Source organism: Mustela putorius, unplaced genomic scaffold (assembly GCF_011764305.1).
Source record: "Mustela putorius furo isolate JIRA1106 unplaced genomic scaffold, ASM1176430v1.1 tig00003870_pilon_pilon_pilon, whole genome shotgun sequence".
NCBI lineage: Eukaryota > Metazoa > Chordata > Mammalia > Carnivora > Mustelidae > Mustela > Mustela putorius.
In genome coordinates, this window is record NW_025422022.1 from 57850 (window position 1) to 202028 (window position 144179).

Consider the following 144179-nt stretch of genomic DNA (forward strand, 5'->3'; position numbering starts at 1 on the left):
ACTTTGAAAGTAGCAAGTCACTTTCCTTGGCCTGCTGAAAAGAGCACTAAACCAGATGCTGAGGTGACTGGGATTTCGGGACGACATTCTTTTCTCTGATGAGGCATGCAACCCATGAAGTAGGAGCCTCTGTCAGGAAGCCACCAGCCCTACTGTAGCACACGTGCTGTCTCACGTCATTGTCCTCACGGTTCCCATCTTTGTCCAGAGGGCCAACTTCTTTAGGACTTTCCTGCTAATCATTCTTTTGTGTGTTACCCAGACTAACCTGGCTTCTCTTGATTGTGTCTGTGGGTGGGTAATTCAGTAGCTGAGGGCAGAAGCTCTACATTATAGGGAATCTACCAAAGCACTGGCATCTATCAAATGGTCCAGTCTGAGTCGGTGTCCTTTGGGAAGGGAAGAAAAAGTAAAATAAGATAAAAACAGAGAGGGAGGCAAACCATGAGACTCTTAACTACAGGGAACAAACTGAGGGCTGCTGGAGGGGGAGGTGAGTGGATAATGGGGTAACTGTGTGATGGGCATTAAGGAGGGCACGTGATGTGACAGGCACTGGGTGTTATATGCAACTGATGAATTACTAAACTTTACCTCTGAAACTAGTAATACACTATATGTTCACTAACTTGAATTTAAATAAAATTTTAAAAACAAAAAACCTCATTGAAGACTCATTACTTTTATTCTTGACTTCTTAAGTGATCAGTGTAGACAAAGATCAAGTTGTTTCTCAAGATTCATTACCAGACCTGGCCTTGTCTTAGAGCAGGTGCTCTCTGTTGTAAAGTGTAGTCAAAAACATCCACCTCTGGGCATCTTGTATAAGTGATGAGCCCTGCAGTTTTTGCTTCCTCCTTCCTTCATTGACTGATTAACTGGAGCAAACTGTGACTCCTCAGGGGGCAAAAGGGGCATTTTACTTTGAGTCCCAGATACTGGTCTTCATAAAATTGAGCCAAGTGGAATGAAAGACATTTATTCATGCCTTGATGCATTTAATTAACCATTATTTGCTGAGCACCTGTTATGTCCCAGATACTTTGGGCAGTAAGGAGAAAAGGGTGAATAAGACACAGTCCTTACTGGGGAGTGGGAATGGTGGTCAGGGATAGACAAAGAGACAACTATGATAGAACTTGTAATGCAGTGTGTCAGAGTAAGCACTGGGTGCCATAATAATTCCCCGGGAGTTAGGGGAACTTCCCAAGCAGCAGCAGTACCTTGGCAGGAGACTTGAGGGATGAGTGGAAGCTAGTTGTCTAAGGGGAGGGGAGGGGGATGTGCATAGTGCAAGGGGGTGTATGGGTGAGAACTCCAGACAGAACAGAGAATCTGAGGAGCCTGGGAGATGACTGGGGATTCTGTAGACACTGTAGACTCAGGGTAGGATATAGATTCTATTTGGGAAGGGCCTTTGTGGTCAGATTTGACACTGGGCTCCAGAGCTACCATTTTTAGCATTGATGGAGTTGCATTTCCCTGTCATTATCCCCAACTTCAAAAGTGTCTGAAGCAGGGAGATGTTCAAGATTAGTCTTTTTTTTTTTTTAAGATTTTATTTATTTGACAGACAGAGATCACAGGTAAGCAAAAAGGAGGGCGGGGTGGGGGTGGGGCAGGAAGCAGGCTCCCTACTGAGCAGAAAGCCTGATGTGGGGCTCTATCCCAGGACCCTGAGAGCATGACCTTAGCCGAAGGCAGAGGCTTTAACCCACTGAGCCACCCAAGTGCCCCTCTAGATTAGTCTTTTGATGGTATGGACTTGGCCTTGTTCCATTCTTCAGAAAAAGTGGTCTTTTCCATAGCAGACCCAGAGCCTCCCAAGTAAGACCAGAGTTATGGAGACAGCAGAGCTCCCAGTGGACCAGACATTTCTGGGGTCACTGCAGAGCTTCTAAGAAATGCAGCCTGATTTTATAGCCTTGTCCTGGTCTCACAGATAGAGTGATGCTGTCACATAGCTTCTTTATGTATAGGTGAATAGGGTATGGGCTAGTCTACCTGATGCTTCTAGATTTTCTTGCTTGCTGTATACTACTGACACCTTTTACCTTCAACCAATTTTCAGTGAATGCTAGCTTGACCAACTCTCTCAATTTGCCTGGAGTTGAGGGAGTTCTCAAGATGCCAGACATTCAGTGCTAAAATCAAGAAAGTTCTCAGTAAGTCAGAATAAATTACTCCCCCCAAGAATGATGACTTCGCGCCAGGATCTTCTGTGTTATGTGATTACATTTACTCTTCAAAGCAATGCTTTGAGGTAGATGTAATTATTTCAATTTTAAAGAATTTGTAAATAAGAGATGAAGTGAGTTTCCCAAGACTACTTATCTAGTGATAGAGCTTGAATTTAATTTAGGTTGCCTGCTTTAAAGTCAGTGCTTTAGTTGTCTATTGCTGCATAAGACATCATTCCAAAACTTGCTGGCTTGAGTCAACACCAAGGGGTTGTTAATTCTTAGTTTCTGTGCATCAGGAATTTAAGAGCATCATAGCTGGGTTGTTCGGGGGCAGGATTTTCCATGAGGCTGCAGTCCAGATGTCAGCAGGGGCTGCTTAATCTGAAAGCTTGACTGGAGCCGGAAGGTCTGCTTCCAAGCTGGCTCCCTCACAGGGCTGCTGGCAGGAGACCTCAGTTTCTTTCCATGTGGCTCTGCTGTCTGGCTGCTTGAGCATCTTCATGACATGGTAGTTGGTTTCCCTCAAGGTGAGTCACCCAAAGAGAGAAAGGAAGATGGCACAATGCCTCTTGCTGCCTCACCTCAGGAATCATGTACTCTCATTTCTGGAAGATCCTATTCATTTTACAGGTCAGCCCTGCTGAGTATGGCAGGGGACCCCACAGAAGGTGAGGTCTTAGGGCATCCTAGATGCTGGCCATTACAGCCAGTTTGGGTTTCACATTTCCACAGCTGACTCCACCTAAATGCCCTAAAGTGGGCATTTGAGAAGAGTCTGTAGGATGAGACGTTGAAAATGTATACCTATACGTGCACACACACACACATACACGCACACATGCACACACACGAACATTCAGGATATATAAATACCGTTATTTCTATACTTGAATGCGTGTACTTTCAAGATAATCAGCACCTTGGTAGGCCAATATTTATCCTAATGATGTTTCCATTACACCAAATATTTTTTAGTCTGTCACCAATAGACACAATTATATAAAGAATTTATGCATTCCAGGGTATAAAAAATATATATACCATTACCTGGAATTCAAATCAGGGAAACAATGGGGAAGGTAGGCAGGCCAAGAGCCCAGGGATGCCAACAGCATGCTGGATGGCAGGTAAGTGGGGAATACTTGGAGCGGGATTTGCCCAGTCTCAGCACAGTGCTGCTGGGTGGTCTGTATTAATTTAAAGGGCCTGGAAACCCTACTTGCAGAAGCTTAGTTATTTGGTTTGTGAAACAGAAGAAGATAGTAGCCCTTGTGCTTTCAACTCCATAAAGCTGTTCTAAAAAACAAACAAGAGAAACAGAACAAGAAGATCCCTGAAAAAGCATAAGGTCTTAGAAGAGAGGAAGGTGCTACTATCACCAACATTTGAGCTGTTAGCTCTGGAAGTGTGCCAAGACCTCCCACAGGGCAGGTTTGTCACTCCCAGAACCACTCAGGACTGCTGCTTTGCAGCACCTGGGAACCCTTCTTTAAGGAGCATTAGCCACACGTCTTCCTGCAGTTGTCAGATGCTTTAGCCACTGTGTTTTCTTAAGCTCTGCTTCCATGTGCTGCCTGGACGGGCACCGTTGTGTGGGAGAAGTGAGGTTGTTGGCAGGGCTCCGTCTTCACGTCTGCTTGCTCAGGCCTAGATGTCAGGTCGGGTGAAGCTAGGTGTGCCCAAGGCCCGCCAACTACTCCCAGTGTGGACATGGATGGCGCCAGGCCACAGAGGGCCCTAAGGAACAAGGACAGATGCTTCCAACAGAACACGCACATAAACCTGTGACATTGTTTTCACGTTCTTTGCCACATTACCAAAGCCAAAACAGGAAGAGAAATGGGTTTCTTTGACAAACACTACTTTTTTATTCCTTTCCTTATAAAATTATCCCCAACCTGTCCGAAGAGTCTGGCAGCCATTCCCGTGTCAACAACACGCAGTTTTATGGGGATGGCATGAACGAATTCCCTGCTAAGCTCTTCAGCTATGTGCGAAAAACGAGTTGCTGCTTAATGAAGCACAGCTGAGAATCTCCAGCTGTCTTCTGAGGATTCCCACACTTTGTATCTCGGTAACAGACCACTCCCCTGTCATCTTAAGAGTGGTGTGCTGGGAGAGGTTTAATAACCAATGCTCCAAAGGCGGGTGGGGAACCCACCTGGAATTGTAGCATTTGACAATTTCCACGGTGTAACTATTCTAACTGGGGCCAGTCTCAAGCTACCGACATGCAATCATTGAGCGACGCAGAACATGTGTGAGCCGGCTCCAGAACCCCTCTGGATCCAAAAATACACAGCAAATGCATCCTTTATGTATTTACTTGGAGGAAAAATGTGTATGTCAAAATCGACATGTGCAAAATGGAACCAGGAATGTTTCCCTCTGGCCTACGCTCAGCCTTCTCTTCTAGGATTTCCTATCTGAGTGTGTGGCATAACCTCACATCATATCCAAGCCATCACCAACATCTCAGTGTGTCTACTTCTCCTTGGCCTATGTTATCATTCTTAATCACTTGGGTTATTGCCAAAGGCTGCTGAGTGGTTTCCTTGCTTCCACTCATGTACACACGTACGCTCAACCCATCTCCTCGGTGGACCAACATGATCTTGAGAAATGCAGTTTTTAGAGCATTGTTCCTCTGCCTGAACTCTTTAATGACCTCCCATCGTGCAGAAATACCATCCAAATCCTTGTAGTGGCCTGCGAAGGCATGGAGGCGTCTTGCCTGTCTGCTTAGCTGACTTCTGGGCTTTTCTGGCCCTGTGCTCCTTGCTCTGTCTGCCCTGGCCACACTGGCTGTCTTTCCATTCCTGAGACATGCCAAGCCCTTCACCAGTTCAGGCCTTTGGACAAAGTGTTCTTTTTCCCTGGAATTACTTGGTCTGACCAAATTTTTATTCTATAATCTCAGCTAAAGGTTTGTAAAAGGGCCATCTCAAATCTTCCAATTTGAAAGGATCCCTTGATTTTTCTCTTCCATAACATCTGGTTCTTGGTTGACACTCCCAACAGCCCTGTATGAAAGCCCCATTTGCCTCACATCTGAGCCAATCCCTGATATTACCAAACTTCAAAATTTTTAACAATATACTGTAATGGTATCTTGCTGTAAATTTAGGCATTTAAAAATGTGTTTCTTAATTGACCATTTCGATTTCCTGCTGTGCGCAATGCCAGTTCAAGTTGGTTGTCTATTCTTGTATTGGGTTGTTTTGTTTTTATTGTTAGTTGGATCATTTTAGTAGAGAGTAGAGTTTGTGGGTTAAATATTACAAGTATTTTCTTCCATTCTTTGCCTTATTTTCTCACTCTTGTCAAGGTGTCTTTTGATGAAAATAAATTTTTGAAATTGAGGTTATCAAATATTTTATATTTCTTTTCACTGCTAGAACTTTTTGTAATTTTAACAAATGCTGCTCTTTTCAGGGTCCATTGAGGTAAACTCTTAGTCTTTTTTCTGAAAATGTAATTATTTTCTCTTATTCCTGAAAAAGTAATTTGACTAGGTAAAGAATTTTCAGATGATGACAATTTCTTTTTGGTATAGTGAAAACAGTTTTCACTCTTTTTTTGCTTTTATTATTGCTGGTAAGAAGTCAGGCTTCAGTATAATCCCCTTTCTTCAAAAGTTTTTTTCCAGGGCTTACATTTAAAATCTTCCTTTTGTCTTTGGTGTTTCATGGTTTTACTATGGCATATCTATCTTTGAGTTTCTTTTTGTTTATCCCATAATCGATTGAGGTCTCTTAATCTGAGGGTGTGGTCTTTCAACAAGTCTGGAAATTTCTTGTTCACTGTCTTTTGGATATTATCTCTTCTTCCTTATCTCTTATCTCCTACAGAACTCCAATAAAACAGAAGCGACAGGTTTTCATTTTCTCTTCCATCTCTGTTTCTCTGAGTTCCATTTTGAATAATTTTGTATCTTTCTCTCAGTCTAGTAATTTTTTGTTTAGCTCTGCTTAATCTGCTATTTAAATGTCGACTGCATTTTTAAACTGAATTATTACAATTTTCATTTTTAGAAGTTCTCCTTTAGAATTGGATTCTCTTTACAAATGTGCATGATTGTTCTAGAAACTCTAAAAGAATAAAACACTTCTCAAAACATTAAAATACCTGTTTTAAATTCTGTTTGATAATTTCCATATTAAAAAAAATCTTTACCTGGCCTATTCTGATATCTATTTATCTGACACAGAGATAGGCAACCTACAATCATCTTCAAGGAAGAGTGGATGCCCTGCCGTGGGAAGAGACGAGGTCAGTAGGCAACCTCCATTTGCAGAGAGCTGTCTCCACGGTGGCCATGCCCTACACAGCAGTTCAACTTTCTCCTGCTTAATCTTGGTTTCTCTTTCTCTTCTTCATAAACATTTTTATCTGAAGTTCTGACCTGGCAGCTGCTTTCACAAAACCCAAACTACAATGTGTGTCTGTGTTCTATTGCTTCTTACTCATGGTACCTCGTCTCCTTCTGTGTTTATGTTTCTTGAAACTTTATCTGTTGGAATTCTTTGAGACTTGTTTTGAGGTTAAGTTCCTTTTGTGAATATATGAGATTTCTTCTATCTGTTGCCAGAGGGCATGACCAACTTGGGACCAGTTTAAGTTAAATTGTCTGTGTTTTTTTTAAACCATAAAAGTAGTGTGTATTGTTTGCTAACCTATGTGAGTGGAAATGACAGTTATGAATTAAGTAATAAGGTGTTCAAATGGGCATATTTCTTAATTTTCCTTTCTATTCTGAGTTTGTTTCCCATTTACTCATATACTAAGTAGACATTCTAGGCCCCACCTTATGTAGTATTTCTCCACGTTGTGTGGGCTGAAGTCCTAATTTCCTGTTTCTCTTGCTGCTGTGTAGCTCTCCAGTGGAAATGAAAGGTCATCAGAGTTCAGTACATAGTTTAAGGGTGAAGGCTGGTTTGGATCTTGCTTACTTTCCATGGTTCCAGGATCAATGTTTCACTTTAGAACTGGAAACTCATGGTTCCAAGTTTTAAAGTAAGATAGACTCCTCACTTTACTGCCAGGAGGCTGATTCATTAAATTGTTATTTTCTTTTGTTTCATATTTATCCAGACTTCACTTATTTCCTTTTCTGAACATGGAGGCTGAGTCATTTAGGGTTTCTAATTCACCATTCTGATGGAAATAAATGTCTGGAGTCATGTTCTAAAAGGACCTTACATAACAGGGCTGCCTGTTATGAGACCCCCACCAGAGAGTCTGCATTGACTGGATAGCCAGAGACAAAGGGAAGTTGTAAGTGGCTAAACAGAAAAAGTAGGAGGTTTTTGGTGAGACATCAGTAGTTTTGAAGAATCTACAAATAGCTTCCTAGAAAAAACAGTTTTGAATGTACCCAAAGACTAGTGGTACTATGAAATGATGAAGGCACTCTCTGTCAAATAAGATCTTCCCAGTTCTGCCTTTCATCTTTCCCTATGGTTTATTTGATGAGGGAGCAGAAGCAGAAACATTAAGCTTAGAAATAGAGAAGAGAAACCCTTCGCCCCAAGGCCTCAGGACACAGCTGGGAGAGGTGAGCAACTTAAATGAAACCCATGATTATTACAGGAACAAATAAAACTCAATTGTCAAAAAGTGACTACTCGTGTTTTTTTTTTTTTTTTTTTAAAGTTCAGTGTGAGCAGATAAACTATGGTGTTTGTCCAATATTTCACCCAGGCAAGGACAAGAACAAACTCCATGGAACATGTTGGAATGAAGAGGATGGAGAACAAACATATTTTCTGGCAGAACCTGTTGAGTCTGCTCTTTTAACATAGAAACTACCAAAAAATTCATCCTATAAAACCAAGTAGTTGGAAGGAAAGTGGGGTTGAGGTATTGTTGTTGTTTAGATATTAGGGGTTTGAATGCACAAATATGTTGTTGGGATTGAGCCAATATAGGAGGAGAAATTGAAGAGAAAGGAGGGGAGGGATAGTAATGAAGAATGGGGATTGAATCTAGAGTGCATGTAAAAGTATTGATCTTTGATGAAGAGGGTCATCATCTAATTTTATAAGGAAGGAAGAGGAGGGATGAATATGATTGTAAGTTGAATCTATATGTTCCATGGCATAAATTTGAGGAATTTCTAATTTGATGACTTCTTTCCTCACTGAAGTGGGGGCAGGGATGCTTTCTGAGAGTGAATGAAGGCCCATGCAATGCGGTGATGAGTTTTAGGCAAGTGTGAGAAAGGGCAAGTAGAATGGTAGAATCCACTCTTGGCCCAACAAGGGCTGGAAATCACAAATTCATGGTGGGATTCATTTGTGCCATGGCCTGATATCCTCTGACAGTATAACCAACGTAGAGGCAGGGCAAGAAGGACACAACTCAACAGTCCTTGTGCAGAACAGACAATCTTTCTAGAGTCCAGAATGGTCAGTCTTTTGCATAGACTTTCTCTTTGTATAAGGAAAACACTCTTGTGTTTCTCCACTCTCACAATATTACATTACTTCCACATATCATGCAATTCCTGACACCAGTGGGTTGTCTCACAATTTAGTTCTAATGCTATCCACCTGGAGTTAGCCTTGCATCTCATAAGTGGTTAAAGGCTCAATCCCATAGAACTGTCCCACCCTGGCCCCCAGCATTTCAGGTGCCAATCTCAAGGCCCCTATCCTTCTGACCAGCTAGCTATTAACTGGGGCTCCCATGACTCCTTCATTGGGTTTGGTAATTTGGTAGTTTGCTAAAGTGGCTCACAGAACTCGGGGAAACACTTATTTAATGGCTTACTATATGCTGAAGGATGGAGATGGAAGAGATGTGTAGGGCAAGATATAGGGGAAGAGATAAGGGTAGGTGTGCCCCTACAAGCATGCCACCCTCCCTGTACCCCTGCATATTTAGCAGCCTGGAAGCTCTTAGAACCTTGTACTTTTGGAATTTTTGTGAAGGTTTCATTATGTAGACATGATCAATTGTTAACTTAGTATCTACTTCCTCTTCCTTTCCCAGAGAACAGTGGGTAGGGCTGCAAGCTTCTAGTCATGGTTGGGTCTTTCTGGTGAGAAGCCCTCATCCTGAAGTTACTCAGGAGCCCATTAGTATTTGCCTCATTAGAACAAAAGATGCTCCTATCACCCAGGAAATGCCAAGGGATTTAGAAACTTTGTGTCAGGAACCAGGGACAGAAACCAGTGTATACATGTTCTATTATTTCACATCCTTTCCTACCCTCTTTCTTTACATAATTTCTCTGTTTTGAGACTCACTCTCCTGATTAAGGTTTTATTTCAATCAGATATTTGTTTTTCTTAATTATATCCCAGTATTGTGACTTGATGGAGTGTGTTTCCTAGTCTTTCTCTCTAAGACATATACATAATACTTGTTAGAATGTGTGATTTCTGAACATGACAAAACTGTTCAGTAAGTAATCATTCCTGTTAATTTCATCCTCAAAGATTATTAATCTTAAAATTCAGGGAACATCCCACAATAACCTGTTATATGTTGGCTGTAGATGTAAGAGACAAAAAGACTGAATACTCAATGGTAGTACTGTAGCAAACTTTTGCATTCATCAGAGTCAGGTGGACACTGATGGATTTATGAGAACCCAGACTGCTGGATTCTGTTTTTAGAGTTTCTCACTCAGTTGATCTGGAACAGAACCAGAGAGTATGAATCTTTCCCAAGTTCTCAGGTGGTGCTATTAGTCTGGGGATCATATTGTGTGAAATAATGAGATAGGTGTTAATAAATCTTCACAATATCAATCAGATAGTACTCATCTTTGAGCTAAACAAATGTATTTAAAGGAGAGCTTATTTTTTATTTCTTTAATATTTTATTTATTTAAGAGAGAGAGCATGAACTGAGGGAGGGGCAGAGAGAGAGGAAGAAACAGACTCCCTGCTGAGCAGGGACTTGGAGCTCAGTCCCAGGACACTGAGATCATGATCAGAGCCAAAGTCAGACACTTAACCAACTGAGCCACCCAGGTGCCCCTCAAAGGTAGGTTTAAAAAGAACTTTATCAAAAGGAAGTCATTCTTCTGGATCCTTCAATTTCTTGAAGAAGTGTTCTGCTCACTCATTTCTATGTTGCACTTATTTAATCAAGTCTGTAAGAAAAGAACAATGGAGGAAACAAGGGGATATGGGACCCTAAAGTCGTGAAGGGTGCCATCAGAATTGTGCCATCCCAGCCTCTTACACACAAAGATCAATGAAGAATGGCTAAAGGGTTTTTGCTGGCATCTCTTTGTCAATATTATGGATTTTAATGTGTGATGAAAATAAATGTTGCAATATCTCAGTGGCCCAAATCAACCAAAGACATGTCAAATAAGGACCATTTTGATACTGACAGTAAAATGATTAAGATCACACACACACAAAATCAAAACACATAAAAATTTCCAAAGCCAATGATCCAGAGAATTTTTGAAGTAATGGACCAAACACAACTGTAACAAGGTACCTGGGCAGGCAATCTGGCTACAAGTTCCTTGGAACTGCCCACATTTTGTGTTTAGTCTCAAAACTCACGTTTGTAATCACAGGTATTCTAAGAAGATGACCCTAGCTCTTTTTGATAAATGAGTGAAATATGTACTCTAGAAAGAAATTAGAATACAAATAAGAATAAAAATAAAGAGGCAAATAACTGCATGGGATTATTTGATAAACTATTTTGAGTGTAAATGCATTGATCTGTTTTATATTCATTGTAATGTGTCCCTTTTTATGTGTCTAAAGGATTGAAAAGATTTATACCCTTGAAATCTTTGGAAGAGTCTGATTAATTTTTGATATCAATCCTTTGTTTAACTACTCAAGTTCAGAGGAGTCTAATTTGTTAACTGTATAACTCTATATTTAATATTTAATAATTCAGCTTTTTATTTAGTAGTTAAGTTTATGGACATAGCACACAAAATATTTAGATCAGTGTTGTTTAAAAAAATAATCGATAGATAATAAAAAAGTACATGCAGTGATAACAATATTTTCCTTTCCACATGTAAAAGCCACTAAGATATAGGAGAATTTTCAGCATTGAAAGACTGGCCAGTCAAGGATCCAACTAATTTCTTCTATAGAAAAAAGGGTGTTATTTTTTGAATATAGAATAGAGTATGCTTTCTATTTATCAAGAGATTTCTCTCTCTTGAAAAATTTTTGTTGCTGTGATTACTCTGCAGATTCTGCCTTGTCTATATTTTTAACCAAAGTTCACCGCTGAATTTGTAATTCTTTTCTTTTTGCAAAAAGAACATTATTACTTATTACCTGTGAGCATTTTTCAATTCCATAAGAGAATAAATGAGCTGTATGGTCCCTGGAATCTTGTAAAGGCATTTGGCCTGGAAGATTCTCCTTGGCTGTGTGCCAAAGACAATGGGATATAGGGACAACTTTTAGTTAGTACAAAATGAGCAACTCAAACCTTTACTCTTTAATTTCTGCTCAACTATTCAAAATTGGCTCAACTTTAGTCACAGGATGAAGTTTATGAAAAGGAATTTCCACATCCAGGAAAGGAACTATGAACACTAAAAGGCTCACAGTATAAAAGCTGAAACGGAAAAAAAAATCCTATGTTCAAACAGATTTTATTAATTGTCAATTATTATTTAAAAATATGGGATACAGTCTCCTACCTTATCAACCTGTATCAAGTCACTGAATTCACACACTCATTCTCGGAAGCCAGTTGGCAGGCAAACGTGGAAATTGCTGGCTCATGGCGTAGTGAGAAAACCAACAGATAGATGGTAATTTTCTTCTGTTTTATTTTCCCCTTTCTCTTGCCTCTTGCCTTTCTCTCCATTTACCCACTTTCTTTTTTGGCTATTGAAGATTTATTGCCTTTCAGTACTTACAGATGATGTTTTCATAGGCTCTAATGAGGTCCCAGCAGTTTTTAACAATAACAGGACATTACTGTTTTTAAGATATATTATGTGTTTTCCCTCATCTTTCTCCCTTGAATGAAAAGCTTAGAAGTACGTTAACCCCCAATTCCCTTTCCTTTACTATGATAAATGGTCTAGTTACTTAATAGGGCTAAATACTTTGCTATGACTTTTATAATACTCATTTGAATAAAATCCTAAAAAGAAGAGCATTGCTGTGCTTTTAACGCACTTTCTGGTTGAATACCTGAGCATGTGCAAAACGCCTGTTTCCTAGCGGCCTTGGAAGGCCTCTCTAAAGCCATCTTGGCTAGTTATGCATCCTGGTGGTAATTCTCTGTGACATTTCCTGGCCTTCTCCGAGAGCTGTAAGGATGATGATCCTGTATACCCCCTCCCCCACCGCCTCGCACCCCCACCTCCACCCCTCCCCCGGTCCCTCCACCCCTGGTTGTGATTCTGGCTCCAACTCTGTCTGACCCCCCCCCCCCCCGTGAGTCTGCAGCGGACTCTCCCTCCGCCGCTGGCTGGGCACATCAGCTAGATCTCCAACAGCTGCCTCAGTGCAACGCTCCACCGTGAAGGTATTTTTTTAAGATGAAACAGGACGATGAACAAGTGCCTCGGCGTTGCCTAACTTGGCCGTTCCCAACACTGGTCCTTCTGTGGTGACAAGGTTGGGAGCCAAGTCTAGAGGTATTTTTTTCTCCTTAAAGGTCAGACAGATTACAAGTGAGCAACAAAGAAAGGAACCACGCTGGGTCCCATGATGTCACACTCAGGGACTTCAACACAAGCAGGCATTTTCCTTTGAGGAGTCAAGCTGCGGGGATGCCTTGGAGCCAGAAGGGGCTTTGCTGGGGGAAAGCTCCGCCAGGTCCCGGAGCAGTGGATTCTATTTTGGTTCTGGGCTAGCTTTGGGTCAGTGGCTTTCACTCTGCCCTGAAATTAGCATGTTATAAACAGACGGGTTGGGTCCCGGATCCAGCAAAGAAGCCAGCTTGAAAAATCATTCTGGGAAATGCGCTGAATCATTTGTTCCAGGCACAGACAAGCCACTGCGCCCTGAGAAGCGGGCCGGCGGCGGAGTCCCCAGACAGCGCCCCAGATCTGCCATGCCCCCTTCTTTCCAGGCTTCCCTTCTCCCGTGTCCCGTCACTACTCAGGTTATGCAAGCTTTGATTGCTGCTAATAGGTTCTCTTTAGAGACCTTCTGGAGACAGCTTTTCAAGAGCTTCCCCTTTCCGGATTCCTGTGGGACAGAAACCACGAAGCAATTTAATACAGTCTGCGATAGCCCGCATTTTCCATCCTCTGTTTTCTGGGCCACTGCCTTTGCTCTGCGCACACGCACGTAACGACTGGAAATGAGTTCCAGCCAGAGCAGCCACCCGTGCCCTGCCCCACACGGGCCTGGTACCTGTTCTGCGGCCCGCGCCGGCCTCGGTGTCCCTTCTGAGCCTGACCCCCTTCCCCCAGTGCTGCCTGGGACCTCACTCCTCGTACTTGGGGGCCGGGGCCGTGCGATGGTCACTGATTATAGCTCCTGTGCCTGCTCTCCTCGGTATGTCCCTCCATGTCTCCCCCTCCAGACAAGCGGTCTGTCCCAAAAGAGGATCAAATGGAAAACTTTATAAATACTTTAAATGGTGGAAACAGGAAGTGGAATAAAAATGATGCAGCTATTCACAGAAAAAATGCTGTCATTTTTCCTCCATAAATATATGCTATTCATTTTCAGAAAGAAGCTATGCCGAAAGCTGAAGAGAAAACACACACACACACACACACACACACACACACACCACTTCACAGTGTCTCCTGACTTTGGAGACTGTTAAGGTCCTTGGTGGTGGGTGGCGGACCTCAGGGCGGGCAGAGCACAACTAAGAGGCCATGAAAACCTTAGAAAAAATCACGTATGGTATGTGGTATGGAAATGCAAAGTGCACAGTGCACAGGAGTGCACAGGTCCCAATGGTTTGTGTCCTAACAGATACTTCAACAGTATCAATCATATCAATGGGAGCAATCCCAATTCCAGTGATCTAATCCCTAAACCATACCTTATATCTGATCTGTCTTATATCTTATATGAACTTTATGTGTCTTATATCTTATGTGTCTTATATCTTATATGAACCTTATATGTTCACCCTGGTCATACAATGATGCAGTGCTTACTACATTCTAGACACTATCCTAAGTGCTTTACGTGTTTTCAGTGTTTGCAAATCTCTTTCCTTTCTATCTTGATGTTTTCAAAGTGTTGCAATATGTTGTTTTGTTTGAAATGTGTGGATAAATCCAGCTCACATAGATATGTCGTTGCAAAAGGAAACGTGTTTTAATAGACTTTGGGGTAGTTATAAATATTCTTCTGTGTCTTCATGAAAATTAAACGATAACTTTTAGAAGATAGTTGTATTGTAGAATCTGAAACTATTACCAGTGAACATTTGGTATCCTATTACATTAGAATATACTAGTATAATTTATACTTTTGAATGAATATTTTATCCATAAATGACTTCTATTTACCTATTTATTTATCATACTTCCCTGGTTTTCCTTCCCCCTTACTGATTGCTCTTTTGAAGCCTTTGCTTCTGCTCTTCTGTGCTCTAATGATGCAGCATACTGGGTTCTTGATCTTGGGGCCTCCATATCTCTAGATTTACATTCTATGTAGGTGATTTCATCCAGTTTTGTGGTTTTAGATGCCACCCATAGGCCAATTATCTTATCTACCTACCTACCCACCACCTATCATTTCTGTCATTCCAATAAGCTCCAACTCTGTAGGAGATTGCTCCACTTGGCAACCATATAGGTGTCTACAACTAAATGTGACCACAGCAGAATTCTTGATTTCATTCCCCCAACCCATTCCTCCTCCATCTCAGTTAAATGACACCACCATCCTAGCCCAAAGTTAATGTCATCTTTTGTTACTAGAGTATTTCAAATTCCTGGTCAGCCAAAAGGCCAGGAATCTCCCCATGGCCAAAGAGCTGCAGTTACATAGAACTTCCATGGATATTTGGGGAAGAAGTGGTCAACCAAGAAGTAGGATAAGAACCAAGAGAACAATAAGAGAGAATGTTTCAAGGAGGCAATCAATAATGTTGAGTGTTTCAGGTAGTTCAGGTAGAATAATTTATTCATTAATTCAATAAGAATTGCTTGGTCACTTACTCAGTGCCACGTAGTATCCTAAATTAGGCCAATAATGTTCCTGCCCCCGAATGAGACCAGTACAGGCCACAGTAAGAACTTTGGGTTTTATTCCTAATGTAGGAGATCATTGAGAGTTTGATCATGGTAGTCCTGTGATCTGATATATTGGATTTCTATGCTGCATATCAAATTACCACCAAATTAGCAGTTGAAAATGATACACGCTCATTATCTCACAGTTTCTGTGGGTCAGTACTCTGGGCATGGCTTAGCTGGTTCCTCTGCTCAGTATCTCCTGTAACTGCAGTCAAGATGTCAACTGGGCTGTTAGTATTTGGAGGTTCAGATGAGGAGGAATATGCTTCCATATCTCATGTGTTTTGGCAGTATTCATTTCCTTGTGTCCAGAGGATTCATGATGACTTCCTTCTTTAGACTCAATAAGGAGAGTGAAACTGCAAAGCAAGTCTCCTAGCAAGGTGGGGTCTTATATGACATCATGGAATTCCATCATCTGTCCCATATTCTGTTGGTTAGAAGCAAGTCACAAATTCTAACCACAGTCAGGACCTGAACATGAGTATTGGGAAGTGGAGTCATTGAAACTGCTTTAGGTCTGTTCACCACATCTGTTACAAGTTTTAAAAAGACTTTTCAAGCTAATTTGTGGAGAATAGATAGACTCTACGGTGGCAGGAAAAGAATAGTTCAATATTCTACTAGGCCTAGTGACGAAACAAAGTCTTATTTGGAAATTAGGAAATCACTGGGGGTGGCTTTTCAGCAAATATTCATTGAATGTACTATGTGAGAGGCACTGGGCTAGGTTGGGTTTTAAATGAGGAAGTAAAAAGATTTCTCATTTCTGATAAAGTATTTTCTAGAAAGAATAAGGGACAAAAGTTTACACTGGATGAGGAGTAAACAGGAGATGAATATGTATTGATAGCCATTTAGAGTATTTTCATGAAGTTTGGAAGTGTCTGGAAGGAGAGATGAGACAGTAAGTAGCTTAGCAGAGCACAGAATCAAGAAGGTATTTTTTTAAGATTTCATTTTTAAGTAATTTCTACACCCATCATGGTTGCCAAACTCATAGCCCCAAGATCAAGAGTCACACATTCCAGTGACTGGGCCAGCCAGGCACCCCAACAGGGTGTTTTGTTTTTTGTTTGTTTGTTTGTTTTGCATGTATTTTCTTCTTTCAGGCTAAAGAAGAGAAACAGAAGAAAGAGAAGGTACAATAGACAGGCATTCCAGAAGATAAGACTGGAGATAGACCAGGGGGCATGGGAGGGAATTATCTTAAAAGGAAGTGAAGTCCATCAACAGATGAATGGATAAAGAAGATCTGGTATACATACACACAATGGAATACTATGCAGCCATCAAAAGAAATGAAATCTTGCCACTTGCAATGATGTGGATGGAACTAGAGGGTATTATGCTGAGAGAAATAGGTCAATCAGAGAAAGATCATATGATCTCCCTGATATGAGGAATTTGAGAGGCACAGTAGAGGGTTGGGGAGTAGGGGAGGAAAAAATGGAACAAGATGGGATCAGGAGGGAGTCAAATGATAAGAGACTCTAATCTCACAAAACAAACTGAGGATTGCAGGGGGGAGTGTAGGGAGAGGGTGGTTGGGCTTTGGACATTGGGGAGGTATGTGCTATGGTGAGTGCTGTGAAGTGTGTAAACCTGGCGATTCACAGACCTGTACCCCTGGGGCAAATAATATATGTTAATTAAAAAAAATTTTTTTAAAGAAAATGAAAATATCTCTTCTGAAACATTGACTGTAAAGATATTAATAATGTTAGTAAAAGAGTGGAGGGAATTTGTGAGAGGGCATCTCTTTTTTTCTGTCAACCCAGATTGGAATATTATCTACTCAAAAGTACAAAGAAAGGAGTTATCATTCTGAAGACTGTAGGCAGAGCTGGGTATAATCTTTATGGGAGAAGGAAAGGGAAGGGGGACTTACCCGAGATGAGTGAGAACATTTTTGGGTAAGACTGTGGTTCCAGGTGAGATTGAAAACCGTGAACTTGCTATGGAACCAATCAAATACTTCTTTAGCAGTATTTGGAGGAAATTTTTGAGGAAATTGAGGAAGAGGAATGGAGAAAAGAGATCATCAGGATAATCCAGGGCAGAATTAGCACAGGCTGGGAAAGCAGAAGGTCAGTGTGGTGACAGGTTGGCTTCAGGGGAGAGGGAAGGAGGGACTGAAGTCCTGCTCAGGTAAAGGTAGGTTGTGTTCACAGAGGAGAAAATTCTACACTTTAGCGTCTTCAAGGTAGAGTCATTTTGAATGTTAGTGGAGTCTAGTTTAATGAGGAAAAGTGGTTGAGTTAGTAAAAGATTAACATTAATAACAATTTCCTAAGAGAAATAGGTCTTGAGCTATGCTTTTTCACCAGAGACCTTTCCATCCTTTATGAATCACTGGGGAGTCTTGCCGGGTCCTGTCAGAGGCCACTGCAAGGAGACAGCATTTCCAAGGACTCATTTCTGTCTGGTTAAATATGAGTTTCTTTGGGTTTATCTGTTTCACTTTTTAGGAAATTGTAGGCTGATAATTGAAGAAAATGTTCAAAAGCTGAAACATTTGAAAACCGTTCAAAGGTTTAGAGCGTGGTGTCAATATGTGCATGTATATAAATTACCTGGAGAGCTGCTTAAAAGTGCAGATTTGCCATCCTCACTGCTGGAGTTTCTTATTTCCTGATTCTGGTGAGACTCAGAAACCTGTATATACATGCATATACATACATATATTTAAAGACTTTACATTTTTTTTTTTTTAGAGCACTTTAAGTCCATAGAAAAACTGAGAGGAAGCTACAGAGATCTCCCCTATGCCCCTGTTCCCACATCAAGATACTGCATTACCAATATCCATCACCACAGCAGTACATTTGGTTACCACTGATGACCCTACATTGTCACATCACAATTGCTCAGAGTATACAGTTTACATTATGGTTCATTCTTGGTGCTGTACATTCTATAGATTTGGAAAAATGTATAATGGCATGTATCCAACATTATTGTATCATACAGAGTAGTTTCGTTGCTTTAAAAATTCTCTCTGTTCCACTTTTTCATCCCTCCCCTGACCAACCCCTGGCAACCATTGATCTTTTTACAATCTCTTCAATTTTACTTTTGCCAGAAAGTCCTATAGATGGAAAATATAGTATGTGGCTTTTTCAAAGTGGCTTCTTTCACTTAATAATATGCACTTTAGTTCTCCCATGTCTTTTTGTGACTTGATACCTCATTTGATTTTAGCCCTGAAAATTTTCCATTGTCTGAATTGACTGCGGCTTATTTATCCATTCACCTACATCTTGGTCACTTCCAAGTTTTGTCACTTATGGACAAAGCTGCTATAAATGTCCATGTGCTGGTATTTGTGTGGCTTTAAGTTTTCATCTCCTTTGGGTAAATACCAAGAAGCATGATTGCTGGATGTCATAGAGTATGAAGTAAGTGAAGTAGAATTAAGATTTTTGAGAGTTTGATGTAATTAAGATTATGTTTTTTTTTAAATTTATTTTTTATTTATTTTCAGCATAATAGTATTCATTATTTTTGCACCACACCCAGTGCTCCATGCAATCCGTGCCCTCTATAATACCCACCATCTGGTACCCCGACCTCCCACCCCCCGCCCTTTCAAAACCCTCAGATTGTTTTTCAGAGTCCATAGTCTCTCATGGTTCACCTCCCCTTCCAATTTACCCCAACTCCCTTCTCCTCTTTATCTCCCCATGTCCTCCATGCTTTTTGTTATGCTCCACAAACAAGTGAAACCATATGATAATTGACTCTCTCTGCTTGGCTTATTTCACTCAGCATAATCTCTTCCAGTCCTGTCCATGTTGCTACAAAAGTTGGGTATTCGTCCTTTCTGATGGGGGCATAATACTCCATAGTGTATATGGACCACATCTTCCTTATCCATTCATCCGTTGAAGGGCATCTTGGTTCTTTCCACAGTTTGGTGACCGTGGCCATTGCTGCTATAAACATTGGGGTACAGATGACCCTTCTTTTCACGACATCTGTATCTTTTGGGGTAAATACCCAGTAGTGCAATGGCAGGGTCATAGGGAAGTTCTATTTTTAATTTCTTGAGGAATCTCCACACTGTTCTCCAAAGAGGCTGCACCAACTTGCATTCCCACCAACCATGTAAGAGGGTTCCCTTTTCTCCACATCCCCTCCAACACATGTTGTTTCCTGTCTTGCTAATTTTGGCCATTCTAACTGGTGTAAGGTGATATCTCAATGTGGTTTTAATTTGAATCTCCCTGATGGCTAGTGATGAACATTTTTTCATGTGTCTGATAGCCATTTGTATGTCTTCATTGGAGAAGTGTCTGTTCATATCTTCTGCCCATATTTTTTAAGATTTTTTTTATTTATTTGAGAGAGAGCATGAGAGAGGAGAAGGTCAGAGGGAGAAGCAGACTCCCCAAGGAGCTGGGAGCCTGATGCGGGACTCAATCCTGGAATTCCGGGATCATAACCTGAGCCCAAGGCAGTCGCTCAATCAACTGAGCCACCCAGTGCCCCCTTCTGCCCACTTTTTGATATGATTGTCTGTTTTGTGTGTGTTGAGTTTGAGGAGTTCATTATAGATTCTGGATATCAACCTTTTGTCTGTACTGTCATTTTCTTTAAGAACAGGCAAATTCTTCAGGAAAACAGACATTTGGCATATCTAACTGTATATAATAAAAAAAGAAAGAGGGATACTGTCAAGTCAAACATGAAATTATGTATTGATTGTCTACTTCATATACTGTTGTGTGTTCACCTTTGGGAAACTTCTAATTTAGATAAATATACATTTTCTAAGAATTTCTAGCCAAGAACTAAACCATAGTCTATTGACCATTAGAATTTCCAGTGTACAGAGAAGGGAAGATGGCATTGGCAAAAGGGCTGCATTAGTGGTGATTCTTCTATGACTTATGTTTCTTTGGGTTTAGTTCTCATGGATTTTGTGGTTACCTCCTTCCCCTTCCCTCCATCAGATATGTTCATATTTTGTGTGTGTGTGACTCTTGAACAACAGGGGGTTTTGAGGTGCTGATCCCCCTCACAGTTGAAAATCTGTGTATGACTTTTGACTTCCCCAAAACTTAACTACTAATAGCTATTGTTATCTATATTATATTCCGGACTCCTACAATAAAGTAAGCTAGAGAAAAGAAAATTATAAGGAAAATACATTTATAAAACTGTATGTGTATTTGTTGAAAAAAAAAATCATGTGTAAGAGGTCCCAAGCAGTTCAAACCTGTGTTGTTTAAGGATCAATTCTATATTCAAACTGCAAAACATAGGACTTGTGATCCTGACATTTTTGAGTAAATTTGCCAAGACAACAAAATATCTAAATTTAAAATTCAGCAGTGTCCTGACTATTGCATGATACATGGCCAGTAAAAAAAAATACAATCCCTGTGGCAACATTCATTCCTATTCTGTTCCCTAGTGACATCCAGTATAAGTGATGTCCCAGAGTTGTAAACTCAGTGGCCCTGTGCCTCCTCAGAAGTACTGACCAGCATTTCTGAACTGTCCAGGGGCAGGCGTCACAGGAAGCTTGCATCCCCAACACAGGTGAGCAGACAGCTTACTCCCCTTTTCCGTCCCAATATCACCAGTTCCGCATAGCTTTCTGCCATAGGTGAAAACAACAACATTGTTTCCCATAAAGTGTTTATTTTCAGGCTGGTTTCTACTCAGGCCCTCCTTTATTATATGTGTGAGACCACAGAGCAAATGAATACATCATTGTGTTTAATCTGACAGCTGAATGAATGGAGTTGGGTGTTGAGAGGAGACTCTCATTTGCTCCCTCTGGCGCAGACTCAGCCAGAAAAGGCCTATCCTCTCTTTGTGTTCATTGCTTTTTCAACTTTTCCTGTATTTCTTTTTCTTTTTCTTTTCCCTGTATTTCTTATCAGTGCCTTCTAGCCACAGAGGATTAATGACCTTGAATTCACCCTCATCATCACCCTCTGCCTCCATTATTTATTTAATCATATTGTATTGATAGTTTAAGCTGCATAGGCAGGAGGTCATTTTTCCCCCTCTTGGAAAGATTTCCAAAAGGATGGAAGGAGACCTAGAAAAACACCAATAAATTCTATTGACTTCATGTTTGCACTTGAGTCCTGTCTTAGGGCAGAGGGTTGGGCAGGGGGGCTGGGAGGAGGGAGTGAGATGCACTGAAGACAAAGGCTTGAGTCCAAACCAGGAGTCACATTATCTTGCAGTTCCTTTTATCTTTTCTTTAAGGTAAGACTTCACTTCTTTTCATGCAAACTCAGGCCAAGCTTGTGGTCAGATTCTGCCCATCAAAGAAAGTAGGAAGAGAAAGAGGTGGCAGGCAGTCTCCTGGCACTGTCTGGGCATGGTTCTCATGTGATAAAAGTCCCTTTCTCATGCCTCGCCAGCTTTCCCATGGTATTTAATTCTAACCAGTAAAAATTGAAGTGGGTGCTTGCAAAAAACTCCACAAATTTGGTTCCTTGATTGGTGAGGTTCTTTTCTTGTATTATTCCTGTGGCGTTTGTTGGGGCACCTGCTGAGGCCCTCTTCCTGCCTGAACATATTTCTTGTGCAAAAATAGTTGCATTGACCCAGAGCTCCTTCCAACCTACAGTAGAGTTTGTGTCTCATTCTTTCCCTTGGCAAAACAGCAGATATTCCTGAATCCTCCTAAAACCATTTTTTATATCATGTTTTATTTATTTCAAAGGCTATTTATTTATTGAAATTATATAGGTTTTTTTTTTAAATTGAGCTTATGTTAGGAGTTATTTAAGGAGAGGGGCTTATGTCTTTTGTTAATTGAACTTTTGGCCAGTTCTTTAAATTTTGATATACTTCTTTGGAAATTAATCTAAGAATATTTGGTGATATACCACAAAGATAACAATAAATGGCATTAAATTTAACTTCTTACAAGAATCTGTTGTAAAATTGATTATGATTTCAAGAGTATTTGGTACTTATTTGGTATCTACTACTCTATTGGCCTGTTACATGGGACAAAGTGATAGATGCTGAGAAAAATAGATCAAAACAGACCCAGGATTTCTCCTTCTGGGCAAATATCTCAAAAAATGAGTACTATGTCCACAAAGACATGGGCCAGAAAGTCCATAGCAGCTTGCTTGCTTGCTTTCTTCCTTGCTTTCTTGGAAATGATTTGAATGTCCCATAACAGAAGAGTAAATACATACATTGTGGCATAATCCATTCAATATACAGCACTGTAAAGGGTCAGATTACAGCTGCATGTAGCAAGCTGGGTGAGCAAACGTGCTAAGCAAAAGTAAACATTTCACAAGGCCACATACTCTGTAATTCCATTCATATTAAGTTTAAAATAGGCAATACTAATCTATGGTGCACAGGTCAGAACAGTGCTTAATTTGGGGTTATTGACTGGGAAAGGCCACAGGGTAGGCATCTGGGGCATTAGATATGTGTACAGTGGGTTCTGGCTGGGGGTACACTGTATGTATACATTGTATACTTCAGATGCTTACATTTTGATATATATAAATTATGGTTAACTAAATAGCTTAAAAGAAATCGATGACTAATACAGAATCCCTGGCCTCAAGGAGCAAATAAATAGTCTAGTGAAAGTGGAAAGTATGAAAAAGAGTAATTTCTTTGCATGTGCTGACTGCTACCATGCAAGTGTGCAGGAAGAAGATTGAGAAAAAGAAGGATATAGGCATGGGAAAGGAGAGAAGATAAAGACCCACACAGGTTCTCTTGGAAAAAGGCAGAGAGACATTTCAGGAGAGGGACAGCACAAGCACATCTGGCAGAGACCACCCACCAGATCACCAAATCCACCATGTATTTCCCAGCTTTCCTATTTTTTTTTTTTTGAGTTTTCCTATGGCATTTGGTTTTACCAGTTGCTTTGATTTTTTTTTTTTTTTTTTTTTTGATCAGGTAGCTTGTGTATATATATTTTTTTTTTTTTTTTTTTTTTTTAGGTGATATAGGTGGTTTATAAACATATATTTTTATCCCCAGGGGTACAGGTCTGTGAATCACCAGGTTTACACACTTCACAGCACTCACCAAATCACATACCCTCCCCAATGTCCATAATCCCACCCCCTTCTCCCAAACCCCCTCCCCCCGGCAACCCTCAGTTTGTTTTGTGAGATTAAGAGTCACTTATGGTTTGTCTCCCTCCCAATCCCATCTTGTTTCATTTATTCTTCTTCTACCCACCTAAGCCTCCATGTTGCATCACCACTTCCTCATATCAGGGAGATCATATGATAGTTGTCTTTCTCTGCTTGACTTATTTCGCTAAGCATGATACGCTCTAGTTCCATCCATGTTGTTGCAAATGGCAAGATTTCATTTCTTTTGATGGCTGCATAGTATTCCATTGTGTATATATACCACATCTTCTTGATCCATTCATCTGTTGATGGACATCTAGGTTCTTTCCATAGTTTGGCTATTGTGGACATTGCTGCTATAAACATTCGGGTGCATGTGTCCCTTTGGATCACTACATTTGTATCTTTAGGGTAAATACCCAATAGTGCAATTGCTGGGTCATAGGGCAGTTCTATTTTCAACATTTTGAGGAACCTCCATGCTGTTTTCCAGAGTGGCTGCACCAGCTTGCATTCCCACCAACAGTGTAGGAGGGTTCCCCTTTCTCCGCATCCTCGCCAGCATCTGTCATTTCCTGACTTGTTGATTTTAGCCATTCTGACTGGTGTGAGGTGATATCTCATTGTAGTTTTGATTTGTATTTCCCTGATGCCGAGTGATATGGAGCACTTTTTCATGTGTCTGTTGGCCATCTGGATGTCTTCTTTGCAGAAATGTCTGTTCATGTCTTCTGCCCATTTCTTGATTGGATTATTTGTTCTTTGGGTGTTGAGTTTGCTAAGTTCTTTATAGATTCTGGACACTAGTCCTTTATCTGATATGTCGTTTGCAAATATCTTCTCCCATTCTGTCAGTTGTCTTTTGATTTTGTTAACTGTTTCCTTTGCTGTGCAAAAGCTTTTGATCTTGATGAAATCCCAATAGTTCATTTTTGCCCTTGCTTCCCTTGCCTTTTGCGTTGTTCCTAGGAAGATGTTGCTGCGGCAGAGGTCGAAGAGGTTGCTGCCCGTGTTCTCCTCAAGGATTTTGATGGATTCCTTTCGTACATTGAGGTCCTTCATCCATTTTGAGTCTATTTTTGTGTGTGGTGTAAGGAAATGGTCCAATTTCATTTTTCTGCATGTGGCTGTCCAATTTTCCCAGCACCATTTATTGAAAAGGCTGTCTTTTTTCCATTGGACATTCTTTCCTGCTTTGTCGAAGATTAGTTGACCATAGATTTGAGGGTCTATTTCTGGGCTCTCTATTCTGTTCCATTGATCTATGTGTCTGTTTTTGTGCCAGTACCATGCTGTCTTGATGATGACAGCTTTGTAATAGAGCTTGAAGTCCGGAATTGTGATGCCACCAACGTTGGCTTTCTTTTTCAATATCCCTTTGGCTATTCGAGGTCTTTTCTGGTTCCATATGAATTTTAGAATTATTTGTTCCATTTCTTTGAAAAAGATGGATGGTACTTTGATAGGAATTGCATTAAATGTGTAGATTGCTTTAGGTAGCATAGACATTTTCACAATATTTATTCTTCCAATCCAGGAGCATGGAACATTTTTCCATTTCTTTGTGTCTTCCTCAATTTCTTTCATGAGTACTTTATAGTTTTCTGAGTATAGATTCTGTGTCTCTTTGGTTAGGTTTATTCCTAGGTATCTTATGGTTTTGGATGCAATTGTAAATGGGATTGACTCCCTTATATATCTCTTTCTTCTGTCTTGCTGTTGGTGTAGAGAAATGCAACTGATTTCTGTGCATTGATTTTATATCCTGACACTTTACTGAATTCCTGTATAAGTTCTAGCAGTTTTGGAGTGCAGTCTTTTGGGTTTTCCACATATAGTATCATATCATCTGCGAAGAGTGATAATTTGACTTCTTCTTTGCCGATTTGGATGCCTTTAATTTCCTTTTGTTGTCTGATTGCTGAGGCTAGGACCTCTAGTACGATGTTGAATAGCAGTGGTGATAATGGACATCCCTGTCGTGTTCCTGACCTTAGCGGAAAAGCTTTCAGTTTTTCTCCATTGAGAATGATATTTGCGGTGGGTTTTTCATAGATGGCTTTGATGATATTAAGGTATGTGCCCTCTATCCCTACACTTTGAAGAGTTTTGATCAGGAAGGGATGTTGTACTTTGTCAAATGCTTTTTCAGCATCTATTGAGAGTATCATATGGTTCTTGTTCTTACTTTTATTGATGTGTTGTATCACATTGACTGATTTGCGGATGTTGAACCAACCTTGCAGCCCTGGAATAAATCCCACTTGGTCGTGGTGAATAATCTTTTTAATGTACTGTTGAATCCTATTGGCTAGTATTTTGTTGAGTATTTTCGCATCTGTGTTCATCAAGGATATCGGTCTATAGCTCTCTTTTTTGGTGGGATCCTTGTCTGGTTTTGGGATCAAGGTGATGCTGGCCTCATAAAATGAGTTTGGAAGTTTTCCTTCCATTTCTATTTTTTGGAACAGTTTCAGGAGAATAGGAATTAGTTCTTCTTTAAATGTTTGGTAGAATTCCCCCGGGAAGCCGTCTGGCCCTGGGCTTTTGTTTGTTTGGAGATTTTTAATGACTGTTTCAATCTCCTTACTGGTTATGGGTCTGTTCAGGCTTTCTATTTCTTCCTGGTTCAGTTGTGGTAGTTTATATGTTTCTAGGAATGCATCCATTTCTTCCAGATTGTCAAATTTGTTGGCGTAGAGTTGCTCATAGTATGTTCTTATAATAGTTTGTATTTCTTTGGTGTTAGTTGTGATCTCTCCTCTTTCATTCATGATTTTATTTATTTGGGTCCTTTCTCTTTTCTTTTTGATAAGTCGGGCCAGGGGTTTATCAATTTTATTAATTCTTTCAAAGAACCAGCTCCTAGTTTCGTTGATTTGTTCTATTGTTTTTTTGGTTTCTATTTCATTGATTTCTGCTCTGATCTTTATGATTTCTCTTCTCCTGCTGGGCTTAGGGTTTCTTTCCTGTTCTTTCTCCAGCTCCTTTAGGTGTAGGGTTAGGTTGTGTACCTGAGACCTTTCTTGTTTCTTGAGAAAGGCTTGTACCGCTATATATTTTCCTCTCAGGACTGCCTTTGTTGTGTCCCACAGATTTTGAACCGTTGTGTTTTCATTATCATTTGTTTCCATAATTTTTTTCAATTCTTCTTTAATTTCCCGGTTGACCCATTCATTCTTTAGAAGGATACTGTTTAGTCTCCATGTATTTGGGTTCTTTCCAAACTTCCTTTTGTGGTTGAGTTCTAGCTTTAGAGCATTGTGGTCTGAAAATATGCAGGGAATGATCCCAATCTTTTGATACCAGTTGAGTCCTGATTTAGGACCGAGGATGTGATCTATTCTGGAGAATGTTCCATGTGCACTAGAGAAGAATGTGTATTCTGTTGCTTTGGGATGAAATATTCTGAATATATCTGTGATGTCCATCTGGTCCAGTGTGTCATTTAAGGCCTTTATTTCCTTGCTGATCTTTTGCTTGGATGACCTGTCCATTTCAGTGAGGGGAGTGTTAAAGTCCCCTACTATCATTGTATTATTGTTGATGTGTTTCTTTGATTTTGTTATTAATTGGTTTATATAGTTGGCTGCTCCCACATTGGGGGCATAGATATTTAAAATTGTTAAATCTTCTTGTTGGACAGACCCTTTGAGTATGATATAGTGTCCTTCCTCATCTCTTATTATAGTCTTTGGCTTAAAATCTAATTGATCTGATATAAGGATTGCCACTCCTGCTTTCTTCTGATGTCCATTAGCATGGTAAATTCTTTTCCACCCCCTCACTTTAAATCTGGAGGTGTCTTCGGGCTTAAAATGTGTTTCTTGGAGGCAACATATAGATGGGTTTTGTTTTTTTATCCATTCTGATACCCTGTGTCTTTTGACAGGGGCATTTAGCCCATTCACATTCAGGGTAACTATTGAGAGATATGAATTTAGTGCCATTGTATTGCCTGTAAGGTGACTGTTACTGTATATGGTCTCTGTTCCTTTCTGATCTACCACTTGTAGGCTCTCTCTTTGCTTAGAGGACCCCTTTCAAGATTTCCTGTAGAGCTGGTTTGGTATTTGCAAATTCTTTCAGTTGTTGTTTGTCCTGGAAGCTTTTAATCTCTCCTTCTATTTTCAATGATAGCCTAGCTGGATATAGTATTCTTGGCTGCATGTTTTTCTCGTTTAGTGCTCTGAAAATATCATGCCAGCTCTTTCTGGCCTGCCAGGTCTCTGTGGATAAGTCAGCTGCCAATCTAATATTTTTACCATTGTATGTTACAGACTTCTTTTCCCGGGCTGCTTTCAGGATTTTCTCTTTGTCATTGAGACTTGTAAATTTTACTATTAGGTGACGGGGTGTGGGCCTATTCTTATTGATTTTGAGGGGCATTCTCTGAACCTCCTGAATTTTGATGCTCGTTCCCTTTGCCATATTGGGGAAATTCTCCCCAATAATTCTCTCCAGTATACCTTCTGCTCCCCTCTCACTTTCTTCTTCTTCTGGAATCCCAATTATTCTAATGTTGTTTCGTCTTATGGTGTCACTTATCTCTCGAATTCTCCCCTCGTGGTCCAGTAGCTGTTTGTCCCTCTTTTGATCAGCTTCTTTATTCTCTGTCATTTGGTCTTCTATATCACTAATTCTTTCTTCTGCCTCATTTATCCTAGCAGTGAGAGCCTCCATTTTTGATTGCACCTCATTAATAGCTTTTTTGATTTCACCTTGGTTAGATTTTAGTTCTTTTATTTCTCCAGAAAGGGCTTTTATATCTCTCGAGAGGGTTTCTCTAATATCTTCCATGCCTTTTTCGAGCCCAGCTAGAACCTTGAGAATTGTCATTCTGAACTCTAGATCTGACATATTACCGATGTCTGTATTGATTAGGTCCCTAGCCTTCGGTACTGCCTCTTGTTCTTTTTTTTGTGTTGAATTTTTACGTCTTGTCATTTTGTCCAGATAAGAGTAAATGAAGGGGCAAGTAAAATACTAAAAGGGTGGCAACAACCCCAGGAAAATATGCTTTAACCAAATTAGAAGAGATCCAAAATCGTGAGTGGGGAGAAAGGGGATAAAAAGAGGTTCAAAAAGGAAGAGAGAAAAAAGAAAAAAGAAAAAAAAAAAAAAAAAAAAAAAAAAGAATTTAAAAAAAAAGAAAACACCTAAGAAAAATGTAAAAAAAAAATATATATATATATATATATATATATATTAGATAAACTAGTAAAAAATCGTTAGAAAAGAAAAAGGTAACAGTTAAAAAAAAAAAAGTTTTTACCCGAAGGTGAGAAAAAAAAAAAAAAATGAAAAAGAAAAAATTAAATTAACTGCAAGACTAAAAAAAATCACAGGAAAAAAGCCATGAGTTCCGTGCTTGGCTCTCTCCTCCTCTGGAATTCTGCTGCTCTCCTTGGTATTGAAACCGCACTCCTTGGTAGGTGAACTTGGTCTCGGCTGGATTTCTTGTTGATCTTCTGGGGGAGGGGCCTGTTGTAGTGATTCTCAAGTGTCTTTGCCCCAGGCGGAATTACACCGCCCTTACCCGGGGCCGGGGTGAGTGTGCCTGTGAGTAATCCGCTCGGGTTTGCTTTCAGGAGCTTTTGTTCCCTGAGCGCTTTCCGTAGAGTTCCAGAGGACGGGAATACAAATGGCGGCCTCCTGGTCTCCGGCCCGGAGGAGCCGAGAGCCCAGGGCCCCACTCCTCAGTGCGCCCTCAGAGAACAGCGCCCAGTTACTCCCATCTGCCTGACCTCCGGCCGCGCTCCGAGCTCACCGAGCCTGCGACCGGTTCAAGGTAACACGGAGCTGCGAGCTTACTGTCAGCTCTGTCTCTGTAGCCGGCTTTCCCGTTCCAATACCCGCAAGCTCTGCGACACTCAGACACCCCCGATCCTTCTGTGACCCTGCGGGACCTGAGGCCACGCTGACCCCGCGTGGGCTTCGCCCCGGTTTAGCCTCTGGAGCGATGTCCCTCAGCGGAACAGACTTTTAAAAGTCCTGATTTTGTGCGCGGTTGCTCCGCCGCTTGCCGGGAGCCGGCCCCTCCCCCCGGGGTCTATCTTCCCATCGCTTTGGATTCACTTCTCCACCGGTCCTACCTTTCAGAAAGTGGTTGATTTTCTGTTTCCAGAATTGCTGTTCTTCTTCTCTTCGATCTGCCGATGGATTTTCAGGTGTTTGCAATCTTTAGATAAGCTATCTAGCTGATCTCCGGCTAGCTGAAGCAGTCTCAGCTTGCTACTTCTCCGCCATCTTGACTCCTCCCCCCCGCTTTGATTTTTTTTTAAAGATTTTATTTATTTATTTGACAGACAGAGATCACAAGTAGGCAGAGAGGCAGGCAGAGAGTGAGAGAGAGGAGGAAGCTCCCTGCTGAGCAGAGAGCCCGATGTGGGGCTCGATCCCAGGACCCTGGGATCATGACCTGAGCCGAAGGCAGAGGCTTTAACCCACTGAGCCACCCAGGTGCCCCTGCTTTGATTTTTAGAAACATTTACTTGCTTAGCTTTGGTGACAATGTTTCCTATTGCTTTCCTTTCTCCTTCTTGGCCATTCTCTTTCTTTTCCTTCCTGGTTCCTTCTCCCTAGTCTTCCTTTTTAAATGCCACCATCCAGCATGTTCTGTCCATGGTCATGTTTCTCTTTCATCCTGGTCTGTGAGCAATCTCATTCATCTGTGCTCATGGTTTTAGCTACGTCCTCACCTATGGTGTTGACTCCAAGCTTGGTGTCTCTAACCTACATGTCCATCACTGCCTCAAGAAAATCATATATGACATGTCAACTGGACATCAACACTTAGCTGCCCTGCAGATAGTTCTAAATTTAATATCCCTAAAACTGAGCTCTTCATTTCCTTCCCCGCCCCAGCCTGCATTTCCTTTTATTTTTCACTCATCTAGCAAATGGCCCTTGAGTGCAGTCTTGTTTTTTTCTGCCAGGCTCAGTTAGATTATCTGTCTCTATGCTTCCATAGAGATACTTGGCATATACTCCTACCATAGCTCAGTTGACTCTCAGGTCAAAGTAGTAAACAAAATGGTGCCATTGTGGTGGTGCATTTTTACCTCCAAGAAGCCCACCTGAACTGATGGTTCATATCATTATGGAACATGATGAAGCCAACATTCCTTATTTTTTTGTCAGGACTGGCAGTCGCTTCACAATGTGTCTACTCTTCCCCACAGCTCTGGGTGAACACTGGTATGAGGAACACTGTATTTAGCTTCATCAAATGACAGAACTTCAACTGTTGACAAGCAAAAAGAAAATGCACTGAAAAGCCTGGGATTTGACCTTGAACATAACTGAATCCAGGGACTTTGATGGTGTCATTGAGATTGGGCTCCCCCCCTCCCCCTTCTCTCGGGCTCTTAGATCTCCTTTTATACCTATGGGCTCAGATCTCAGGTGGGCCATGAAAGCTGTGCATTTACATGACCTTAATGACTGGCAATTCCAGCAGACATAGAATGCTTTTCTCTGTGTCTTTCCAGCAAACTTCCACAGGCAGCATCTCCTTGGCCAGACTTGACTCATGAGCTCACCCCAGAACTCATCACTGAGGCTGGGGGTGGTGGGGTGGGATGACTGCCCCAGTAATCCAGGCCTGAGCCCTGTGCCTACTTCAGGAGTTGAGTGTTGAGCTCAGGGTAGGGTGGGCCCTTATAGGAAAATGAAGGTGCTGTTACCTGAAGAAGGAATAAAAGCTGGGGAGGCCAAAAAGGAAAAGAAAAGAATACTTGTCTGTGAGGAGGGGTTGGTGACACTGCAGGCTTGGGGCATGCCTCTAAGTTGGCAACAACCATGTGATCCCCTGGGCCAACCCTTCTTTCTTGATTGTGGTTTAGCCTCTGATTCACTCCATCTGTCAACTTGTCTCTCCTGTCAGTCATACACTACCTAGGACAGGTTACTGTCAGGGGAACAGGAATCAAAGAAAGGGAGCCTTTTAATCTGTATTTTCAATTCACCCTCTGTCTCTACCTGCCATGCCCTGTCCTGTGTCATGGGAATGAGGAAGGGTGATGCAACCAGCCAGTTCTAGCCAGTCTGTGTGAATCATCTGTAAGTCATGCAGAACGATGATATCAAGGGGTCAGATTTCCAGGAACTACACCTCATGCGTCTTTCTTATTCCACAGTACCTGGCATAGGACTCTGGCTTCCATCCCTCTGCTGCTCACCCACCCCTCAAACATTGCTCAGACTATACACTGAAGATTTGTGTGGAGGAAAGAAAGAGCTACTGCCCTAAACCCAAAGGCTGCAGAAGCCACCGACAGTGGACAGAACACTGGAGTGGCTGGGTAACTGGGGTATTTGACTAGTGTGCCCTGGGAGGACCACACTGGCTCTGCATGCCTCTATGTTCTTGTCCATTGGTGCTTGGTCTCATTGAATCTCATCCATGTTTCTAGTCCTGGCTCTATGACCAGATTAACTTGTGTTCTCGTGCATTCATTGCTCTCTCCCTCACCCTCAACTTTCTACCAGTAGAATGAGAATCTGGGACACAAACACACCCCTTTTAACTCAAAATGTTTCTATGATTCTGGGGTATTTCATTTAGGAGAAGACCCACCACACACGCATACACAAATACAAATCCTATATTCTGGAGTTGATTTGATGAAAATCACCATAAACCATTTAAAGTATCCAGTAATTTACTAGTAATGCATTTCCTGATGAGGGGATAGAAGACCATGGTTTCTCTCTCTCCTACTGATTCAATATGTGCTGCTCCTTAAAATAAAAATCAACTTCACATAAAGCTGCTGAAAGTTTTATGTAGTCTTAGCACACACCACACCTAAACTCAGCAGGACATTGTTTCCTTGTTAGAGGACACATAGCACAGAGTTCCAAATAATAGCTCAGTTGTCCAATGTATACTTAATGGATTAGCAAAGTTAACAAATGATATCTTATTCCTGGCTCCTTCTGCTGAAATGTAATACTTCCAAAGGCGAATAAACTGTTCCCACTTAGTGACCTTCCTTCTTTCAGGGAATGAACACATTTGCTTCTCTCAACCTAGGCCTTTTCCCCTCCCCACAGAATAAACCAAAACATCTGGAGATACTGTGGGGTCTCTTTCAAGAATACTGCACGTTCTTTTTCGGCTCTTACTTTTCTGGGAGATGAATCTTGACAACTCGAAATTAGAAGCTGGTGCTATAACCACACGTGAGACCAGTCTAACTGTCCCAAGGGATCCTCAGTCCTCCTTTTTCCCTGTTTTTCCCCTTCTCCATTCATTCTTGTCTCTTCTTATGTCTTTCCTTGTGATGTCTCACTGAGCCTCAAGAATGCAAGGCACAAAGATGCTTCCCTTTCCTTCTCTCCCATTTCCAGCCAGAAAGAGGCCACCTGGAATGAGAATGCAGCATTGCTGACACCAGCTACCTTTCCTGCAAGCTTAGCCTCAGGCCAGGGCTGCTGGTTAATGGCCCAGCATTGACCTCACTACTAGACATCCCTGAAGGCCACTGAGCTCTTACCTCTGTGTGGGAATAAGTGACAGCTTGGGACTCTGAAGCCAGGTAGAACTGACTTGTCCATCCCTTCCATGATGAGGGGTTTTGCAAATGCTGCTGTGTGTGTCATTTCTAATTACTCATTTACTTCCCCACCACACTGACTTTCCTGTAGTCAAAGAGAGGGACCTGGTGCACATCTCCCGTGTGATGGGTAGGGGGCTCATTGCCAACCGAATCTCTAGAACCATTCAGGCTAAGATAAGGGGGAGAAGGCAGGCTGTAGGACACCCACAGAAAGGAGGTGGGTGACTTCTCAGGGATCTCTCCTCCTCAGCTGCCAACTGAAAGCTGCTAGCTAGGTTCTTGAGGTCCAGCTACCACTGGTGTATGGTTAGAGAGAAGAAGCGTGAGTCAAAGGATCACTTAGGTGCAGATGGTAAGAGCATTCCAATTGCTCTGTAGAGCAGTGGGCAGTGTGGGGGGAGGCGGGTGGAGAAGTCAGTGAGTTATAAGAACCTGTAAGGATGAAATATTCTGGGAAGAGACATTTTCTCTTGGGATATGGACAGTGGTGAGGATGTGCATGTGTGCTGGGTGAAAAGCAGGGTGATGGGGAATGAAGAGAATGATGGGAAGATGCAAATAATTGATGTGGAGAAAGGTCTAAAGAGCCTCCCTTGTCTGCTTTGGCTGGTTTTGCTGCAGGTGGAATGTGAAATATGAACTATTTACACAGCTCGTATTTCCATGCCCTAAGAAAAACAGAGAAAGCTGGGCACGGAGCTCTGACTGAGCTCCCTTCTTCTCAGCTCCAAACCACTTCTTTAAAATGGACCGTTAGACTTTGGAGGAAGCTGTTTTCCACTAGACCTAGTGGTGCTGGAGCAGAGCATGTGCTACCAGCTGAGAAAACAAACCCGAGAAAGAGAAAGTATACTCGGGTTAACGGGCTCTAGGCAAGAAAGCCTCCTTTCCCTCCCCTTCCGGGTGGGCCCCGGTCCCCCGGGGCTGGAATCGTGGGCTTTGGCAGGAGAGGTCCTTAGGTAGGGGATGAGGACTGGCTGCCCTGCAGCCACGTAGAGAACATGAAGAGATTTACAGTCTTCTACTCCTGACTTTCATTTAATGGAAACCAGAGGTATTAAAACAAGGCAGCAAATAACACCATAACAGGAAATAAAAGGGGAGAAGGGGGAGAAAATGCTACACGTTGAATGGAGTGCACATTTGCAACAACAGGTACTTACAATTTTTATCAGCCCCACTCTGCACAGGTGATGTGACAGCCCCCAGTGTGGTGGGTGCTCAGGGGTCCCCGCGTCTAGAACTTATGAAGAAAAGTTTCACCTTTGCTGAAATGCTGAAATCCTCAAGGGGCTTGGAAATCTTTTTTTTTTTTTTTTAATTTAAAGATTTTATTTATTTATTTGACACACAGAGACAGACAGACAGAGAACACAGGCAAGGGGAGCAGCAGAGGGAGAAGGAGAAGCAGGCTCTCGGCTGAGCAGGGAGCCCTTCCCTGGGCTCGATCCTGGGATCCAGGACCATGACCTAAGCTGAAGGCAGACGCTCAATGGACTGCGTCACCCAGGTGCCCCTTGAAAGTCTTTGTTTATCTGAAGAAACGTTTCATACCTCTGTTTCTGGTTTGTTTATACTTTTCTGGAACTAGTGGATTAAAAATTTCTGGTGGTCCAAAAACCCTTCATGGAGTGTGTGTGTGAAATAGAAAATGTTCATTCTTTTTTTCTTTCCACTAGCTGGCAATCTGAGTGAAATCTGACTTTTTTTTGGTTTGTTTGTTTATTCATTTGACAGAGAGAGAGAGTAAGAGAGGGAACACAAGCAGGGAGAGTAGGAGAGGGAGAAGCAAGCTTCCACTGAGCAGGGAACCCCATGTAGGGTTGGATCCCAGGACTCTGAGATCATGACCTGAGCCAAAGGCAGCCACTTAACAGCTGAGTCACACAGGCACCCCTGAAATCTGACATTCTGTGCCCTTGTCTATAGTTTCTGAGTGGGCATCTTTTTTAGGCAGCCCGTGGTCCTTCCTAGTGACAGATTTCTCATCTGACAGAACAGTTCCTTGTACTGAAGAATAAATCCTGTTTTTAGAGCCACAAGTATTTCTTCTCCTTTTTTCCAAACTCATACCCGGACTCTGATTCATCAGCTAAATTCAGGTGGAAGAAATCAGATGCTTATAAAAATATTCTGAAAAGCCATGTCTAACCTTTAAGGGGAAAGGTCTAGATGTTTCATTAAATACTTATCACTTTTTTGGCTGGGGGGGTAGAAACTCTATTTTTCTCTCTTGGGGAATTACCCCAAAGCAATAAAATGCTGTTTTATAACTGAATATCCCAGTTTACCTCTCGTGGAACGAAGCAAAATAAATATAAACATTAAAAATATGGTCACGGCCCATATATTTTAAAAAGTGTTGTCACCACGGACCAAGGCAGCTCAAATATGTTTCTTTCATGTTTAATTGTATGGCGTGGATAGATCTTTTTCCTCACTATAAGTCTCATTTCTCTACTAAGTGTCCGATTTCTGCTGCAGTGTTTGGTTAGAAAAAAAAGAGTGGTAATGGGATCTTTTGTCTTATTTAAAAGGTAAAATGTTATCAAAATTTAAGAATAGTTTTAAGAACAAATTCATTTTCCCCCTTCCCCACTTGGCTTTTCAGATTTTCTTCAGTGGCTTTGTTTTTGTTTGTTTTCAGGTTTTACCTTCCCATGGAATTTATATGTACCTTCTCTATGCAGAATTTATCTTAGTTTAAAAGTCTTCTCCCTACGTATTGAAGTATTATTAAGGAAATGGTATGAGGTCTGAGATTTGTTTCAAAACAAGCCAGGGGGGTGAGGTGATGGAGGGAAATGGGTGAGGGTATAGGTAAAATCAGCTGGGGTGTGAGCTAATCATTACTGAAGCTGTATGTCAGGCACAGGGAAGTTTATAACATTATTCTATTTTAGAATGCATTTGAAATTTTCTGTAAAAAAATGTTTTCTTTAGTTCTCTCCAGGATTCACTTTTCTCTTTTACTGGATTCTGGCTTTGTGGTCCACATTTTTTTTTTCTTCTAGATCCCAAATGTTTATTCTGGAGAGGACATCCTTCTGCTGAGTTCACCGTCTCTGACAATGGCAATTTTTGGAGCTCTGTCTGAAGATATCTCAAGCTGCAAGGACACTGCTTATTTCTTGCTGTGTCTGTGTGTTCTTATTGAAACTTTGATCAGGTGAGTGGAGCAGAGGGTAGCCCAACTGAGAGCACAGGCTGAGGTGAACAAGGGTGGGCTCTGTGGAACCCAAAGCTTTCTCCTGTCGGGTCCATTTTTGCTTCCTTCTCTTCCCTTCCTTTTGTCTCCCTTGACTATTTCTTCTTCCCATCATTTCTCTTTTCTTCCTTTCTTTCAGTACCAGGTCAACTCCATGCCATGGTTGGAAAAGCTTTCCTATTGCTCTGCTCAAACCTAAGCTCCTCTGGGTAGGTGCATCAGAGCTCCAGCTCCTGTAGGGCGTCCATCTTTCCATCTTTAAAAACCTACAAAATGCTTAATACATTGAAACAGGTGTCTAGAGATTTCCCTGGTTTGACATGGGGTAGAGAAACTCCACGGGAAAAAATCTGATCTCTATCTAAAGTTGGGGATTAATACCCACCACCAGGCTCACCCATGCCCCAAACCCCTCCCTTCCCAAACCCTCAGTTTGTTTGTCATAGTCCACAGTCTCTCATGCTTCATCTCCCCCTCCGATTTCTCCCAATTCTCTTTTCCTTTTCTTCTCTTAATGTCCTCCATGTTATTCCTTATGTTCCACAAGTAAGTGAAACTATATGATAGTTGACTTTCTCTGCTTGACTTATTTCACTCAGCATAATCTCTTCCAGTCCCTTTCATGTTGATACAAAAGTTGGGTATCCATCCTTTTGATGGTTGTGTAATATTTCTATATACAGACCATGTCTTCTTTATCCATTTGTTGTTGAAGGGCATCTTGGTTCTTTCACACAGTCTGGCAGTTGTGGACTCCAACTTCATAGTTATGAGAGAATTAAATAAATAATGAATAAAAAAAGAATAAAATTGGGGATTAGTAAATTCAAACAAAACTTAAGGGGTCTGTGTTTGGTGGGGGGAGGGCACTAGCAACTGAAGTCAGAATGCAGAGACGGACTGTAACTTCAGAAAGTCCACTTAACCAGGTTCCTCAGAACATAGTAAAAACATCCTTCTGTTCTCTTTACACTAGACTAGGATAAATAATTAATAAAATAATAGATATAGAATAGTATCAGAATTCTAAATTACTTCAATAGGCAAGAACTGGTGACCCAATAAGGTAAAATATAATGTTAACAGTCCTAAATTCCTGAATTCATCTGAAAAGAACACTGGCAGTAGTGTAGTAAATACCTGACATGCATAGTCAAAAGGTCTGGGATTTTTAAAAAAAATGTAGTCTAAGCCAATAATGAGATGCTGTTACTGAAAAAGCTAACACCCTTCAAAGTGTGTGATAATATTTACAGCATCCAGATTGAGGGTGCTAATAGTTTCATATTATGGGCACCACATCTTAAGAGCTGTATTAACAATCTTGGGAAACTTCAGTGGCATGTGAGTGAGACGTAAAGGAGTCCAGCAATGATAAATTATGAGAACTCGTGAAAGAAACCAGGGAATTTCTCCCAAAGAGAAATGGGAATCGATGGAAGATTCTGGTGGAGGGCAGAATGCAGGTGGGTTGGCAGAAGGTGTGGGAGGTTTCTGATATAATGGAGGATAGTCACCCCTGCCTAGAGCTACCACTGGGTGTAGCTATAAAACCTGGAGATAATGTGTAGAGCAGTGACTCTGGGACTCTGAAGAGTAGGTAATAGAAGGTGGGTTGCTGGGGCCCAGAATACAAAGTACCACTGAACTGGCAGCAAGATTACTACCCATTTCCTCTGGTTCTCTCACTGTTAGGTGCAAGGTGTGGGTATAGCTATGGGAGGATAACTAAAGTCCAAGCTTTTCTAGATGGAGGACAAAAAGGGAGGCCCCAGGAAACTGGGAAGTACTCACAAGGGCACAAAAAGAGAGAGAAGGTTGGGAAACCAACCTTGTAAAGTTGCTTGTGAAATCCTGGGCTCACCTCGAAGTTACACGTGGATGAATCTGATTCTAATCAGCACATAAAGGATTCTGAGAACTGAATAAGCAGATAGGCCACCATCTAGGTCTCAGACGAGTCACTGGGCAGCATGTATGCAGGGCAGATCCAAATAATACTGTGAAGGTTTTGAAAATGGAAATCACAAAGCAAAGATGGCAGGTGGGAACTTGCAGCCTGAACCTACACAGGTTGACTATCTGCTAAATATAAATGTTAAGTCTCCATATATCGAAACAAGACCCAGTGTCTTATAAGAGTCAAAATGTCTAGGATACAACTCAAAATTACTTGGCATAAGGGATTTGAAAAATCTCAACTTTTGAGGTGCCAGATGGCTCAGTCAGTTAAGCAGCTGTCTTTGGCTCAGGTCATGATCCTAGGGTCCTGAGATCAAGCCTTAAGTCAAGCTCCCTGCTCAGTGGGAAGCCTGCTTCTCCCTCTCCCTGTGCCTGCCCTCCCCTCTGCTTGTGCTCTCTCTCTCTGTCATATAAATAAACAAAATCTTTAAAAAAAAGATTCTTTTTTTTGTGGCAAAAGGTGATCAACAGATGCTAGTGAGATGACACAAATGTTGGACTTATATGACAAAGGTATCAGAGAAACTCTTATGAAAATGTTCCAAAAGGAAGTGGTGAACTTACTTGAAATGGAACTCTAGAATGGAAAAATATAACTGAAATTTTAAAAAATCACTAAATGGGCTTTTACTTTTGTTTTAAAATTTATTTAATTGTAAATGCATATAATTTATGTTTTTTTAAAATGGCTCTCTTTAAAAACCCATTTGCAAATTCTTAAAAATTAATAATGAGCTTTCAGGAGATGTCACAACTGACATCTGCCATGAATAGTCAGTCTGTTTCAGTGAGCAGTGGAATACCCCATATTGAGAATTTCTTCTAGAAGTAAGTAAGTTGTAAATACCAAGTGAGAGATGAATATGCATTTCTACCCATAATTGACCTGTGGTCCAGGGCATATCTTTTGGGAAATGCTGGTCTAAACTGTTTACCCCCAAGATGCTCTTATTGTTTGGACCACACTCTAATTTCTTGCTACCTGTTTTTACCATCCATTTTAATTCTAGCCTTTTAATCTTTTTGTTGTCTCTGCCCTCTTTCTATACTTCTCCTCCCTTGGCATAAAGCAAGCCCTTGTTACTTTTTCTTTTTCATAACAGTAGCCAAGTTTAAAATCTTGACTTACTCGATAAAAATATTGGAAAGGTTGTACTTTCTTCCTTAGTCATCTGAAAGAGGCTTTTCCTATTGCTTTTCCCCAGATTTAACAATATGTACATATACGCCCTCAAAATTGTCTCTCACAGTATCCATACTCTTTGCAGCTATTAAATCACAGAAAAGATGGAGCCTATCTAGTAAGCTTGGCAATGAAAACTTCTGGGAAAATGTTAGACATCAGTTCCCTATTTGGTGGCCTCCAGTCTCCATCTGTGTTGACCATCCTCCCACCATTTAATTGCTAGAGCTCCATACCCATGTTAACAAGAGTGGGAAGAGCCAAATAGTTAGAAATGATGTGATTTCCCCCTTTCATTCTCAGATGGACAATAGATCACAGAAATGCTATCATCGGTGTCCTGGATCTCATTTGGGAAACCCTACTTTTTATTACTTTAGAATATGTTTATGTCAATGGACATCATCCCTGAACTAGAGGAATTTGACTCAATAGCTAATTTCTCTTAATTTGCACACAGCTGTTTCACCTGTGTTGACAATTTTCCTGAAGAAAAATGTTGCCCCTTGTGGAGTTAGAGCCTCTTTCAGTTTTGCCAACATTTCAGAAATAAATGGTGTGCTAGTGCAAAGTTGCTTTTCAGTGAACCGTGTGCTTGCCAAAGCTGCAAGGACTCCCACTACATCATGGATGTTAAGGTGAACTCTTAAAGCAAATGGTGTCTGAGGTTTAAGGCTGGCTGCAGAGAAAAATGAATAAAGGAGGCAACTGGCTTAAAAACTAAAAATATATGCCTGTCCCTCTTTGGGAAACCAATGTTTAAACTTAAAGTGGTTGAACTAATTACATTCAAAGCAGAAGCTGACCACCAGAAGACACCATCTCTCCATCCTCTTTATGGGCACTTTAAAGTTGTAATTTAAACTTTAGCAAACTGGTTTTAAGGCAGATTTATTAACACACTTTTGGATTGCCAAAATTAGGTTTTGGTTGGTGTTCTGCATGCTGATTCAAGAGAATGGAATTGTCTACACACACAGTGTAATTGGGCTATGATTCATAATCATTGTCTCTTCCTTATAAACAGTAATACACTTTCTTTAGACAGTCTAGGTGTTTTAGAATATGTACATATACTTACTTTTTAAATAATTACTTCCAAAATTTGTGGTCTCATCGGTGGGTGAGAAAATTTGAGCTGAGTGTTATTTATTTTTGCCTCTTTAACTCCTAAGACAGAGTTTGCTGGGCAAGCAAGTCAGTAAGTGAATTAATGAATGATAATGAGCAAGTGGGTGGAGTGATCGAATTTACAGCTAAGCACCAAAGTCAACATTTCCTTCAGGCAGCAAGAGACTCACTGTTAGTAGATAAAAACAATTCTTTTTTTAATCAGGAAAAATAATCAGCTTAAAATTGAAGATTTCTCTTTCCCCACCCAGACCCCCCCAAATCATTTTGGATTTCGTCTACTTTAGGCCCATTCTTGAGGCTCTGATTCAAGAAAAGTAGGACAAACCTCATTCCAAGTGGGAATTTGGGGCTTGTTATCTTTCTTTATACTTTAACATATGCCTGGATGGCTCAGTTGGTAGAGCGTATAGATACTTGATCTCCAGGTTTTGAGTTCAAGCCTCACATTGGGTGTAGAAATTACTTAAAAAAAATAAAATCTTAAAAAAAATTTCAAAATTTGAAATAATATTGCCCTCAAGGGAGTGAAGATTTGTTCTTTGGTTGGTGTGGGGGAGATTGTGAAAAAAATCTTTCTCTTTTTATGAATAAGTCAAAGATGTTTACATTTAGTCCATAAACACTAGATCTGTGGTATGAAATTTCATGGGTATTGATTATGAAAAAAGGTCTACAAAGGCTCCTTAGAGGGGTGACTATGAAAAAAAAAAATGAGAAACACTGTCATAAGACATCACATTTTCAATAACTTGCTCTTCATAACATTAATCATAGCCCGAAATCTATGACTCCATTTAGTCCTAAAGAGATCCTCTAGGATAGGGTGCCTGAGTGCCTCAGTTGGTTAAGCGTTGGACTCTTGGTTTCAGCTCAGGTCATGATCTTGGGGTTGTGTGATGGAGTCCTGCATTGAGCCCCAAGTGGAGCTCTGCACTTGGCTTGGATGGAACATGCTGGAGAGTCTCCTTCTGCCTCTCCTTTTGCCCCTCTCCCTCCGCCTGCTTGTGAACACCCACGCACTCTCTCTTTTAAATGAACAAATAAGTAAATAAAAAATCTTTAAGAGCTCCTCTAGGCCAGACATGGTAGAAATTATAGGTGTATCAGCTGCTGTAATTATTTGCCAATCTTGATAGGCAAAATATAACTATTTTTATTTCAACCAGCTTCAGTGTCACTAGTAGTTTACAAATATAGATCATGCCTGTGTTCACATTATTATATTAGTTTTATAAATAAAGTTTACCCCCACTAAAATGAATACAGCCACTATAATCTTTGTAAAAGAAAGAAGGGTAAATCCTATTCCATTTATTTTAGGCCATATTTGGTCTAACACAGTAATAGATACATAATTTGTTCTAAGTTGAAAATGTCATTGTCGGGGCACCTGGGTGGCTCAGTGGGTTAAGCCTCTGCCTTCAGCTCAGGTCATGATCTCAGGGTCCTGGGATCCAGCCCTGCATCGGGATCTCTGCTAAGCGGGGAACCTGCTTCCCCCTCTCTCTCTGCCTGCCTGTCTACCTACTTGTGGTCACTCTCTTTCTCTGTCAAATAAATAAATAAAACCTTTAAAAAAAAGAAAAAAAAAAGAAAATGTCATTGTCATCTTTATTATGAAAATATGGTGAAATATATTATTAAGGCTTCTGGTTTTATTGCTGCTGTTATTGTTAAGAATTAAGGAAAATCTTCCCTTTCATGGTTAGAGAATTATATCACCTTTAAATCTGTGGTAGTCAACATTTGTCCAAAAGCAGTTCTGTTTTTGAGAGAGGATTGTCCAGGCGAGGCATAAGGAAAACAGAAAATTCTATTAAAAAGAAACGAATCTGAGCTGTATATTTAAGACAAAGAAAATAGCACTTTCCAAGGTAAATGAAAAAGAGTTTATCTTATTTTTCTCAGAAAAGGAAGGTTTGAAAGCAAACCCATTTATGATCTCAAAGTCATGAAAGGATTGATAAAATAGTGATAGATCCAGTGTATATTTTATAGTAAGTAGCATGGAATTTGAAAAATAGGAACTCCTACAATATTATTTCATCCAAAGCATAATAAATATAGGGAGCAAGGTCACTGGAGTTGATGATTTAAATAAATACTGTAGTTCAAGGGACATCTAACGTTGTGAGGAAAAGTTGAAAAATGGCATTCTACTTGGTGTTTTAAACACACTCCTCTGTCATGATTAACAAGAAGATAAACCAAGTAAGACCAGCTTTGCATTTTTCTTTTGGGTCAAGGAAGTCACTGAGATATAATTTCATGTCCTACTTTGAAAATTTGGGACTTAGTGTTATCATGATTTAGACCATGTTTTTGATGGATTATACTGGAAAGAAAAGTTGCTACAGTGCTCAGCCCATTTAATTCCTTAGGAAAGTAATGTGATCGCTTCTCACGCCTCACATGCAGGGCTCCACGGGGAGAGGAAATGTCCTGAGCACAAAGCTGGGCGTGAAGTGCTGGGTTTTAAGGAGGCGGTAGCATTCATCTTACAAGTAGGTAGAGAGTAGACACTGAACTAGCTTGTTAAAATAGTTAATCACATTGTGAACATCTCTCAGGGAGGGACTGTGTTTTTCTTAATCCAAAGGGGCATCAAAAAGAAAGAAAAGAGTCTAGATAGAGGTTGGAGGAAAGGAACTTCACATTTTCAGCAGGATCCAAGAATCATCCCAAAGGGCTGTGGACTTTGGTGAAAACCTTTAAACTTGCCTCAGTCTGTTTCTGTCAGATAAGAAATGCTTTGCTATCTTTTTCTTCAGATAATTGATCCAGAAGGACTTTGCAAATTTTTATCTTGTAGACTTGTTTCCTTGTTGATAAATGGGGATACCAATACCTATGTTCATATACAAAAACAGGTAAGAAGTCTTTGGCATTTAGTAGGTGCTCATTACGCAGTAGTTCTGTCTCAGGGCTCAACTGAAACTGCAGGTTGCCTTGGGAGGACATGATTTGGCTGGTCGTTCCAGGGACATTTACCCAGGAAAGAACAGGCTGTAAATAAAAAAAATTACCTTCACTGTTTGTGATCGATTTCTTGCAAATAGTCTGCTCACCTTGGCGAATAACTCACTTATTAAAGCAACGGTTTACTTCTCAAGACTTACTTCAAGACGCTCATTTCACTGCATCCACCGATCCTAAACTCGTATGTCACACAGGTTGCAGTTCCACGCCTTGAAGACCAGCCTCAAAGAGCTCCACTCCAGGGCCCAGAGCCCTATACAAGTTTCCCTCCAACCCCGTTTTCTGAGATCATCAGTGGAGGCGGCACTTTCTTTCTTCTTTTTTTTTTTTTTTTAAAGATTTTATCCATTTACTTGACAGAGATCACAAGTAGGCACAGAGGCAGGCAGAGAGAGAGAGAGAGGAGGAAGCAGGCTCCCTGCCCAGCAGAGAGCCCGACGCAGGACTCGATCCCAGGACCCCGAGATCATAACCTGAGCCGAAGGCAGCGGCTTAACCCACTGAGCCACCCAGGGGTCCCGAGGCGGCACTTTCTTACTGCAGTGAGCTCCCGTCAGCTCACTGGAGCTTAATTCACAGTTTAGTGCCTGATGATATTTCAGGGACTTCAACAATCATCATCACATAATGGGTTTTGATCTCTTCCATTTCTGTCTCACTTGTGCTAATGAGTCATTGCCACCAAGGTAAGCTTTATTCCCCTCCTTCAGCCACTGTCCGGGCATTCGGTTGGGTTTCTAAGGCAGGAGAGATGGGCTGCAGCCTAGGGAGTGTAATGCATTTTAAATTGCCTCTTATTTGCTTCCCACAGTCTGAAAGCATTATAGAGCATCCTGAAATGCCTATCTCACTTGGCTGCTGGGAACGACAGCCTGCTTCATTATCCCTTTCCAATCCAGGCACCCCTGTTTGCTCAGGATTCCACAACACCCGCTTAGTTTTGTCCCTGGGGAGAAAACGAAAACAGAAACAAAAACAAAAGCAAAACAAAACAAAACAAAAAACAACCCCCCACCCCCGCAAAAAAAAAAACAAAAAAAAAACCCAGGAAGCAGCTCGAGCTAGCTACTCACCTCAGATGACCAAGATGGGAGCAAAGTTAATGAGTATCAGGTGCCAAGTCAGGGATTACTGCTGTAGTGGGCTGGTCACTCTGACCCTCAGGTTTATACCTGGGTTCGCAGAAGAGCCTTTAAATCTTCCATTCTCATTCACTGTGTCTTGGGCAGGATCGGGTTGTTAGCTGTCAGCCTGACTTCATGAAAACATTATTCCCTAAACTGAGTTTTCTGTCAAACAGAATATTAAATCAAGCCAAATTATCTCCATCTGGCTTTTGGCAGCACACTAGGTTAGGAGAGGAAGGAAAGCTGTCTTCTATCTTCTCCACAAGCTATATAGAGCAGGCATGTTTTTAAGTGTTTGTAAATTCATATTTTCATGCAGCACAGACAAATAGGATTTTAAATTTGGAGTTCCATAGTGACTATATAGTATGGTCATATCTCCATTAGATACCTGGTTATCTAAGGGTAAGGTTTCCCAGATTTAGCAAATAAAACTACAGTTAAAAACACAGTTAAATTAGAATTTCAGATAAATATTGAATAATTTTTTTTTTTAGTATAAGTAGACCCCAAATATAGCATGGAGGTATACCTATGCCAAAGAATTATCTGTTGTTTATCTAAAATTCAAATTTAACTGAGTGTCCTATATTTTATCTGGCAATCTTTCTGGGGATTCGTGAAAATGTGCTTGAACTAAAAGATTTCCTTGCTTGTAGTTCTAGAGTCTTTTGAACATGCTAGAAGCATGCTTATGCTTCTTAAATTGATTTATTGAGTTACTTACGTGACACAGAGCAGTAACTGATTAGTGAGAAACTACACACAAAATATTGCCATGTAGAAGCAGAAGATTACTGTGGGAAAAAAAATAAAAGGTCTTTGGCATTCAGGCTTCAGGGAGGGAAATGGAGAAGTGCCTTGCACAGATCTTAAGTGTAGTGGTTGAAAATAATATTCAGCTGTCACAACTCGGTTTAAAAGTGTGTCTTTCTATCATTCTTGCCAGGCTCATGCCCTGTGAAACTCAGTCAAGGAGTACATATTCTATGACACCAGGCTGATTGCGGCCAGATGTTAATCTTGCTGTTCGCTCCATTTTATTGTTGTTATATTATCTTTATACGCTGAACAATTACATGTAATGAAACTCCTAATATACAGTAGTCTAAATCGTCCATTTACAAGGTCTGGGAAGCCCATGTTCATCTTGAAAATATGTTTCAATACCTCCCACCCTTTTCTAAAGTCAATTCATTTGTCTTAGTTTCTTATAACTGAGAGCCCTACATTCACGCTCTGAAAAAAAAAAAAGTCTCCAACTTCTGGGGAAAATATGTTGGTTATTATTGTTTTCATTATCGTACATCATGTTCATATTAGGATGGGAAAGAGCCCTTTTCCCTCAGAAAGGAAAAATTTCCCGAGTATTAGGAGACACACCAAATACAACAGCGCCCTCCACTGGTGATTACGGGGAAATGTGTGCTTTGTGATGGCAGGAAGACCAGGCCTGCTTAAGGAGGTCTTTCTAATTAGAAGCAGTCTGTCACTGTTTGAAGCACAGGCGTTGGGGTGTCAGAACCTAAGTAAGTGATGGGAATTGGGCCGTTTGTTTTTTTGTTTGTAAATAGCAAGAACAGTATAAAGTAGTGTCCACTGACTCTAGGTGTAGGTAAGAACAGAACCCTATATCATCTATAGTATTTCACTATGACGTCTTTTCAAAGCATGTAAGGGTCTGTACTGTGATTATATTTTCCCTTTCCTTTGCATTGGAATAGACTCTGACAGACAAAAGAAAATTAAAATCAGATGCAGTTCTCAAAAGACTAAAGAGGAAGCAGGATTTGTGTGCCGACCCTGTAACCACAGGCTTTGTGAATTTCAGTTCGTTTTGGAGCCAAGGGACACCTCCAGCACCTCAGTGTCAAGTGCTTCTGGTTGCAACCCACCTGGAAGGGTGGAAGTGTCTTTTCTTCAGTGGAAGCACCCTGTAAGCAATGCCTTGTATCCACATGACTACTACTTTGGCCCATCTCTCATCACAGCCTGGAATTCAAAAGAATTTGATGCCCCAGTGTTAGAGGTGTGGGGACCTTCCAAGGGCATCTAGTTCACCTCTTGTTTTACACTTTGTAAGTCTGAGGTGACTGGTCTAAGGTCACTGAGTCATCTATATTTCTATATTTTATTTCAATTAGCTGTAGTGTTGCTGTGTTGCTGATAACTTATTCTGACTTTAAGCTTCTCAGTTTGAGAAGCAAAATTAATTTTCAAAGAGACATGAAACAAAGGACTGGTTGCTGTCCAGGCACTTGAGAGGTATCTACTTGGGTACCTGGCTAAAGCTACTGAGACACTTGGCATAATGCTTTTAGGGTCAGCTGTATTCATGGAAATGCATGAGGTTGCACCCCAAACAGATGAATGTTTAGTTTTGGTCAGTTGGTGAATTATTCTTCCATAACACTGGTATGTAAAGTGGGAGGTAAACCATTACACTCAAGGTGGGTCTAGAACAAGTTTCAAGTTTTTTACTGGCTCGTATAGGTACTATTAAATCAAAGTAACTTCATGGCCAAATTAATATGATTAATAAGATGGAGCAATGTTTTAGTGTAATTAAACAGTGGGAGATTAGCTAATAGTATCTCAGTTATTTTATTTTTCTTCCCTAGACCAGAGAACTCTACTAAACCTGTAAATTTAGTTCTTTTGAATCTTAGGTGTATGAAATTGAAGAATATGAAAAGGAAAATACCCCCCCCCAAAAAAACAAAAAACAAACTTGAGTTGACTCTCTTTAAAAAATAAGGAATCCTTAAGGCATCTTCATAATTTCAGCCATGCCTTTAGACGTTTTAAATAAATTATGGTGAAATAGAGGTAAAGAAACTAATCGAGTAAGGAGGATAGTACTCAGAAATCTAGTGGGAAACCTGGTTAGAAACTAGTTCAAAAATCATCCTTTTCTGAGGCACAGTGGGTTAAGCCACTGCCTTCGGCTCAGGTCATGATCTCAGGGTCCTGGGATCGAGTCCCGCATCGGGCTCTCTGCTCAGCGGGGAGCCTGCTTCCATCTCTCTCTCTCTCTCTCTCTGCCTGCCTCTCTGCCTACTTGTGATCTCTCTCTGTCAAATAAATAAATAAAATTTAAAAAAAAAACATCCTTTTCCACCATATTGTTGGGTTTATTTTGTCACTATTATTACTGTGTAGCATAGCTGCAGGGCAATTTAGCCTCTGGTTTTCTAAAAGGTGCCGCATAGACTTCTTCTGTGACCAATTTCCATAAAGTCTGTTAGCAGTTCAAACTTTATTAAGACTCTTGACAAAAACAGCTGCTAGAATTGCAAAGGAATGTAATAAAAAACGTAGGGTCAGAAACAACTAGAGTCTATAAAAGCGATATTCACAGTGGCCAAGCCCCCTTGGAGGTGCAAACTGATCATGGTCCCCCTGTGCTGTGGGGACCACTGAATGGGCAGACAGCAGGACACCCAGGCTCAGCCCTAGCTCTGCTACTTGAGGCTACCTGCCATCACCCGGCTGATAACCTAGTTAAGGTCTGGGCAAGATGCCAACCAAAGACTAGCATGAGCAGGGGGAGGCAAGGTAGTTTTAAAGAGTGAGGAAGCACTGGAGCAAATGCATTTTATGTTGGTTTTATTATGCAGTAAAAAATCTCCAACACATACTCATTTACTAAAAAGAAAACAATAAATGTTCAGTTGATTGTAGTTTCCATATTAGCATGAAGGGACACGAATGGGAGTTAGCCAAAAACTCTGAGATGCATTTGGAAATCTTAGGAAAAATCCAGGTTTGAGTAGAAATCTGCAAGAGAAATTAGTGTTGACAATCCACGATTGGTTAAGCTTCTTTCCTGTGTGGGAGAATCTTTGATATATACATTCTATACTATATTAAAATGACATCTAGATATTTCAGGGAAAAATGGGAGCACAACAGCTGGTATTCCTTTCCATATAAAATATAATAGAAGAGGGAAAATTCAGGGATGGAGTTTATTTTTATGTTTTTTAAGATTTTATTTATTTATGTATTTATGTGTTTATTTATTTATTTAGTGTGTGAGTGGGGGCAGGGGCAGAGGAAGAGGGAGAGAGAAATCTCCAGCAGACTCCCTGCTGAGCGTGGAACCCACCCAGGTGCCTCTATTTTTGTGGTTTTGTCTGAAATCACAAATTACAACATTTGAAGAGGTTAGTGTGTTAATGGTGAAGCATGAATGAAAAACTCTCTACCTCAGCATTGCTGTCATTGCCTACCAGCTGCCTCCCCAGCCTCTCAACACACACAGAGTGAGGGAGGGAATCCCTTCTGAGACTCTTGGAGCCCAGGATCCAGGCAAGTAGTCTCCAAAGTAGGATCCAGGTACAGCATGATCAAGAGTAGCCAGTGGTTACTTATGAACAATCCTTTCTGGGGGGCACGGGCAAGTAATTTTCTTCATCTGAAAATTTGGGGCACTCATGTCCTGTACTGTCTGAGGGAGTTTGAGCCTACTTGGGGAGATGCCAACATTCCAGGAATTTGAAATGGTAGTCATTCAAGCTATTGCCCAGTTCCAAAGTCCTCTATATCATATTCTGTGGGACTGTGACCACCCCCTCTGCTGCCTAAATGTGAGTATTGTCTCCAGGGTTGTCCATTGCTGGGGCCATTCCATGCCATTCATTTATTTATTCAGAAAGCATCTGAGAACTTATTATGAGCCAGCCACCATGCCAAGCAGTGGGCAAGGACTTCATGGTTCAAAGAGAGACAAGCAAGGATGGCTCAAGTTCTTGGTACAGGTGGGAACACAGAGCAAGTCCAACTAACCCCAATTTGAAGGGTCTTGAAAAGGTTTAAAGATGAGGCAACACTGGACTGAGACCTAGAGACAAAGTAGGAGTTAGCCACGGGAGAAGGAGGCAGAGGATGATTCCAAACTAGAAAAGCTCTTGAAGAGTCCTGAGGCCTAGGAGGCTCAGTGCCAGGTCAGACAGAAGCAGCCGTGGTGTGTGTGTGTGTATGTGTGTGTCTCTGTGTGTGTGTGTTTGGCTGGAGCGTGAGCTAGAGGAGGGAGAGAAGCAGGGAAGGTGATGGCTGGAGGCTTGGATGTGGTATGGCCCTCCTTGATCAGAATAAGATGTCAGTGTCTTTCAAAGGGAGGCTTCTGGTTTGTTTCCTGCTCAGCCTGCATCGCGCAGGGAGAACAAGGGCCTTGCCCTGCTCCAAAGTTGCTTTTTGGTGGTGGTGTCCACTGTCCCCCACAGTTGCTGAATCTTATTTAAGGAAAAGTGAGTGGCTTAAATGTCCAAGATCACAGGAAGACCCCAAACTGACTTTTCTACATGCTGGTCTATGTCCTTGGCAGAGCACGTTCCTCTCAGATACTTGAAGACATGAAGATACAAGGTTGCTCCTCCAAGCAGGCTCTGTCAGTGTCAGTAGTATGAAGCATGGTCAAGTCTAGCTCGCACAGATTGTGAGGTGGTGCCTGTATAGCTCAGAGGACAACTGGAGACAGGACCCTTGAGGCTGAGGTCATGTCATTCTAATCCTGGGCACCGGTGGCTCTGTCTTCTGTAGCACCCACATTGTTGGCAGACATTGGCATGGATGGGGAGTTATTTTTTGGGGTGTGTGTGTAATTTATGTTTTTGCACTTTTATTTAGGTAAAATTCATATACCATTCTACTCTCCCATTTAAGTGTATAATTCAATGCTTTTTGGTAAATTATTAATTTTTTAAAATTGTGGTAAGATACCTATAGTATGAAATTTGCTATTTTAGTAATTTTTAAGTGTACAATTCAATAATATTGATGACATTCACAACATTGTACAGCCATTACCATATCTATTTCCAAAACTTTTTCATCACCTCAAGCAGAAGTGCCACTGGAAAACAGAAACTTCCACAGAAGTTATTAAAACAATGACGCTCCCCTCTCCTAGGCTTTGCTAACTTCTGATTTATTTCCATATCTTTGAATTTGCCCGTTTTAGATATTTTGTGCAAGTGGGATCATATGATACTTGCTCTTTTATGTCTGGCTTGTTTCACTTAGCTTAATGTTTGCAAGGTTTATGCCTATTGTAGGAAGTGTGAGAACTTCCTTCCTTTTTGTGATCAAATAATATTCTACTATACATGTATGCCACATTCTGTTTATCCATTCACCCCTTGATGGACACTTAGGTTGTTTACAGTTTGGGGGCTTTTGTGAAGAACCTTGCTATGAATATTGATATTATTTGTTCGAGTCCCTACTTTCAGTTCTTTGGGGTATACCTAACAGCAGAATTGCTGGGCCATGTGGTAATTTATGGTTGCTTTCTGAGGCAACACCAGAATGTTTCCCATATCTGTTTTAAAAGTGTTTTTATTTTTAAAGATTCTGTTTATTTATTTGACAGACAGAGAGAGATCACAAGTAGACAGAGAGGCAGGCAGAGAGAGAGAGAGAAGGAGGAAACAGGCTTCCTGCTGAGCAGAAAGCCCGTTGGGGGCTCGATCCTGAGATCATGACCTGAGCTGAAGGCAGAGGCTTAACCCACTGAGCCACCCAGGTGCCCCCATAACTGTTTTCCATTCCCACCAGCAATACAAGGAAGTCCTAACTCCACCTCCTTGCCAAAACTTACTTTCTGTTTTTTTTTTTTTTTTAAGATTTTTTTTTTTTTTTTTGACAGACAGAGATCACAAATAGGCAGAGAGGCAGACAGAGAGAGAGGAAGGGAAACAGGCTCCCCACTGGGCTCGATCCCAGGACCCTGAGATCATGACCTAGCTGAAGGCAGAGGCTTTAACCCACTGAACCACTAAGGTGCCCCTACTTTCTGATTTTTAAGATATTATTATTAAACCCATCCTGATAGGTGTCAAGTGGTATCTCGCTGCGGTTTTGTTTTGTGTTTCCCTAATAGCTGATGAGGTCAAGCATCTTTTCATGTGCTTCTTGGCCATTTGTATACCTTATCTGGAGAAATAACTGTTTGACTCTTTTGCCCATTTTCAAATTGAACTCTTTGTCTTTTTGATGTTAAATTTTAGGAGTTCTTTATATATTCTGGACTGTAAACTCTTGCCAGATAAGTGATTTCCACATATTTTCTCACGTTCTGTAGGTTGCCTTTTCACTTCGCTTTCTTAATACTGTGCTTTGGTGATTTTCACTGTTTCAAAGGAGGTAAAAGAGACTATTCCTTCTTCCCACCCTCTCTCTGTGCTGCTTCTTGGCTCTATGAAGGCACACAGTCAAGCCAGTGTCGCAGGGGAAGGGACCAACGGAGTTCTCCTCAATCTGTTTTTCTCAGAGGCCCTTTATTCTGGAGGGTATCACTCTGTAGAATAAAACATTCCTCATGGTGAATTAATCATTTCCCATTTGCAGAGGCCACTTTTCAAAGTAAATATTCCAATCATGTCCTCACTCCTGGGCAAAGTCCTAAGCTCTCCTAAGTAGCATCTGCTTTCAGCATCACATGTATCAGGCTGCCTACATTCCAGGGCAAAAACGCCACCCATGCAATCACAGAGAGGCTGCTTTTATAACCTTCATCTCTCCACTTCTTCATAATGGGGAAGAGATGTTCGTGAGTGTTTTGAATTAAGTCAGGGTGTGGGAACCTAGTCCTGTAATAAAATGACAGGAACCTCGAAGCTGGGGTCATTGTGAAGGAGGCCGTTCATGTTTTCCATCTGAGTCCAAAACTGAACTTGGCTTTCTGCAGAGAGTAGTCAGGTTTCATGAACAGGGTTGGGGCCACTTCAACTCCCTGAGCCCTTTCTCAGCCTGATTCCTGCCCACACCTGCCACAAACCCTCTCCATCAGCTACACCCAACCCAATAGGTTCAGAGGATGGCAAGGAAAGATTGGTTCGTTTAGGACTGTGCCAGTGAGATTTGCCCAATGTTTTCTGGCTTTTTTTTTTTTTAATTGTATTATGGAAAATTTTAAGCACACGCAAAAGGAAACCTCCAGGTACCCATCACCCAGCTTCAATAATTATTAAAGTGTGGTTAGTCTTCTTTCAATTCTACTCCCACTTACTATTCCCTGCCCAGCGCCATTCTGAACCAAATTCCAAGCTTCATATAATTTCATTCGTAAAGGTTTCAGGTGATACTTCTAAAAGATAACTCATAAATCTATTAACACATGTCAACAATGTTAATAGTGATCCTTATTATCATCTGATAACCAGTCCTTACTCACATTTCTAATGGTGTCATCAATGTTTTTTAATTATTCTACTATTACTTTGTTTGAATCATGGATCAGAAGTTTCTGACATAGCACTTTGTCAAAAATGTTTCTTTTAATCTATGGATTTCCCCACACCATCTCTCTTCCCCCTTTAGAAATGTATTTGTTGAAGAAACTGAGTTTCTCTAAACTTTCCTATAGAGTTTCCTATTGTCTCAATTGTGTTAACTGCATCACAAGAGTTAACATATTTCTCTGTTAAATTGGTGGCCAAACCAGCCAGTGCTTTTGTAAGTAGAAAGATGCCTGGAAGTTCAAACCCAGAGGTGTAGCTACTCTGCGTTTAAATAAAGCACGTTTGGTCCTATGGAAGAAGTAGCCTGTGGAGTATTCTGGAAAGTTGTGTGCTTCACTGCACACAGAGTCTTTGGAAGTTGGTCTTCAGGAGATGTTTGATAGTGGTGGTTCTCAGAGAAGAATGTTGGACTTAGGAGGATGGGGGAAGTTCAGATGGGACATCCACTTTGTAGTATCTGAAATTTTTATAGTGAAAATGTATTCTAACATCATTTGTGAAACACAAAAATGAGTATAAAAATAAAGGAGGGGAAAATGAAGACAGTCTAACAGACAGTTTGGCAAACACTGGATATACATGGGCTGGAGACAGGGATTTAAGTGTAAGATGCAATAAGAGAAACAGACAGGTCCTAAACAGGGGGAAAAAAAGTTTTCTCCATTACCCTCCACTCCTTCTTTGGGCTAGAGGGACCAGGCATTCTTTGGTCCTTCCCCTCTTGCCAGATCTGTTGGGTGTGCTATTCCCTGAGCATGTATTTTAATCTCTACCTCACTCTGTTGTGCTTTCATAGGATCCAGTGCCTCCATCTCTCACTGGAGATTAGATGCAATTTTAAAGATAAGACATAGGATTGATGTAGAGATGAATAATCATCAGCTGTGTTGGAAAGTGCAGCTTAGACAAGGAGTCACGGGACTTTTAAGATAAATAACCCTTGAAATGACCAAATTTCCCCACCAACCTCAAGCACGTCTCTCCACCTGCCCCTGGATGGAAACCACCAACTTGATCTGAAGCTGGAGAACCCAGAAGACACAGAGTTTGGCTTGCCCCTATGTCCTTCTCCCAAATGAACCACTTATATAAATATCCCCATAACATATCCGTTCTTTGGGGAGAAGAGAGTGAGAAGTGGAGGAAAACTTAGAGAGTCTTCCCATATTTTTCTCTCTAGGGGAGTGTGTGGAAATTCCATTCCTGCTAGGAAAACTAAATGAGTCGAGAATGAATCCATGTTCCCCTCAGATGTAGCTTCTATACTTCATTTGACTAACTGGAAATGTTTTCTTCTTTCCTATGATTCAAAGGAGAAACAAGGTCTTTCAAATGCCTCCCCTAACCACCACACTACACTACCAAATGGTTACTTGGAGGAAACTCAGAAGTGCATGGTCTGTGCCACATTCAGACGCTGCCCTTCGGGTATTGAGATCTGATCACAGGCCTCCAGGTGAATAACATTAATGTATATGAGAGCTTGTGTGCACATCAAGAAAGTAAACTGGAAGCTAGTAGAAGAAAACTCTGAATTTGGAGTTCTGATCTGATTCAAATGTCTTATTTCTAAGGCAAGTCATCTTCAAATGGAAGAATCAATACTGTTCTGTTGCATCTGGATAATGAGATATTAAATCTACAACTCTGTAATCTAGATCTACACGGATCCTGTTGCACAGTCTGGTCAATAACCACCCAAGGTGTGGCTTCAAACATGTCCACTGTAGGTCATGAGGGATGAGAGCTGCCAACCCTGAGAACTGAGGAGTACCCAGAGGACCTGCTGGTGTATTATGTCACCTCATACAGGCACCAGGTCCTCAACTTTCAGGTGTGGAAAATACAATCTGGGCACGTGGTTGTAGTTGAGGAACATACCACACCTTTCTTCAAATCAAGTGTGAGTTGCAATCAGTCATAAATTGAAATGAAAAACCCCATTTGCTACTATTTTCAACATTTTTTCAATTAATTAAAGCTATATTTCATAATATTTAAAATACAATTTAAAACAAACCTGAAATATATTTTTGTGTGTCTGTTCATTTGTACCTGTCTCCATTAACCCTTGAATCTGTTTGAAGGTGGATTAGATAAAACATAACCATTTTTCTTCAATAGATATTTCTTCATCACCCTGAAGGCCTTAATAAGATAGTTGTCTACTGGGCTACACTCTCCTTCTCCTTCTTTTAAATTCCAGTGGACATTTTTATTTTATTTACTCAAACAGTTGGCTCTTCAGGTCCTTCATTTTTCACTGCCTGGCATTTTTCATGTTTTTCAGACCACAAGGGCACTTCAGTTTCCATCTTTTGACCCTTGAGAATTTCCAGGTCCAGAGGTCCATTGTTGCCCCTCTCTGAACCTGCAGCTGTACCCCTTCCTTTCTCTCATTAACTGCCATTGTCAGTTAATTTATTCATGTAAATGAAAGAATCTCAAAAGAAAACATACCAGCTAAATCAGTAGAGCAGAGAAATAAAAGAGGAGTTTATGATAATGTTATGGAAATATCATTTTGATTGTTCAAAGAACATTATTTTTCCCCAAGGCTATCAACAAAGACTGTTGATTTGTATAGATGGGCAGTATGCTGTTGGAGTATTGTTATTTATTTTAATTTTATGACTGCAACTTCTTGGGTTAAGTCATCTCAAGGCACAAGTACAGAGGAATAACAATTAGTTAATTGAAATACGTGACTGGTATAAAATTACCAGTTTAAAAATCAGTGAAACATATGAAGATCTTTCTTATTTATACAAATTAGGATTGAAAGGTTATGTTGTCTTGGCCAAGGACCCAGTTGCAAAAGTAGAGGGTAATTCAACCTTGTGTAATTCCCCACTTCAAGCTGTGATGATGGATGTCCACTGCACTTACTTTATTTTGACATAGAGTGGTTAACTTAAGCACAAATGTTTGATAATAGCAGTATATGTAGCAGGCCTGGAGATGTATGAGGCTTGTTCACTATCTCAGAGTTAACATTGTGCAGCAATAAAAGCCAGAGAAGGAGGGAGAAAAGAAGAAAGAGAAGCAGAAGGAAGAGAAGAAAAGGGAAAAAATGCTTGGCATAAATTGTTTATGGACAGGCAATTTTTATTAAAACAAGACTTGGATCAACTCTGGAAAGCTTGATAAATCCCTGATAAGGTGCCCAGATGTTCTAATGAACTTTCTAGGGGGTTTTGTCATTTCAAGTTTATGTGTTTTGCCCGAGGGCCAAAGGCTGGGACATTTTCAGCATCTGCTATTGATTCTTCAAAGAAGCCCCCTTCTCACCTCTGGACATTGAATGCCTGCTGGAGAGGCTGCAAATTAGATCAGCCTGATAGAAACTATATTCAAGCCTGGAAGCAGTATTCCTGCTCCTTTTTCCAGGAACAGTGTTCCAAGAAAGGAAGGATTCTTAGGGTCTTACCACTGCCTAATGGTGATGGACATGTGTGCAGAGAGAGCACAAGCTGCCTTCCAAAACCTCCATACTTTTTCAAGTCTGTTCCCTGAAGACCTGAGCAGTGGGAAGATTCACTCAAAACCCATTTATCCACAACTTGATGTCCCATGTTTTGGGAATTGATAGAACAGGGTGTCTCTCCTTGAGGAGCTTATGAGCATGTAGAGATGTATGTAAACTGACAAAGACTATGTCATTCCAGAAGCACGATAGACCATTTTCTTCCTAAGGACCCCAGATCTTCAGCCTGAATTTCCCATCATTAGGTTTGATGGTTTCTGACACCAGGGATATCATTCTCCTTTCTTATATGTACATGAGCTATGAGTTCAACTTAATTCACTTCAATGAATTGAACTTATCTGATTGTCAATTGTCCTTATCTGATTGCTCTAAATTTTGTAAAATATACAAATGGATAAAATGTACAACTGGATATCAGTCATCTCACCTATGGGATGATTTTTTTAAACGTTAGTTCTCAACTAGAAAAGGCTTCAGTCTACCAAAGAAACTCTCTTGTCCTACCTAATAAGCATCAAGTTTTGTCATTGAATTTAGAGATACTTTACTTCAAGTGAAAGCATGTGCTGTTTTAAAAAGTTAGATCAGCCTTTATTAAATGTCAACTACAAAATGGTGTATTTGCATATGAATTAGCTTGTCTACCCCATTGTTCTTAATGCTGTATTGTTGTTACATTAATTTAACACAGTAATAGACTGCTAGATCGCAAGAAAGCTTAATTCTAAGATGCAGATCATTTTTATTTCAAAAGCCAACAACACTAGTTGAGTGGTAGTGGCTGCTTGGAGTCTTAGATTGAGATGGGTTTGGAGTTCATGTTGGAACTCAGTGTCAGTTTTGATTTCTGAGGTTTGCCATGGTCATGGACATGGGAAAGTGTGGCAAGGTCTCATATTTGTCCATTTCCTTTTGTTATGGATCAGGATATATACTCCTAGAATTCGTTAACTTACAAGAAGTCCCAGTGTGAGCTAGTTGCAGAGCTTAGAGTAAAATTTTTCTCCTTAAATGAAGAACCATAAAGACACGCCAGCAGCCGCCATGATTATAGACCTCAATAAGTTCCAGCTGTGCAGAGGCACATGGTGGGCTTGAGGAGAGGTGTTATGGTTCCATTGAGTGTACCACTTGCTGGAGGCATCATCTTGGGTGTGAATAGGGTCAGGAAGAGCAAAACTTGACCTGAAGTGTGGAGAATGAGGGAAGGGATGTGCTCTGGCATATGTGAGGGGTGAAAGTATTTCTTGCACGAGTGACTGGTGATTAGTCACACTTGGTTCCAACCTGGTTCCAGACCTGGCTTATCTTTAACACCCAGTCTACCTCAAGACAAACAATATAAAAGAGAGAAAACATTTTGGGGTCATTTGGAAATACGTCACAGCTTGAATGACAAACGCAGAAATGACACTAGAGCCTAGAGAAGGACCTGGGCGCCAGGCCTCCCCAGCTGAGGCCTCCAGGGCTCTCTCCCCAGTGCAAAAGTGCTCTTGCTAGATATTCCTTATCAGGATTTAGAGACTAATGTTTTGTTCTAGACATTCTTTATCCTGTAATATCTCCAGACTAGGCAGATTGGCTCAAAATGTCACAAAACATCCAGAATTCCAACATCTGAATTAAACTGAAAAGAACTGCATATTTGGGAAGAAGAAAGCATTTCTTTGTGGGGTTTTCTACCCTAAGTAGCAAAATTTGAGGTCTAGAAAAAATTTAAAAAAAAAAACCCTAAAAATTGGATTCTAATAGAATAGACCAAACTATGAGAAGAGCAAAGCCCACACCAACAAACACTGAGTCTAAATTGCCAGTATTATAATCTGCCTGATCGGAATGATATTCCTGAATTCCATTCTTAATTTTTAAAATAAATTTGATATGTAACATTGTTTAAGCTTAAGGTATACAGGGTTTTAACTTGATACATTTATAGATTATAAAATAATCACAGATGTAGTGATATTTGTCACATTAAGAATTACAGTACAATATCATTGTCTTTGTTCATTATACTATACATGAGATCTCTAGGCATTTATGGCTTATTGACTACTGTTGTAAGCTGGTACCCTTGAATACCTCAATCCCCTCAGAACCACCATTTTACTCTGTTTTGAAATATTTTTTAATTTATTATTCTATGGCTAAAATAAACAAGTCAGGAAATGACAGATGCTGGCGAGGATGCGGAGAAAGGGGAACCCTCCTACACTGTTGGTGGGAATGCAAGCTGGTGCAGCCACTCTGGAAAACAGCATGGAGGTTCCTCAAACTGTTGAAAATAGAACTGCCCTATGACCCAGCAATTGCACTATTGGGTATTTACCCTAAAGATACAAACGTAGTGATCCAAAGGGGCACGTGCTCCCGAATGTTTATAGCAGCAATGTCCACAATAGCCAAACTATGGAAAGAACCTAGATGTCCATCAACAGATGAATGGATAAAGAAGATGTGGTATATAAACACAATGGAATACTATGCAGCCATCAAAAGAAATGAAATCTTGCCATTTGCAACAACATGGATGGAACTAGAGCGTATCATGCTTAGCGAAATAAGTCAAGCGGAGAAAGACAACTATCATATGATCTCTCTGATATGAGGAAGTGGTGATGCAACATGGGGGCTTGAGTGGGTAGAAGAAGAATAAATGAAACAAGATGGGATTGGGAGGGAGACAAACCATAAGTGACTCTTAATCTCACAAAACAAACTGAGGGTTGCTGGGGGGAAGGGGTTTGGGAGAAGGGGGTGGGATTATGGACATTGGGGAGGGTATGTGCTTTGGTGAGTGCTGTGAAGTGTGTAAACCTGGTGATTCACAGACCTGTACCCCTGGGGATAAAAATATGTTTATAAAAAATAAAAAATTATAAATTAAAAAAAAATAATAAAATAAATAAATAAATATATTGTGTAATTTTAAAAAATAATAAATAAATAAATTATTTGTTATTCTAAGTAATTATATATATATATATATATATATATATATATATATATATAGCGAGAAAGAGAGAGAGAGAGTGAGCAACCATGTAAGCAGGGTGGGGGTGGTGAAGGGGCAGAGGGCGAGGGAGAGAGATAATTCCAAGAAGGATCCACACTGAGTGTGCAGCCCGATATGGGGCTCAATCTCACAACCCTGAGACCATGACCAGAGCTAAAATCAAGAACTGGACGTTTAACCGCCTGAGTCATCCGGGAACCCTTGTTTTGAAATAAATTTTCAAAAAGATATGGGATATGGCTTCTGATATTTCAGTTCACTCCTGTCCAAGCGTGGGGGCTTTCAGGTGTGGATAGCCACCTGTGTTCTGATAAGACCTTCCCCTCTGCGACTGAGTTTTCATTTACATTTCAGTTGTCCTTGTACACAACCCTGCATGCCCAAACTTTACCAATCCCTTCAGGCCCTCATCAAAGCCTGTCTCTTGTATGGGAGCTTGACTCATAATTTCATTTGCTCAAGCTCTTTTTCCGTATTTTGAACAGCCATCACATTTGCCCTACCCTTAGTTTTAGTGCCACCCACCACTTGTACACTATAGTTATTTTGGGCACAGATCTGTGGAACAATGAGCAGATTGGTCTTGAAGTGCTCATGAGGCTTTGTGGTGTCTGGTTGATAAACTCTGGTACTAGGAGACCTCTATGTTTCTGTAGGAGGATCTTCCTCAACATGTGTGCCCTCAGGACTGGTGATAGTTCCCCTTGCAGGGGAGATTTCAATTTCCTGCAGACCCCTAAAGCCTACAGGTTCTGCATGGTTGATATTCTGCAACAGGTGTTTAATTATGTAAATAGCTAATACCCCAAACCCAGACTTTCTGACACTGAACAGCCTCCCTGTTCCCCCATCGACAGGAAAGATTTTGACAGGACTCCTTTAAAAAGGGAGCCCCATGCTGTGGAGGGGTCCTTCACTAGACTCATACTGCACATCTGGCTGTGCCCTGGTTCTGGCACATCTTTCTGTGAGATGTCTTGAAGTTCAGGGGGAACTCTGCCTCCTCTTCTCTTTTTGACCCTTGGCCAAATAATGTTTTCTTGTAAAGCCTATACCTTATCTTATCTTGTGTAACTTCTGTACTTTGCCCTGAAGCTCTGTGCATAACCAGTGGAGACTCAGACAAGATCTCATCTTGCACTTACTGTGTCTTATTTTTGCTTGTGGGAGCAAAGTAGTTAGCTGGATGGAGCCTTCATAGCTCCTCTCTCATAATGAGGAATCCTTGGGAAAGAGATGTGAGGAGACTCCAGAAGAGCACAGAATTGCTGTGACAGTAGCAGTCATGGCAAGATGAAAGGGAAGAGTCATATAAGGATACTTAGATGACAAATTCAGAAGATGAGCCCCAGAGCTGAAAGCTGGTCCTGACCCTGTATGACTTAAACAAAGACACACTGTCTCCAAGGATCATCAATATTGTACAAATACAGTTATTTTCAGGCCACTATGATGCAAAGTTTTTAGGTCCTCTCAATCTGTCAGTTGACCCATTTTTCCTCAGCATGCTCTTTCTCTTTGTCCTCCATGAATAGACCCTAGTTTAGTTTTGCCCACACTCTGAACACTGTTTTTCCTTCTCCTTTTGCTGCTTTTGACCTCTTCTTTCCTTCCTTGGTGGCGTTGGGTGCCTTGCTATGCTGGCCAGACCCACTCCAGACTGCATTTCAACAATTATTTGGACTGACCAGTGTAGTGCCTGGATCCCAGCCCATATTTGCTGAAGTTAGTCAAGGAGAAAATGAGGGCGGTGCATGGAAAAGTGTGAAGTGCCATGATAAAGTAATGTTAAAATCTCGTGGTATCTCTGGATACTCTAGTGACATATGATGGTGAAGTTACAAATTTGTGAACATTTGCAGAATGATGGGTTGCCCTCAATGTAGGTGTGGTGGCCGTAACAATGTGCCTCACGGGTCTCCAACTCCAGGTGTGTAATGGGTCAGGGCCCAGCAGCTGACTCTGAAATCCACCCACCTTTGCTCTGAGTCCATGCTTCCACAGCCTATCCCAGCCAAAGACTGAGCTGCGGGGAGACTGAGGCATGCCTGTCCATGGGAGACCCAGGACTGCTCTGATAGGCAACACTGGCTGTGGGACTCCCCAATGGACTTGTGGAAGCATCCTCAGATTGAAGAGCAGTCCAGAACACCTCCATCAACTACAGCTTCCTCCTTCCTCAGGCAAGGAAGGCACTAGGCTTGCACCCCATTCTGAGGGTGCTCCCAGACTTACTTGCTCTCCCCATTTTTGCAAGTGTTTCCCCTACAAGGTCTTTGCAAATCCCACTCTTGGACAGGAACTTAAATGGGTGGTCAAGGTCTGTAGAGCTATAAGATAAATCAAGCTTATAAGACAATTAAAAATTCTTTAAGTATGCACCCAAAAAATGGAATAGAAAATTGGTGAAGACATACGAAAAGCATGTCACAAAATTTTCTTTCAGCTAGCTCAACCAATTCTACTTTATGAAATCATTGTGGCATAATTAATTCTTAGGAAAGTCAGGTGATCACATGAAGACTGTCTAGAACTTTGCACAGATGCTACTGCCAGACATCCACTAGGTGTTCTTGGAACTGTTATTGATTAAAATGACAATCTTAGGTTATATGGTGAGAAGACTGAGTCAGTTAAGAAGAACGTTGGACTGTTCAAACAGGTGTTAGCCATTTATTCAATATCTGTTTATCTATTTATTAGGCATAAGCTAATAAATTCTTTATATCTTTAATTGAGGTATTCTATATTCAGTAATAGTCATTTAAATTTTTTATCAGTTTCATACACACTACTATGTAATATCATTTATTATTTTATTTAAAATTATGTGAACATTTTTAAAAAAGATTTATTTATTGCACAAGCAGGAGGGACAGAGGAGAGGGAGAGAATCTCAAGCAGACTCCTTGCCGAGTGTGTAGCTAGCTCTACACGAGGCTCAATCTCATGACCCTGAGATCATGACCTGAGCTGAAACCAAGAGTCAGACACTTAACCAACTGTGGCCCCTTTGTTGTGAACATTTTTCTTTTGGAATACATGATAACCTGTGTCATCGCTTTAAACGGTAGAATGGTAGAATGTATTATTACTTTAATCAGTAGTCTGTTGTAGATTTACTCCCCTCACCCCACCATACTCTTGCAATTATGAACAATGCTTCTAGTAAAATCAATTCATTGAATCTTCAGTTTTTTCCCCTAAGATATAGTCCTCAAAGTAGAATTTCTGAGTCAAAGAGTAAGCACATTTCTAAGGCTGCACAGAAAAGTTATTCTAACAGTCCCACAATGAGACCCATTTCTATAACACATTCCAGCAAATATATGTATTTTAAACTCTCAATTTGATAGAAATTAACAATGCTATAGTTCCTTGATAATTTTTTTCATGGATGATTTGCTAAAAAATGAACCTGCTCTTCTTAGGAAGGAATTCCTGAGTCTTTGATGTTCCTGGCTGGAAATGCTATTTTAAAATATAGGTGGTTTTATTTCTGTTCAAGTGTGGCAATGTCAACAGATTATGACAACTGCCATTGAAAAGATAGTTCGTTGCTCACAGTCCCCAAGGGCAGGGGGCCATGCTACAATGGCCAGGAAAGCAAATGGAGTCAGAGGGGAATGTGGCAAGAGAATTTATCATGGTTTCTGTGGGAAGGAGTGGATGAGACAGGGTAAAGCAGACTCAGGGCTGATGAGGATGAAAAGTTTCAGAGAGTTCTGGGGCGTAGAGCCTGTCCCTTGTCATCTGGTATCTGGCCCTAGAGTGATGAGGTGGGTGGAGAGGGGCCTAGAGGGTGACTCCCACAGAGGAGGGTGGGAGCTCTGGATTGGTTGGCTTGCAATGCATGGCTCATGCCTTTACTATCTCTAGGAACTGACTAACCCTGAGAGAGTCAGTCCTTCCAGAGTCATCAAGGCCTCAAGATGTTAAAGTATCAGCATACAGACAATAAAAGGCATGGTTAATATAGCCTGTCACTGGTTCATAGATAATGTGTGTTGACAGATTGCATGAATGTATAAAATGATCTAGATTTGAGTAGGACGGCTGAGGCAGTAACCACTCCTTTACTGTAAGGGGACAGCAAGTCCTGTTGTCATCACTGCTACAGACACAGTTTGGAGAATGAATGGCAACTTGTTGTCAGGATCCGCTGGGCACCACTGTGCACCTGAGGGGAACTGGGGGAATGCCCTACCTCCTGTCATAGGGATCACCAGTGATAATAAGACAGAGCCTCGGAATCCATTTCTTAAAATGTGAGCAATATTTTTGAACTCCTATTATTTACAATGGGAATGCTCAAAACCTCTTTAAAAACAAGAGGGTGAAGTCCCATTATTTAGAGTTAATGTTTTTCTTCACTACATATTCCGAGTCATTTCTTATACATTCTATTTAGCCTGGTTCTTTTTTTTTTTTTAAAGATTTTATTTATTTATTTGAGAGAGAGACAGTGAGAGAGAACATGAGCGAGGAGAAGGTCAGAGAGAGAAGCAGACTCCCCATGGAGCTGGGAGCCCTATGCGGGACTCGATCCCGGGACTCCGGGATCATGACCTGAGCCAAAGGCAGTCGTCCAACCAACTGAGCCACCCAGGCGTCCCTTAGCCTGGTTCTTTGCTAAGGAGCGTCCATTCACTCTACTGCTATTTGAGGCCATGATCACCGTTAACTTAGTTTTTCTTTTTTATTTTTCCTCAGTTACTCTCCCACTTTACCTGTTCCCTCTGAAAAACACAGTTAATTGATGGTGAATTAGGCCACAGAAGCCTATTATTGGAAGTGATGGAATACAGAAGGATTTATGGGCTGGATTTTTTTTTCTTCTTCAAGAATTACAAGTTAACCCCAAATTATAGCAAGAATTCTTAAGGTTCAATAATTAAAAGCAAAAGGCAGTCCCCTTGGAAAAAAAAAAAAAAAACAGTGTGGTCTGGAAGATATCTTTCAAATTAAAGCAGACTGTGTAACTCCCAAATATTATGGATACAAATTAGCTGTATTTGATCACTGGATCTTATTTGCCCTAATTGTCTTCATTTCTGTGGTTTCCTTGTACATTTTGTTTAGAGCACACTTGGTTTGGTAGCTCGATGTTGGGGTCTGCGGTGCTGGTGAGGGCAGGCTTCAGATTACGAGAGAGAGAGGCCTTTGTCAGGAGATATGTGTTTTTCCTCAAAGACATAGAAGCCTTATAAATTCAGACCAAAGATATGTTAAAAACCAACAGCTTTTGTTATGTGAAATGTTTTGCTTTTTCCTTGCAATGATTGATGTGAACCTGAGAATTTGAAATTTGAGGAGCTAAGCAACCAAGAATTAGAACCTTATCTAAAATTTAGGCACAAACTCCAGACCGCTGCAGTTGAGAAACCGAGTTAGAAATCTCCTGAGAAGTGGCTTTCCCACAAGATTCCTGATGCTTCTTAGTTCTGAATGGATGAGAAATATGGCAAGAATGTACCATTGCTTTTAGGATCTTTTGTCCCTTTCTCTGGTTTGGGGTAAAAGTAGGAAACCAAGGGATGCAAACAGACGGATAAACAAGTGTCCCTCAAGGGAACTATTTTGGGGTTCGAGGGCCATGCTGGTTTGGATTGTGGGGAATGTTGTAGGCCAGTTCTCTTCTCCAAGCTTTTTTCCCCTGTTCCCAGAACTTCTGCCTGTAGTGGATGTGGCACCAATTATCACAGTAGATGGCTTGGCAAGCTCTCCCCCCTGGAGACCTGAATTCAAGTTCTGGCTTGGCTCAGAAGGGAAAAAAAGACTGGTGGTCTTGACCCAGACTCTTGTGGGCATCTGTCCACATAACCCTTACACACACACACACACACACACACACACACACACACATTCCACACTGTTGAGTTTGTGGACATCCCTAGGAAAGTCCCAGAACAGAAATGGAAGAAGTGCTATGTGGTAGATCCTTTCATCACGTTTGCCTCTAGCCAGAAATTAGTCCTTTGTCTTTGAGGAGCATCATGCCTCCACTATACACACTGAGTACATTGGCAGGAATAAATGCTGTGGGTTGTGTGAGTTGCTTATACAACGCCACATCCAGACAATGGAGAGGAAACCTAGGAGTGTGTGTGTGTGTTTGTGTGTGTGTGTGTGAGTGTGTGTGAATATGAGTGTGTGCATGGATGAGTATATCTGTGCCTATAAGTGTGTGTGTACGTGTGTGTGATGGGATTATGGTGATTTTAGAGGTATTACTGACTTCACGATGAATCACAAAAAGCTGGCTGAGTATCTCTGACCAGCTAAGAATCTTTGCACCGATCTTTCTATGACAATTCAGATTTGCTCTGAAGTGTCCTTGTCTTCGGATAAAGGACACAGTGACCACAGAGTCACATGCATCCAGCTTCAATGCTGCCCCCAGCCCAAATGCCTACACCTCTTGTGGCCATGCTGGATGTAAGTGGGTCAGTCCGAAGATGAGACCTCATGTCTTCTTGCAGTGGGGTGCCCCTGAGAGTGGGTGAGGTCGTAAGGGGCTAGCTGGCTCATTATTTCCCTCGAATTCAAGCTTATTTTCTTTTCTCTGTCTAGAACAAAACTCGTAAAGTCAAGAAAGAGTTTCTAATTATTTGGCTTTTTCTCTCCATGTAGGTCAGTTGGATCTCAGAAGCTTTTTTGACTGGATTTTGAGACAAATTTTGTCAGTTCTAATGAGGTTTATTTTGTTGTCTCTTGCAGGAGACAAAGGAGAGACACTTGCAGGGTGAGGGGAGAATTTGAGTGGGAGAAAGGAAGTGAGGATTGCTAAAACTGGTTAAAGAAAATGTCCATCCAAGTGTTTGGTTCTCCCGTGGCCATTTGGGGGCAAAGAATTCTATAAAGATCATGAGGCTTTCCAACTGTTTCCATGAGGAATTTGTTTAAAATCTTTCCAACTGCTTCCATGAAGAATTTGTTTAAAAATCATACATGATTTAATAACATTTTGCTTTTAGATGGCAGTATTTTAAAATAAATGTAGTTATTATTATGCCTTCTATTCTTTTAATTTTATTTTTATTTGCTATAAAACTTTGCTGTCCTTCCTCCATTGATTATAATTTATTATTATTTATTTGGTAAATGGAAATGATCTTTGTTAAAAATATATTATATCTGAGCTTATTATATAGCCTAGTATCCAGTAATAAAAATTAAAAATTAATATATACCTCCCCCCATTCTTTCTTCCCAATTACTCACTTAGTTACATTATTTTAAGCTGATTACACTTAATTTATTTAGTTTTTGCTTGTCTTCAACCTGCAGTAACATGATATTTCATAAAACGTATCTTTAAAAGTTTCTTTTATAGCCTGTAGATTTAGAGCCTCACAATATCAATGATTTATTTAAGTTTGTTAATTTTAATTCTGAACGTGTGTCTGCCACTAAGAAGCTTATTAAACCAATAACCATAAATGGATCTGTTTATTCATTTTTTATGAAACCCCCAGATCCAGCATATTTGGGTGTGGGAAACACATTAGTCTTTCTGCGTCACCATTCAGAAGTGAATGTCTATTGGAAATCTCATAGTAAAATTACATCTCTCTTCAATGCATTCAGCTTCATGAGCTTAGCTAAAAGAAAAAAAAAAAAAACATTGACCATGGCTCAGTTACCCCCACAACTGAGTGTGTACTCCAGAATGAGCTGCCATGGGCGAGTCTGGGTGCCCTTGCCCCCAGTTGTGACAGACCATGCGTGTTTCTCATGGGGGCAACATCTCATTAGCAGAGTACTTCTTCTAGGGAAGTGCCCTGCGAACTTACACACAACATCTCCGTCTAGGGTTCGACCAAAGACATGGCCAACACATCCAACAAGGAAGAAGGTGTCCAAAGAGATGCCCCGTGTGGGACTTTCTGAGGACTGTTGAAGGTGATACTCTGTTTCTCTCGTGAGTACTGATTTTAGACATGAACTGAGGGTGAGATGCTACTCTACCACAGAATCATTGACAGATGGATGGTATTTCAAGCACAATTTGAATTTCCTGCTTGGTTTCTTTCTCACATCTCCTTCTGTGATGCTCCTGTGATCCTTCTCTGAACTTCAGCTTGCACTCAGCAGGTGCCCATCACCAGCTGAGAAATCCCGGGGTGAAGAGATTAGTGTGTTAAAAAGTTAGAACAGAAGTCAGCAGAGTCTGACAGTTCTAGTATGGTTCAGAGCAGCGCCTCATCAAAAGCTGTTCTTGAAAAAGAAAATACTTCATTTCTGTTACATGTGCAATTGTCACAGAAGCTTCTGCCTGGAAGGTCCCTGGTTTTTTTTGTGGTTTTTTTTTGTTTTGTTTTGTTTTGTTTTTTAAGTCTTATTTATTTGAGAGAAAAGGGGGGAGGGACAGAGGGTGAGGGAGACCAGAAGACTCCCCACTGAGCACAGAGCCCTTGTGGGGCTTGATCACAGGACCAGGAGATCATGACCTGAGCTGACACCAAGTCAAGGTCTCCATTCTAAGAGTTTCTAAGGAGCAGCCACCTTCTATTCAGACATCCTGCCCAACCTGACTGCCACTTTTCTATTTCTGCTTTCAAAAGAACCAATTTGTGAAAATGTACCCTGGCCTGAACTGAGCTGGGCTGTGAATGTCACCATTAGCTGTAGCCATTATTCTGTCGAGCTAGCTGGTGGCAGCATTTCTTCAGCTTATCAGTCATGAGCCAAATGCTAAAAATAGAGCCTTCAAAATTATAGAGTGAATTTAGGCATTTCTGAACACACATGATAATGCATTTTTTTGAGCTGAATGAGCCAAGTTGCCTTTTTATGGAATACTAATGTATGTGATAGCTTGAGACTCCCAATGTTTTCTCTTTTGGGTATTCAGCAGTCACCTGAAAATTGAAATACTACTTGGTTTATGGCTGACTGGAAAAGTAACACAAATGTGATTCAGCCTTGCCAATTCAGGTATACTAGGGTCATGCTAACAGGGAGGCCAGAAGAGGAGCAGAGACAGTGGTGGAGGTCCTTGTGGTAGCCAGAACCCTCCCTAGCTCTCCAGAGGTTTCCATGCAGCCACTTTGGTCTGGCCTGTTCCTGCTCAGCACCACTGGTAGTACCATGCTATGGAAGGGGATGGCTTTCTCCCACTTTCCATCCACAGGCTGCCCTGCCATTGTGTCAGGAGAGGCCACGCTGTCTGCATTGTACAACAAAGAGAAATTTATAGAGGAAATGCACAACAGACAGAAACTTGGCATCACAGATTAAAGCCAAAAGTCTTACATAATTTCAATTGATATGTGTCTGTGTATCTTCATGGGAGCTCTACTTTCCTAGAAGCTGGGTGCTCTGGGCTGTCTGGAACTAGGCCATTGGCAAGCATTAATCAATTAACATTTTCTTTGTTTCTTCTAAAACAGAAAATCCCATTCCTTCCTGGTTATGAGTAGGTCGCTTTTCCCCTTTTCTGGGCATTTCTCATTCCTGGTTTATAAGTTAGTTTGCTCTGCTGGAAAACCTTGGCCAACATTACCAGAAGCTGTCCTCCGAGCCTCCTCCCCCAATTCTCCTGTCTCCTCAGTTATGACAAAAGAGCTGCATGTATCACAGAAGGGTCAAGAGGCTCTTCTCTCCTCCCAATTCACATTCCTGCTTCAACTCAAGCCTCATTATATACATCTGGGTTCCCTCCATCATAGCAAGAATTATGCTCCTGAACATCTATGTGGGAGGGAAATTCATACTTAAGGATATGGGAAGAAAAATCATATATGGGTGTACTGGATTGCAAAATATTCCCTCAAAATTCATGCCACTTGGAACCTCTGAATGTGACCTGATTTAGACAATCGGTCTTTGCAGATGTAACCAAGTAAAGATGAGGTCACACCAGAGAAGTGTATGCAATGTGACTGGTGTCCTTATGACAAGGACAAATTTGGACACAGACATGCACAAGCAGAAGGCCATGTGAGGGTGGAGGCAGTCTTCAAGTGACACATCTGGAAACAGTGAGAATGCCATATGCAAAAAACAGATGAATCTCGCAAACATAATGTAAAGTAAAAAATAATTAGGCACAAAAAACACGTTATAAGATCTTATTTATATAAAATTCAAAAACAGAAAAGCTGGAACTCTGGTGTTAAAAGTCAGTGTAACGGCTACCATTGCAGGTGGGGTGGTCCAGAGAATGAGGGAGCCTGGGGGGTGCCGGCGACATCTGTCTCTCGATCTGGGTGCTCTTGATACTAGTGAGTTCCTTTTTTGAGAATTCATCAAGTGGCTCATTTGTGAGTGGTGCATGTTCAACAATTTTCACTGGGGTCCAGTGAGGAGGCCAGCAGTGCTCAGCAGTAGAGTGGAGACCACCAAGAACAAGGAGATAGACCACCAGAGACTCTGACTAGAACTTTCCAGGAAAATCCCTCAGGTGTGTAGTCTCCAGTGGAGCACACTGGGGGGGAAAGCACACACTTTCCTTTCTGCAGTCATAAACAGCCTCTGACAACCCAATATATGTGGTAGCTCCATTCTGTGGTTGACCACAGCTCCCTTTAAACCCCATATCAAGCCGGGGTCTTTATAGGGAACGTGTGACATCTCCAAATTACAAGATTTTAATGAGGATTTTATGAAGGGACTCTGCAATGTTAAATCAGGGTACAGGGAAATGAGGGGGCGATAGCAAGAGCTCGGACTGTCAGCCTTCCTCAGCCAGAAGGAATGAGGGCAGCTGGTAGGTATAAGTCCTGTGGAGAGGGCCATTTTGAGATGAGCTATCATTTTAGTTCAAGAGGCTTCACATGTCAGAAGCAACTCCTCAGAAAGGGGGTCGGGGGACAAATACTGAAGGCTACCTGCTGTTTCCTTTCAAACCCAACACGCCCACCCCAGAACTCCAGAATGGTGCTGCACCCTGGAGGCTTTTCATTTATTTGCTTTTCACTTATCTTAGACTTGATAATATAGAAGCATCGGGGAGGACCCTTCCATGGTCATGGTTTATGTACCTCTATTTTGCTGGAGTATGACATATACTTAGAGAGGTGTCCACATAAGCAAATCACTCAGTGAATTTTCATACCATGGACATTGCTGAGCAGACGTCAGGCTTGTGCACCGTCGGCAGACACGTCAGGCTAAGGGATGCGTGAGGTGGTACAGGACAGCTACCATGAGGGTGAGTGCGCCATAAATCAGACTAGGCTTCTTGTTTCTGGTGTTCTCAGAAAAATATGGATTTTCCTGAGGAGAAAAAATTATCAGAGGATGATGCTTGCTTAAAGTTCTGGATAGGAAAGAAAAACAAGATAGTTAAGTGGGATGGAATGAATTGAAGATTATACAGGAAGTGTCGGGCCGTATTTTATAGAAAGAGTGGTGTATCAGTCATTTGTGTCCAACTTCCTTTACTTATCTGGAAGAAGCAAGTACCATTAAAAATGTCATGAGTAAATGTTGTTAATCCCAAGGCATGATTTGCTTGAGAGCAGAGATGTTAACATTGGATTGGCTTTAGTGTAAAAAGAAGATGTGTTTATAGAAACTTCATTGAAATCTTGAGGCTGACAATGGGCTTAATAAAAATGTCTAGCTCTATTTTGCTACTTTATCGCTTGAAGTTCAGTGCAATGAGTCAGAAGAAAAGTACCCTAATATATATTGCCACTCCATCAAATTCACTGTCACAGTGGGCCAGGGACTTACTGATACTGACCAGACTTTACAAGTATTGGATTCTTTTAGTCCATTAATAATATTTAGGGTGTGTGGTAACCACAAATGAAGTTATGGTGGTGAGCCCTGTAATAATGAGCCTCCGTGTCTTGGGCTTATCCTACTTTCTGGTTATGTTTTCCATATAGGATTACATAATTGGCTAGTGAATGTGTAATGGTTTGGATGTCATAATGGCACAGTCTGACTTCCTAGCAGGCCTTCACTTTCTGAAAACCAGATTCATCCAAAAACTTAAAAACCAAATAAATATTCCTTCAAGTGATTGCAGCATTCCAGTTGTCATCCGGCTTGTAATGACTGGTTTTCAGTGTTCGGTGATGGCCCGAGCCTAGAATAAATCTTGTCCCAATCCTCCATGTCATCACAGGCATTAAAGATCATAAACCATGCTCTGCCTCGTCTGTCAGTTGCTACCACGTTCTGAGCGCCGGCTAAAGTAAACCTGCCTCGCCGGCCCGCAGAGTCACCCAACAGACGTTTTATGGCTGCTTTTCCCTAAACCAGATGAGAATGATTATGAACTACAAGGGTTCTTTTGATATGACCGATTAATAGCCATGCTATTTTTTTGATGGGGGCAGGAGGAGTCAGGGATGTTGGCGCAGGATGGCTAAGCAGTGGGCACTGTCCCCCGCCCTCCTTGAGCAGGACATGGCATTGGGAGCCGGTCACCCTCCCCAGTTCCCGGGACGCACATGTGCCTGCCTGGCCTGGGTCTCCCACACTGCTCTTGTGCCACTGTCCGTCCTTTCTCTGGGAAAGAATGTTCGACATTCAAGCTATTCCAAGCAGCATCCTTGATGTCTCGTTTCATGGGTTCGTTTCACACCGCAGTGATTGTTCGCCGTTAACTTTCATACCTCGGCTGTTTGTCTTGGCAGCTCCCCCTGTTTTGCTAACTGGACAGAATCAGGCAAAGGCAGCCTCCCCTACACACACGGGAAGGGGCGCCATCTATCATCCCTTTGCCAGCCAGCAGGACGCCCGGCTGAGGCCTGGGGCAGGGCCAGAGGGCGAGTGTCCTCCATCTGTCTCTCTCTCCCTCCCTGAGCTGTGAGGAAAATGCTGAGGCAAAGATTTCACTCACAACCTTTTGGACAAACTTTGAAGCAAAATATATGAGGAGAATTGGTAAGGTTGAGTCAGCAGAGAGTAATGGGGTCAGGAGAGGAGGAGAAGCAGGGCTGATACCTTCCAGGCTGGGCATCTCTTCTATGAGGAAGTACTTTTCACAGCATTCATAACGTGGAAAGTGTCTGTGTGTGAGGTGGTGTGTTTTCTACTTGTACTTGCTCAAGAAGGTTGGCAGCATCAGCCCATGCAAACCTTTTCATAAGTTCAGATCTCAAGGCTCATCAAAACTGATGAACATTATCCTGTGCTGAGGGGAAGAAGAATAGGCAAAGAGAAGTATAGCTTTAATATGGAAATTTCCTTGAATTAGGGATAAAATTGAATTTTGGACTAGAGTCTGAAGGAGAGAACATGGAGTACAGAAAGATGGTTACATTTGGATAATAGGTTAGAGTTAAATGTCAGACAGGATTCCCTCTCTCTATTGGCTTCTGCCGAAGGAAACAGGAACGATAAACCTACTTCACCCAAGATTGACCGCCATATTTCTCTGGCTCATGGTCTGTGTCTGGCACTAGTCTTCAAGAAATGTTTGCTAATTGCTCTCAGTTTGGTTTCTTCATTAATTTTTGCTTAAGGTTCCCATATTTGACCACATAGTCACTTAAACATCTTCCAGACAAAAAGAGAAGATTTGGACAACTTTCAAAGAATCTAACTAAGATGGCATTCCTTGGGCATTGCCTGCTATGAACCCCTCATATCTATGGTGTCTAGCTGGAACTGGGCAGGATTTGGCTTGAGCATGGTGTAAGCAGGAGTTAGAATCAACCTAGAGGAAGAGAGAGGAAGAAAAACAATGTGTTAGCTTGGAGTGTTGTCTCTGAGGACTGGAATTGAAGGAGCCATCTTGGGCACTCACTGATGAAGTGGATTGAGATTTCAACCTATATAGATATTTCCATGGGAGAAAATGCCAGCAGGGACCCTAAAAAGTGAGAACTGAAAATGTAGGGAAAGCCTTATTCTGGAAAGTTGGTCTTAATAAGCTAAAATTAGTTTTGTTTTTTTAAAAAAATCACACAGAAGTGACAATGTACATGTGACCCACATAGAGTTGCTTTCTGGCAGCGTTTTTGGGCTTCCTTTATTTCAGGGCACTTTTCCACATTTTCTCTCTCATTCGATCATTTTGGAGCTATTTCTCACTGCTCAGAGTCATTTGAGAATAGATTATTTGCTCTTCTGTTGCCTGGTTGAGGGCCAAGGGAGAGCTATTTAGCTCAGTGAATCTCTGTTGATTCAACTCTGAATGAGAGGAATATTAATTACCTCTTGGAATTTCTATGACAAATAAGTGCAATGATATTTAGATAAAATATGCACAATTGAATTCTGCATTTTGCATCAGACTCTCACTTTTCTATTTAGGGAAAGAGGAAAGCGCTGACCCAGAAAGACTATTTTATTCCTCTTTGTCTCTTACTCTTAATTTTTAGAGGCCAACCCTTCACATTTTCCCCAGTAGCGTATTTCGATATTTTATATCACAGACAGCCACAAATGTTAAGCTATTTGCTGGAAGCAAGCAATGTAGTCCAAACAGCCTAACTAGATGCGGGGAAAAGCCTGGGACGGGGGACAGAGGACACATGAAATGACATGAGAGAATGGAAAAGATTGGGAAGGACACCACTGTGGAAGAAGGAAAACTTAGACCACAATGAACACAGTGTGAGGGTCACCAGTGCCCTGAGTCCCAGCCCAGGTTGCCTTAGCCCTGGTTCCATGTCTGAATCATCGAGACGCCCAGCTGAGGTCGCCCTCCCCCAGTCTGTGTTCCTACTGCTCATCTTCCTTCCCAGCAGTACAATCAAGGGTGGCCTATTGGCTCTCTAGCCCAGGAATGGGCATTTCCTTCTCCTGTCACTTTTCCACTTGTGGTGCTCTCCCTCTTACACAAAGCCACCCCACCCTCAGAGTGCTTAAAAAATTGTTTTTGGCATGTTCTAGGCCACGCTATGAAGAGAGGGCTGACTGAGTTGGTAAACCGTTAAACTGGAGCTATCATGTATCGCCGAGGACACCACAAAAGGATCGGGGCCTCCAGGGCAGAACGCCAGGCGAGCATCAGATCCAAGTTCCAAGAAGGAGTCTGCTCCCATAATTACCGACACCTTCAGTGCTGGAGCCTCAGGGAGCCTTCTCCTTGTGAGCAGGAGTAGCAGTGAACCTCTTCTTGGAGTGCAGTACTGTGGGGAAGCATTGGAAACAAGACTGTTGGGAGCCTCGGGATCACTTTGGGAAAAGACTCTTTCTGCCAGAGGGTTAAACCTCTCATGAAAGGGACATCTGCCAGTAAGAAGGAACTAAGTTCTGTACAGACATAAAAATAATTGAAACCAGCTACCCCAGGCCATGCTAAGTGCTTTCCATGTGTTAGCCCTTGAATGTTAACAGGAGCCCTAGGAGACAGGACCACCACTGCCCCATTTCACATTTGAAGACACTGAGGAACCGGGACAAAGCAATTTGCCTGAAGCTGCCCACAATTTAGGGGAAACCCAGGATTCCAATTACAGTTCAGACTCTACAATACACCAGTGGGCTCAGAATGGTTTTTATATTTTAAATGGTTGACAAAAATTAAGAGAGGATGATTTCATGGCACATGAGAATTATATGAAATTTGATTTTTGGTATTCACAAATACAGCTTTATCAGAACACGGCCACACTCGTTCAGTTATGTCCTGCCTGTGGCTGCCTTTGCACTACAGTGGGGGAGTTGAGCAGCTGTGACAGAGACCACACAGCCCACAAGCCAAAAATATTTATTACCTGACCCTGTGCAGGGAAGGCTGACCAGGCTCTGCTCCAAACCAGTGGTTTCCCAAGGTCAGTGTACATCAGAATCTCCTGGAGGGCTTGTCAAGATGCAGATTGCTGGGCCCCAACCAAGCTGCTGATTCAGTAGATCTGGGCAGGGCTGGAGAACTTGCATTTCTAGAATTTTCCAGGGGCAGCTGATGCCACTGGTGCAGGGACCACATTGAGAGCCACTGCTCTAAACCACCACGTGGTGCTGCCTGGGATGAAAAAGAACTCAAGAAGTCCTTAGGGATGCCCAGTACATAACCACCTTTTGAGGAAGTGTCCCACTGATCTTTTCCCTGGTGAGTGGTTGTGGCTTGGGCAGCAGGCTTATCAGGGATGGGAAACCAGACCTGTCTTCAGAGCGAACCACTACTCATGCTCTGCATAGCTACAAAGGGGCCATGACCACGTGGTGCCGAGTGAAGACGCATCACACTCGTGGTGCAACCCTGTCCCTCTGTTTAGTAAGTATTAAATCACAGGATAGGTGAATTTGCTGTCTATAGCAGTGCACCCCATCTGCCCTGCCAATCCCTGAAGTTTGGATAGGACAGCTGCTGGGACCATCTACCCGCCTCTGCATATTCACACGTTCCTTTGCAGTCACTGCTCACTGCAGTAAGTTATTTATTCATGTCATTTGTTGTGATCTTGAGGAATCTAACTGGCAGGACTATAACTTATGGGTGATGGCCCGGTGTCACAGTTAGATATCCCTGGAAGAGGGCCTTGAGATTAGCATGCCGAGGGTTTATTGGGACATCCTCTCAAGAGTAACCCCTTTGTGGCGGGGAGGGGCTGGGTGTGGGTGGAGGGGGAAGTTGGGCTGTGTTGCAGTGTCAGAAGCTCCAGGCTGCCCCCGCAGTGACCAAGGCTAGGATGAGTCTGTCAGGGAGTACTGAGCAGAGATGAGATTGGTCCTTTATGCCACAATTTCCCTGCCTGTCTCACTGGCCACTGGAACAGGCTTCACCCCTGCCTCCCTCATGCCCTCCCTGTTCTGTGGAGGCTTGTGGTCATGTGACTCACGCCCAGTTCTTAAGGTTTACACCGAGGTTCCATGGCAGTGGGTAAGGAGGATGTTTGACAGAGAGTTGCCTGAGTAGAGATTAAATCTGAGTTCTCTATTTAGCACGAGAGATGCCAGCCTTTTTGAAGTAGAAGGCTTGGTGGGGAATCACGGTGTCATCACTGAGATTGTGCTCCATGTGACGGGAGGTGAGAAGGACTCTGGGGCCCTCGGAGGTTCTTCAGCATGGAGATCTGAGTGTCAGGGGGATCTCTGTGTTCGGAGGGTATTAAAGAAAATCTGCCCCACCTCTTCTAAGCTGGCCAGTATGGAGAAAGGAGATGCCTGGTCTCTATCTGTGAACTACTGTATGTTAGAACCGTACCTGGGCCGGCTGGTGTTCTGTAAAGTACCTATGTGAATGGCAGGATCATCTTTAAGAGCTGTGACTCTGTGCTCAAATATAGAATTCTTTTGAGCAAGTAACACTTAGCAAGGGTCCTGTCCTCCCTTGAAGACCTCTTGCGGCGGGGGCACGTAGGTCGGTCCGGATGGGATCAGGTTGTGCACGACCAAGCTTCAACAGCACCACCATGTGGCAGTGGGAGAAACTGCAACAGTGATTCTACAGGTTTCTCTCCTGCTGCTGTTGCATTTTTGGAGCTTATGGGCATTTCTAGGAAGGGGACGCTTAAGACAGCAATGTTTTGATTTACCACGTGAGAAAATCAGAGAGATTTGACAGGATCTGTGTTTTGTTTTGTGGGTCATCTCAATTTACGTAGGTTTGACACACTGATATGACCATCATGCATGTGTCCCCTACCCCTGTTTCTCAAATGCCACGATCAAAATAAAGCTTCCCTATGTCTGAATTCACAGTTTCTAGACCCATGCCTGTCACAGAATCTCTACTTATTTCTGGGAAAGACAATTATGAGGTAAATATTCATAAAGTTAAATTGATTAATTTCAAGTACTGTTTTTTATTCCAATAATATCTTATATCTTTTCATACTTTCTTGGTATAAAGTTTTTCTTTCCCTCATGAAATGTTTATGGTGGTCGATGGTAAGATTTAAAAAAAAATGTTTTTTACTTGGCAAAACAAGGATATGGCAACCTCATATCAATCACAAGTTTCCACATTTTACTTATCTGTGAAATCTAAGGCTCTAATGATCTTTTTATCTCCAAATGTAAACCAAATTAAAATTTATAAAGCACAGTATAGTTTATATAACATTTCTGTATCTAATGTTTTTAAAGCATTAAGCTAAAAGAGCAGAACTTAATGACAACCATAGAATAATTTTATGTTTTTTCATGACTGCCCCTGCAAACCAGCTACGTAGTCTTCTCTTTTATCCCGGATAAAGTCTGGGATAAATCTTGTGATTTTTCTAATCAGACTATATTTTTAAAAAAATTCTCCTTTGGTCACTTCTGGTCAAGCAGTTTAATTTTAATAATTAAAAGATTTACTTTAATGCAAAAATAGTAACGCCAAATTTCTGCTGTGGGGAAAGAAAATGCAGCAGAAAAATTCCGTCCAAATGAATTATCCCTTCTGTTTTCTTCAGTGCTAACCACTGGTGTTGGGTTAAAAGTTGCAAAGCTGGCCTTGGCCACATCCCCTGAAGGCCCAGCCCAGGTGTCCCGAGACCTTGCCTGGCATGTGGACACACTGGGCACTGCTGCGTTCTCCTTCCCCTCCTGTTTTTCTCACTCCTGTTTTGCTGCTCACTCTTTTCAGGAGTTCTGACGCTGTCTGTTGGCCTTGTTTCTTCTGGGTCATTTTTTCTCTAGCTGTCAAACGAGGACATGTAAAATTTACCAGCTCGCAGAGTGAACAAAATGTCACCAAAGCTCTTGCCTCTATAATTCATAGAGTCAGAGGGCCCCTGTCTGCAGAACTATGACAGACCTTAGACATTTTAGGCTTATCTCCATTTCACAGATGACTAAACAGAGATCCACAGAATTTAAGTGGCACAATGTGAGCCAAGAATCTCTTCTCAAATGACTACAGAAAGAAGCTTTTTATAACACACACAGTGATACAACCCCAGTTTGAGAGGGACTTGAAGTTTAAGCAATTTGAGAGTCCTTTTTCAGAAGGACTAATACAAAATTGAAAGCAGAATTGTTATCATTTAGAAAGAAAAAAAATCATAATCGTTTACAAATTTTCATAACTTGCAAAATAACACCAACAGCATAAAATCCAGGAGAATAATATCTTTTCGACTTAAACTGTCCAACCCATCTCTGTAATTCTTTTTCCTTATTTTTTTTGGCATATAACTACCATTTCCCCAACACCAATTTTGTATTACCATTTCTGTAGAGAGATTGGTGATCAATTTCAGTCTTTTTTCTAGCACAAGTGATCTAAATGTGTTTCTTAAGGATAGTTTAAAAATTTGTCTTTCAGCTTTGCTGCTCACTGTTGATATCATGATATAAATTTCAGTGGTGTTGTCAAATTTTGAAGAACTTTTATCAACTTTCTTTCATATGTGAACTGTAAGGTTTGAAAAACCTTTCCACAGACTGACTTTTGAGTCTGAATTTTTCAAACCTTGTTTCTCCTTCCCTACTCATGGTATTCCAATGCCAGGCCTTATAGAAATATTTGGATTGTCAGATGACCTCTGACCCTAGACCCTCGGGTCACCCCACTTGATGTAGCAGCCACATGGGCTCTGAGCATTCCTGGAAGCCATGTCTAGATGAGGATACAGCAACAATTTAATTGTTCCTTGAAATAAGTGACTGTAATCCCCTTAAATACAGCCCATTAGACCCAAACTAAGTGTACCTCTGTTGAGTTTGATTTGGGGACCTAAAGAGCTGTGTTATACACACACATACATTCACACACACACTCACACACACCCTGGCAGCCTGTACTACGGGGCTGTCTTCTGACCCCATGAGGCAGTCAATGCCATCACTCAGACTCTCAGCGATTCTGACAGCAACGTGCCGGTGCCCTCAGAGAAAAGCAACCTAGACACAGATTATCTCTACAAATAATTTTGGGTTACTGTAACTAGCATATAATAAAAAATAACCAGGCTTCTTAGAAGATAAGACTGAGACACAACTAAGAACAGCAACAGAGCTCCAGAAACTCCAGATAGCAGAATTACAAATTTTAATAGCAATGGAGCACTAAATTTAATAGAAATGGAAAGATAAAAATTAGATAGAAATACACACTTTACCATACCGATTCTTACTATGTTCAAGGAGATAAGAGACAATATTAAGAATTTTGGCAGAAAGCAGATTATGCCACAAAATCAAAAGCAAATTCCAAAACTGAAAAATTCAGTCACCAAAATTAAGAACTCATGAATGGAATTAATAGATTAGTCACAACCAAGGACAGATTTAGTAAACTGGAAGTTAGATCAGAAAATAATATTCAGAATAAAACATGGTGAGACTGAAAAAAAAACTTCTTTGAACTTCAGCAAAACCTTCACTTACCATCTACTTATTTATGTGAACATGCTGGTTTTTTAACATGTTTAAAATGACAATTAGGGACGTCTGGGTGGTTCATTCGGTTAAGCGTCTGCCTTTGGCTCAGGTCATGATCCCAGGGTCCTGGGATTGAGCCTTGCATTGGACTCCTTGCTCAGTGGGGAGCCTGCTTCTCCCTCTCCCTCTCCCCCTCCCCCAGTTTGTGCTCTCTCGTGCATGCATGTGCTTTCTCTCTCAAGTAAACAAATTATTTAATTAAATTAAAAACACAATTTAAAAAGAACTACTGCTTAGTTGTTTCTTCTCTAACAATAAGTTTACATCTATAGATATATAAATCCAATGAAAAATTACTTAATACACACATAAACGTGAACATTTTTGAAATGTATGAAATGGGAAGAAATTACTAGGTATCTTTTGTAGCCTACTGTTCTAGGTTATCTCTCACTTCTTTGTGTTTTAGCTATTTTAGAACTCTGTATTTTAGAACTCTGTTTAAGCTACTTTAGAACTCTTTTAGAAGTTGCATGCTAATGCAAATGGTTCTTTTGTCTAGTGGAGATGCAATTAAATATTGTCCTGTGGATATGGTATTTATTTGTAAATTCATTTCAATGTCTCTAAGTATATGTTTGTGTGTATGTTGAATTGTATTTTGAACTCCCTGTAACTGATATCTTACTTGTTCCCTCATTGGTTAGTGATACATAAAAATAAAATCTCTCATGTATTCATTTTATATTTGTGTGAGAGTCATGATGATTTTTACCTTTAAAAAAGTTTGGTATATAATTATATTATGACATAAATAATGCACTTGTATCATTTTTACTTTGGAATTTACTGATTTTATTTTTTCCTGATGAATGGTCAGTTTGGAGGTTATGACTTTTCCATCATAACATGGTATTTCCCTCGAAGATCCAGGGTGAATAGCATTATGCATTACTTTAAAGTTTCTCTTAAAATCCTGATTAGGTAACTTCAATCTCAATGGCTGTATGGATGAAAACATGTTTCTAAAAGGCACCTGAGAAAGTGTCTACGGCAGTGGAGGTATATTAAGGCATTATCAGAATCATCCAGTTGTCATTCTCCATTACTGTCTTGGGCTAAATGTAAACATAAGTGGCTTTTTTAGTATTGATTAGGAGAGCCACCCACCATATTCATGAGTCATGATCTAATGTCTCCATAATCATGATGTCTGAAGATGGTGCTTTCTGGTAGCCTCTTACCAAGGAATTTTTCTGAACAGAAATGGTCCAAATCATACCTCTTATTCTGTTTTTTTTTTTCTCTTTTTAAACTTTTAATATTTTTTTGAGTGAAACACATCACAATAGTCATCTCCATCTCATCCCCCTTGCTGCCAACCCTAACCACTCAGAAAAAAGACAACAAACTCATAATTTACAAAAATCAGACTCAGAGGAGTGTTTGGTTTTGTCTGGAGCCAATTGATTGTATCCACAAAGTAACCAGAAAATTCCTCATAATCTGTCCACTCCACAATGAGGCAGAGGAAGCAAAACTCAGCCATGCTGATGTACAGTAACTTGGACTCTTCAGAGGATGAGATTCACTGAGTCATGGCTCCCGCAGCATAAGTATATTAGATACAGTGCTCCTCTGATCTGGTATGGCTGGGCTGAGAAGGATAAGGAAGGAATGGCTGACATTAGAGTCTTCTTCTTGGAGTAGGTTTTAATGTAGAGTTGGGAGAGACCAGAGGGCATTTTGGGATTGACAGGAAATATTTGTGCCAAATAAATGTATGCCCATGGAAGGTAAAGAAACAACAAGCAGAAAGGAAAGAAGAGTACAGAGGGGAACCTGAGGGTGGCCACAGAGCATAATTCTCTGGGACTCAGGCCACAGCCCAGATGCCTGGAAAGTGCTCATGTCTTCTTCTTGGGCTGGGAGAATATATAGCATATATAGTCTATATTTGTCATATTTGTCTATATTTGTCTATATTTGTTGGCATAATATCTGCCCCAGGATATGTGCTTTTAATCTCATTACACATGGGTTTGCCTCATCTCCCTGGGCTGCAGTCTGGGTCTTTGTGAGCGCAAGGTCCAGCCCCTTAACACGTTTTCCCCAACTCTGAATCTTTTCATCTGCTTCCCACCAAGGGCTGGAGACTTCCAGGTGTTAATTGAAATGGCTGTGTAGGCACCAGGTTCAGGTGGGGCATGCTGATTATAATCTGGTTGGCTAAAAACTTGTTGGCAGTTTCTTTCTTAACTCCCTCATGCCAGTGGAAAACAAGCCCACTGCCAAACCCATTCAATAAGAGAACACTAATGAACTTCCAGCAACCACGCCATTTATGTCAGATCTGTTAGTTGGAGCCAAAGTTTGTTAGCTTTGATTTCTAGCCAGTTTTCATACATAACACACACAGGCACACATATATTTGGCATCATTGCTTTCCTGCTGCCCATCTATTCACGAACCTACCTTTTCACCAGCCATGTAAAGAACTTTTACCTACTCCTAGAAAAGGTGAAAGCCCTAGTATATATATATCCTCAGTCTTCTGATAACAGAGAAGAAAATTCTAATATTCAAAACAAAGCTAAAATTAATGTGAAATTTTAACAACAAAAATCTTCTATCCTATATGCTTTAATGTGCAAACTTTGGGCACATCTATGTGAAGAGGGTGTCTGGTCACCCTCTGGCCAGTGGAAAGCTGTTACATGTTTAATTACCTGTTCTTTAGCATTAAAAAGGTCCGGTCTGTAGCATTTGTCTACACCTGCAGTGTAAATATCCCTTCCATGGCTGATTTCAAGCTATCACCATAAGGGTACCCAACATGGAGTAGTGAAGAGATGTATATGTCTCTCAAAACTTAGTGTCTCTGGGTCTACTGTGACTCTAAGTATTAATCAACTGGACAAAGAGTAACAGTTCATGAAGTAATTGGGGTCAGATTTGGGGGCTGAGTGGGGAAGATCTGAAAGTGATGTTTCACATTCAGATTTCTCCTAAATTACTTTTGGCAAAGTAAGAAGATGGTCTGGTAACATTGGGTACACACCAGAATGATGAGTCCTGATCAAATAATAGCCACTGGCTGTCTTCTCATGTGATATACTTAAGGAACAGAGCCAATGGAAAGGGGCCAGCCTGTGCCATCTGTGGGTCTATAAAACTCTGGAAGTAGCACACCTGTTTAGAACTTATGACTTGAAATTCTTTATACAATAGTGAAGTGGTTTTGTGAAGTTTTAGGATTTGGAAAAGACATCAGAGATTATTCTAGTTCCTTTCACCTCTATCAAACCCAAGAGCCCCCCTTTTGCCAACTCTCTTGGGGTATAATGGAAATACACTAGATGATACAGACTGTGAGGGCACAGTTTGATCAGTTTTGTATATGTATACCTGTGAAACCACCACCACCATCATTTCCTTTTAAAAGTAAATTATTCTGTAATACCCTATGAAACAGATAAATATAACCTGTCTACAAACATATTTTTAAAATCAATATAATGATAATTTACTAAGTGCTTAGGTGGTTCCGCATCAGGAAACATAATGAGGAAGTCATATGGGTATATTTTTATAGGCAATAGTCAGGAATGCCACAGCATACATACAAACACATATGAGTGTCAGGCCCAATGAGCAGCTTTGTGATCTGTGAGATATTTTGCAAAATAGCCAAACAATAAAAGAAAACGAAGCTCCCAGATTTATACAATAGCTGCATATTAAGTCTGTGCAAAAATATTTTGTGTTTCTATGTAGACTGGAGTGAGAATCTGGGCATATTTAATGTGATCATGGCTGTACAACAGAACATTCTCCAGTATTGTGGAATGTGAGATGATGATTCCGTGCACCTGCCCTCTGCATCACAAGGCACCTACCATCCCTGCTCCTGCCCAGTAAGTGCTCAGGGTTCTCCCCTCAGATAATTGTGACAATCCCTGAATACTCGCTCCATTCCTGCCGAGAACACTGCTGTCATCTAATACATATTTTGCAGAAATAATTCTTGTGCTCTGGGTGTATTAGTCAAGTTGCTTTCAGTAATGAATAACATCAAGCCCCCTCCTCACTCCCCACACACAAACTGGCTTGGATAACCCAATAATTTCTTATTTCACAGAACAACAGCTCAATGATGGCTCAGGGGACACGGGTTCTCGCTCCTGCCTGTCCCTCCATCCTCTGGCCCAGCTGTATTATGGCTGCACAGTCCAGGCACCTGTGCATACGCAGGTACCACCTGAGGAGAAGGAAATGACTCAGAGATGTCCCCTCTGTAGGCTTCCCTTATGTGTGTGTTGGGGGGGAATTCCTTTTGGAGGGGGAATGGGGCAATCATGGTTGGTTAAGATAGGTGGGGATGTACCCTAAGTCAGAGATGGAGTCATTGTGAGAAGGGCAGATGCCTGAATAGAAGGGAAAGGAAAAGGGGAATTTTGGATGTAACATGGGCAATTAACAGTGTCTAGCATGTTGAGAGTCTGGTTGAGTGTGGACCAACTGCTCATGAGGCAGGGAAGTGGAGGTGAATACTAGTGTAGAAGTCAGGATCTTGAGATCTCTGTACAGAAGAGGCCAGTACAAAAGGGTAAAACCATAGCTCTAATGACCCTGATATTTTGCCAGGCACCCTATCCCAGTGACCAGATGAGATGCTGTTTTCTCAGACTTGTGGAAGAGCGGTGTGTTTCCTGTCTATCTTCCTCTGGGCAGGGAGGTGAGCTGAATCCTTGTTGTAGGTCTTATCCTTGATCATTACACAGTAAGTGCTTTTGGTGTTTTGAGAACTAGATGAAGGTGGCTGTGTCCCTGTCTGGTCTTGCCATCTATCCATTTAGGCTACTGTTTGTTCACAGCCAAATAGCCAGCCATATGTCACCCTATATCTACCCTTCCTCACCTTACTCATCTTTCTCCCTCTTGATACCAGGGTCATTATAACTCCCACTGGGGAAGGTTGGGGGGAAATTGTTACTTTAAGAACTGACCTCAAATCTCCCCTTTTGGAGAGAACAGACCTTGCATAGGAAAATATTGAAGTGGACATGCTTGTTTATGAAGATGAAGGCATGGCTGATAAGGACCAGGAAATGACAAAGAGATGGAGAGACTTCAAGAAATTCAGAAAGAACAGGAATGTTGTGTGTGCAGAGCAGCAGCAGCAAAAATAAGAATACACAAAGACAAGACAGGGAAATACTGAAAGAGTATTTCCTCCAGGTTGGGAGACCACAGATGATGAAAGAAAGTCAGCTAATGAGAAGTTCACTGGATCAGGTATATGGAAGAGGGACACCTAACCTTCCATCTTAAATCATTTGCTATCACTCTCATTTCCTTTAATTTTGAATAAAACTTTCCTATATATCCCCTGACTTGGTGTTCAGTGAAATCACAGGTGAAACCTGTGGCCAGGTTTTGGGTTCATGTAGGGCAGAGAGAAGGAAGCAATCAGTTGGATGTGAGCTGTGAATGAGGTCAAGAAGTCAACAGGACAGGAAATTGGAACAAGAGGTGACCATGGGAATGTTACTCCCATGGAGTTTGCAGAAATCTTGAGTAGGGCCCTGGACTTCCCACAGGATGTGGGAAGGAGGCTTAGCCAATTTTATTTGACTCCTAGAGGACCTGGTGAGCCCAACTGACTCCTAAATTACACAATCTCCACCCTTCATTCTTTTGGCCAAAAGTTGACACAAAGGATAAAGAAACTCAACAAACCTTACTGTCACTGTAGATGTGCACACTACAGATGGAGCAAGCACTTCTATTCACATGTACATATGTATTATTCATCCCATCCCTAGTATTTATAAGGCTAGAGACTTCCAGGTACCAGGAATACAAAGATGCATTTGTTCTAGGCTCCTCCTTTGATTTCTCACATTGGACCAACTTCTTACAAACCTCTTACTATCTTTGTGACAGACAGTTTGTCATTCTGTCTCTTCGTGACTGGTCGGCTGACTTGGCCTTGGGAGTCTGAAAGCTTATCTAGAGGAAGGGACATTTGAGCTGAGACCCAAAGGATGACTTGGTGTCAGCCAGGCAAAGAAAGGACAAGAGTGGACACTGGTTTGATGAATAACAAGCATTCCAAAAGTTGTCTCAGCTCTACCGAGGTCTACCTCTGCTGTGACTAGATCAGAGTTGAGGTGTCCTATAAAGTAGAATAATCTGGACAGCGATGTGGATAACAGGTCTTCATACTTTCAGCTCCTTAAAGAGATTCATGTTCATATGCATAGAGGCACACACACCCAGATTGAACAAAACATTCTTCATCCTCCCAGGAGTAGGAAACTCTGGTGATTTGTGTGTATGTGTAGGGGGAAGAACCTCATCTTGCTTCCTTGGTGTGCAAAGAATGAGGATGGAGTGGGGAGGATGAGTAGAAGACACTCTGATAATTACATGTGTGGGAGATTTTGGCTGCTTATGAAATAACTGTCTGAATAGAAACATGGTACAGTAGTGGTCAGCACACTGTCTTCTGTGTTGGAAGTCTGGTTCTGTCAAGTTCAAGCAATGTGGGCCACTTACCCTCTCTGCAGCCCTGTTCCCAATAGCACCCATCTAATCACATCCATCACATAAGATGGTCATAAGGATGAATGAGTCACTGAACGTGAAGCATATTAGCACAGCACTTGGTACATACTGATTGCTCACTTAGAACCAGTGATTGTTGCTATTTTCACTAGTGGAGGTAGTTTGACGAAACATCTCCAGTTTCCCCTCTCGCATAGCAGTGAGTGGCAGTGAGCATCTCTGCCTCTGGCTCAAAAAGCAAAGCCCTCTTCCTTCTGCTTCTCCTCTCATCGTATGAAGAAACTAAAAGTTGGGTCGTTTCTTGTGTAAGAGGCTGAATCAAAAGAGTTGCCCAGGACAGTTCAAATGGTCCTGAGGAATTACAGATTAATAACCTCCCGGGTACCTTTCAATGCGTGTATCTGAGCAAGCATTGAGTTAAAAGATAAACGAAATCTTGCCATTTGCAACAACGTGGATGGAACTAAGGGGTATTATGTTAACCAAAGTAAGTCATCAGGGAAAGACAATTACCATATGATCTCACTGATAGGAGGAATTTGAGAAACAAGACAGAGGATCATAGAGGAAGGAAGGGAAAAATGAAACAAGATGAAGCCAGACAGGGAGAGAACCCATAAGAGACTCTTAATCTCAGGAAACAAACGGAGGGTTGCTGGAGGGGAGGAGGGTGGGAGCGATGGGGTGGCTGGGGGATGGACACTGGGGAGGGTATGTGCTATGGGAAGTGCTGTGAATTGTGTAAGACTGATGATTCACAGACCTGTACCCCTGAAACAAATAATATATGTTAATTTTTTAAAAAGATAGAGGTTAAATCCTCATCCTTCATCTCTCAAATATGTATAGTTTGCTCCACTTTTGTTATCTGTGCAGTTCAGATGGGAAAGCATAAAAAAAAATTGTCTGTGAACATGTGATCCATTGCATAGGTAAAAACGATGTTTGTATTCACTGCCCGCTTGGTGCTATTCTGTGAGGAAGCAAACATTCTTCAGGAATTTCTTAAGCTACATGAAGGAAAAACAGTTGATAAAATTTCTCTGTGACTGCCAAACACTTGGAGATGAGAGGGGCTTTATAAATGAAATATATGACTGTTGCTGTCTGTGGTGATTGACAGTCTCATGTGGCCACAATTCAAAAGCAAGACAGCGAGTTCTGGGGGGGCCATTAAGAGTTCCAGAGCCAAGGGAAAATGCACAGCATTGCCTTTCACTGGTGTGATTTTCTCTCCCAACGGCCCCAAGACAACTCCTGTTGGGGTGATTGAGAGGGGCACTTAAAGAAGGCAGCGCCCAGGTCGAGTTTCTCCATAAAACGTCCCTAGTGGAAAGTTAGCTGTATGTCTTTCAAACTAGCCACTCTGAATGACTCTGTCATTAGGAAAGAATTTAGTGGCTTTACATTTAATATAAGCTAATGGTTTCTGGAGGATTTTGAGCAGCATATAATAAGTTTAAGCAGCCTCCTGAGAAGTTTGAATGACGTACGTGGTGCTCAAGTGCCCGAGAGCAGTATGTCTACCATCTCCAGAAGCACAGCATTTCTCACCGGGCTTCGTTACTTACATCCGTCTGCAAAACACTCCCGCCCTTCCTTCATGTGTATGCTTATTGTCGTATTTTTTTTCATCTCCGAGGATGACTCATTTCACAGTGTCCACTGTGGTTGTGTGAGTATTTCCATGTTTAGGAACGAGATAGAGATAAATCCACAGAGAGATCGATTTTCATGGATATGTATATGGCAGAGAAACACACTCGATATCAAATTAGACGGCTGTGCAGTAAATGGTGGCAAGGGTAAGACAGGGGGATCTGAAAGATTGTTTCATTTTTCTTCCTGATACTGAGATATTTTGGGTTCTACATCAATAGCATAAAGACGATCATAATCTAACACGTTTTTCTGCCTGCCTGGCTTCTTCTTCTCTCTTTCCTTCCTTCCTTCCTTCCTTCTTTCCTTCCTGTTTTTCTTTCTCTCTTTTTTTCTTTCTTCCTCTCTTTCTTTCAAAGAAAACAAAGGTAGCATAAAATTTACTCTTCTAACCATTTTTAAGCATACAGTTCAGTAGCATTAACTACATTTATATTGTTGTGCAACCACCTTGAGAACTTTTTCATCTTCCCAAATGAAACTCTGTAGCCATTAAATAGCTTTCATTTTTATTGAAAAGCAGGGAGAACGTTGAGACAACAGATCATAGTGACACACCGAAATGCATGGGCAATCCTTTTGAAGGAATGCCATTCTGGGTCATGTCCCTAAGGGAAGGTCAGCCGCGAAGGCAAGCTATTTGGGAACCCTGGCAGGGGAATAACGAGAGCTTGGACTAGTGATCTCCACAACCTCCCTCCCCCCCATCAGGAGGGTCTGCACTGTCTCGGTCCCCTTTGATTTTGCATTTCCTGCAATAACATAGTTAAGGAAGATAGCTCAGTGTTCCCAGGGGTGCTAGCAACTTCCTTTCTTTCCTCCAAGCTGACCTACTTGGAGGAAACTATGGAATCTACCAACACTGTTCTCACTTATGGGTCAATTTTGGTACTTAAAAAAGTCATCTAAAAATCTGGCTATTGCCAGATTGCCCCAGAGAAATTATCTGTGAGCAAAGGGAAAACTATTTGTCACTCTTAGCATGGTGAATTTTCTCCAAAGTAAACAGCAGTGCCCTTCCAAAAATAACCGACCTGCCCATTGGGTCATACATACTTACATTTGGTCAAAGCCATAAGAGCCAGGATTTAAGCCAGCAACACTGGAAAGGGCATTTCATGGAAGAGGCCTCTTGTTCTGCTCTCTGGAAAAGACTTCCAGGAGAAATGATGGAGCCTCCCAGAGAGGAGACAGGAAACAAGTGACTGATCCCATGGCAGGGATGAGACGAGAGGACCATGCCAATGGCTTTGCCTGCCCCCCCACTTCACCCTGCTGTAGGCCTGGGTGCTGGCTGGTGTAGGATGGCAGCCCCCAGCTGCTGTGGGTCTACTGGCATTGCTCCGGGAAAGGAGGGCGTGCAACAAGAGTGGATTATTTCTGGGGAGTTAAAAACATTTAGGAATTATTTTCTGAAACATAACTCTAATGTTTCATGTTTTTATGCTCTCAAATTGCCTTGGGAGCCTTTTAGGGTTAGTGAACTCCCTAAGGGCACTTAGCAGCACTATGTGTAGAAATTGTGGTTTGCTGTCAGAATGCTTACGCATCAGCAGTGCCCACCCCCGGCTGCTGCCCTCCCTGGTGGCCACCAGCATTGTGAAACAGCTCTTCCTGAGGAGTGATGCTCACACGGGTTAGGAGAGGCTTTGCTGGGGGGCGGGGGTGGGGAGGAGGAGAAATGAGAAAAGAACTAGCATTAATGGAAAGCCTGCAATATGCTAGTCACTTGCCTCTATTGGTAAGATTTTAGGAGATTAGATTACTGTAAGGAAAGTGTGGCTCCCAGAGTTTAGATATCTTGTTCAAAGACACTGGGCTTAAGGGTCCACATGCCTGTCTCTTTGACACCACAGACCACATTCTTTCAACCACATGGTGTTGCAAAAACAAGTCAGGTTCTCCAACCACATCCATCTAGAAGAAGGAGTGTCCTTCTCCTCTAGAGGACCCTCTTTGGGTTCCTCTAGAGAAACAGAATCAGTAGGATACCTATTCACCTATCTATATCTATACATCTATCCATATGTATATATGTTTGTATGTATGTACATATCTATCTATCTATCTGAGAGAAATTTACTATAAGGAATTGGCTGGTGTGATTATGGAGCCAACAAGCCAAGATCTGTGGTTGATAAGCTGGAGACCCAGGAGAGCTGGTGATGTAGTTCTAGTCCAAGTCCAAAGGCCTGAGAACCAGGAGAATTGATGGTGCACCTTCTGTTCCAAGTCCTACAGAAAAAGACAGGAGTCCCAGCTTGAAGACAGTCAGGCAGAGAGAATGAACACTCTCTTATTGAAACTTTTTGTTTTATTCAGCCCTTCAGTGGATCGGATGAAGCCCACCCACATTGAGAAGGGCAATCTGCTTATCTCAGTTTATTGATTTAAATATTAATCGCAACCAGAAACATCCTCATAGATATATCAGGAATAATGTTTAATAAGATATCTGGGCACCCTGTAGTCCAGTTAAATTGACACATAAATCAGAGTGCCAGTTACAAAAGGATTTTTGATAAATCATTTTCAAGAAGAAATAGACATTAACAAAGTTACAAGAAAAGTTCTTTTTGAAAGTTTTAGTTATAATATTATACATTCATACAATAATAGGTGATATATTTTATGGACAAAGTTAAAAGGGTTTATATAAATATATAATTTTTAAAAAACATCCTTCGAAGTCAAGTACTAATGTTACCATTTTACAGATGAAGACACTGACGTCCAAAAAGACTGAGTGGCTTCCATAAGGTCATAATAAGGAAAGAGGAAGAACTAGCACTAGAGCCAGGTCTTATGATGGTTAAGCTCTCCCTGTAACAACTACTCCTTTTGAGTATATCAGGATAATGCATATTAAATTCAAATTGATCAAAAGGTAGTTAAATGATAATTTTATTTCTCTAAAAACCCTTTTTAAAGCTTTTTTTGAAAAAATGTTTATTACTCAATAAACTTAGATTTCAAATTGTCTAAGTCTTTCCAGAATAGTCTTTGTAAGTGTCAGTAGCGCTGAGCAATTTTTGCAATGTTAAATGTATAATAGATGACATGCAGTTAAGCTATTCACCACCCATTAGGCAAGAGCATGGAAAACTGTCATTTTACTGGAAAAGAACATTCCCAGGTTTATGCTCTTCAACAAATATGGTACCCCTTTTAAGAATTTTCTCTTGTTCAACCTGTGCTCAGCACTCGAAGAGGTAAGAAATATTTTCTGCATGGAGGGTAGCTCAAGTTCTTGGGGGCATAGTAGTAGCAGATGGAAGAGAACCATATACTAGAGCTTTTGCTGATATGAGGAGCCCTTGCTGTCTCAGCCAGGGAGCAAGACAATGATTCTAACATGTGAAACCCAGAGGCAAATAGATTTCCCAGAAGAATCCCAACTGTAAGATGAAGGGCCTGGAGGAGTTATAATGAAGTGTCAAGCCTGGAGGGGAGGGAAGGAGAGGGAGAACCATGTTGAGAGTGATTGATAACAGTTAGACGTATCCAGATGTTTTTATTACTTTAAATTTTGCTCCCAGCATTGTATTTGCAAATAGATTAGTAATGCCAGTTATGTTTATGCCTGACCTTTAACACGTTATATAACTCATCATGTCTACCTCTGGCCTGGACCTCCCTCTGAGACCCAGGCCTGTGTATCCTACTGCCCACTTGACATTTCCTCTGAGATATCACAGAGCTGTTCAATTTTGAGAGGTCTAAAACAAAAGTCAGATTTTCCCTCAAAAGCTTAGTGCTTGGCCAGCTCATTATCCTGATGAATGGCACCACCAGCTTCCCAGAGTGCAAACAAGCAACCAGGGAGTCATCTCTGGGTGTCCCGCTCCTCACCTCACACCCACTGCTTCCCAATCCGTATCTCCATCTCTCCCATCTAGGCCATCCGAGTCTTTCCTTCAGATCACTTGCAACAGGTTTTTCTATTCCCATCCTCTGTTGCCCATTTGGGTTGCATTGGCACTCTGCAGCCAGAATGGTCTGGTTAAAAATGAAACTTAAACCACATCGCTGCCTTTCCCCTGACGTTAACAGAGTATGCTCTTCATGTGGTCTCCAAGATCCTGGGATGACTCGGCCATGGCCTGTCTCACACACGCTTCTTTCCCTGGCATTCCGTCATACTGCAGGTCCACAGCAGATCCTCACCCCATGGCAGCCCCACCCCAGCCTCTGATCTGCTGACATGAACCTCTTTTATATACATACTGGTTTCTCTGCCTGGACGGTTCCTTCCTTCCTGCTAATTGACTCTCGTCTCTCCTTCTCCTTCATACTTCAGCCCAGTCCCTGCTTCCTCCAGGAGTCCTTTCCCAATGCCCCCATTGGGTCAAGACTTCTATTGGAAGACCTCAGAGCTCCCTGAAGCTCTCCATTTTACACGTATTTGTGTGATCATTGAATCTGCCACACAGGCAGGGACAGTTTCTGGTTTTGCTTTATATATTTTTTGATTGAAAGGATAAATAGTAAGTGAACTCTTAACTGAGCAGGAAATTGCTAATGACTTTTGTTGTGGCCACCATGCCTATGAACAGCGTGGCTGCTCACTCCCTGAGTGTAACTCAGTCACTATGGCTAACTCTTTGTCCTAATTTAAACAGGATAAGAAATAGGGGAATTGTTGTGCTAAGAATATCCTTGGAAGTACAAAGCCAACAGACTATGCTAAAAAGTCATAGTCTATAATCTCATTAATGAAATTTGATTCTGCCAAAATTAATTCTGAAAATATTCATCCAGATCTCTTAATGTCCCCTTTTCTGCCATTTTAAGGAAAGGACAAACAGAAGGGTATTCATTCTGTATGTGATAATTTCCCAATTTTCTAGTGACTCACCCCCTTTCTTACTTTTTCTCTTGCCCTGTGTGTGTGTGTGTGTGTGTGTGTGGCTAGCTCTGTACAATTAGACCTATCTTGGGAGCTTTCTGTGACAAAAATATTCTCACAGATTTGAAGAACACCAAGTCTGAGGAGATCGTTGAAATATCTCGAAGTCCAAAGTGATTCAGCCCAGTGTATAATGTCCCTTTCCAATGGTTCCTCATGACTTCTGTTTGTTTTCACCAAAATGTTTTCACATTACACACCTGAAGTTTTGTGAAGAAATTTAGTAAGTTAAACTAATAGGGCAGCAAATCTATCATTTTCCCAGCTTGCTAGAGGTGATATTAGCAAGAGGAAATTCGAGTTTTGGGTAGAGCTTCTTGATTTGCAAGTATTTGCTGGCACTTCATACCCTATCTGCATTAACATTCTTAAATTACATGAAATTTACAAAGGCAGTGGAAATCAGAAGTGATCACACAGCCATAGGGACTTTGGTGATATTGTAAATCAGCCATTCTGGCTCTGAGGAGTGACCAGACCTCTTGGCCTTTGGATTTTCAGAACATAATTCAGTCTCAGCCCTGGGTTCATCTATGTGTCTTCTTCCCAGAAGAGCAGGCAGAACATCCTGAGAGTTTTCAGATTACAGTTTATTAAAGTTCTTAAATCATTTCAAAAAAGGAAATATGACCTGAGTGAAACAAGTAATTTTTCAAAAAGTGACCACCAGAACAAAGCCTGGTGTCTTAAACAAAACAATTAATTGTGAAGTAGGCTGGAAAAAGCTACCCCTATATAATAATAAGTGTATTTTGCTTCAGAAACATGTCTGCTCATTTTCCATATAATACAATATTAAGCAACTTGAGGCTAGCTTTCAACAACTAAGGCAGAAGTTTCAACAATTTTCTTGTGAATTAGAATCATTCTGAATTAGCAGCTTGCTTCGACAGCCAATTTGGACAATTCGAACCTTAAATGGTGTCTTAGGTCTGATATATTTGCTTTGGCTGTCTAGATAATTCTAAGTCACTAGACAATAACTTGTGAAGAAATTGGGAAAATGCCCTTTTTCCATGTATGTCTTCTTGTTGGGCAAGCATTTAAATGTTAGATGAAAGAATTTGCCTTGCCTATGATTGAAGGGATGACTTCAGAAGGTCTAACATTTTTTCTCTTCATTCTTGAAATCCAGACAGCAATAGGAATCTCGTGAGCCCTGGAAAGCCCCTAATGGCAATCGTGGGATAAAATGTTTTAATTGACAAAAGAGCCCCTTGGCTAAATTCTCGTCTTTGTAGAACTTGTCAGAAGTATTCAGTTTCAAGCCAAAAACCTGCCAGAATGAAGGCCAATCATTAATGACAGAAAGATTGGGAGAGCGGAGATCCGCTGGCTGCACAACCACACATAATGAGACAAAATATGACAGAGTCAACCGAGGGCAATTGACCCATATCCAATGCTTAATAAGGGAGGCCCTCAATATCAGATGCCCCCTACTCCATGCTGGCATTTCTCACACACAAGCAGTGATTTGTCCCTGTCATAAGAAACTAAAAATATGATACTCCAAGGGTCTTATAACTCAATTTTGTGTTTTTAATCATGTATCTAGACTGCTCCAGGCATAGGAGAAACCGGAAAAGTAAATGAAGCAAATGATGCCTAAGTTACTTGCTGAGTAAACCTTTCTGGGTAGGTCTTGTATATTCCAGCGGCAAACACACACACACACACACACACACACACACTCTTGTGGTAGACCCTGCACAACTTCTAGTAGATTTTCTGTAGGCTGTGGATTATTTCCAAGGAAAGTCCTTGCTTTTCTGAGTCTAACAAGGCATTATGGTTGTTCATATATTCCTTCAACTGTGGACTCTGTATCCCCATTAGTCCCCCTCCTCCTTGCCTCGCTCCGCTCTACTTCAGAGCCCCTACGAGGTGGTGGTAAAGTAGTGGTGCAGCAGCAGAGGTAGAAAGTGCAGGTGGAGTTCATTGATTCCCAGCCAGTTTTAGGAGACAAGAAAGGGAGAGATGGGCAGAGAGAAAGGCAAGCTTCCGTTTAGATGGACTTGAAGGAGTCTGTCTTATGAACTTGGAGAGAAGTTAGAGGTTTTAGGAGAAGTCGACATGGGACTGAGACATGAAAAGAAAAAGGACAATTGGGAAAAAAGACTTTCTGGAGTTCTGGGTCTGCATTTATGTCTGGTTTTCATTAAGAGAATCCCCTTTTGCATTTAAAGAGCCCCCAGTAAAATATATTCAAATTGTTTTTTAATTAAAATCTTGGACGTCAGACAGTGTTTCTTTGTATTTAACACCTTGCTGAGAATGGATGACAAAGTGTCCGGGTTATGTGGATGACATATGTAACCAAAGGTCTGTCTGTAGGATGCTGGGCATGAGTGCTGAGGGGGAAACTTTGTCAAAGACCCAAACGCCCAGATGTTTGCATCAGGCTGCGCTAAGCTGCTCTCACGTGAGCCCAGAGTGCCAGTTGTGTAAATATCCCACGAGAATCAAAGGCTCCAATAATAGTGGGAAAGATTAAGTCAGAGATGTTAATATGATCATGTCTGCTTGTACCTGTTTCAGATAGGTATACTCCTTGAAGTGAAATGGCTTGTTTCAAACCTGTGTGTGTAGCCGAGACAGGGTGAGAACTTTAATACTAGAAAATGCCATTTTTTTATTTTAAAAAAGCCACTATTTTCAAAAACAAAAGAGAGCAAAATAATCACCACAAAGTGAAACAGTCAGTTATTTGCTCAGTAATTTTCCATCTGTGCCATTGCAATTTTCACTAGCAATTTAAAAAAATCCTGTCATAAGCAGAAAACAGGTTTGGCCATGAAAGTAAACTCCCTTTCTTGCTAGTGATTGAATGTGACTTCCAGATTTATAAACTCACAGGCCACTCACATCGTGTTAGTTGTTGGAGTGGGGCAAGGCTTGGCTTTGAAAGATGTTTACAATATTTTTTAAGTTTGGTCATAAGCGAGTGTCCAGTGAAATTGGCCATGTGGACCTCAGGAGTGACAGCCCGGCAGTTTTCTGCTCATGTTCTTGTCCTTAGCTGCCTGCATTATCGGCTCCGTGCTGCTGTCTTGCTCGACCAGTGGAGCCTTAAACAGTGTCAGAATGTCATGGAGATGTTGAGCCTCTGATGCTGAAAGGCCTTATCTAAAGTGTCCTACATACCAATGCTAAGTGAAATCATCCTTTCTAAAAATTAGCAGATTAAAGTTTTACACAGGCCATGGGCAGGAAGCCAGCCGTTTCTGGAAACATAAGAAAGGTACAGATCTGTATCTGCTTTATGTGATCGTGTCGTGTGAATTCATTCTGTGCAGATTATTATGCTATTTAAATGTGTTGGCAAGTAGCAGCAATATCCATGTCATAACTCAAGTCCCCTACCTTGCTGTATCCTGGTGACTCCCACCCTTCTATTCAGCTGGGACTCACTTCCCACCACGACCCCCAAGATGTCCCTGGACTGGTATTTCATGGTAGTTGCCCTTGGACCCCTGACATTTGAAAGCCCACGGGCTCTGGCTCTGAGGCAAAGCTGTCTGCTGGGAATGGAGGGCAGTTGTTAGAAAGTGGGATAAAGAATCACCTGGGGTCTTCATACATACTCAAACACAGAACTGGTGTAACCCTAGGGCTAGCTGTTGAAGTGAAATGGCTTGTTTCAAACCTGTGTGTGTAGCCGAGACAGGGTGAGAACTTTAATACTAGAAAATGCCATTTTTTGAGTATTTCTGCTGTCTCATGCCTTCTGGGACAGGTTCTCTACATAAGAAGCCAGTCCTTTTTCTTTTTTTTTTTTTTTTAAAACAAATTCAATACAAAAATGTTAAGGATGGTAGAAGAACAGAAAGACATACTGATTTGCTGTCAGTCTCCCATACTTTCATGACCCTTTCTGTTTGTTTTAATTATATGGAATTCTCCTTTCTTCCTTCCTATTCAAAGTGTTCAGCACAATGTATTCATTGCTCAAGCTAATATGAATTAAAGCAAAACCTTTTCAAGAGCTAATCTAAGATACCGTGAATATTAGTCATACACTTGACTGAATGTAATAGAAAACCTGAAGATGTTTTTTAAAATAAGGAATTTATTTGAGTCAGGTAACAAAAAATCTTAGTGTAGCTGACACAGGGCTAATTATTCAGGCTCCATCTATCTTCCCAATCTGCCATCCTTGGTATGTGGATTTTTCATCCTCATGGCTGCAAGATGGCTGCCACATCTCCAGGCACTGTATTCCAGGCAGGAAGAAAGAAGATGAATGAAGGAAAAAGGACAAAAGGCTGAAGTGGGCAGGCCTAATGAGACTTTCTGCTTTAAAAAGCTTTCTTTGACACTCTGCCCCGACATCCACTCATATCTGATAGCCCAGAACTGGCTCTCATATGAGCTCTTTGCTGCACAAATTTGGCTTTTATGTTAGAGGAGGGGGACTGTGTGACTTTTCAGTAGATTTGTGAGGACTTTAATACTGTTTAAGATGATCCAGAACACATAAATATCTTGGCTCCATGAAAGTGGACCAAATATTTCAATTAAAACTCAAGAACACCTTTATGTGGGGTGACCATTTGTCTGAGTTTGGTTGAACCAGTTTAAATTTCTGCCTGTGTTTCTGGACTGATTGCTAATAGTATCTCCTTTCACCTTTTCCCCAAATTGTTATTATGGGAACTCTCATGTTATTATGAAAAGGTTGGCAGGATTTTACAGGAATACCTCTATGCCCACCACCTAGATCCTACCATTATTAATTTCCTAGTCTCCTCTTTGTTTTATCTCTTCATTCATCAATCTGTCTTGTTTTTGTTGTTGTTGTTGTTGTTGGATAAATTTCAGAGCAAATTATAGGCATCAATACTTCTCTTTTACTACATCATTAACCAAAATTCTATATTTGTGTACAATGTGTTTTTTCTTTTGAAGTAAAATTAACATAAAGTGAAATGTACATCTAAGTGCATATTTGCTCGATTTTGGCAAATAAATGTGTAACTCAAACCCCATAACAAGATATAAAACACTACTTTCTCCTTGAGAAATTTCCTTTATCCTCTCTTCCAACCTTCTGGGTGAACCCCTTTCACCCAGACGAGTACCATTCTGGTGTTTTTTTTCAATACAGATTATTTTGCCTGTTCTAGAACTCCAGATAAATGAAGTCATACAGTACATCACACTCTTTTGGGAGAGGCATTCAGGGTAGCTGAAAACTCTGAAATAATATTCTTGAAAATCACCTAAGTTGTCATGTGTTTCATTCTGGAAGCTTATTTATTTCATTCTTTTTATAAGATCCAAACAAACTCTGGCTTCCAGTTGGGTCAAAATCACCTATTTTCTAGGTTGATTTTTCAAAATACTTACCGGGAGCAAAGGCCTTTAAAACTATCAAAGCAATGCTGCTTCCTCTCTATAGCAAAGGATGCAAAGTCCTCGAAACAAAGATCTTTATTTCACAAAAAGGAATGTGGGTTTGGGAACTTCTAAATGGCTCACTTTTAAATTTAATGTCTCTCTAAGAGATATAAATTAGCAACAGCAAAATATTATGGCCCTTTGAATGCTTCAGCCCGTGAATTGTAAATTAAAGTTTGTTTAGCCATTTGGTGGAGCTTAACCATACAAAAAAGAGCTGTTAAATATTTTATGGTATCTAAATGTACTTGCATGGGCACCGTTCCTGTCCCCTGACACATTTTTGTTCGAGTGAGAAAGGGAACGACTGGGAATGCACATAAAAATATTCCCAGTTAACAGAAGTTTAAATGAATTAAAGAAATAAAGAACACACATGTTTGCATTTAGACATGGTAGATGGCCAATTTTTTTCATGAAGAGTGCCTTATTACTTTTGCTCTAAGCGGTACTCTAAATGCTCAGCAGTTGACAGGGGGAATTTCCCTTCCCTTCTCTCCTTTCCCTACAGTATATATTAAACTAATTGCTTTATTTTAACAAGGGGGACCCTGTTTCCCCCAACCATCTTCCTGACCCCCGGCTTGAACTTCAACTCCAAGGATCTTTCCTGAGAGATAATTGCACTACCAATGTGATTTAATGCACTTTGGCTTTAGTGCATCAAGTCTTCTCTGTCTTTAGAAACATTTTTAACTCTCAAAGGGTCAGATTCCCATCCTATATAATTCTTGGAGAGTCGTATAAAAATTTTGGCCCAGAGTTTCCTTATCATTTATAATTTTCCTAATAGTCTCGGAGTCACAAAACTATCTAGTGTTTCAGAGATGAACAATTTGCTGTTTTCCACGAATAAAAATTCTCTGAAGGATAACGTAAGGAATGCCAATAGGATTAAAACTGTCACAGGGAAACTGTAAATAAAACTCATGCCATAACCTATAGGGCCCTCAATTTAGATCTATGTTTATAAACACCCACTACTTCAGCTTCTTCTAGAAAATTCCTCATGCTTGAACTGAACACATATGAAAAGCTGACAAGATGAGGGATTGGCCTTTCTGACGTGGATGGAGAGGCTGCATCACTCTGAACCGCATTCCTCAGGACTCAAGATTCTCCTTTTCTGAAAAGTTCTCCCCAATCTGTCTGCTCTGAATTCTTAGGCCATGGGATTCTATGCTTAGTGTAACTTGTCTTCCTTCCCGCTCCCCCCTATTTTCTTGGTAGGTCATTTTGTGCACTTGTGTACTTACACATAGGCACTCAAAACCCACCTAGGTGCCCCCCGCACACCCACATCTGACTCCTGTATGCAGATACATACAGGAGAATTATATTTCATTTCATTTATTCACTGATCTAGTTCTTACTCCTTAAAAAAGAATTTTGCTCTCGGGATAGGTTTTAACCCACTGAGCCACCCAGGCGTCCCTTGGGATAGGTTTTAAAAACACTTCTAATATTAACTCTTTTGGCATGTGTTGGATTCAGTCAATGATTTTAAACATTCCATCTCTAAGCAGCTTCCGCTAATGCAATAAGGCAGCCTTGGTTGGCCTGTAAAGATCTGGGTCTGGTACTTTTTTTTTTTTTTCTTTTTAAAGATTTTTTATTTATTTGACAGACAGAGATCACAAGTAGGCAGAGAGACAGGCAGAGAGAGAGGAGGAAGCAGGCTCCCTGCTGAGCAGAGAGCCTGATGCGGGGCTCGATCCCAGGACCCTGGGATCATGACCCGAGCCGAAGGCAGAGGCTTTAACCCACTGAGCCACCCAGGCGCCCCATGGGTCTGGTACTTTTTTTTAGCGAAAACTTCTTGCTTTCCTTGACTTTAGTTCTCTCCTCCGTTAAGTGGGAATAAAGTGGCCGGGCCATAGCACTGCGGTGAAGCTATAGGAAATGCAAGCATTGTAAATCTGTACAATCCCATAGAAGGATCTCCATGTGCTACCAGATAGCCAGCTCCTTTTAGGCAAGGATCCGTCTGAGCAAGTCTTCTTTCCCACCCCCAGCGAGATGGTGTCAATCCTGAAGAGCGTAACACACATTTATCCTGAGGATGAAAATGAACATATCTTCCAGAAAACAGAAACGAAGTTGCGGTCTGTGCCAAGATGCTCTTGGTTCTTTGTTATCATATGACATGGAAGATGGAGTAAAAGACCCTAGCAATCAGTGTGGGGGGGCAGGGGCTAGCCCATCTTACTGCTGGCCAGCTGTGAGTCCAGGAATTTAGTCCTCTGCCAGGTACCCAGACAGCAGAAAGGCTGGCAGAGCTCAAGAAGAAGATGGGAGTTTTCCAAATACTTGGGGTCTTTGATGATTGAGACTGCCAGAGATGTGGGGGCTGCCACTCACACCCCTCGGGGTGACTCCACATCCTCTCTGCCCGTCATTGCCTTCCTGCTGTTCTTTGGGGATCTTCCAGATTCCAGCAGGGGACGCTATTTCTAACTTGAATTAGTACCATGATGTGCGCACAGCCCAAGACCAGGGCTCCTAACATGCGCAAGGAAGCCGAACGAAGAGGGACACTCAACCAGAGTCAAAGGCTCTCATAAAATAACTTACTTCAAATAAGTCAGTGGCACGATCCCCTTGGTTCTGTCATTTCACATTTGGAATTGGAGAGAGGAAATGAATTTCGGTATCAGTCTGCTACATGAGGCTATGTGCTCTGACGTGTTATTTTCCTAAGATGTTCCCTTGCAGCTTGCTCTTTGGGGCATGCTGTTTATCAGGGCCTATTGTTCTTGACTCCCTTTGATGGTTTATTTTAGCTTCTTGCTCTGTGCTTCAGTCAGTGCTGTGGTTTCTCACAGAGTTATCCTTTCACTTACGGACCCTGGATTTCAACCCAATTGTTTTATTATTTTTTTTTTTATCTTTGAATCATTTGCAACCACAAAATTCCCATCTGTCTCTGTGTTAGTGGAGTTGATGGAAATACAATGGCAATAAGGCTTTAATTAGGACTTAATTAATAATTTAATTACTTAATTAAGGTTGGCATGGCTTTAATTTCTGAGTGAGTCAGTTATACCATGACCAGATATAGCATCTCTAAAATGCCCAGGAATCTGTCAATCTAGCAGTCTAGCAAGTGCTTGGCATTGGTCACCCAGGGAAAAGGACATTTGTTGGGATCTGCATAAATCCATCATCAGCGTTCGAAAAACAATTTCTGGGGAATGTCCTGCTGATGGTAATGGGTACATTGATCGTTACTGTAGGGATAGAACCAATTTGCTCTTAAATGGTCCAATGTGCACCCTTCATAAATCCTCCCTGGCTCCCCCTCGCTCTGCCCCTATGCTTCAGCAAGCAGATAAAATCTTTTCCTACTTTTTGCTCTGAATTTGTTTGTAGATCCATCTTCTGCTAGACCAGGGATCAGAAACATTTTTCTGTAAAAGGCCAGATAATAACTACTTTAGACTTTGCAGGCTACACAGTCTCTGTCTCAACAACTCGGCTCTGTGGTTATAGTGCAAAGCTGCCATAGTCAGTGTGTAAACAAATGGTGTGGCCATATGCCAATAAAACTTTATTTATGGACATTAAAATTTGCATTTCATATAATTTTTACATGAAAGATTATTCTTCTTTTGATTTTAAAAAATGACTCTTGGCTCACAGGCTATAAATAAACAAACAATGGGCTGGATTGGACCTATGGACTGCAATTTGCTGACCCTTGTACTTATTAAAGTGTAAATTCTTTGAAGGCTGAGACTTTTTAAGTTTATGCATTCTAAAGCCTTGGAGCATGGCAGGTACTTAATAAATACTTTTTAAATAAAAGAGTAAATTTAAAAATTTCTTCTGAATCTATAATATATATTTATTTTTTAATAATATATAACCATAATATATCATATAAATATAATAATAAACTTATTTTTGTCTATTTCTTTACAAATACTTGTACAAACAGAATTTTATTTTGTCTTTATGCCTGTGCTATCTGCAGGGAATACAATAATCCTATTTCCAGATGATGGAATTTATCTTAGAGTGTATTTTTTCTTTTGTGAACATACCGTATCAACACTGATTTTCAGTGGTGTCCAAATAATTACCCCCTAGAAAATGCATTCCTGGTTTCTGCTTTTAAAAATTTTTAAATTTAATTTTGAAGAGGATTTAGGTGGTTTTGTTAATAATGTAATAGCTCTCTATATTTTAGCTTCTGAGGGGCTTTAATTCATACCCTGAGAAGAGAGTCAGTTCTGTCAGTCCTAATAAACATGAAATAAGTGTGAACTCTGAAAATTCTACTGTAAAATTCTACTGTAAAATTCTACTGAAGAAATGGACGCTATTTGGGAGGGTCAGAGGCCACTGGGGGGATTTCTGCTTATCTGAGCTATTGGAGCAGAGGCTTAGTAGAAAAGAAAGCTGGGAGAGCACTTACTGAATTCAAACCTAGTAGGGTCTTCAAGGTACGGGATGAGAGTGTGGGAACACTCATGGGTAGAAGTGAAGGGGCTGAATGAGGAGCCAGAAAATGGGAAGTTGAAAAAACTAAAGATAATTTTTGCCTTTTTTGTTTGTTTGTTTTTATAATTTCCTTAACATGTATGAACATATATGTCAGCATGATTTAAAAAAAAGACTGTATTCAGGTATGCAAAGAAAATATTCTTCATTCTTTCTATAACTGATTTGATCTTCTTTATGAGACGTTTATAGATGGCAGAGGAAAAAAAGCAAACTTTTGTCCAATTCCCATTTAAATTTATTTCAATCTGTTAAGTTAAATAGGATTTTTATTTTTATTTTTTTTTGGTAACTAAGTAGTTTTTAGGTCAATGCTCAGGGTTGACCTGAGCATTGATCTAAAAGCTTGGTCTCTCCAGGATGTTGTCTGGGTATTTGGGAAAGGGTTTATATGGCCCCAGAGTGACAGAGAAGGCTTGCACCCACAGGTGGAGTCCTTGTGCTACCTTCCCTCTGGCTCTTCTCCCAGGTGGTCTTCATCAGCCTGCTTACTGGATGAACTGCTGGTCTCCAAGGATGAAGATCAGGGTTTTGATCTTTTGACCTTTGGAGCCTGTGGCATTGCCTTGGTGCAGGTAGGATTCCCACTGGTTCTGGGAGCATTAGCCATTTCCCTTTGTTTGCAGTGTTCCTTCTGGCTTCAGATCCCTAAGAGTCAGCTCTAGGCAGTTCACACTCCAACCTTCAGCCAGGGGCCATTCTGCTTCCACCACAGTAATCCACTTCTATCTAGCCAGTTCTCTTGCCAATTCCTTAGTCCCCTTCTTCCTCAAGCAGTGGGGTCCATGGGAACTCTTGGAGGCCATAAATATCCCTGGGAGCCAAAAGAGAATTGGGTATCTATGCTCAGTTTGTTCATCTTACTTGGCACAACTTGGTACCACTTTCAGTTGAACCAAGTGACCTAGAGTTGGGTCTCTTGTCTCAAGAGACCCAACAGTGAAGCAAGGACAGATTCTCTCTACTCTGTGCAACCTCTTCATCTATTTGGATGTTTCTAAGCCCCTTTCCTCATCCCTCACCCCCCGGGTCCCTACATGCAGCCTTTAGGATGGAGGAAAAGGGCTTTGGAAACCAAAACTATCACTCCAACCCAATCTTCCTCTTTTCTCTCTTTAGTTTCTAGCGCTGGCCTTCCACTTTCTCTAAGTGCCTACTTCTTCTTTTGGCTTGCTAGCCTCATGGTCTCTTCTGCATGTTTAGAGGTTCTGTGTGTTTTCCCCACCCCATGGAAAAACACTATGAGCTGGATCTTTTAGATTTGTTCAATGATGTATTAAAAAGATAGGTAAGGGGGTTAGAAATCTAGTAAATCTAGATTTTGCTCTGGACTGGAAAAAATATATATTGGATGTCACAAGTGAATTATTAACTCTTTCTTGTTTAATTTCCTCTGTAGGAGCCCCAGTTCCTGTGACAGATAAATTCTAAAATGCCAAAGGGGGGGAAAGCCCAGTAATATATTTCAGAAAATACTATACTTCCTCTACTCATAAGTAAACAATAACAAAAGCCTAGATATTCTACAAGACAACTTCAAAAATGTGGATGAGGTTCCTGGGTGACACATTTGGTTAAACAACCAACTCTTGATCTCAGCTCAGGCCTTGATCTCAGGGTCATGAGTTCAAGCCCTGCTTTGGGCACCATGCTAGGGATGGAGCCTACTTGAAAAACAAACAAACAAATGAACAAGCAAATAAAAAAAAACCTCCAAAACAAAAACCCCCACAAAAACATGGAAAGAGGAGATTGAACTATTTCAGATGGAAAGAGACAAAAGAGATAAGTAGCTGAATGAAATATATGAAACTTGATTGGAGCCGAGATTAAAGGTAAAGAAAAATAAAAATAGATATAGAAATGTATTTTGCGACAATTTGAGAATTTTGTAAATTGACTCTTTAGTAAATGGTATTTAAACTTATTGCTATTCTTCTTAGGTATAAAAATGCTATTGTGATTACATGGAAAAATGCATGCAAGTACTTCAGGGTAAAGTAGCATGATGATTATGATGTATTTTCCAATGATTCAGCATAAAACAAAACAACATATCCATAAACAAACAACACAGACATAAACCATTAGAAATATTTTGATAGGAGTCTTTATTCTGAGTAGTAATTCTCAAAAGCGGGCTTAAAATACTCAGGAAATCATTTAGTAAACAGATGTACTGTCATCCAGTCTTTGTTGCCCCGTTTATAGAGCACAAGGAGACTAGATTTAGCGTAATTCTTAAAGCCTCTTAAGGGCTTTGGATATTTGGAATAGCAAATGAGCATTGGCTTCAAATTCAAGTCACCAGCTGCATTAGCCCCTAAAAGAGAGTCAGCCTGTCCTCTGAAACTTTAAAAGCAGGCATTGACTTCTTCTCTTCTCTAGCTGTGTAAATCCTAGATGTCATTTTCTTCCAGTAGAAGACTGTTTCATCCACAATGAAATCTGTGTAACCACTTTCACTAATTATCCCAGCTAGCTCTGCATAATTTGCTGCAGCTTCTCCATCAGCACTTGCTGCTTCACCTTGTGCTCTGATGTCATGGCTTCTTGATTTAAACCTCACGAACCAATCTTTGCTGGCTTCAGACTTTCCTCCTGCACCTTCTTCATCTCTGTCAGCCTTCACAGAATTGAAGAGAGTTAGGACTTTATTCTGGAGTAGGCTTTGGCTTAAGGGAATCTTCTGGCTGGTTTCATCTTCTATCCAGACTACTCAAACTTTCTCCACATCAACAATAGTGCTGTTTGGCTTTTCTTTTTTTAATTGATGTATAATTAACAAACAGTGTTATATTAGTTTCACATGTACAATATGATTCAACAACTCTATGTTACTCAGAGCCCATCAAAATAAGTGTATTCTTAATCCCCTTTGTCTATGTTGCCCACCCCCATTCCACCTCCCTTCTGCCAACCACCAATTCCCGGTATTTATTTTTTTAATCTCTTTTTTCTCTGTTGATTTATTTTGTTTCTTAAATTCCACCTATGAGTGAAATCATATGGTATTTGTCTTTTTCTGACTTATTTCACTTAGTATTATACCTTTCAGGTCCATCCATGTTGTTGTAAATGGTAAAATTTCATTTTTTGTAGCTGAGTAATATTCCTGTGTGTGTATGTGTGTGTGTGTGTGTGTGTGTGTGTGTGTGATGTTTTCTTTTTCCAGTCATCTAATCATGGACACTTGTGTTGCCTTTATATGTTACCTATTATAAATAATGCTGCAATAAACATAGGGATGCATATATCTTTCTGAGTTAGTGTTTCCATTTTATTTGGATAAATACCCAGTAGTAGAATTACTAGATTATATGGTAATTCAATTTTTAATTTTTTGAGGAATCTCCACAATACTTTCCAGAGTGGCTAACACCAATTTTCATTCCTACTGAGAGTGCATAAGTCATCTTTTTTCTCTACATCCTTGCCAACACTTTTTATTTATTTATTTATTTTTAAATTCTAACCATTCTGATAGTATAAGTTGATAACTTATTATGGTTTTGATTGACATTTCCCTGATGATGAGTGACATTGAGCATCTTTTCATATGTCTGCTGGCCATCTGTATATCTTCTCTGGAAAAATGTCTATTCAGGTCCTCTCCCCATTTTTAATTGGATTATTTGTTTTTTTCTGGTGTTGAGTTTTATGTTTTTAATATTGTAGATGTTAAGCTCCTTTCAGATATATCATTTGCAAATGTCTCCTTCCATTTTGTGGGTTGCCTTTTTGCTTTATTGATGGTTTTCTTCACCACCAACAAAAGCTTTTTGTTTGTTTTGATATCATCCCAATAGTTAATTTGTACTTTTGATACTTTGCCTGAGGAGACACAGCTAGAAAAATGCTTCTATGGCCAATGTCAAGGAAATCACTGCCTATGTTTTCTTCTTGGAGTTTTATGGTTTCAGGTCTCACATTTGGGTTTTTTATCCATCTTGAGTTTAATTTTGTGTATGTCATAAGAAAGTGGTCCAGTTTCATTTTTGTTGCTTGTAGCTGTCCTGTTTACCCAGCACTAGTTATTGAAAAAATTCTTTTCCCCAATGTATATTCTTGTCTCCTTGGTCATAAATTAATTGACCATATAAATGTAGGTTTATTTCTGGACACTGTTTTGCTTCCTTATCATTCATACATTCTTTGGAGTAGCGCTTTCAATTTCCCTCAAGAATTTTTCGTTTATATTCACAACTTTGTTTGGTTAAGACACCTCGCTTTAGGCCCTTGTCAGCTTTTCCTCACTAAGCTTAACCATTTCTAGCTTTTGATTTTAAATGTGAGATTTGTGACTCTTCCTTTCACTTGAACATATAGAGAATGCTGTAGGGTTATCATTGGCCTAATTTCAATATTGCTATGTCTCAGTGCTATGGCGGCCTGAGGGGGAGAGGGATGGGAGAACAGCTGGCCAGTGGAGCTATCGAACGCACGCAACCTTTATCAGTTAAGTTCACTCTTAGGAGGATGTGGTTCATGGTGTCCCAAAATGATTACAATAGTGACATCAAAGGTCACTGATCACAGATCATGATAACAAATAAAATAATAATGAAAGACTTTGCAATATTGTGTGAATTACCAAGATGTAACCCAGAGACACAAAGTTGGCAAATGCTATTGGAAGAATGGCTCTGAGAGAGCTTCTTGTCTCAGGGATGCCACAAACCTTCAATTTGTACAAAATGTAATATTTGTGAATGGTAATAAAGCAAAAAGCAAGCAAACAATGGTATGCTTATTACAGCTACACCAGCAGTTAAGGCTTCAACGTATGAATTTGTTGGGGGGATACAAACATTCAGTTCACAACAGCATCTCAGAGGTGGTTCAGCCTGGCCTTCTCCGAGCCCTCGGGCTGTGAAGGCTGAGCAGTGTTTCTGGCTCTGTAGAGTGGGTCTCAAGACCCACTGGTCTTGCTCATCAACCAGGCCTCTCAGGTCTTCTGATGCTCTTGGTTTCCTGACGTTCCATCTCCTCGAGGATGAACTAGCAGACAGGAGTAGGCACCAGACCATTAGTCTCATTTAGCCTCATTATGTGCGTCTCTCATTTATGTCTCTCCTCCTGGGCTCCGTAAGTTGCATAACAACTTACGCAAAATGCTGTGTTGGAGGAGAGAGACAGGGTGGACCAGCCACAGATGCCTGCCACAGCTCACCTCAGGCCTCTCTGCTCCAAGTGAAAGTGCTGTGAGTAATGAACACACAGGGTTGTGTGACCGCTAAAGAAAATGATGTATATGTAATAGTGGCAAATTTAATGTTCTGATTAAATACATGAAGAATAGGAGAATATTTCATTATTAATGGATGTGTTTTCCACTGACCTCTCCCAAAATTCCCCATCACCTGTGACATCTCTTCCCACACTCCCTCTCCCAACATCCCTGCTAAAAGATGGGATTTTCTCCCATTTTCCCCATCCCCTTTTTCCTCACTGACATAGCAGAGAACAAAGAACAAAAGAGGCAAATGCTGGGATCTTTCCTTTCTTATGAAATGCATCCATTTGTTAAAATATTCATACACTAGAAAAACACATTTATAGTGAAAAGTAAGTCTCCCCCACTGCCCCCTGTTCTCCAGCCACCCAGTTTCTCCACCCAGAAGCTCTGCTACCAGCTTGTTACTTGAAGTATTCTAGGGATAGGCCACAGATGCATCTTTTCCTCTTCTCTTGCTAAATTGTTAGCACACCGGACATATTATTTGTCTACACCTTGCCTTTATTTTTTATTTTTTATTATTATTATTTTTTTATCTGAGGATATGTTTCTAAGATGGTTTATGTCAGTACACAGATACCTTTTTTAAGTGGTAAAGTCTTCCCTTGAGCTGGTTACATTATTTTGCTATTACAAGCAATCTGCCATTATCTTTGTATGCACTTAATTTTACATGTGCTTGACTCTATGTGTAGAATAAATATCTGAAATGGAATTGCTGAGTCAAAAAGATTATGCACTTTTAACTTTCCCAGATATATCCAGATGTCCTCCTCTGAAGCTCTGTCTGTATGAATTGATACTAACAGCAGCAATATATGAGAATTTCTCTTCCCCTACATTCTCACCAAGCAGGGTGTTATCTATGATTTTTATCTTTGCCACATTCATAAGGAAAACGAATCTTGGTGTAGTTTTAATTATCATTTATCTTGCTTTGAATGAGATTGGGTATCTTTTTGTATGTTTAAGAGCCACATATATACTTAGGAGAATTCTTATAGTAATAGTCTTTGCCTGTTTTTTTTCTTTTCATCAGTCTGTTGATCTTTTCTAATTGTTTTGTGGGAGCTCTTTATGCATTAGGGAAATTAATCCCTGTGTTATGAGTTACAAATGTTTCCCCCAGATTGTTGTTCAGAATTTTTATTTTGTTTGTGAAAGGTTTTTTCTGGGCATAAACATTTTGTATTTAATAAAATTTAGCAATCTTTTCTTTTTTGGTTTCTGGGTTTGTTGGGTATTTAAATAAGACTTTCTTATTCTGAGATTTAAAAAAAAATTATCCTCTATATTTTTTAGTATTTTTGACATGATTTTTTCATATTTAAACCCATAATTTGCCTAAAATAATTTTGCTATGATGTATAAGACAGTTATTAACAAATAATTATAGTTTTAACAAATAATTGTTTATTGCTCTTATTAAAGAATAATCTATCTTTTCTCCACTGATTCTAAGTGCTACATTTTCCAAACACTGTATTTCTGTAATTTTTTGCTCTATTTTGGGGTATTCTACTGTTTTACTAATCTATACATTTATGTGCCATATTATAATTAATATGTTTCAATGTTAAGGCAGGATAATTTTTTAAAAATTTTTAAAAAGATTTTATTTAATTATTTGACAGAGAGAGAGACAGTGAGAGAGAGCACACAAGCAAGGGCAGTGGGAAAGGGAGTAGCAAGCAGGGAGTGGCAAGCAGGGAGCCCAATGCAGGGCTTGATCCCAGGACTCCAGGATCATGACCTGAGCCCAAGGCAGATGCGCAAACGACTGAGCCATCCAAGCACCCCTAGTTGTGCTAATTCTTGCTTATAACTCTTGGCTATGCTTGTTTTTCACTTAATTTAAAAAATTAATTTATTTAGTACAAAGTATCCTCTTGGTATTTTTATTGAGACCATATTAAATTTAGAGATTAATTTAGGGAAATGCCTTTTTATTTGTTCACGTCTTTATTCTGTCCTTCAGCATCATTTAGGTCCTGCAAATTTCTTATTCATTATATTTTTGATATATTTTATTACTTTCACAAATGAGGTCTTTTTTTTCGTCATACTTTTAAAACCTGCTTATTATAGAAATTTTCTATTCAGCCACTTTGTTGAGTTTTATTATTGTTTATAATAATTTTAGATTAACTCTGTTAGGTTTCCTAGTAAGATAACAATATCATCTGCAAATGAAAATTATACTTTCCATTTTCCAATGTTTATGTCTCTATTTCTTTTTCTTATCTAATTGAATTTCCAATGTCTATAGAACAATTCTAAATAATAATGATGATAAAGGACATCTATTGTTTTTGCATCTTCTTACAAAGGAATCTCCTTATCAAAGAATTCATCTCCTCCTAAATTATTATTTTTTTAAGATTTATTTATTTACTTGAGAGGGAGAGAGGAAATGAGTGGGGGAGAGCCAGAGGGAGAGGTAGAAGGGAAATCTCACGCAGACCCCCTACTGAGCATGTCCCCTGAGGCAGGGCTTGCTCTCATCTCCCTGAGACAATGACCTGAGTGGAAACCAAGAGTTGGATGCGCAACTGACTGAGCCACCCAAGCAACCCCTAAATTATTGTTTTTAAAATCAAGAATGGGTTTAGGATTTTACCAATTTTTAATTTTCTATGGAGATCATATAATTTTTTTTTCTTTTGATATTTTATGTGGTGAATAATATTAATAGATTTCCTACTATTGAACCATCGTTAAATTCTTGGGGTAAACCTACTTGGTTGTGGCCCATTATTCTTTCAGTATTTTTTGGATTCTATTTCCTATTTGAGAAGTAAGAATTAATTTTTATAAGATTGATCTCTAGAAACCTGGCCTCTTAAAAAAAAAAAAAAAAGAAGAAGCTTCTCTTTCAAGCTGCCTGGAAAATAGCTACAGTACAATGTATAAGGCATAAATTCTGGTCAACTGCAAGGCCCATATCCTGCCTCCTGATCATAGGGGCTGGCATTTCCCCAAACCTGAATGCTGATATGCCATATCTTGCTGTTACCTTGTTCCTTCATATAGTCCTAGCTGCAAGGTTTGAACTCCAATTCCTTTCTCACCAGAGGAGGGTCTAATGTTTCCCCAATCCAATTCATGAACTTGACAGGTTAGAACTGAAGGCAAGGTTCCACTGCACCATACTGATATTGCATCTTGGTCCCAATCACACCAGGCAAGGGAAGGATGCTTATTTAGTAATGTGGCATATAAGCCCCTCAGCCCAGGAGTCACCTGCCCTGGAGGGTCACCTCTGGCTCTGCCAGAGACCCAGGCAGTACTGTAGAGTGTGACGGACAACAAAGGACCTCACATTCACTGCAGATGCTATCTCAGTGTCTCCAGGACACACTGGTTCAGCAAAGCCATTTGCCCTGTTTGTACAGCTTTGTGTCGTGTTTCTCCATTGGTACTCATATGTGAAACAAGCCTGTAGTTTTCTGTTATGTGATAATGTTTGGGAAGATTCCCTAGCAATGTTATGCTACTTGTATAAAAAGAATATGAATGCTCTGAAAACAGATTATATAGATTTGGTAGAAATATGTGAAACTGCTCTGATTTGGTGAATTTTAAGGTACAAATGTGCATTAATTTTATGTCTTCTATGTTAACTGATATGAGTGGATATTTCAGTTTTGGGTTTTTTTTGATAATACACATTTATTTTTATGAAGTTTTGAAATAAGTTTCCTATAATTTAAAAAATTTGGGGCACCTGGATGAGTTAGTTGGTCGAGTGTCCAACTCTTGATTTCAGGGTCATGAGTGTAAGCCCCACATTGAGTGCAGAGGTTACTTAACTTTTTTAAAAAAATTATTCTGTGTTTACACTTGCATTTCCAATTTTTCATATTTGCATTTCTCCCCTCAAATGTATTTTGATTTAAGTTTTACCAAACCAACACATGGGTCAATTATTGGTATTACTGCTTTCTGGTTTTTAATTTATCCTTTATTTTTATTTGTACAAATTCCATCTTTCTGCTTTCCTTAAATACACTCTGTTGTTCCCACATTCTTACTCTGTATTTTGAATTTGAGTATCTTCCATATTCTTTGTTTATTAATATAAGCATCTAAAGCTACTATTTTCCTCTGGGCACTGCTTTCATTGTGCCTCATAGGACTGATACATGTTGCCTTATAAATATTTTGCTATTTTTATTTTTCAGTGACTGAAGAATTAAGGCTTTAAAAAATAGATAGTAGGTTTATTTGTGTTCTAGTTTCTACTTCTATTATTAATTTCTCATTTTATTGTATTATGATCAGAAAGTGTTATATCTACTTTTATTTTCGTGTTACTACTTTTTTAAATTGATTTTTTATTTATTTTCAGCATAACAGTATTCATTATTTTTTCACCACACCCAGTGCTCCATGCAATCCGTGCCCTCTATAATACCCACCACCTGGTACCACGACCTCCCACCCCCCCCCATCCCTGCAAAACCCTCAGATTGTTTTTCAGAGTCCATAGTCTCTCATGGTTCACCTCCCCTTCCAATTTCCTCCAACTCCCTTCTCCTCTCTAACTCCCTATGTCCTCCATGCTATTTGTTATGCTCCACAAATAAGTGAAACCATATGATAATTGACTCTCTCTGCTTGACTTATTTCACTCAGCATAATCTCTTCCAGTCCCATCGATGTTGCTACAAAAGTTGGGTATTCGTCCTTTCTGATGGAGGCATAATACTCCATAGTGTATATGGACCACATCTTCCTTATCCATTCATCCGTTGAAGGGCATCTTGGTTCTTTCCACAGTTTGGCGACTGTGGCCATTGCTGCTATAAACATTGGGGTACAGATGGCCCTTCTTTCACTACATCTGTATCTTTGGGGTAAATACCCAGTGATGTAATTGCAGGGTCATAGGGAAGTTCTATTTTTAATTTCTTGAGGAATCTCCACACTGTTCTCCAAAGAGACTGTACCAACTTGCATTCCCACCAACAGTGTGTATATCTACATTTTAATTTAGAAATATGTATTGAAGTCTTCTTTCTGGCTGACTAAATAAATTTTTATGACTACTACTAAGCCATTTGTAAAAAAGTTATTTTCTGATTTTAGGTTATAGAGTTTGATACATCGTAATTACTTCATTGCATTTAGATCTTCTGTGTGTGTGTGCATTTGTCCTTTTGATCTAAAATGGAGGGAACTTTCTACTATCAGTGGGTTCTGTGTATTTCTCTAGCATTTCCTATGGGTTCTACTCTGTGAATGTCAGTGCTTTGCTATACAGTGCATATTCATAACTATTGGGGATTGCCAACTCAATCATTACAAAGTGTGTTTCTTTGTGAACTCAATGCTCTTACCACTTTAGAGCATACACGTTTGCTCTTTTTTTTTTAATATCACAATTCTTCTGCAATCACAGACCAACCAAAGCCAAGTAAATACAAGACCTTGATTCTTTTTGATTTATGATAGGAGAACTAAAATTCCTGCTATAAAATAATGTCCTTTACCAGGTCTCCAAATGTAGCAGTACCTTTTAAAAATATTTTGTATTTGCACATATTTGAACCTCCCTTGACACACACACAAAAAAACAAAACAAAATTAAAAGGCTTAGAGGACATTACTCACTTCATTTTCTTCCTTCCTTCCTTCTTCCACTACACCCCCTTTTCCTCTCTGTTCTCACACCTTCTACCTCCTCTCTCTTGTCTTCTGACATATTGCTTGAAGAGATATGCTCTTTCTGAGGAACTACCCCCAAGCTCCTTCTCTTTCACAACTAAGAGCTTCTTGAAATGAAGGGCATTGTTGTATTACCACCACTGAATCCACTGATTCTTCAGTGTGAGCCCCCAGAACTAGGTAAGAGCCAAATGCCAGACATGAGCTCTTTAAACCCTGCCACTTGACATGTTCAACTTTTCACCCTTCAGAGTCTTTCACTTTTTTTTTTTTAAACTCTCACCAGTGCCACTCATTCCTATACATACATTTTATAAAGGCAGCAAAATCCAAATCTGACAGGTTATCTTATCTTTCCAGATCAGATGAGCTCAGAGCAACTTCTTGGCCCTGACATGTTATGCAAAGGCACAAAGCCAACTTTTGAAAGCACAAGTGGGGGAAATTTGGAAAAGAAAAGATGATGTGTCATAACTGCTAATATAACTTATGTTAATACATCTTTGGCTTGGGACCTGGTGGTTGAATTTTCTTATATGGCAGGCATGTATCAACACTGGATCTCAGGCAGTGGTCAGGAAGGACCAGGTAGCACTGGCTGATTTTAGTCTTATTTTCACCTTTCTGTTTCATAGAAAAAATGTGAGTATTCACCAGGGTACACAAATATTAGAGCAAGAGCACAAAAAATTCTAGGTTGCCCAAGAGTAAGTCATCTCACTATGGATTTTAAGCAAAATTGGTATTTTGGAGTTGATTATGGGAGTTTATGATTACTTGGCACCTATAAGGAAAATAATCTAATGTTTTCTAAACTATAAGTATTTGAGGATTACAGATGTTTTAGTATTTTATATGGGATGTTACATATTGGAATTTTTATTTCAGAAATTTTAGCAAGCTATTAAATTAAGAATGGATGAACATCCAGGTTATTTATTTTAAAAACTTGGAAATATGATTTCAGAGTCATTTGTTATTTTAACTCATAGAGAATCATAACAGTGTTACCAGGGGAAAGGAGAGGGCACAGGTCCTGTTTGTTTACTTATGTATAATGGCTGAATTTTGGAAATTACAAACCTGCAAGCTTGAACTCAATCCCCAGCAATGTTCTAGAACAGATCATTAAATTAATATTTGCCAATAGAGATCACCCATGGAAAAAGCAGACCTTGTCCTTTCTTTTTGTGTTGGGGTTTCACTGAAGAATTTAAACAAAGAATGAGCACTTCACATCAGAACTCCCACAAAACATCACATTCTCTTTTGATAACTGTCAAAGCCTAACCTGAATGAGGAAGATAGATGATTCCAAAATTGTTAAATATTTTTGCCCAAGTAATATCGGTAATGGCTCTTATCAACTGGAAGAGATTGCCTATCCTACTACGTAGGGGCCTGTTGCATTTGAGAAGCAGCACTCATTTCTTCATTCTTTTGCATGTGGATATCTGATTGTCATCACACCATGTGTTAAAATAATTTTCCTAACATTATTTGTTTTCCCATTACATTGTCTTGACATTCTTGTTGAAGGTCATTTGACCACATATAGAAAGGTTTACTTATGGGTTCTCTTATGCTATACCATTGGTCTATATGTCTGTCTTCATACCATTACCACACTGCTCTGATTATTGTGGCTTTGTAATATGTATTGAAATCAATAAGTATGATGTCTCCAACTTTGTTCTTTTTCAATATTATTTTGGCTTTTTGGGGTCGCTTGAGCTTCCATATAAATTTTAGGATTTTTTTTCTATTTCTGCAAAAAAACACCATTGGCATTTTATAGCAATTGCATTGAATCTGTAGATTGCTTTTATTTAAAGGACATTTTAACAATTTAAGTCTTAAGTCTAATGTCAACATATTAAGTTTTCCAGTCCATGAACACAAGAGGTCTTTTCATTTATTTTGCTCTTCTCTAATTTATTTTGGTGATGTTTGCAACTTTCAGTATACCAATCTTTAATTTCTAATGTTAAACTTATTACGTATTTTATTTTTTGATGTTATTATAAGTGGGAATGTTTTCTTGATTCCCTTTCCAGAATGTTCATTGTTAATGTATAGAAATTTAACTGATTTTTTAATAGAGTTATTTTGAACAGGGAAATTTTTTTTAAGATTTTATTTATTTATTTGACAGAGATCACAAGTAGGCAGAGAGGCAGGCAGAGAGAGAGGGGGAAGCAGGCTCCCTGCTGAGCAGAGAGCCTTATGCGGGGCTCGATCCCAAGATCCTGAGCCGAAGGCAGAGGCTTTAACCCACTGAGCCACCCAGGCACCCCTGAACAGGGAAATTTAAAAATTATTAACTAGTGAAAGGGAGATTACCTGCTAAGATTTAGAACCCTAAAGGATCTGTAAATAGTAGATATAAGGAATGCCACCATCTATAAGGCTGAGTCACAGTGCCCAAGGAAGGAATAAACTTAGATGATACTCCCCCTTCTCCAACAAAGGCACAGATTCAGATGTCATTGAGAAGGTAGGACACAGTCTCATAGATAACAGAGAAATTCACTGACAAATTTCAGATGGGGGAGAAGACTTACAAAGTGATACCAGGAAAACACTATGGAGGATGTGCATCTCTCCATCTTCTGCACAACACTGGCAACTGAGTTGTGAGGGCAAGATCAAATACCACAACCAAGAAGAGAAACCCCTTTCTCCTGCAGTGTCTTCAGCTAACCAAGCAGGGCATTGTGCCAGGAGAAAATCTGTAAAGACTGCTCCAGTATTGCAAGGCAGGCAAGGAATATATTTATATTTGAGGGGGCACAGTGATATCTGACACAGGAAATATTAGAAGGCTACTTTCATCAGACTTCATAGACTTTTACAAGGATTTTTGTTTACTAAGAGCAAGATAGGGAGCCTTTAGAGAGTTATGAGCAGAAAACTGACATTGTCTTATTTATGCTTTTAGTATGGTGATTCGGTCCTACTAGATTGAAAATGAACTGAAGGAAGGCAAATTGGAAGCACATTAGGAAACTATTGTAATAATGTTGTGATAAAAATTTAGCATGTTGTTTAAACATTTATGTCATGAAGTTATTCATATTGGAGCTATTATGAAATCTTGGCTAATTCTATCTATCACTGTTAATTCTAGGTCTAAATAAGGAATTAAAAGTATTTTTTTAAAGAACATTTTAAAAAAATCAACCATCATGAAATACATGTTAATTTTTCTATTAGGTGATCATAAGTATATTTTAACATAAATTCAAAATGAACCAAATGAGAGGGTTGGAAGATGGCAGTGGAGTAGGAGGACACTAGGTTTGCCTCATCCCATGGATACAACTAGATAACCATCAAATGACCTTAAATACCCCCAAATTGAACAAAAGATTGGCAGAACAAACTCCACAATGAAAGGTAGAAAAGCGGCCACATCAAAGTGAAAGTGGGAGATGCAGTTAGGTGGAGAAATGGATCACGGCTTCTGAAGTGGGGAAGGAGCTGCAGTCACAAAGAAGGGCACCCTGCAGGAACCAGGGCAACATCAACACTCACTGCCTAGTTTGCTTACACTGAACTGTGCCAACCCCATCCATGCTTTAATAGAACTCTCCTTTCCAGTATTGCTTGCCTCAGTCGCAGCCTGGCAGGCCTCTTCCCCTGGAAGATAAGCCCAATCCCCTACTCAACTGCGTCTCCCAATTTGGGAGTTTGGAGAGCCTCAGTTCTGGTGGTGGTGGCAAAAGGTCTCATTTTACAAGAAAATCAGAGCACACCTAGTTAAAATTCTCCATATTCAGGCCAAGGCCCAAATATTGCCCACAACAGGCATGGAGAGCCTCTTCAGACAAGTGGACTGAAGAAGAATCCACAACAAAACAACAGAGCACATTCAGCAACATTGGAGAAACTCCCAGAAGTGCTAGGCCCTTGACAACCAAGGACACTACACAGCAGGGCACCATAGGACCTCTTCTTCTTCTTCTTCTTCTTATTTTTTTTTTTTATTACAAGTAGATGGAGAGGCAGGCAGAGAGAGAGAGAAGCAGGCTCCCTGCCGAGCAGAGAGCTCGATGCGGGACTCGATCCCAGGACCCTGAGATCATGACCTGAGCTGAAGGCAGCGGCTTAACCCACTGAGCCACCCAGGCGCCCCCATAGGACCTCTTCTTAAGGCCATTACCCTTAAGAACAAGAGACATAGCAGACTTTTCTAACACAGAGGCACAGAGACTTAGACAAAATGAGAAGACAGAGAAAATATCCCAAATGAAGAACAAGACAAGGCCATGGCCAGAGATATAAGGAAAACAGATATAAGCAACATGTCTCATAGAGTATTTAAAGCAATAGTCATAGGGGTGCCCATGTGGCTTGGTCATTTAAGTGTCTGACTCTTGGTTTTGGGCTCAGGTCATGATCTCAGGGTCATAAAATTGAGCCCTCCATTGGGCTCCATGCTCAGCAGGGAGTCTGCTTGAGATTCTTTCCTTCTGCTGCTCCCCCCACTTGTGCTCTTTCTCTAAAATAAATAAATAAATCAATCTTTTTTTTTTTTTTTAAAGCAGTGATCATAAGGATACTCACTGGACATGAGAAAAGAGTGGAAGAATTGAATGAGCCCCTTAACCCAGAGTTAAGGAATAACATGACAGAGATAAAGGGCTCAATAAACAAAATGTGAAACACACTTGGTAGAATGAACAGCAGGCTGGAAGAAGCAGAGGAATGAATTAATGACCTAGAAGACAGAGTAATTGAAAGTAATCAAGCTGGACAGAAGAGAGAAAAAAATTATGAAAATAGCCTTAAGGAACTCAGTGACTCCATCAAATGAGTAACAATCACATTATAGGAGTCCCAGAAGAAGAAGAGAAAATGGGACAGAAAAGTTATTTGAAGAAATCATAGCTGAAAACTTCCCTAGTCTGAGGAAGAAAATAGACATCCAGATCCAGGAGACACACAGAACTACTATCAAAATCAACAAAAGAAGGCCAACACCAAGACATATTGTAATTAAGTTGGCAAAATATAGTTATAAAGAAAAAAATTTAAAGCAGCAAAACAAAAGAAGACAGTGACATACAAGAGAAAAATCCATAAGGCTAGCAGGGGATTTTTCAGCAGAAACTTTCCTTGCCATAGAGTGGCATGATATATTCAACAGCCAAATGGGAAAAATCTGCAGTCAACAATACTCTATCCAGCAAGGTTATCATTCAGAATACAAGGAGAGATAAAGAGTTTCCCAGACAAACAAAAAGTAAAGGAGTTCATGACCACCAAACCAGCCCTACAAGAAATAGTTAAGGAGACTCTTTGAGTGGAAAGGAAAGACCAAAAGTGACAGTGTGAAATTAGGAGACACAAAAACAGTAAAAATTAATATTTCTGTAAAAAATCAATCAAGGTGGCCTCTTTGTTTTGTTGACTATTTCCTTTCTTGTGCAGAAGCTTTTGATTTTGATGAAGTCCCAAAAGTTCATCTTCACTTTTGTTTCCATTGCCTTTGGAGACATATCTTAAAAGAAGTTGCTGTGGCTGATATCGAAGAGGTTACTGCCTATATTCTCCTCTAGGAGTCTAATGGATTCCAGTCTACGTTGAGGTCTTTAGGTCAGGTAATGTGAGGCCCCCAGTTTTATTTTTTTCAAAATTTCCTTAGGGATCCAGGGTCTCTTCTGATTCCATACAAATTTTTGGATTATTTGTTCCAGCTCTTTGAAAAATACCAGTGGAATTTTGATCAGAATGGCATTAAAAGTATAGATTGCTCTAGGCAGTATAGACATTTTAACAATGTTTATTCTTCCAATCCAAGAGCATGGAATGGTCTTCCATCTTTTTGTGTCTTCTTCGTTACCTGATTTCAAGCTTTACTACAAAGCTGTGATCACCAAGACAGTGTGGTACAGGCATAAAAACAGACACATAGACCAGTGGAACAGAGTAGAGAGCCCAGATATGGACCCTCAACTCTATGGGCAAATAATCTTTGATAAAACTGGAAAAAATATACAGTGGAAAAAAGACAGTCTCTTCAATAAATGGTGCTGGGAAAACTGGACAGCTATATGTAGAAGAATGAAACTCAACTATTCTCTTACACCATACACAAAGATAAACTCAAAATGGATAAAAGACCTCAATGTGAGACAGGAATCCATCAGAATCCTAGAGGAGAACATAGGCAGTAACCTCTTTGATATCAGCCACAGCAACTTCTTTCAAGATATGTCTCCAAAGGCAATGGAAACAAAAGTGAAGATGAACTTTTGGGACTTCATCAAGATCAAAAGCTTCTGCACAGCAAAGGAAACAGTCAATAAAACAAAGAGGCAACCCACGGAATGGGAGAAGATATTTGCAAATGACAGTACAGACAAAAGGTTGATATCCAGGATCTATAAAGTACTCCTCAAACTCAACACACACAAAACAGACAATCATATAAAAAAAATGGGCAGAAGATATGAACAAAAACTTCTCCAATGAAGACATACAATGGCTAACAGACACATGAAAATATGTTTATCATCACTAGCCATCAGGGAGATTCAAATTAAAACCACATTGAGATACCACCTTATACCAGTTAGAATGGCCAAAATTAGCAAGACAGGAAACAACATGTGTTGGAGGGGATGTGGAGAAAGGGGAACCCTCTTACACGGTTGGTGGGAATGCAAGTTGGTGCAGCCACTTTGGAGAACAGAGTGGAGATTCCTCAAGAAATTAAAAATAGAGCTACCCTATAACCCTGCAATTGCACTCCTGGGTATTTACCCCAAAGATACAGATGTAGTGAAAGAAGGGCCATCTGTACCCAAATGTTTATAGCAGCAATGGCCACAGTCGCCAAACTGTGGAAAGAACCAAGATGCCCTTCAACGGATGAATGGATAAGGAAGATGTGGTCCATATACACTTTGGAGTATTATGCCTCCATCAGAAAGGATGAATACCCAACTTGTGTAGCAACATGGACGGGACTAGAAAAGATTATGCTGAGTGAAATAAGACAAGCAAAGAGAGTCAATTACCATATGGTTTCAACTTATTTGTGGAGCATAACAAATAGCATGGAGGACAAGGGGAGTTAGAGAGGAGAAGGGAGTTGGGGTAAATTGGAAGGGGAGGTGAACCATGAAAGACTATGGACCCTGAAAAACAATCTGAGGGGTCTGAAGGGGCAGGGGATGGGAGGTTGGGGGAACCAGGTGGCGGGTATTGGAGAGGTCACAGATTGCATGGAGCACTGGTTGTGGCAAAAACATGATGGATGTTTTTGTAATTTATGTTTATGTAATTTATGCTGAAAATAAATTAAATTTATGTAATTTATGTTTATGTAATTTATGCTGAAAATAAATTAAAAAAAAATTTTTTTAAATCAATCAAGGAACTCACAAAACAAAAGGATTAACATATTACACCATGTACCTAAAACATGGGGGAGGAAAGGAGTAAAGAAAGACTTAAACTTAAGCAACCATCAACTTAATATAAACTGCTATATGTACAGAATGTTATATACAGACCCAATAGTAACCACAAACCAAAAACCACTAGTAAATATGCAAAGAATAAAGAGAAAGAAATCCATATATGTCACTAAACAACACCAGCAAACCATAAAAGAAAGAAAAGAAAGGATCAGAGGAAGTCTTCAGAAACAACCAAAAAACAAATAATAAAACGACAATCAATGCATATCTACCAATAATCACTTTGAATGTAAATTAACTAAACACACCAATCAAAAAACATAGGGTGACAGAAAGGATTAAAAAAAAAAAAGGCCCATCCAAAAGCTATGTGCAAAAGATATATTTTAGACCTAAAGACTCCAGCAGATTGAAAGTGAGGGAATGTAGAAACATCCATCATGCAAATCGATGTCAAATGAAAGCCAAAGTAGTAATACCTATATTGGGCAAAATAGATTTTAAAACATAGAATATGAAAAGCGACACCGAAGGACACTATATGATAATAAAGAGGACAATTCAACTAGAAAATATAACAACCATAAATATTTATGCACCCAACATAAAAGCAACCAAATATATAAAACAATTTATAACAAACATAAAGGAACTAATCAATAATAGTACAATGATAGTAGGGGACTTTAACACCCCATTTATATCAATGAACAGATCATCTAACAGAAAATCAACAGGGAAAAAAATGACTTTGAAGGACACACTGAACCAGATCGATTTAACTGATATATTCAGAACATTCTAAAACAGAAGTGCACATGGAACATTCTCCAGAATAGATCACATATTAGGCCACAAAAGAAGCCTCAAAAAATTCAAAAAGATCAAAACTATACCATTTATCTTTTCTGATCACAATGCTATGAAATTAGAAGTCAACCACAAGGAAAAATCTGGAAAGACCACAAATACATGGAGGTTAAATAACATGTTACCAAACAATGAACAGTCAACCAGGAAGTCAAAGAGGATACAAACAAACAAACAAACAGAAATACATGGAAACAAATGAAAATGAAAACACAATGGCCCAAAACTTTTGGGATGAAGCAAAAGCAGTTCTAAGAAAGAAGCTTATAGCAATACAGGTCTACCTCAAGAAGCAAGAAAAATATCAAATAAACAACCTAACCTTACATTGAAGGGAGCTAGAAAAAGAACACTGAATGAAACCTAAAACCAGCAAAATGAAGGAAATAATAAAGATTAGAGTAGAAATAAATGATGAAGAAAATAGAAGAATAGAACAGATCAGTGAAACCAGGAGCTGGTTTCAAATAAATTCAAAAATTAATACAATTGATAAATCTTTAGCCAGACTTATCAAGAAAAAAAGAGGAAGTACTCAAAAAACAAAATCACCAATGAGAGAGGGGAAAACAACAACAGAGACACAAACAATTATAGGGGAATATTATGTAAACAATATGCCAACAAATTGGACAACGAAGAAGAAATGGATAAATTCCTAGACACATATTAACTACCAAAACTGAAACAAGAAGAAATGGAAAATTTGAACAAATAATAACCAGCAAAGAAATTGAATCAATAATAAAAACACTTCCATCAAACAAAAGTCCAGGAACAGATGGCCAGTTCTACCAAACATTTAAAGAAGACTTAAAATCTATTCTTCTCTATCTTAAAAACAGAAGGGGAAAGAGAACTTCAAACTCATTCTATGAGGCCAGCACTACCCTGACACCAAAACCAGATAAAGACACTACAGGAAAAGAGAACAGGCCAATAGCCCTGATGAACATATATGCAAACACCCTCAACAAAAATACTAGTCAACCAAATCCAACAAGACATTAAACAAATTATTCACTATGATCAGTGGGGTTTATTCAGGTTGCAAAAGTGGTTCAATATTGGCAAATCAATCAACACAATACATCACATCAATAAGAGAAAGGATAAAAATCACATGATCATTTCAATAGATGCAAAAAAAATCATTTGAGGGGCGGGACTTCCGCCGGAAGCCGGCGTGGTCCGGAAAATCTCAGAACCGAGTTCCCGCTCGTCTTTCTCCTAGAGGCCCTCGGTGGGCGCTCTGTGGGCCTGGGTGAAGATGGCCTGTGCAGCCGCACGGTCCCCGCCGACCAAGACAGGTTCATTTGTATCTATCCTGCTTATTTAAATAACAAGAAGACCATCGCGGAGGGGAGGCGAATTCCCATAAGTAAGGCTGTTGAAAATCCTACAGCTACTGAGATTCAAGATGTGTGCTCAGCAGTTGGACTTAATGTATTCCTTGAGAAAAATAAAATGTACTCTAGAGAGTGGAATCGTGATGTTCAGTACAGGGGCAGAGTCCGGGTCCAGCTGAAACAGGAAGACGGCAGCCTCTGTCTTGTACAGTTCCCGTCACGTAAGTCTGTAATGTTGTATGTAGCAGAAATGATACCTAAACTAAAAACAAGGACACAAAAAACGGGAGGTGGTGACCAAAGTCTTCAGCAAGGAGAGGGAAGTAAAAAAGGGAAAGGAAAGAAGAAGAAGTGACCAGATTTGAGAGTCAAGTCGGTGGTGCTACTGTGAGAGATAGTGAATGAAAGCTTCTAACTTACTTAAATCTTAGAGAAATTGAAGCTTTTTATTTGCATCATTTAACCGAACTGTGGACATCTCTGCCTCCCAGCTTCAGCATCAGAGTTGACAATGAAATAAATTTATATCAGAAGTTTGCATCTAGCTCTTATGCAGTATAAAAGAATTTTTTTTTGCTTTTCAACACAGAGTTTTTGTGGAAGAAAGAAGCATATTTTTTAATGGACAGTGGACTCTGCCATAAGTTACATGAAATCCTGTATCTGTCCTGTGTGTAAACATGTTTCAGAAAAATGAGTTTAAATAAAGATTTGAAATACACATTTTCTTCAACTTTTAAGTTAATGAAATAAAATTTGAAACTGAAAAAAAAAATCATTTGACAAAGAACAACATCCCTTCATGATAAAAATGCTTAACAAGGTAGGTTTAGAGGGAATAATACCTCAACATAATAAAGGCCATTTATGAAATATCCACAGCTAACATCCTCAAGGGGGAAAAACTGAGAGCTTTTTCCCTAAGATCAGGAAAAAAGAAGTATGTCTACTCTCACCACATCTATTCAACATGGTAATGGAAGTCCTACTGGTAGCAATCAGACAACAAAAAGAAATAAAAGGGTTCCAAATCAGTAAGGAAGAAGTAACACTCACTATTTGCTGATGACACAATACTATATACAGAAGTGGATAATGAACGACTCTACCGAAAAACTTCTAGAACTGACGAATGAATTCAATAAAGTTGCAGGATACAAAAAGCAATACAGAAATTGTTGCATTTTTGTACACCAATAATGAAACCACAGAAAGAGAAATTAAGAAAACAATCCCATTTACAATTGTACCTGATATAAGAGACATAGGAATAAACCTAACCAAAGAGGCAAAAGACCTGTACTCTGAAAACTATAAAACACTGATGAAAGAAATTGAAGATGACACAAAGAGATAGGATATTCTATGCTCATGGGTTGGAAGAAAAATATTGATAAATATTTTAAAAGTTATCTCACATTTAATGCAATTTCTATCAAAATACCAGTAGAATTTGTTAGAGAATTAGAACAAACAACCCTAAAATTTGTATGGAACCACAAAAGATCCAGAATAGCCAAGGCAATTGTGACATAGAGAAGCAAAGCTAGAGCCATCATAGTTCCAGACCTCAGGTTATATTAAAAAGTTGTAGTAATCAAAATGTATGGTACTGGCACAAAAATAGATAAGTCAATGGAACAGAATAGAAAGCCCAGAAATAATCCCACAACTACATGGTCAATTAATCTTCAACAAAGCAAAAAAGAATATTCAATGCGAAAAACACAATCTCTTCAACAAATGATGTTGGGAAAACTGGACAGCAACATGCAAAAGAAAGAAGCTGGAACACTTCACTATACCACACACAAAAATAAATTCAAAATGGATTAAAGACCTAAAGGTGAGACAAGAAACTATAAAAATTCTAGAAAAGAGCACAGGCAGTAACTTCTTTTAAATTGGCTATAGCAACTTCTTTCTAGATATGTCTCCTGAAGCAAAGAAAACAGGAAAAAAAATAAACTACTCGAACTTCATCAAAATAATAAGCTTTCGCACAGCAAAAGAAATAGTCAACAAAAACTAAAAGGCAACGTATGGAATGGGAGAGATATTTGCCAATCACATATTCATTAAAGGATTAGTATACAAAATATATAAAGAAAATAATCCAGTTAAAAGATGGACAGAAGACATGAATAGACGTTTCTCCACAGAAAACATACAGACCAGCAACAGACACATTAAAAGATGTTCATTATGACTTACCATCAGGGAAATGCAAATCAAAACTACAATGAGATATCACCTCACACCTGTCAGAATGGTTAAAATCAACAACCCATGAAAGAACAGGTATTGGCAAGGATGTGGAGGAAAGGGAACCCCATGCACTGTTGGTGGGAATGCAAACTGGTGTAGCCACTCTGGGAAAACAGTATAGAGGTTACCACAAAGTCAAAAGTAGAACTACTCTATGATCTAGCAATTGTACTACTGGATATTTACCCACAAAATACAAAAACACGAATCTAAAAGTATACATGCACCCCTACATTTATAGCAATGTTATTTACAATATCAAAATAATGGAAGCAGCCCAAATGTTTGTCAATTAATGAATAGATGAAGAAGATGTGATATATATGTATATATACATATATATGTGTACATATTCATATATATATATACACACACACAGTAAATTATTCAGTCATAAAAAGAATGAAATCTTGCCATTTGCAATAACATGGATTAAGCTAGAGACATAAGTCAGCCAGAAAAAGACAAATAGCACATGTTTTCACTCATATGTGGAATTAAGGAAACAAGAGTAACCAACAAAGGGGAAAAAGAGAGAGAGAAATCAAGAAAAAGATTCAACTATCGAGAACAAACTGATGATTACCAGAGGGGAGGCAGGTGGGGGGATGGGTGAAATAGACGATAGGGATTGAGAAGGGCACTTGTGATGAGCACTGGATAATGTATGGAATTGTTGAATCCCTATATTGTACACTTAAAACTAATATAACAGTGTATGTTAACTAACTGAAATTAAAACTAAAACTTAAAAAACATGTTTGCTAAAATTAAAAAAATGGAACAAAATGAAACATTTACCCAGAGTTTTGATTTTCTTAAATAAGTGACTCCTTAATGTAATCATTTTGATTAATAACAAATTCACATAGTTTTCAAAATCAAAGAAATGAAAATATTTAGCAACAAAAGAAAATTAAATAAGTGGATGACATCAAACCAAAAACTTCTGCACAAAATGAAAAGGCAACCTATGGAGTAGAAGAAAATATTTGCAAACCACATACCTGAGAAGGGGTTAATATCCAAAAAATATAAGGAACTCGTAGTAAAACAGTAAAGCAGTAAAACAAGAAATTCAATTAAAAACTGGGCAAAGGGCCTGTATAGACATTTTGTCCAAAGATGATATTCTAATGACCAACTGCTACATGGAAAAGTGTTCAACAACACTAATCATCAGGGAAATATAATTCAAAGACACAAAGAAATAACATCTCACACCTGTTAGAATGGGTATGCTCCAAAAGACAAGGGATAACAAGTGCTGGCAAGGATGTGGAGAAAAGGGAACACTGTGCACTGTTGGTGGGAATGTAAACTGGTATAGTCACTGTGGAAAACAGTATGGAGTTCCTCAAAAAATTGAAAACATAATTTTCATATGATCTGACAGTCTCATTCTGGGCATATATCTAAAGGAAATGAAATCACCATCTTGAAGAGATACCTGTGTGCACATGTTCATTGCAGCATTATTTATAATAGTCACAGATTGGAAACAACCCAAGTGTTCACTGATGAATGAATAGTAAGAAGTAGTAAAAAAAAAAAATGTAAAAAATGTGGTAAGAAATGCACACACACACACACACACACACACACACACGGTATATTATTTAGCCATAAAAAAAAAAAGAAATCCTGTCATTTGTGACCATATGTATAAACCTTGAGCGCATTATGTATTATTCCCAGACAGAGAAAAGCAAATACTATATGATCTCAAACATAAGTGGAATCTAAACAAAACAAAACAAAACAAGAAAACCAAATGCTTAGAAACCAAAAACAGATTTGTGGCTGCCAGAGGTGGGGTGTGGTGTGGTGTGGAAGAACGGGTGAGAGAGCTCAAAGGGTACAAAATTCCAGCTGTACCGTGAGTAAGTTCTGGGGATGTAATGTACAGCATAGTGACTATAATGAACAATACTGTGTTGTATACTTGAATGTTGCTTGAATGTATACTTGAATGTAGATTTTAAAAGTTCTCACCACATACACAACAAAAAATTGTAACTGTGGGAGGGGATGGATATGATAAGTAACCTTATTGTGGTAACCATTGTACAATACATACATATTTCAACGTATATCTTAGACTTACACAATGTTATATGTCAAATCATATCTTGATAAAGATGGAAGAAAATAAAAGAAATGAAAAGATATATAGTAAAAAGTATTCCTCCTGATTTTTTGCTACCCATCCCATTCCCATAAAGCTTTTGTTTCTTGTGCATCTTTCCAGAGTTGTTTTTTTTTTTTAAGATTTTATTTATGTATTTATTTGTCAGTGAGAGAGAGAGAGAGAGCACACAAGCAGGCTGGGTGGCAGGCAGAGGTGGAGAGAAAAACAGACTCCCTGCCAAGCAAGGAGCCTGATGAGGGATTCGATTCCAAGACCCTGGGATCTTGACCTGAGCTGAAGGCAGTGGCCTAAACGACTGAGCCACCCAGCCATCCCCAGAGTTTTTAATTATAAATATTAACAAACACAAATATATATTCTTCTTTCTCCTTCTATTCCTACAGAAAAAGAACACAATATACATTCAGCTTTTTCACCCGTTCTTTCTTTCTTTGTTTTTTAAATTAACTTATAATGTATTATTTGTTTCAGGGTACAGGTGTGATTCATCAGTCTTACACAATTCGCAGAGGTCATCACAGCATATACCCTCCCCAATGTCCATCACCCAGCCACCCTATCCTTCCCACTCTTCTCCCTTCCAATAACCTTCAGTTTGTTTCCTGAGATTAAGAGTCTCTTATGGTTTGTTTCCCTCTCCAGTTTTGTCTTGTTTTATATTTCCCTCCCTTCTCCTATGATCCTTTCTCTTGTTTCTCAAATTCCACAGATCAGTGAGATCATATGATAATTGTCTTTCTCTGATTGATTTATTTCAGTTAGCATAATACCCTCTAGTTCCATCCATGTTGTTGCAAATTACAAGATTTCTTTTTTTGATGGCTGCATAATATAATATTCCATTGTATATATGTGTACACCACATATTCTTATCCATTCATCTGTTGATGGACATCTAGGCTCTTTCCATAGTTTGGCTATTGTGGACGTTGCTGCTATAAACATCGGCGTGCACATGCCCTTTCGGATCACTACATTTGTATCTTTAGGGTAAATATGTAGTAGTGCAATGCTGGGTTCACCTGTTCTTTCACGAAATTATTTATCTGGAGATTTTTCCATATTAGTATATAGAAAACCTCCTCATTTTCTCCCCCAAATAACTGCATGTTTCATATTTTATTTAAATATTCTCATTAGTAAATAGTCCCATTAGTAAAGGGATATTTGGGGTGTTTCCAATTTTTTATTATTATAAACAATGCTGCAATGGAAAATCTTGAAAATATGTCATTTTGCATATATGCAAGTGTATCTGTAGCATAAAATTAGAGGAAATTAATGAGTTAAAAGGTAATGTGAATTTATAATTTTGATAGTTATTGCCAAATAGCTGATCATTGAGTTTGTAGCAGTTTACACTCCCATCAGCAATGTATGGGGAAGGCCTGTTTCCCTGCAGCTTCACCAATGGGAAGTATTAACAATTTTTGGATTTTTGCGAGTGTGATTGATTAAAATGTGATATCTCAATAGATTTTAATTTTAATTTGCATTTTTTTAGACCTAGTACAGTGAACATCTTTTCATATTTATAAGGGACAATTATATTTTGTTTTCTGTGGCTTGTCTATTCCTATCCTTTGCCCATTTTTCTATTATATTTGTTGGTATTGGCTCTGTGTTTTTAACCCAACTGAGAAATGTTAAGCACTATAATTTATTTTGGGTCTAAAAAATACCATTGCATTTTTAATGTTGTAAAACTTACAATAAGCCTGCCATTTAAATACTAGTAAATATGTCTTATTATACTACAAAATAGTTTCTTTGTTCAGAGGCTGAAATTAGAAATTTCAAACATAGCTCATATATATGTGTGTGCGTATAATGATGTCCTTCTTATATAGTCACATGAGGCCATAAAACCTTACTCCAAAAAGGGAAATCAAACTCAAATGAGGTCTCTGGAATACAGCTATTCTGAGGCTTAAAAGTAAGGTCTCAGATTAGTCTAAGCATTGCTCACACTGAAGGGGATAACATTTCTAATTATTTTAAGCCCCTATGTTGAACAGTTTCCAGTCTAAATCATTAATATCAAACCAGATTTCTGCATCAGCTATTTGGATGGTGCACAGTGCATTATATCTATATTAAATTCCATTTTATTAATAATTTTTAAAAACATAATAGACATCATGAAATAAAATGTGAGAGCTGTCATCTTGTCAAATCCCCTCATTTTACATGGGCCATTAAAAGGGGTCTTAACTTTTACCCCTCCCTCTGTTTTTCTTCACTTTTTAAGTGCTTTCAGTGCTTATCTTCATATCTGGTTACAAGATAAGTCCACCCAATTTTGTGTTGCATGTTGCTATACAGATTTAAGTATACACAGTCTTTCTTGCCTAGTTCTTGGCTACTCCAAATTTTAATCATCATCAGAAAAAATTCTCCAAGACTTAAAAGTTCTCTTTTTTTTAAGTTGATAGGATTCAATTTTCCCATGGGTCAATTAAGGATTTTTGATTAGAAGTCCTTTGCAGTTCCCAAAGACCCAACCATCTGTGACTCTGAGAGAATAGGAAGGTGGGATGATGGATTCCTCCATTTTCCCCAAGGAAAGGGCTGCCCTGCTTTGGGGCAAAGGTAATATTTCTGCATAGCTTTGTTATGTTCTATTTCCTGAAGTCATAACAGTCTGGGTTCCAATTACATTCCTAGAATAATGAGCCTATTACAGTAAATGAACATTTTCAAGTGCAAATGAATAACAATCTATTGAATGTGCCGTCACCTAATAATTTTCCCGTTGGCAGAAGGAAAGAAGGAGGTGATTGGGTGACAGGAAGTAGTCTGTGAAACATGATAGAAAAAGGGGGATGAGAGTTTAAGACAACTCTAACATCCCTCATGGCCTCTATTTAATCAAGGCTGCCAGGAGATAAAGATTATGGGTCCTTTTGGCAAATGTAGAGGCTCAAACTGCCTCAGGGTTGGCTCTAACCTGACGCCAGAAGTCAGATGATCTAAATTTGTGTCTTTTCTCCTTTTTTAAAGTTATAATTGGTATCAAATGACAACTCAGTATCCTGAATTTATTGGATTAGAGCTATCAGAAAGAATGGGGTTGGCTCAAGTAGCCCAGGTTGAGAGAGTAAGTTCTAGGAAGAGCTATTTTTTAAAAGATTAAAAGTGTTCTATGTAAACATACTATTTTTTGACTTCATGATATTTTCTGGTAATTTTTATCAAGGCAACTTCATGACCAGAAGTGTACATGGCAGGTGTTCCCATTAAAAAGGCAAGAAGAAAACTCCAGAAACCAGTCTGGTAGGAAGTCCCAATGAAGAAATCATTTCAGTAGGATATAAAAGAATGCCCCAAACCAAGGATGAAAAAGAGGAATAGTGTTAAGATATTATTATCTATAAGTATGCCTTTTTTAATCAAAAAATTGCTAGCTATAAGTTTTCACATATTGGAAAGAACAATGTCTCAAAGTGGGATTTGGTATCCATTTCTGACCCTGCAATTTTCCATATGAATTTGTACTAATTTCCTATCTTTTCTGCATCTGGGTAGAGTAACAAGTTCAAGAAAATAATACTTCCATTTGCAAATACCATGTTGGGGGCTAGATGTGCTATTGTTACTAGAGCAGATTCTACTATCTTGTGGATGTTCTCCTTTCCGTTTCTATCAGAAACAAGTTTCAGAAGAGTTTTTATTCATGTGAAATGACAATACTATTCTTTATAATTTTTTCCTAGGACGATCCCAGCTTTCCTGCCCTCTATGTCAGTCATTCAGCCCTCTATGTTTGGATCACTGGACATCTTATAAGATGTTACATTAATTCATTAAATTGATGACATCAAACTGATTGAACAGGACAAGCAAAAAATGACTAGTATTTTGGAGGTGTTGATAAGATATGTGTACTTCCAAAAGTGGGTAAAAAATCATACCAAAATGTTTTTATAGGTCCAGTGGTCAAGATGGTGTTTAGATGTCCCCTCCAAAGTAGCAGATAAAGTGTTATATCTTGCATCTATACCACAAGTAAGGAAGCACCTTGCCTAGTCAGCCTCTTAGGGTTCTGCTGGCCACATTACACACCTAGGATGTGCTCTTGCCCATGTATCAGCTAACATGGAAGGCTGTCAACTTTAAGTGAAGCCTGGAGCAGGAAAGGACTCTTCAGTGGGTCATGCTGCAATCAGTTTTTCCATTGGGACCATGCAATATGGTAACCCTATGATGTCAGTGGTGCCTGTAGGAGTGAATGCTGTGTGAATTTGTGTGAAATCCCAGTGGAGGAGCCAGAATGTCAGCTCAGAATCCTGAAATAGCAGAGAGTTGCACACTTTTTGAGAAAAAAGTTTCCTCAAGTATCATGAGGCTCTGTAAGAGATGGAACACTTGACCATGGGACAAATTCCCATTATTAGCTTGGCTTATCAGACCCACCAAATCATAATATTGGGTGTACCTAATGCCTTTTAGTGGTTACCAGGATTTAGATGTAATTCCCCCAAAAGACAGAACAGTGATGCTTCTCTATTACATGTGAAACATGGGCAGGAAACATTTTTTGAGAAATCTAGTTCTAAAGTAAGACCTAGCATTGGATGGAGATGGTACATCTAGGTTGGAGCCCAAGCTGGGACCAGAGGGCATAAGAAGCTCATGAGCAAGTAGCCCAGACCTACATGTCATCAATTACAGTTGTCTACATCCTCCCCTCAGCTCCTACATATGGCTGATGGGGATCCTATATGACCAGCAGAAGAAAGAGGAAAAAGTCTGAACTCTTTTATAGATGTCCAACTTGGTATGTGGCAGTGAGCTGAAAATGGATAATGGCTGCATTGCAATCACATCAGTTGTGGCCCTGAAGATAGTAGAGAGGAAATCTTTTTAGTGGGCAGAGGTGTAAGTGGTGTACCTGGTCATCCACTTTATGTGAAGGAGAAGCAGCCTGAAGTGGGAATATGTAGTTTTCTGGGAAGTGACAAATGGTTTCATGACTGGTAAGGGGTATGGAAGGAGAAGAAAGGTAAGATCAAAGACAAGCAGGTCTGCAGCAGAGACATGTGGCTGGGAAGTAGACACAAAGAATTAAGATTTTGTATCACACATTGATGACCATCATAAATCAGACCCTCAGAAGTAGACAAATGGGGGCGCCTGGCTGGCTCTGTCATTAAGCATCTGTATTTGGCTCAGGTCGTGATCCCAGGGTTCTGGGATCGGACCCCACATTGGGCTCCCTGCCCAGAGAGAAGCCTGCTTCTCCCTCTTCCACTCTCCCTGCTTGTGTTCCTTCTCTCACAGTCTTTCTCTGTCAGATAAATAAATAAAATCTTAAAAAAAAAATAAAACAAAAAAGAAGTAGACAAATGAATCATTCAATGCAGATCAACCAGCCTTTATTATTAGCTTCTTTAAAATTGGTACAATGGGAGGGAGGGGTCAAGATGGCAGAGAAGTAGCAGGCTGAGGCTACATCAGGTAGCAGGAGATCTGCTAGATAGCTTATCTAAACATTCCAAACACCTACAAATACAATGGGAGATGAAGGAGAAGAAGAAAAGCAATTCTAGAAACAGAAAATCAACCACTTTCTGAAAAGTAGGACTGGCAGAGAAGTGAATCCAAAGCGATGGGAAGATAGATCGCGGGGGGAGGGGCCGGGTTCCAGCAAGCGGCAGAGCAATGGAGCACAAAATCGGGACTTTTAAAAGTCTGTTCCACTGAGGGACATCACTCCAGATGCTAAAACGGTGTGAAGCCCACGTGGGGTCAGCATGGCCCCAGGTCCCGCAGGGTCAAAGAATGATCGGGGGTGTCTGAGTGTTGCAGAGCTTGCAGGTATTAGAATGGGGAAGCTGGCTACAGAGACAGAGCCGAGGAGTGAGCTCTCAGCTCGGGGTTACCTTGAACTGGTCACTGCCTGGGTGAGCTCGAAGCACGACCGGAGGCCAGGGAGATGGGAGTTATGAGGGCATACTGAGGAGTGGGGCCCCAAGCTCTTGGATCCTCTGGGCCAGAGACTGGGAGGCCACCATTTTCATTCCCATCCTCCGGAACTCTACGGAAAGCATTCAGGGAACAAAAGCTCCCGAAAGCAAACCCAAGTGGATTACTCAGCCCAGCCCCTGGTAAGGGTGGTGCAATTCCACCCGGGGCAAAGACACTTGAGAATCCCTACAACAAGCCCCTCCCCCAGAAGATCAACAAGAAATCCAGCCAGGACCAAGTTCACCTACCAAAGAGTGCACATTCAATACCAAAGAGAGCAGCGGAATTCCAGAGGAGGAGAAAGCAAAGCACTGATTTCATGGCTTTCTCCCCATGATTCATTAGTCTTGCAGTTAATTTAATTTGGGGTGTTTTTTTTCAATTTATTTTTCTTCTTCTGCTATTTTTTTTAATATTTACCCTTTTCTTTTTTAACATTTTTAAACTAGTTTATCTAATATATATATATTTCTTTTTTATTTTTTTCTTTATTCATTTTCTTTTTTTAATTGTTTCTTCTTTTTTCTGAACCTCTTTTTATGCCCTTTCTCCCCCCCCACGATTTGGGATCCCTTCTGATTTGGTTAAAGTGTATCTTCCTGGGGTTGTTGCCACCCTTTTAGTATTTTACTTGCTCCTTCATATACTCTTATCTGGACAAAATGACAAGACAGAAAAATTCACCACAAAAAAAGGAACAAGAGGCAGTACCGAAGGCTAGGGACCTAATCAATACAGACATTGGTTATATGTCAGATATAGAGTTCAGAATGGTGATTCTCGAGTTTCTAGCTGGGCTCAAAAAAGGTATAGAAGATATTAGAGAAACCCTCTCAGGAGATAAGTCCTATCTGGAGAAATAAAAGAACTAAAATCTAACCAAGTTGAAATAAAAAAAGCTATAAATGAGGTGCAATAAAAAATGGAGGCTCTCACTGCTAGGATAAATGAGGCAGAAGAAAGAATTAGTGATATAGAAGACCAAATGACAGAGAATAAAGAAGCTGAGCAAAAGAGGGACAAACAGCTACTGGACCACGAGGGGAGAATTCAAGAAATAACTGACACCATAAGATGAAACAACATTAGAATAATTGGGATTCCAGAAGGCGAAGAGAGAGAGAGAGGAAATCTCTCTCTCTATCTCTGGCAAATAAATAAAAAAAATCTTTAAAAAAAAAAAAAAAAGAAGGAATATTGGAGAGAATTATTGGAGAGAATTTCCCTAATGGTAAAGGGAAAAAGCATCAAAATCCAGGAGGTGCAGAGAACCCCCCTCAAAATCAACAAGAATAAGTCCACACCCCATCACCTAATAGTAAAATTTATAAGTCTTAGTGACAAATAGAAAATCCTGAAAGCAGCCTGGGAAAAGAAGTCTGTAACATACAGTGGTAAAAATATTAGATTGGCAGCAGACTTATCCACAGAGACCTGGCAGGCCAGAAAGAGCTGGCATGATATATTCAGAGAACTAAACGAGAAAAACATGCAGCCAAGAATACTATATCCAGCTAAGTTATCATTGAAAATAGAAGGAGAGGGGCACCTGGGTGGCTCAGTGGGTTAATGCCTCTGCCTTCAGCTCAGGTCATGATCTCAGGGTCCCGGGATTGAGCCCCGCATCAGGTTCTCTGCTCAGTGGGGAGCCTGCTTCCTCCTCTCTCTCTGCCTGCCTCTCTGCCTACTTGGATCTCCGTCTGTCAAATAAATAAAATCTTAAAAAAAAAAAAAAAGAAAATAGAAGGAGAGATAAAAAGCTTCCAGGACAAACAAAATCTGAAAGAATTTGCAAAGCAGCTCTACAGGAAATATTGAAAGGGGTCCTCTAAGCAAAGAGAGAGCCTAAAAGTAGTAGATCCGAAAGGAATAGAAACAATATACAGTAACAGTCACCTTACAGGCAATACAAAGGCACTAAATTCATATCTCTCAATAGTTACCCTGAATGCTAATGGGCTAAACACCCCAATCAAAAGACGCAGGATATCAGAATGGATTAAAAAAAACAAAACCCATCTATATGTTGCCTACAAGAAACTCATTTTAGACCCAAAGACACCCCCAGATTTAAAGCGAAGGGTTGGAAAGAAATTTACCATGCTAATGGACATCAGAAGAAAGCAGGGGTGGCAATCCTTATATCAGATCAATTAGATTTTAAGCCAAAGACTATAATGAGAGATGAGGAAGGACACTATCTCATACCCAAAGTATCTGTCCAACAAGAAGATTGGACAATTTAAAATTTAAAATTGTTAAATTTAAAATTTAACAATTTTAAATATCTATGCCCCTAACGTGGGAGCAGCCAACTATATAAACCAATTAATAACAAAATCAAAGAAACACATCAACACTAATACAATAATAGTAGGGGACTTTAACACTCCCCTCACTGAAATGGACAGATCATCCAAGCAAACGATCAACGAGGAAATAAAGGCCTTAAATGACACACTGGACCAGATGGACATCACAGATATATTCAGAACATTTCATCCCAAAGCAACAGAATACACATTCTTCTCTAGTGCACATGGAACATTCTCCAGAATAGATCACACCCTGGGTCACAAATCAGGTCTCAACCAGTATCAAAAGATTGGGATCATTTCCTGCATATTTTTAGACCACAATGCTCTGAAGCTAGAACTCAATCACAAGAAGAAATTTGGAAAGAACCCAAATACATAGAGAATAAACAGCATCCTCTAAAGAATGAATGGGTCAACCAGGAAATTAAAGAAGAATTGAAAAAATTTATGGAAACAAATGATGATGAAAACGCAACAGTTCAAAATCTGTGGGACACAGCAAAGGCAGTCCTGAGAGGAAAATAAATAGTGGTACAAGCCTTTCTCAAGAAACAAAAAAGGTCTCAAGTATACAACCTAACCCTACACCTAAAGGAGCTGGAGAAAGAACAAGAAAGAAACCCTAAACCCAGCAGGAGAAGAGAAATCATAAAGATCAGAGCAGAAATCAATGAAATAGAAACCAAAAAAACATTAGAACAAATCAATGAAACTATGAGCTGGTTCTTTTAAAGAATTAATAAGATTGATAACCCCCTGGCCAGACTTATCAAAAAGAAAAGAGAAAGGACCCAAATAAATAAAATCATGAATAAAAGAGGAGAGATTACAACTAAAACCAAAGAAATACAAACAATTATAAGAACATACTATGAGCAACTCTATGCAAACAAATTTGACAATCTGGAAGAAATGGGTGCATTTCTAGGGACATATAAACTACCACAACTGAACCAGGAAGAAACAGAAAACCTGAACAGACCCATAACCAGTAAGGAGATTGAAACAGTCATCAAAAATCTCCAAACAAGCAAAAGCCCAGGGCCAGACGACTTCCCAGGGGAATTCTACCAAACGTTTAAAGAACTAATTCCTATTCTCCTGAAACTGTTCCAAAAAATAGAAATGGAAGGAAAACTTCCAAACTCATTTGATGAGGCCAGCATCACCTTGATCCCAAAACCAGACAAGGATCCCATCAAAAAAGAGAACTACAGACCAATATCCTTGATGAACACAGATGCGAAAATTCTCACCAAAATACTAGCCAATAGTATTCAACATTACATTAAAAGGATTATTCACCATGACCAAGTGGGATTTATTCCAGGGCTGCAAGGTTGGTTCAACATCCGCAAATCAATCAATGTGATACAATACATTAATAAAAGAAAGAATAAGAACCATATGATACTCTCAATAGATGCTGAAAAAGCATTTGACAAAGTACAACATCCCTTCCTGATCAAAACTCTTCAAAGTGTAGGTATAGAGGACACATACCTCAATATTATCAAAGCCATCTATGAAAAACCCACTGCAAATATCATTCTCAATGGAGAAAAACTGAATGCTTTTTTGCTAAAGTCAGGAACACAGCAGGGATGTCCATTATCACCACTGCTATTCAACATAGTACTAGAAGTCCTAGCCTAAGCAGTCAGACAACAAAAGGAAATTAAAGGCATCCAAATCAGCAAAGAAGAACTCAAACTATCACTTTTTGCAGATGATATGATACTATATGTGGAAAACCCAAAAGAATTCACTCCCAAACTGCTAAAACTTGTACAGGAATTCAGTAAAGTGTCAGAATATAAAATCAATGCACAGAAATCAGTTGCATTTCTCTACACCAACAACAAGACAGAAGAATGAGAAATTAAGGAGTCAATCCCATTTGGGTGCAATTGCACCCCAAACTATAAGATACCTAGGAATAAACTTAACCAAAGAGGCTAAGAATCTATACTCAGAAACTATAAAGTACTCATGAAAGAAATTGAGGAAGACACAAAGAAATGGAAAAATGTTCCATGCTCCTGGATTGGAAGAACAAATACTGTGAAAATATCTATGCTACCTAAAGCAATCTACATATTTAATGCAATTCATATCAAAAAACCATCCTTTTTTTTTTTTCTAAAGAAATGGAACAAATAACCCTAAAATTTATATGGAACCAGAAAAGACCTCGAATAGCCAAAGGAATATTGAAAAAGAAAGCCAATGTTGGTGACATCACAATTCAGGATTTTAAGCTCTATTACAAAGCTGTCATCATCAAGGCAGCATGGTACTGGCACAAAAACAAACAAATAGATCAATGGAACAGAATAGAGAGCCCAGAAATAGACCCTTAACTCTATGGTCAACTAATCTTTAACAAAGCAGGAAAGAATGTCCAATGGAAAAAAGACAGCCTCTTCAATAAATGGTGTTGGGATAATTGGACAGCCACTTGCAGAAAAATGAAATTGAACTATTTCCTTACACCACACATGAAAATAGACTCAAAATGGATGAAGGACTTCAATGTGCGAAAGGAATCCATCAAAATCCTTGAGGAGAACACAGGCAGCAACCTCTTCGACCTCAGCCGCAGCAACATCTTCCTAGGAACATCGCCAAAGGCAAGGGAAACAAGGACAAATATGATATTGGGATTTCATCAAGATCAAAAGCTTTTGCACAGCAAAGGAAACAGTTAACAAAACCAAAAGACAACTGACAGAATGGGAGAAGATATTTGCAAACAACATATAAGATAAAGGGCTAGTATCCAAAATCTATAAAGAACTTAGCAAACTCAACACCCAAAGAACAAATAATCCAATCAAGAAATGGGCAGAGGACATGAACAGACATTTCTGCAAAGAAGACATCTGGATGGCCAACAGACACATGAAAAAGTGCTCCACATCAGTTGGCATCAGGGAAATACAAATCAAAACCACAATGATATATCACCTCACACCAGTCAGAATGGCTAAAATTAACAAGTCAGGAAATGACAGACGCTGGCGAGGATGTGGAGAAAGGGGAACCCTCCTACACTGTTGGTGGGAATGCAAGCTGGTGCGACCACTCTGGAAAACAGCATGGAGGTTCCTCAAAATGTTGAAAATATAACTACCCTATGACCCAGCAATTGCAATACTGGGTATTTACCCTAAAGATACAAACGTAGTGATCCAAAGGGGCACGTGCACCCAAATGTTTATAGCAGCAATGTCTACAACAGCCCAACTATGGAAAGAACCTAGATGTCCATCTACAGATGAATGAATAAAGAAGATGTGGTATATATACACAATGGAATACTATGCAGCCATCAAAAGAAATGAAATCTTGCCATCTGCGATGACATGGATGGAACTAGAGGGTATCAAGCTTAGCGAAATAAGTCAATCAGAGAAAGACAACTATCATATGATCTCCCTGATAGTGAGGAAGTGGAGATGCAACATAGGAGTTTAATGGGGTAGGAGAAGAATGAATGAAACAAGATGGGATTGGGAGGGGGACAAACCACAAGTGACTCTTAATCTCACAAAACAAACTGAGGGTTGCTGGGGGTAGAGGGTTTGGGAAAGGGGGTGGGGTTATGGACATTGGGGAGGGTATGTGCTATGGTGAGTGCGGTGAAGTGTGTAAACCTGGCGATTCACAGACCTGCACCCCTGGGGATAAAAATACATTATATGTTTATAAAAAATAAAAAATTTAAAAATTTAAAAATAAAATTTTTTAAAAACCAAAAAAAAAAAAAAAAAGTTGGCACAATGGCCACATGGGGCTTAAGGGCTTAAATTTTCACCTAACAAAGCCTAGTGAAAGAGCTTCTAAAGCCATACTAACCCAGCTTTGCTACTCAGTGGCTCTTTGCCTTTAGGGGGTATTGTTTAACTCCCTATGCTTAGTTCCTTTTTATGAAAACTAGGTATACCACCCAAGTTACGTTAGGCGGTAGATAGTATACAAGGTATTTGAACCTTGGAATTTAAAATAAAGAATCTTTCATTTGGTATAAAGTATGTAACTCTCAAGATAAAAAGAGAACAATAAGATATTGTGGAGAGGGTAAATTCAAGAAGCATCTACCACCCCCAGAATTAGAGTAATAAGAGGCAAAGTTTGGAATAGTTAACTTTAGAAGTTGGGAGGAAAGGTCTTGTGTTAGTCTGCAAGGACCATTATAATAGAGCACCACAGACTGGGTGACTTGAACAACAGAAATTTACTTTGTCTCAGTTCTCAGTCTGGAAGTCCAAGATCAATATGTTAGTAGGGTTTGTTCCTTCTGGAGGCTACAAGGGAAACTGTTCCAGAAGTTTCCCCTAGCTTCTGGTGATTTGTTGACAATCTTTGATATTTTTTGGCTTATCGAAACATCACCCCAATATATGCCTTCATCTTCACATGGTGCCCTGTCTTTGTACATGTTTGTGTTCAAATTTCTTCTTTTTATAAGGACATGAGTCATATTGGATTAGGACCCATCTTAATGACCCTATCTTAACTAATTACCTCCACAATGACCCTATTTCTAAATTAAGTCACATTCTGAAGTACTGGAGGAGGTCAGACTTCAACATATGAATTTTTCAAGGGAGACACAATTTAGCCCAAAACATGTCCTGCAGAGTCAAAACAGACCTCTGAATAGGGTGTGCTTTTGGCTAGTGCTAGCATCTTTGGATCAGAGGAGGGATCCTTTGGCCTCGACACAGACCTCTGAGGAGGGGACACTATCGGTCTGGTGCCAGTGGCTCAGAGGAGATGCAATGATGCTGATCTAAGTGTAAGAAAAACTTCAAATTTGATTCATCCACTGATTCAAGAAGAAACAATAGCTCCTGGATTGAAGAAATGTTATTAGAGTGACCCCGAAAGGAATTGTGAGCAGACAGGAAACCACCAGGAAGGAGCAAATTATACTTCCTGTTCTATCTTTCCTGTCTCTTGCTCCAGTGGGCAGAGCCAAACACGGAGTTGGAAAAACAGACATCTGGTTTTGGAGCCCCTGCCCCAGCAGAGGATAGGAGGAGAGCTTGGTGGTGAGATCCAATAATATAACCTACCCCATAGTTCACTTACCATCCAGACATACCCTGCTGCTATTTGAAATTCCACACTACATCAAAACACCTCTAAATATTTCCACCTAAGATCAACTATCTTTGGAACAAAGATGTACTTACCCTCTCCCCAAAATGAAGAAAAGCAACACTCATTGCACCTGTCTTTGGGAGGTAGTCATGTTGTCTGTCTCTAGGCTATGCTAAGTATTCCTCAAATTCAGCAACAATCTCATGTAAGTGTTCTGTCACTCAAAGACTAGACTAAACTTCCCTCACATCAAAAGGTGTATAAAAAATAAGTGGTAGCAGAGTCAAGAAGAATAAAAAATTAGTATATATGCATATATTTTGCATAAATATACAAAAAATATGTATAGGTGTTACTATCCATGTTGTTGTACCTAATCATGAAACCATACTTGATATATTTCTAAGCACCTACATTGATACATAACTCACATATGATAAAATTTATCCATTTAAAGTATACAATTCAATGGCTTTTTTTTTTTTAATTTTTTTATTTTTTATAAACATATATTTTTATCCCCAGGGGTACAGGTCTGTGAATCACCAGGTTTACACACTTCACAGCACTCACCAAATCACATACCCTCCCCAATGTCCACAATCCCACCCCCTTCTCCCAAACCCCCTCCCCCCGGCAACCCTCAGTTTGTTTTGTGAGATTAAGAGTCACTTATGGTTTGTCTCCCTCCCAATCCCATCTTGTTTCATTGATTCTTCTTCTACCCACTTAAGCCTCCATGTTGCATCACCACTTCCTCATATCAGGGAGATCATATGATAGTTGTCTTTCTCTGCTTGACTTATTTCGCTAAGCATGATACGCTCTAGTTCCATCCATGTTGTTGCAAATGGCAAGATTTCATTTCTTTTGATGGCTGCATAGTATTCCATTGTCTTTTTATTCAGAGTTGTGTATATTCACAGAATTGTGTAACCATCACGGTAAATATTTTAATCACTCCCTCCAAAAAACCCTGTACCCACAAGCAGTCACTCCCCATTCACCCTTCTCCTAGTCTTTGGCAACCATGAGTCTACTTTCTGGCTATTTTGAAAGTTTGTATGTCATATTAATGATATAATACAATATGTGGTCTTTTATGTCTAGCTTTTTTCACCTAGCATAATGTTTTAAGGCTCTTGATTTTTTTCAATAGTTGATATTTATAATAGGTTAATAACTGGCATAGTGAGTAATAGTAATACTTATTCTGTAGAGTTGTTACAAGAATTACACATAAAATTCTTAAGATAATTCTTGACAGAGGTAGCACTTAATAAATTAAACCCATTGTTGGTTGTTTCATTTGATGCAGAAATATTTATGGAGATGAACAATATTATATGCTGGTCTTACTGAAAAAAATCATCAAAAAATTTTTGAAATGTGAGAATTTTCAGAAGAGAAAGTAGTGATTACCAATATACTTGGGGTGAATTGAGATTTTTCTTTTGTTGCTTCTGGATAGGTCCCAAGTTTCATTATGTACTGTCTAGGTCAGCCATAGCATAAGGTCAACAGGCAGCTTTTATACTCACAATGTTCTTCTGAAATGTAGGAAAACACTTTGAGTTATTGTATTCTTATATTTCACATCAAAACTCGGGTCCCTCAAATGTGTGTTCTATATATTGAAACTAAAATGTGTATTATATGTATGTTTTGTGGGTTTTTCTCTCCAAATAAACTTATTTGGCTATCCAAGTCTTTGTAATACCAATATTAGAGAGTTGAAGGTGTTGTTCAAAGTACTTTCATGGAGAAGGAACTTAGGCTAGAATTCATCTAAATATCCCTACTTTTCATACTCTGGATGCTCTACTGCCAACTTGGGAGTAGTGCCAAGCACTGCCAACGTGGGAGAATTCCTCATTTCCCATACAAGAATTCCCAGCCCTTAATAGGGGCTCCCCAAAGACTGAGTCAGCTAGAACACTTAAGGCAAGGATACTAGCTGTGGGATCTTGGGGATAAAAACTAACCTTCCTCAAGTGAGACTGAGATGAGCTCAGGCCTGAGGCAAAGCCAGGACCATTCTGAAGCCAGCATCCTTGTTAAGTTCTTGATGGATGACCTGTGGCCAGAGAGGTGAGACTGACCTCCCATGCCCCACACTGTGGTAATGGTTATGTGTGGACCAGGCACAGCATGACTTTCACCTGGCCCACAAATGCAGATGGCTGTCTGGACTCCTGAGTCTTGCTTTTTGGAAAGCCAGGGCACCCAGGAAGAAATGTGGTACCCTCAGATGTGTGGGAAGAAACACAACTGGTTTCCCTAGCAACCATTTCCTTTATTGTAGCTCAGCAGTGAAGACTTAAGGACAGTTCTCTTTGTGTATAGTTTATCATTAAAATTCTTTTAATAAATACTTTAACAATATTGTCTGAAATACCTCTCTTTAATGTAATAACTATTTAGATTTAGTATAGGGAGTTTATTTCATTTTTATAAAAACACTATTTCTGGGTATTTAAAAGAATTACTTTGGGGAATTATTGTTTAATGAGTACAGAGTTCCAGTTTGGGAAGATAAAGTTCTGGAGATGAATGATGGTGATTGTTGAACAGTAATGTGAATGTACTCAGTGCTGTTGGATTGTACACTTAAAATGGATAAAAGAGTGAATTTTTATGTTATATATATGTTTTTTAAAAAGAATTAAATAAGGGCATTGAGTCAGACTTGGGCACAAATGATTGCTCCATTTGCTAAATTACTTACACTTTTAATAGACACATAGATCAATAGAACAGAACAGAAAATCCAGAAATGAACCCACAACTCTATGGTCAATTAATCTTTAACAAATCAGAAAAGAATATCCAATGAGAAAAACTCTCTTCAACAAATGATGTTGGGAAAACTGGACAGTAACATGTAAATGAATGAAACTGGACCACTTTCTTACACTGGACACAAAAATAAATTCAAAATGGATGAAAGACTTAATGTGAGACAGGAAACCATCAAAATCCTAGAGAAGAACACAGGAAATAACCTCTTTGATGTCAGCTGTAGCAACTTCTTACTAGACATGTCTCCAGAGGCAAGGGAAACAAAAGCAAAATGAACTATTGGGAACTCATCAAAATGAAAGTTTTCTGCACAGCAAAAAAAAAAAAAAAAAAACTATCAAAATTAAAATTCAACCTACAGAATGAGAAAAAAAATATTTGCAATTACATATATAATAAAGAGT

General features: G+C 40.0%; 1 protein-coding gene and 1 long non-coding RNA gene across 3 annotated transcripts; both read left to right on the forward strand.

The window, feature by feature from the left end:
• Positions 1 to 15814: 15814 nt before the first annotated feature.
• Positions 15815 to 74888, forward strand: LOC101680464. 2 transcript variants are annotated; one of them, XR_199504.2, is made up of 4 exons: positions 15815 to 15881; positions 36040 to 36194; positions 67186 to 67294; positions 74176 to 74888. It is a non-coding gene; the product is annotated as an uncharacterized LOC101680464 (long non-coding RNA). The 2 variants fall into 2 exon arrangements; XR_001179614.2 differs by lacking the exon at positions 67186 to 67294.
• Positions 74889 to 123059: 48171 nt separating this feature from the next.
• LOC101680673 (signal recognition particle 19 kDa protein-like) lies at positions 123060 to 123874 on the forward strand. The gene is given in 2 exon segments (XM_045066977.1): positions 123060 to 123093; positions 123096 to 123874. Coding segments are annotated over 2 exon segments (432 nt in total). The 5' UTR covers positions 123060 to 123074; the 3' UTR covers positions 123509 to 123874.
• The last annotated feature ends 20305 nt before the right edge of the window (positions 123875 to 144179 follow it).